Raw genomic sequence first — 130,808 nt, 5'->3', positions numbered from 1 at the left:
ATTAAAATGGCCTGAATAATGCGATTTCTATGGCTGCAATAGCTTAAGGACCGTAATGTTATCAACATTTATCAATGGGTTGGACGGTGATGAATGGTTGAGTTCCACCAAACTCATTTATCAAACTTTGTGTTCGCAATCACATTTATCATCATCCAAGCTTGACTTGGATGGTAGAATCCACGATGTTGTTGTTATTGTGACGACATAGATAATATTAGCTTATATTGTATGGGAAAAAAAAAATCAAGACAATCAAACCACTGCAACACATAATTGAGGTTGCGGAACAAACAAATTTCTCAATGAATTGGTTATTTTAGAAAATCATTTAACTCAAGTATTTCCTCAAGTATTACATGAAAATCTCACAATGCTCTCATTTGGGTTTGGAAGCCTACTCAAGCAATGGTATTATAGTTATTTCGCTTTGGACTTAAGTGTGCAAAATAACCAAAATGTCTGGCTTGTTCTGATTGACATTTCAAGATTAAAAATAACTTATTTTGGGTTTGGCACTCAAACCAAGTTGTCATAGTTCACTCATTTGATTTGTTGTAAAAATATCCTTCCCTATTATGGGTTTGGAATCCCAAAACAATAATTTCTAGTGAAGAGTTTAGAATTTGGAGGAAGCAAGGGGATCCATATCATTATATTATTTAGCTCAAGCAACTTAAATGGACTAACTTATTAAATACCCCATTTTATTCAAGATTGCAATCCCCAAAGAGAAACATCTTGAGAATTTTAATAAAAAGTAAGGTGTCAACATCGTTATGTCAAAGTAATGTGCACATAAAAAAATCCTTTAGAGAGCATTTCAATGTTGAGAAACTGTTAAATTCATCATCTCGACCTTAAGATGCATCAATATGAAGAAAAAACGAAAGTGCCAACCTCATATTGTCCAAGTGATGTACACCTAAAAAAATACTCTAAAAAAGAGTTTCAACATCGGAAAATCCTCAAATTCATCATCTCAACGTTAAGATATATCTAGACGAAAAAAAATAATTTAAAGTTTTAAAAATAAATGTATTGTATAATTTGTTTAACTTTAAAAATTTATTAAGTAGAGATGAAAATTGATTTTCAAGTTATCGTAAGGTTTCATACACGATAGCTACCTATCCAAATATAGTCTTTAAATATTGTTCATGGTTTCCATGTTACATGTGTTTCTTAATGCAAAGCTCTGTCATGGTCCCCTTGCCCTTCCCCCCACTGCTCGCGTGCGAAATGACGAAAATCCGTCCTCTCTCTCGCCTCACCTTGATTCTTAGCCCTAACACCTCAGTATTCTCCACCACAACTCTGAACCCAGTTTCGCTAAACCCTAGAAATTTGCAGTGCCCTGTTTCAAAGCACTCTATCTCCCTTCTCTCTCACCCTAACTTCAATTTTGAAACCAGAAACCAGTCCATCTAATTATCTGTAACCATGTAAGCAGTAGCATCTTTACAATGTACCCTTTAGCTCATATCCTGAAATTTACAAAATTGGGACCTTTTAGGCTGCATGTTTACTTAAGTGGCGAGAAAAGGATCGAGAGTGGATTGAGATTCATTGCTTCGGGAAGTCAGCAGTACTGTAACTATGCTCTTGAGCAGTTTTCTGATGACGAGTATGAGTGCGAGTTCGAAAATCACAAGGTGAGAGGGAGGGACGGACAGAGGGAGGGACGGACAGAGGGAGGGAGAGAGAGATTGTTCGGTGTTCTGTGAATTTTATTATATCCATTGACAATCGTTGCATTATTTGTTCTGTTTTACAGTTCAAATCGGAGTCACATTGAAAATTTGTTTTGTTTTATGGTTCAAATTCAGTGTCATATCGAACATATGGAAAATAGAACTAAATTCCTTGCATTATGATGATAATTTTGTAAGAATACAATGCTAACTGTATAACTAGTATTAATAATATATTTATTATTTGCAGTTAAATTTACAATTCCATTTGGATTTTTTTTTGATGAATTACTATTCTATTTGGATTTTGTGGTAACAGTATGAATGTTTTATATGTTATCAGTTTTGTTTTTTCTAATAATCACATCTGCCCATTTTGGTGACTGGCAAGTTGGATTTGTTATTCTCGTGACTTGCTAATCTCTTAACATAGAGATGATGGTGGGCATTCGCGATTTTTACGCAAAATTTAAACTGCTGTGTAACATAATGTTTACTTTATTGTGATACTGATTGTTGATACACTTCAATTCTACTAAAAAAGCAAGTTTTGGGGTGATAATATTGTCCTCGTAATGGAAGGTTTTGCACTCACTTTGCTACGGTTATGGGAATTGCTTAGATGAGATTTGTTCCCCATAGTATATTGAGAATGTTTTAGCAATTTTTTTCTCTTCATTGCATACAATTCTGTAGTAATTTCCAAGGACTGGGACACTAGTTTTGTTTCCCAGATGTTGAAAATTGTTAAGTACCTTGTTTCCAGTGCACCTTTCGGTTTGTATATTTTTTAATTTTTATGCATGAGTACAAGTTGGTTTATTTTTGGTCTTATAATTTGGAGATGACTAATTGAATCTTAGTCTGATCATGGGAAATTGTAGAACCAATTTTGTTGCACTTGTCTTCTTCAAGTATTATTCTTTTGTCTGTCTATTTGATTAGGAAGCTCCTTTCTTAAGAAAGGCACTCAATTTTACACATGATACTAATTGAATTGCAGGCTTCTTCCTCTGTGGCAAACATTGATGAGTGGAAATGGAAACTCAGTTTACTCTCGCGTAATCAAGAAGAACAGGAGATTATTTCTAGAGATAAAAGAGACAGACGAGACTATGAGCAAATATCTAACCTTGCCAAAAGGATGGGCCTTTACAGGTGGACTCATTTCTTCCCCTTGATTTGATTTTATTTAAATTGGATGCTTGTTTGATGTTGGGCTTTATGTACTCGTTAATATTTGTCATTTCCGTAGTGAACAATATGGGAAAGTGATTGTTGCAAGCAAGGTTCCTTTGCCCAATTATAGGCCGGACCTTGATGACAAGAGACCCCAAAGAGAGGTAAATATATGTATGTGGTTAGTTTGATAGTAACCTTTTTATTGGATGGTTAATTTTATCTGGGTTGATAGTATCTCCATGTTTTTCTCTCAGGTTGTTATTCCCCTTAGTTTGCAGAGGAGGGTAGAGGGTTTACTCCAAGAACATCTTGATAGGATGGAGTTAAATTCTGACAATCTCGGTGACGGTGCAGTCGAGAAAGCACAAGATAATCTGAGTGAAGATGCATCGCCTGAGCAAAGCCATGATCCTTTTCTCGATGGTTCCATCATAGAAAAGGTCCTACAGCGAAAAAGTTTGAGAATGCGCAATTTACAGCGATCTTGGCAGGTGTGGTTTTTATCATCCTAAGCTGATGATTCATTTGTATTTTAAAATGAGAAGTATCTGTTGATTTTTCTATGTACTCAATTCATAACGGTCCAATGAAGTATATTTCAAATTCATTCTTCTTGCATTGGTAAGGTGGTTGTGTTATGTTTCTTTCTGTTTCATTATTTTCTTTCCTCTTTTTATTTTTTGAAAGGTGTTCTGTTTCTTCTATTGAGTTAGTGTAAACATTATATGACAGGAATCACCTGAGGGCCAAAGGATGCTATCTTTCCGGAAATCTCTTCCTGCTTACAAGGAAAAGGAGAGATTGCTTGCAGGGATAGCACGAAATCAGGTTTGTTGTGCTGCCGATACTCTCTACTGATTAGATTTCTCTGGTTGAGTGTGGTGATCAAAATTGTCAAATGATAATAGGGAACTCGCGAATATGTGTTTGTTTTGTTTCTAGATGGCTTGTATCCATAAAGAATTATATGACAATTGGAATTTTTTTTTATTAAAGTTGACAAAGCAATCTGGCACCCTCTGGAATATCAGATATTGGGCTATTGATGAAGGGACTGAGTGATCATCTCATGAGTTAGTTCGTTATTGTTACCTCGTTGGGATATCATCAACGTGAAGCATGACCTGGATGAAATATTTTGATCTTTCAGAATCCATGCAATTGGAATGAATTTTATGAGGCTTCTAGCTGCCTGACTGATCTTTTATAGTGGGACTTCCATGTTACAAAAGAAAAAACTCCCTTTGTAAACTAAGCAACGTTTTCAAAGTTACAGTAGTAAAATGATTCCTAGAGGCTGTTGGCCTTTAGCTGTTTTACAAATTTGTTTGGTGTTCAATCCATTGGCTTTTGTGTGTTGCTAGTAGGTAAAGATTTTAATTACCATCGGCATTATGGGTTGCATATTCTTTACTATTGAAGTACATGTATCTTAGGTCACAGTCATTTCTGGTGAGACTGGATGCGGTAAAACCACTCAGCTTCCTCAATATATTTTAGAGTCTGAGATAGAATCTGGTCGTGGGGCATTCTGTAGCATCATTTGTACACAACCTCGAAGAATATCTGCCATGGCTGTTGCAGAAAGAGTTGCTACGGAGAGAGGAGATCAACTAGGAGAATCTGTAAGCACTATTAGCATTCAATTTTGTCTAACTTCTATATAAGCAACTTGTTTCTGGAGAACTTCTTTCCTCTATCTTTCGTACAATATAAGCTTTTGTTATAGGTTGGTTACAAAGTTCGGTTAGAAGGAATGAAAGGGAAAAACACGCATCTGCTTTTTTGTACCAGTGGTATCTTATTGAGGAGGTTGCTTTCGGACCGCAATTTAAATGGTATAACACATGTTTTTGTGGATGAAATCCATGAACGAGGAATGAACGAAGGTAATGTGATGAATGATTTGATCTAGTATTACTTTCTTTGTGCGTTTTTTGCCTTTCTGAAATTATCCAAGAACTACCATTTATATTCTGACCTCTGTCTATTGATACAGACTTCTTGTTGATTGTTTTAAAGGATATTCTTCCACGCCGCCGAGACCTGAGATTGATATTAATGAGTGCCACTTTGAATGCGGAGTTGTTCTCAAACTTTTTTGGTGGAGCTCCAACTGTCCACATTCCAGTAAATTACTATCTGTGTTTGGCTTTGTCTTGGTATATTGTTCATTTGTTTACAGATAATTTTGCTCTGCATTTATCATCACTAGGTTGTCAATTTTTTTCTTTGTTATGACTGCAGGGATTTACCTATCCTGTAAGAGTACATTTCTTAGAAGATATTTTAGAGATCACTGGGTATAAACTGACATCATTTAATCAAGTGGATGACTATGGCCAAGAGAAGTTGTGGAAGACACAGAGACAACTAATGTCTCGGAAGAGGAAAAATCAACTTACTGCTCTTGTGGAGGTACCATATTTGGCTAGGCTTAACCAGCCTTTATCTTATTAAAACCAAGTGAATCACTGTTAATTTTACTCATCGTGGATTACTTAAAATTCAGTATTCTTGATGTGTTGTATTATTATTACCATGCAGGATGCTCTTTCAAAGGAACGTTTTGAAAATTATAGTTCAAGGGCACGCGATTCTTTGGCTTGTTGGAATTCTGATTGTATAGGATTCAATCTCATTGAGGCTGTTTTGTGCCATATATGTCGAAAAGAAAGACCAGGTGCTGTGTTAGTTTTCATGACTGGTTGGGATGATATTAGTTGTTTGAGAGATCAACTTAAGGCACATCCCCTACTAGGAGATCCAAACAGAGTTTTATTAGTTACGTGCCATGGATCAATGGCTACTTCTGAGCAGGTAATAATTTAATAGGAAGTGTATAAAACTACTCCTACAATATCAGCTATTTAACAAGTTAACCTTTGTTCAAAAAAAATATCAGCTATTTAACATTCACTAATTAATCAAAACACATCCAACTTGTCAGCGAGTCTAACTCATGATTATTTTCCTTTGATGGGATTTTTAAATTAAATCAAAAGAAATTGGGGAAGTGTTAAATAGTTCATATCTTGGGTGCTTTTTGATGAATTTCCCTAAATAAATGTTATGTTTGTCTTTTGGATATCTTTATCATACGGTTCATATGTGGTAATTTTGGTTCATCATCAACAAAAATGTTTAAAATCAGTAATGCTTTTATTAATCTTTCTTTTTGTATGAAGTTATTATTTTTATATGAACACTTTAATATATCTATGATCTTCTATTTTTCCTTTTTCGTTTAATGATATCAGTAGAAGACTCCATCTTTGAAATGTATGCTTCTTTTTGGTTACTCTGAGTAATGCGTTTTAGGAATCAGTGCATTTCAGCAGTTGAAACAATGGGAAATATATTGTTGAGAACCATCAAGATTAAATACTTTCTGTAGTTGGTTGATCAAAATTTTCCTATTCAAGAGTTTCATTCTTGAATGAGTCTGATGGGAAAGATCGTAAGCATACATGGCATGGAAGAGGGTGGTGTGCTGAAGTTTTGAAGGCTGTTTTTACTGTTGTCTGCATGTTTTTGTTTCTTGCTACATGATATAATGTTTCAAAAGATGTGCATTCATTTTTTATGTAAATCAGTTGATTTTCTTATTTCCCTAGGAGTTTTAAGGGTAATTTGTCAAAAGATTAGTGGGGGTAGTTTAGGAAGAGCGTATTAGTCTATTTTTTGGGTTTAATTTTACATATTTCTTATGTGGTGTCTAACTTTTAGCAAGGTTATCAAGTGCTCGAAGTGGACTCCATGCGCAATGAAGCTTGATATAGTCCCTATGTGAGTGCATCACTTACATTGCGATTAATAAAATTGATAAAATTTTAAAAAAATATAAAAATGCAAAGACCAACATGAATATGCGATTTATGTAATAATTAGCACTTTCATTTTGTTTTTATCTGTAATATATCCATTTGTTGAGTCACTAATAGCCTGATAGTGTAACATAGACAATTGCTATCTCTATCTCTAATAGTCTAATGCAGTTAAAATAAATTAATCCATCATATTCATTAGATTAAATAAAACACAAACGAATATGTATCTGCTTCAGATATCTAACATGAAGTCAAAAGAAATTTGATTTCTTGGTTTTAATCTCCTTGCCACTTAAACCCTAGACTACTTGGTAAATGTTCATCCGAAATCCTTCAAAATAATGTGCAACCTAAACTTGAACTTTTGCTCAAAGAATCCCCAAATTTTATTGGAATCTTTCAATTTGATTTATTATTATTATTATTTTTTGACATGTAATTGCTACACTTTGAACCCCTTAGAACCATGAAAAAATGGTTCTAAGGGGGCTTTGGGGGGGCTATATACACCTCCAAACCCTTTCCCCCGAATGTCTACATGCTCTTATTCATGGGTGTTTTTCCGCTCGGGTGCATAATGTTGGATGTTATGCCTGCATAAGTGGGCACACATAAGTGGGTGATGCTCTCTGCATATGCAGGAACGACATGGTGGCCCGCTAGTGTGGGTATTTACAGTGTGGCCAAGGGCACATCTGCTTTGATGTGGCTGTATAAGGCCTTGTTCAGCTGCATGCAATAACTATGATTTTTAGTAGATTCTTTGAGGTGGTTAGTGACTTTTTGTCTTCCATTGTATGGGGAATTGATGGGGGGTTCTTATAAAGCATCTAGATTTAGGTTATAAGAAGTCTTCTATGTTGCCTGAAAACGTAGTGGTGAATTTTGAATTTAATTAACGATATAGCCCATTGGGTTTGTTCTTCTTGTGTTCTCCATGTTCTCTTTTCCTAGTTTGCACTATCTAGTATGAGAGCAGAGCCCGATTGCCAAGAAATCAGTGAGAAATCATGGTGGTAGAAAGGAGAAGAGCTCATGAAGGAATCTCAGGATGGAGGAAAAAATTCAAAAAATCGAGGAAGATTAGAATAGTAGACACAACATGTGATGTGTCAACCAGAGTTAGATCATGAAGATGGATATGACTTGAAAGGGGATTCCCAGGGAACCAATGTGAACAACTTCCATAACTGTGCTCTGCTAGCAGAGATGGCAAAAGAGAGACTCAGATATGGTGGCGATTCAATTCATAGAACATGCTCAAGATCATAGGGATGAGATGGAAAGTGGGATTCATCATCATCCAAGCCTTATCCCAATTATTTGGGATCGCTATTCTTTCCTTTTCTTCAAAAGTGGTGACTGTTTATACAATGATGGAAAGTGGGATTCATCATCATCCAAGCCTTACCCCAATTATTTGGGATTACTATTCTTTTTTTATCTTGAGAAGTGGTGACTGTATATTATATTAAATCAAGGTACAAAATTTTGCATTCACAATCTGTGGATGCTGCTTTTTACATGTCACACAGTGGGATGACTAATTTCATCCTCGACATTCATGGTGAAACCCTTGTCTATGGGAAACTACCCTCTCAGATAAAGAAAATGCAATTGAGGAATCACTTGAGGGGAAAACTATTTTTGATGAACCGTCCCTTTAAAAAACGGATTAGTGGGGTGGATCGTCCATCCTCCTGTCGCTATTTGGATCAGTTGGATCGACTATTTGGTTTTGTCAGATTGGGGATTTAGATCAGCCAGATCAGTGAACTAGTTAAATTTGAAAAAAGAAGGAAAAAAAAAAAAATTATATAATGCATGAAATCTATAAAACGTAACATGGGTGGGTTACATGGCTAGAGCTGCTAGACGTTTTGGCCCTTTGCATAAGGTCCAAGGTTTGAGCCCCTGTATATGCATATGCTTTTTTGAACTATTAAAGCAAACAGAGAAGTGTGCCTTTTTTTCCTTATGTTAAAAAAAGAAAGAAAGAAAAGAAATGGTTTATAGAGGATATTCAAACCTCGAACCTTAAAGCCAAATATAAGCAATGTCAAACAGCCAAAGTCATTCAAATTTTTTTTTTAAAATGCCTATATATTATATTATATTGCCGATTATGACTAGGCATCAGCACAGTCCTCAATGATTCCCATTATGGATTGGCGATTCCCGATCTGGATTGCAGATTTGTCAAACCTTGCTATTGTGGTGAACATACAAATGTATGATACTAGGAGTTTGAAGTCTTACCATATATGAAGTTCCTTGTCGGAATGGAGAAGATCATTTACCGAGAGGACTGTTCATTCAATTAAAAATCTTGTTTTTGGGGGCATATCAGCATATATGATAACACACCAATTATTGAAGTCTAGAGATCTAAGAGGGATTCAACCAGAGTAGTGGAATCACATCACTGACCACGAAAGCAAGTCTGAGGTTCAAATGAAGCAGAATGGAAGCATGGTGAAGTTTTTTTCTAACTCGAGGGCATGTTCTTTTCAGAAGGGGATCATTGATGTAGATCGGATTAGGGATGTTCTAGTTTTCTTTGTTCCATAGGACTTTTAGGAGTTAAATTGTCAAAGAATTAATGGGGTAGTTTGGGAAGAGCATATTAGTCTTGTTTAGGGCATATGTCCAGTTTTGCATGTCTCCGTTGCTGTGTCTATTTCTTATAGATGCTGTGAGGGGTTTTAGTTGGCATTATCTTTTCCGATATCTTTAGAAGTTTTTGGATGTGGAGTCTGTAGGAAGTTTTCTATGTTGCTTGGAAGTGTAGTGATTGTTTTTTTTTGAGAAACAGTTAACTTGAAGTGTAGTGATTCAATTTCGAATTCAATTAAATTTAAGTGAACTATGAACTTAATCAACAAGATATCCCATGGGGTCTTCTTATCTTCTTCTTCTTCTTCTCTATTCATGGTTTTTTTTAATTTTTCTATATCTGGGATTTATTTGTGCAGAAACTCATCTTTGAAAGGGCTTCACCAAATATACGTAAAATTGTTCTTGCTACAAATATGGCAGAGGCAAGCATAACAGTCAATGATATTGTTTTCGTTGTTGATTGTGGAAAAGCAAAGGAGACTACTTATGATGCTTTAAACAATACTCCATGTCTCTTACCCTCTTGGATATCACGGGCATCGGCTAGACAGGTAAGATATCTTGTATCCTCCTTTGGCTTACTTTCTCGTTATCGTGAACTGAAATTTGAATGTATAGTTTTGCATGGTCTCTTAGTTGAAAGAAATAGAAACTGGTATCCTGATATAGTCATTGCATGTTGATGCATAAAAAAGGGGTTTTTACCAGTGCATAAGTGATAACATGGTTATATCAAATTCATCTCTTCTTCATAAAACTTTATAATTGGTCCTTATAATTTTTCTGTTGTTCATTGTCATCTTTAGAACTCATATCGGACTCTAGAAACATTAAAAAATTCCATTTGATTTAATAGAGATATAGTTTGCCAACTCTTAGCAAATGCTATGTTTGAATTTTTCTATATTTTTTTAGACCTTGATAACTTCAACCTCTGCCATTGTTGGTTGCTTTCCATCTCCTCTCCCTTGCAATGGGATAAAACATAAACGTATTTAAGAGATTCTTGACTTTTCCAGATGTATTGGATGAATATACGACTTTTAGCAGTAAACAAACCATTTGCAGTCCTATAATATATGAATTACCTTACTTTCTCAAAAAAAAAATGAATTAACTTTGTTTTACTTCAAACTGCCATTTTCTTGCAGAGAAGGGGTAGAGCTGGGCGTGTTCAGCCAGGAGAGTGCTACCATCTATACCCAAGATGTGTATATGATGCTTTTGCGGAATATCAGCTTCCAGAACTTCTCAGAACTCCTTTGAATTCTCTTTGCTTGCAAATAAAAAGTTTGCTACTTGGGACCATAGGGGAGTTTTTGTCAGCTGCTCTCCAGCCTCCTGAACCTCTTGCTGTAAGTGATCTTTAACTCCGAAATAAGCGAAGCACCTTGTTCTAATCCAAGTCATTGTGTTATAGTGCTGTCCTCTTTCGTATGGTGAATTGAGTTGCAGTAGCATTTTGGCAAGATATTTTGACACTTTCGGAAACCTCTATTCCTATCGTTTGAATTTATGATTACAATTTTCCATATATTGTTTTAATCTCTTGAGAATTTCTCTCCAAAAAATTTAAAACATGAGATTTGTTGCTTTGTTTCCATGTTCAAACATATAGCCAGGAATACTTTCAACAAACTTTCTTGTGTTTACCTCATGGCTCTTTGTTTGGAGCTGTGGTGAAAAATTTGAACTCTGTGGCCTACTTGAGTTCTGCCAAAACCATTGCCCAAGACCGATATTGTCATTTTCTATTGTATATATTTTATATTAGTAGATCCTTTTACTAAAACCCTTAAAGAGTACTTTGATAGTACTGGTGGCACTTTTCCATGAGATTGCATGTTTAATTCCTGGTTGGGGCGTGTTCTGCGTGTTTTATTTTTGGTAATAGGTAGTACCTACCACTTGGTAAATGCCATGTGTAGTAAAACAACATCAAAATAATATACATAGTGAAGAAGCGATTTGTTTATTGAAAAACAACATAAGTGGGTAAGTTGAGTTGACTGAGTTTTTCCGTGTTCATACAAAATTTTCGGTCCCTGGTTTAGTGTTAATTCGATGGTTGCATTCAAGCCTTCGAGATTTTCCTAAACATATGCTACCTTTTGTGTACCTATCAAAAGTAAGAAACTAAGACAAATGAGCATTTCATATACTCAGTCAAGTGATACCACTCTATGAATGCCTTGCAGGTCCAAAATGCTGTTGAATTTCTGAAAGTAATTGGTGCATTAGATGAGAAGGAGAACCTAACAAATCTTGGTGAGTCTATATATTTTCATTCGATATCACTGAAATTCTGATGGCAAACTGTTTTCTGTGTAATTAAACATAAGTATCCAACTGAGCTGTTGAACCGTCCAGGGAGATATTTATCAATGCTTCCAGTTGATCCAAAACTTGGGAAGATGCTCGTCATGGGTGCTGTATTTCGATGCCTCGATCCCATTCTCACGGTGGTTTCTGGTTTGAGTGTTAGGGATCCATTTCTGCTACCTCAGGACAAGAAAGATGTATGGTCTTTTGTCATAATAACTTAATGGAATTAGCGACTTTCAGATCTTGTTTTTGTAATTGCTATTTAACTGGCCTCATCGAATTTGAACTTCCTAGATTTTACTTTATAAATTTGTAACTGCTATTTAGTTGGCTTCAACTCGGTCATATACATTTTGGGTGGGTTCACCTCGTGATTTTCCTTTTCAGAAGCGTATTATTGACTATTGAGGAGTAAAATTTTGAAGAATGGTTTGCTTCAGACATTTGGTTTCTGCTGTTTTAAAAAATTGAAATAACAATAACAAACAAAATTATGTTGCCCACTATAACCTGAAATTTGGCCCAATTTAAACCACAGTTAGTAAATGCTCTTCTTGAAAGTTGAATCACAGTGAGTAGATACTCTTTTAAAATATGAAATTTAGCCCAGAAAATGTTGTCAATAAATTAAAAATGGTGCTGTTAGAAAAGCTTGGAAATTTGCATTTTGCATCACGGAAATTCACCAGCTTTTTGGCCCTGGGTTTCCTGTTACAGCTAGCAGGGACTGCAAAATCGAGATTCTCGGCAAAGGACTACAGTGACCATATGGCCCTTGTCCGTGCATATGAGGGGTGGAAAGACGCAGAGAGAGAAGGCTCGGCTTATGAATATTGCTGGAGGAATTTTCTCTCAGCTCAAACATTCCAGGCTATCCATTCTCTTCGAAAGCAATTCAACCACATTCTCAAAGATGCTGGCTTATTAGAAGGAGACTTGAGCACGTGTAATCAATTGAGCCATGATCAATCATTGGTTCGCTCAATCATTTGTTCTGGCCTATTTCCTGGTATTGTGTCTGTTGTGGTAAGCAACTGTGTGCTAGCTAATGTATCCTCACTCTTCTTAGAGCCAAGCTCACTTTTTTAATGTTTGGAATTCCATCTAATATGCAGCATAGAGAGAAGTCGATGTCCTTCAAAACTATGGATGATGGGCAGGTTCTACTGTATGCGGTAAGTTGGTGGTGGAGTTTCTCTCCATATTCCATATTTTCTCATTCGTACTTTCACAAATTATATTCTCAGGAGACCTTTGAGTCTGATTGCTATTAGGATTTGGGTTTTGGGCTTCATTGTTTATGGTGTTGACCATTGCAACATTATGTCTGAATTTCGACTCTGTGATTGCAGTTCAAATGGAATACTTTGTTGCATTTTTTCTGTCAACAACTCAGAGAGAGAGAGAGAGAGAGAGAGAGAGAGAGAGAGCAATCTTAATTCAGAGGTCTCCTAAGAAAGAACCTCTCTCTCTCTCTCTCTCTCTGTATGTGTGTATCTATTTATACCAGAAATAGTTGTCATCCTTGTGGCATTTTGCCATATCTTGTTTCCAGTGTGAATCTAAACTTCCTCACTGTGCTTCAGAATTCAGTAAATTCCCGCTATCATACGATCCCTTACCCTTGGTTGGTATTTAGCGAGAAAGTCAAAGTGAACACTGTATTTATACGTGATTCTACTGGTGTCGCGGACTCCGTACTGATGCTTTTTGGTGGCAATCTTGTCCGTGGAGCTGCGGTAATCTCTCATTTAAGCATGTTTTTTATGCTTGTTATGCATCATTGAAGTGGGACTCATCCATACATTAGAAGCAGCTGATGCACTCTCTGTTTCAGGCCGGACACTTGAAGATGTTGGATGGTTATATCGATTTATTCCTCGAGCCAAGCCTGGCAGACTGCTATTTAAAACTCAAGGAGGAGCTTGAAAACCTTATCCAGCAGAAGGTGAGTTCAACTCTTTCTCTTGAGATCAACTTCTTGCAGATCCACAGATAGGATTACTTCCTTTATGCTTATCCAGCAGAAGGTGAGTTAAACTACTACTCTTGTGCCGAAGTTCTTGCAGACCTACTGATAGGATTAGGTCCTTATGCCGTTTTTTGCATCTGGAATGTGCTTTCTTGTTCGGTCCTCTTCTGATGTGTACATGCATGGATGCTTTTGAAAGAGAGAGAGAGAGAGAGAGAGAGAGAGAGAGAGAGAGAGGAAGAGTCTCCACTTCCTGAAATCTGTCTTGGCCAATTGCAGCTTGAGGATCCAAGCGTGGACATCCACAAATCAGGCAAATACTTGATGCGTGCAATACAAGAGCTCGTATCATCCGATAATTGTGAGGGCCGGTTTGTTTTCGGCCGTGAGACCACGAAAATTAGGGCCCCCGCTGATGGCCCACGAACCAGAGATGGTGCAAACCCCAAAAGCTTACTCCAAACCCTACTCATGAGAGCAGGTCATAGCCCACCAAGATACAAGACCAAACACCTCAAAACCAATGAGTTTAGAGCTCTTGTAGAATTTAAGGGAATGCAATTTGTGGGCAAGCCAAAGAAGAACAAACAACTTGCTGAGAGAGATGCAGCCATTGAGGCTTTGGGTTGGCTAACTCATACATCTGATAAAACCAAGAATGATGATGATGATGATGACAATGAGGAACCCCTTGATGTCACTGATAACATGCTCAAGTTGTTGGGTAAGCGAAGGCGGGCCCGGAGGGGCAATGGGTGACTGCCACCTGGCATCTATTGATGCACATTGAATGACACATGGCTGTGCACTATTGGGTGGTGGTCGGCGAGTCAGGTGATCATCTGTTTCGTGGACAATGATGGGTATGTGGCAGTTTCTGATTGTTGACATTTGGCAATGGTTACAATTGACACATGGAGATGACTGACACATGGAGGTGTGCAGTTGGTGAATCGGGGTGAGAATGACAGGTGCCAGCATGTTATTGGTTGTTGAGAACTGCACAGGACTGAATGCTTTTAAGCAAGATCAAGAATGGCGCTCGAGAAGATAAATGCAATGAGGTATATATTTATTGATAAAATAGGATATAAGTGAAATGTAGTGCCATTAAAGTTATTTATTTATAGGGCAAAAAATGAAATTATTTTTTACGTTAATGTTATGGATAAATTAATTTTCATTACAGTTGTAGCTTTTAGCTGATCGTGGCCTTGATGATGAATAGTAGTAGGATAAATGTGGGCACATCTATCATTCTGCAGTGATATTACAAGAAATTGTCAATTTCTCTTTCGACAGTCTCGTCGTTCTCCTAAACCCCCAACATCTTTGAAAAGATGATGGACCCTCCCTTCTTAAGTATTTTTTGACTGTAATGTGAAGCCACATGAAGAACTAAGCTTCCTAAACTACCCCCTTTGTTTATTTGTTTATTCATATAGAACCAAGTATGGAGCCTTATTTTCTAGGTAAGAAGTTTGGGGCACTTCTACAACATGTTGACAAGCATGTGACATTTGAACTATGATTTAGACAAGCCCCCGATCTGGAAATCCTGGCTCTTGAGAACTTAGTTTATGGAGACAGTTGAAAAATGCATTGTTTGATAGTTTGTTTTTTGGGGGCTGATATTCAGTAGATGGGGCGGTTATTCGGTATAGCACAGGTCTTCTTCATTTGCCGGAGTTTTGGAATTTTTCTGCAGCTCAAAACAATAGTACCCATGAGTTTCATCCCTTCTTTTGAGATCCCTGCATTCTCAAAATTTCAAAAGTAGTGCCATTCTTGTACCAAGTCATTGTAGCTAATCCTTGTTATTGTTTTTGTATAAATTTTAAAGGATTGTATATAATGACACACAAGGTGGTCACAATTACTTGCAACCATCCGATGTGAAATTTGATTGTTTGGATGTGTTACAAAGTTCAAGAAAAATTCTTTTAAAGTTTGAACTTGGTCAATGGAATAATTATAGCCATCCAATTTTACATTTAATGGTCAAGATTAATGTGACCACCTTATACGTCTCATTCTATACTTTGCCAAATTTTAAACACAGACCAGTCACGGACCATGCTATCCCTATTGTCATGCTTTTTTTTTTTTGATATGTTCACATGGGAATAAAGGGTGGGACATTATGTTGAGGCATCCACCCCGAACCACTATTCCCAGCTGTCTTTTCCTTTTTTTTAAAAAAGGGAAAAACTAGGCCTCATCCCCAGCTCTCTTTTCCTTTAAAAGAGCGAAAAAACTAGAATAAGCACTTGAGTCATGGTTTGTGCTCTTTTATTTTGGACTTGAAAGGTGTGGGATTTGAGCCATTTGGCATCCTATATCCATGAAAGACGATTAGGAATCTAACTTTAATAGTTTTCCAAGCACTTTTCTTGGGCCTTGCATTAGTAATTTAGTAGACTGGCCCCACTTTAGTGTGATGCTGCAATTTCCTTTTTGTAGATAATTGACATTTATGATCAACACGTCGTAGGAAAATCCCTCTTTATCAATGAGAGGGAATGAGAAGGAAATTTAAAGACCTTTGTTTTTATTAACCAAGATTCAAACCTTGATTATAGAAAAAGCACTAGGATTTAGTCAAAAAAAAAAAGAAGCAAAAAGATAGTGCTATGGCCCTCTTAACAGAAGTTCTTAACCATCGAGCACACAGGTAAAGCTACTAATTTCTTTCATTAAAGAAGTCCCATTTCTAGGAACGGGAAATCAGATTTCGAAAAGGATTAAAGAGAGGGTGAGGTGCCCTTTTTGGGTGGGGCCGTATAATTTCTAAGGGAAAAAAAACTCAGACTTCAATTAAATATAGGTTAGAGAGATACATTATCATTGTTAAAATCTTTTTTCAACTAATTGGGATTGGTTACATAAATCCTGCCATTCTGTTCCATGATCTTGATATGTCATTCTACCCTATTAGGGTTATACCCATAGTGAGGCTAGCCATAAGGGGTTATACCCATAGTGAGGTTAGCCATAAGTCCCATATCAACAAGGTTATTTTATATTGAGAAATATATTTTTGATGAGCAAGTTAGGAATGGACCTTGTATCCTAGTTTACTCCAATGAAAATATATTAGAAGTCAAAAGATTTATAACATTTAAATGCTCCAGAGGGAGCATATTACCCATCTACTCCTTCAAACAAAATCCTATCTAGGAGTACTGGGACCTCAAATTTAGCCCAATGTAACCTCCTCATCGTAGGGGCTAACCTCAAAAAAATAAAAATAAAAATAAAAAATGTCATAAAGACATGAAAAAAATAGTATCCTAAGATTACGTAAAGACCATTTAATTTTTCAATGGTCAGATCTAAGTGTTTAGAATGCAAACTTTTTATATTACAAGAACCACATTTCCTTTCCTTTATTACTTCAAAAATTCAATACAAGTGCATAGAACACAATTGAAATCATTTACAAATACAACAATACAACAGAAATAGTAAAAGCACAAATAACCCTTTCCAATCCTTATGTTATTCCACACATAAATCTTGGGCTTGCACACCTTGCTTAGCTTGTTCGTCTCTATACAAATCCATTACTTTTCTGAAAATTTCCACCATTCTCCACATAATATTTACCTTCCAGTACACCACTTAATTACATTTAAAGAATCCCCCTCAACAATATGAGAGATGCCGAAAGATGTTTTAGTGCCAAGAATCCCTATGATGGTCTGAAAATCTATTTTCATATGTAATTATAAAATTTAAAGCTTTAAAACTAGTGTAGATCTAGCAATTTTACAAGCACTAGAAAATATTGAAAATGGACAATTCAGATAATAAATTACATGATGTATTATTTTTAAGACTTGAAATCTTTTTTTCATATATCTCGAGGTCAGAATGATTACCTAGAATGCATTTTGGCATCAAAATGACCTTTTTTCGGTGAATTTTTTAGGTGTGCCTTACTTCTATAGTGCAAGGTGGACACCAGTGTCTAAAACAATGGTGAATCAGAGCACAACCGGCTCTTTCAGATCATAAACCAAAAGGGCCAGTCTAGTTCTGCCTAAATACTTGGAACTGATCCCACTTTCATTTTTTAATACATTCATTTTTTAATATTTTCAATTTTTTTGTTTTAAATTTTTTTAAATTTTTTTGTTTTCTATTTTTTTAAATTTTTTTGTTGGCTGGTTTACTCGGTCGGATGGCCAATCCGGGCTAGCTTTTCGGATGAGCAATCCAGTTTACCAGGCCGTGTCTTTAAACCTTGATTGACACCTTATATAAATTTTGGAAAGTTATACAAGACACCGTGTATTCTTTGCCCTGAGAGTAAACGTACATTTTTACTGTTGCTGGATGTGGCGTGGTCCTCCACAGGTCAAATCTAAACATGTGGTTTCATATGTGCTAAACATAGATAAGTTGGACCACCAAACCTACCTAAAAAATGCCAAAAAAAAAGAAAAAGAAAAAGAAAAAAAAGAAAAAGAAAAAGGTGAACCACCAGAGTGTATACACTGCACCGAAAATCCAAGGAAATTTCAGGTAATCTCCTTGATACATTAACTTCGAAATATTTCAGTGTCGGCCGAAATTTCGGTGCATGTTTCCATGAAATCTTCCACAAATTGATTATAAATCCGATTAAGTTAAAACCCAAAGATTTCATGCTCTCTAGGGAGTATATTATCCATTTACTCCCTCGCACAAAATGGAACCTCAAAGCATCACCAAATTTTGGGGCTGTGAACTCTTCGAGCCTATGTCATATGTGATAACAAAAGGCAAGCTTTTTTATGCTTCCCCTGCAATATAAAACTTATATATTTCCTCTTATCTAACCGTTTATTTTAAATGGAGGTTACAATATCACGTCTCTATATTATTTTATCTTTTATTTTATTTTTATGAATTTTGACATCAAATTTGTGCATCCAATCCTCTATTTAACTCGCACTAGCAAAAAAATATAAAAACAAATTTCTAATAAAATAAAATAACTAAAATACCTTTGAAAGTTTCAAAAGATATTTTGATCATTATATTTTTTCGAAAATTTATTTTAAATTTTTTTTTTATAGGTGTGCCCCAAAAAGAAGATGGCATGTGCCAAATTTCATATTCGTGCAATTTGTATAAAAAAACTAAAAAAAAAATGCTTTGAGATGTTGAATCTAAGATCAAACGGTCAGTGACTCTCTTGATCAAAATTGGATGGATGGATGGTAGGAGAAACATAGATCTCCTAGGTTATAGGAGAACTATAAAAACCTATCCCATAACAAAAAAACTTATGCCCTAAGGTAGAATACTTAGGGGTATTATCAAAATTTTGGGAGCGGCCTAAAAATTATGTAAAAGAAAAAAAATTGAATTTTGAGTGTTTTAACACTTAGGGGTCGTTTGCGGGTAAACAAAACGTGGTTTTGAATAACCATATTATCCTGCAAAAAAACACGTTAGGAAACTCTTTGGAATCATAATCATGTTTTTTGTAACCAAGAGAGAGAAACAAAACATGGGTATACAGAAGAAAAAAATTGAGTTATTCAAAACATTGTTTTGTGTGAGCATCAAAGAGGGAATACAACTTGTTACAATACTATTTTCACACACCAGAACTACCCACTTTGTGAAATACAATTAATTATGCCAAAACATCCACACAAATTAGAGAGAAACCATCTCAAGTTTTAGGTTTTAAAGAGAGAAAGTATCTTAAAATTTTAAAAAGATAAACTATATCAAATTTTAGTTAGAGAAAATATCTTAAAATTTTAGAAAAACTATATCAAATTTTTAGTTAGAGAGAGAAACTATAACAAATTTTAGAGAGAAACTACTAAAAAAATTTTATAAAGAGAAACTATCTCAAAATTTTTAGCAAGTGAAACTATATCAAATTTCAAGTTTTAGAAGAGAAATTATCTTTAAATTTTAGAGAGATAAACCATATCGTATTTTAGAGAGATAAATTATGTAAAAAAATTAGAGAGAGAACCCTTCCCAAAAATTTTAGAGAGAGAAATTGTATCAAATTATAAATTTTAGATGAATAAAATATCTTAAAATTTTAGAGAGATAAAATATATCAAATTCTAAATAGAGAAACTGCCTGAATTTTTTAAAAATAAACTATTTCAAGAATTTTAGAAAGCAAAACTATATCAATTTTGAATTTTTAAAGAGAGAAAGTATATGAAACTTTAGAGAGAGTAACAAAAAAAGTTTTAGGGAGATAAATTACTTGAAATTTTTTAGAGAGAGAAACTATCTCAAATTTTTTAGAGAAAAAAAGTATCTCAAATTTTAAGTTTTAGATAGAGAAAATATCTCAAAATTTAAAAGAAAAACTATATCAAATTTTAAGAGAGAAAACCTACCCAAAATTTTTAGAGAGAGAAAATATATTAAAATTTTGGAGAGGCACTATATTAAATTTCAAGTTTTAGAGAGAGAAAATAAATCTTAAAAATTTAGAGAGAGAAAATAAATCTTAAAATTTTAGAGGCAGAAACTTATATCAAATTTAAATAGAGAAATTACATGAAATTTTTTAGAGAGATAATTTTAAGTTTTTGGGATAAAGTATTGTAAACTTTTTTAGAGTGAAATTACATCAAATTTCAGAGAAAGAAAGTACCTGAATTTTTTTAGAGAGAGAAATATCTGAAAATATTTAGTGAGAGAAACTATCTCAAAATTTCAAGTTTTAAAAAGAGAAAGTATGTTAAAATTTTAGAGATATAAACTATATCAAATTTTAGAGAGAGACTATCTAAAAATTTATAAACAGAGAAACTATCTTAAAATTTATAGAGAGAGAAACTATCTTAAATTGTAAGTTTTAGAGAGAGAAAGTATTTTAAAATTTTAGAGAGATAATATCTAAATTTTTAGAGAGAGAAACAATCTCAGATTTTTTAAAGGGAAATTATCTCAAAATTTAAGCTTTAGAGAGAGACAATATCTAAAAACTTTAGAAAGATAAACTATATCAAATTTTAGAGAGACAAACCAATTAAATTTTTTTTACAAAATAACTATCTCAAAAATTTTAGAGAGAAAAATTATCGCAAATTTTAAGTGTTAGAGAGAGAATCTGCATCAAAATTTAGAAAGAAAAATAACCTGAAATTTTTTAGAGAGAGAACTATCTCAAAAATTTTAAAAAGAGAAATTATATCAAATTTCAAGTTTAAAGAGTGTATCTTAAAACTTTATAGAGTGAAACTATGAGACAGAAATTACTTTAAAAAAATTAGAAAAAGAAACTATCTCAAACTTTTGAAATAAACTGTCTCAAATTTTAAGTTTTAGAGAGGAAAAGTATTTTAAAGTTTGGTGAGAGAAACTATATCAAATTTTAGAAAGAGAAACTACCAGAAAAAATTTTAGATAGAAACTATCTCAAAAATTTTTAAGAGATAAATTTTCAACTATATGAAATTTCAATTTTTTTGAGGGAGAAACTATATCAAATTTAAAGTTTTAGACTTTTTTTCCTTTAAAAATGTTGAGATAGTTTTTTTCTCTCTAAAATTTTTTAGATAGTTTATCTTTATAATACTTTGTTCAAATTTTTTAAAATGTGAAATTTTTTTGTAGGTATTGTTGCATACCAAATATGTGTAACGTAATTTTTCACATGAAAATGTTTTGCGCAAAAATATTTCATACTTACCAAATGTGTCCTAAATAATGTGAACCCAAATAGATGACCCAAATGACCGATTTTCCATAATGTGGGTAATTATCTACAAGCTATCCAAACAATAATGCCTCAATAGCAAGGTTTTCGCATAACCATGTTAAGATCCAAAACATGGTTTTATTTAGCCCCAAACGAGCCCTTAAATCTTATTCTTCAAAAATTAGATAGTTTCTATACAATAAATATTCAAGAATTATTTTTCTCGAGCAAATAGAGAATGCAACTTAGAAAATTTTCATTGCGTGTGGATTTGGGTTGAAGTGTCTTAAACATACTCCTAGTTTAGATTTTCTCAGAGAGAAGATTGGGAACTCATAAAAATAAATAAATTAAGATTACATTCTTTGAGGGCCTCAGGATAATGGTGCTTCAAGACTAAATAGAAACTATTTAAAATTTTTTTTTTTAGCAGGGTGAGATTTAAGTATTAAAAAATGAGTAATGATCTCATGCGACCCTTCCCATATCTATGTGTGTAGGACTCAAGGATCACGATTAAATTTGACACAAATCTCTAAAAAAATTAAGTCTCACACAATATTTTTAGAGATATGTGTCAAATTTAATGGTGATTATTTTGATTATTACTTTTAAAAAAATTCAAACTCCAATTTTTACATATAATCTTCAAGTAAATTGTAGGTACTTTTAAAATTTTAAATAAAAAAATAGGATACAAAGGGTTCTAAACAATCAAAATAAAACACTCATTTGAATAGTATCCCGAAATGTAGTTTCAATACTAAAAATCCTTGTCATAGCTTTAAAAATATATTGTCTATCTCTATTTATAAAATTGAAAGCTTAAAAAATAGTGTAGATCCAATATATCTATAAATTTGAAAACCTCGAAAATTGAGGGTAAAAAAATGGTTTACAAGATGCATTATTTTTAAAATTTAAAATTTATTTATTTTCTCATATCTATACATGTTGAGGTTCAGGTGACTAATTTGAAGATATTTGATCATCAAAACAACATCTTATAACGAAATTTTATGTCTATATATATTAAGGTTAAGATGATCAATTTGAGGATATTTGAGCATGAAAACGAAATCATTCTAATAAAAATTTTGAACTGCGCTACCGACAAGTTAGTCTTATGTCCGAGGGTGTAAACATTAAGTGCTCCCGCGGGAGCATAGAATTCATGCTCTATAATTGCCCACATGTGAAGATGTACGCATTGTCCACGGGTCATTATTTTCAAGACAAGAACAATCCACCTGTCAAATTTGGATTCGGGGAAATTTACCGACTTCCGTACTGAATTTTATCCGTTATTTAAAGCATTCACGTGTTCTAGTAGTGCCCACGTGATGAGGCACGACATTTCTGGCGGGAATATCTTTGCGCGTAACGTGTGGGCCGCGGCGGACCGTCCGCTGGATCGGATACGTGGCGATCAGCATTTGGCTGTCACCGTCAAAAAAAATAAAGCGGAATGCCCGGCGTTATCGCTACGCCCCAAAAAGGTCGCGTTCATATGCCTATGACCTCCTAAATTTCTATTTTGTCTCACTAATCAAAAATGGGAAAATTGTACATAAAAAAAAAGATCTAAAATCATGTTTGGTTTGCTAGAAAAAAAAACTTGGTTCTCCGTCGATAAGAAAGTCTCTTTTTTTTTTTATAGGGTTTTGTAAATTTTTTATTAAAAATTTATTTTAATATACAATAATATCATTTACTTTCGATATAAGATGATCACAATTGATCTTAACTATTGGGTATAAAGTTATATGTCAACATCTGTCTAAATAAAAAAAAATTTGAACTTTATGCCAAACTCGAGCTAAAATTTCACATCGGATGCGAATTTTCTCTATCCTATTTAAAAAAATTTCTTTAATACTTTTACTATAATTAAACATTACACACTAGTAAGTTATAATAAAACTCATGAGTTGATTAAACAAAAATCAAAATGTAAATCAGCACTAAAATCTCGAGGAGTCATTTATGAAGAAAAGGAGGATTCACAATTTTTTATAAAAACATGAATAGATAATATCGAAACTCTCCAACTCGGATATCTAAATCAACGCTCGATACAGCTCCCTACTCCTATAAATAGGGCACAAAGCATAGGATTCAATACATAGAAAAACCAGAAAGAGAGGGGAATCCATCGCCAGTCTTAGTGAGATAAAGAGAACCATCTAGAGGGGGAGAGAGAGAGAAATGGCTTCCATTGTGAACAAGATTGGGGAGAAGCTTGGTATCGGTGGAGACAAGAAGCATGGAGAGGAGCACAAACATGGTGAGGAGCACAAACATGGTGAGGAGCTCAAACACCACAAGGAAGGGGAGCATTCTCATGGGGAGCATGGTGAGCACAAGGAAGGGTTCATGGAGAAAGTGAAGGAGAAGATCCATGGAGATGGGGACAAGATCCATGGAGATGGGGAGAAGGAGAAGAAGAAGAAGAAGAAGAAGAAGAAGAAGCCTGGCCACGAGCATGATGGCGGCAGCAGCAGCAGCAGCTCTGACAGTGATTAGGTAATCCTAGCCCTCCAATTCCTAACAATTTTGCGTAAGATAGTTATACCATGCTAGTGTAGATCGTCATGATGGGTGTTGAATTGTTCTCCACCGTTGATCATGGGGATTGGATGGTGGATGCCTATGGTATACACTGTGAGGTATATAATATATGGGAAATTTATCGAAGTATACTTAATTTTTCAACAATTTAACAATGGAAATAGGTAAATTAGGGTCTAGGCCTGATCTAAAGAAGTAAAAGCCTCACCCAAGGCTCACGCAAATCGCAGTTCCGGCGGTCGATAACCTTCAACTATGTCCACCTTGACCATTATGGTTATGAAAAAAATAAAAAATAAAAAATTAAGCCTTAAAAATAACATATATTCGGGTAAAATAATAAATAGAGTATTTCTTGTATGTATTTTGATAAATTCCCCTATTGATCATACACACCAGCTATTTGCCATGTTTTATGGCATGCCATAGGCATCACCGTTCGTTACTCGTGATGGACGGATGTAGGAGATCAATCAGCTGTTGGCTATGATATGCATTGACTAGATTTCGGTTGCTTCCCACCGTCGATCATCAGTATCCGACGGTAGCTAGAACAGATGGACACAAAGGGTATAATATTCTTTCCTCAAGAAGGTGTGGCACCCAAAAAAACATAGTTAAAATGAAATATGGTATTATTAGATTTTGGGTGTGGCTCTTTTTAGGTGAAAATAGGACAGGTAGGTGCTGCATGAAATTAAAAAAAAAAAAGAAAAAAAACACATGTTATTTAAAACAGGGAAAAGTTTATATAGAGCCGAGGCTCTAAACAATCAAATTTGAACCTGCTTCAAAAAATTTACTAGAAGAGGTTGTTTTGATGTTTGGATGTCCATATATCATCAAATCGATTCTCTCAACATCAAGATGCATGGACATGATAAAAAAATGGATTTCAAAATTTGAAAAAAGTGTATTTTGTAATACATTTTTTTATAGTTAATTTTCAAGATTTTCATCGATATGTCATTTTACATTATTTTTGAAGCTTTAAACTTTATAAATAAAGATGAAAATGTATTTTAAAGCTATCTTTCTGGTATTGAAGCCATATTTCTCCGCATTATTTAAAGGTGGGTTCTAATTTGATTGTTTAGAGCCTAAGCACCCTTTAGAACAATTATGGATTATTATTTAATTGTTTTTGGAAAATATTTTGGTAGGGTTGCGGCTCTATCGAAATAAGTAAAACCTCACGTCACATATTATTATTTATTTTTATTTTTTGGAAAATGTTTTGATGGGGTTGCAGCTCTATCAAAATAAGTAAAGCCTCATGTCATAACTCATTGAAAATTACAATTTGAGAATTGAAAAACCTTTACATCGATCACCTTGACCGTTATGTTCGTGCAAAAACATTTTGGATTTAAAGCTCTAAAAATAGTGTATAGTGTAGCGAATTATATGGATTTTACCCTAAAAACAAGTGTTTATAGATCCGAAAGATTTGTACCATTTTGTGAAGCTTTTATTTTGTTTTCAATGAGCACAGGCCTTATAGAAACTTCTATATATTTTTTATTTTTTTTTTAAATATTCACTAACCATTATGTATTCTTGATTTATAGGAAAAAGGTAAACGAGGAAAGCTCGGAGTGCGTGTTCGAGTGATGCTTGTAGTCATGTGTGAAAGTTTGATGTTTGTAATAATGACGTGTCCTCAGTAGAACATGAGCTTTCTTTGTATATTATGCCTATATTAATGTGATAGTTTTGTGAGTATTGGTCTGGATTTTTTATTTTCTTTTTTATAACTTTGGGTCGAATTATATCATGTTTGTTCTCTCTATTTTTATTTTTTTTAATTTCTTATGTGAAAGAACTCTATGGTGAATCACATCCATTGGATGATCTTACCATTTTCTTCTAATCTAAAGTAACTTACCCAAGAAAAGGCTTATTAGAATCCTTTTTCTTTCTTTCATTTCTTATATATTTTGGGAAGGTATTTGCTCTTTGAAAATTAATAGGCATTGCCCAGTGATAGTAATTATGGGCCAACACATATTATTTTTTTTAACGGGAAATGAGAATGAAACTCAAGAAAGAACAATGTGACACCACCTACCAACGACCACGGCCTAGATCCCGTTTTCCATTGGCCACTCTGGTCATCTAGCCATTTACTAACTAATAAAGAGTCCCATGACTATGTTATTTGTCATCACTCATAACTATTACAATTTATTTTCATTTGTGGATGAGGTTTGGTGCCTGTATCAACTACATACCACTGTTGGATCTTGAGGATTGATAATCTTGACCATGATGATGATGAATTTGGAAAATACATAGTTTTTCAATACCAAAGTGGTAATTTTTGTTTTTTTTTTGCATTGTCAACTTTACTTCATTTTAGTTCATAGTCATCACATTGGGAGTATTCATGGAGCTGGTGTTTGTAAGGGATTCTGAAAATGTTGAGTGCTAAGCGCTTGTTTGGATGAGATTACAATTAAAATATTTGCATAATACTATTTTTTCACTTATTTGGTATACACCTTATGTATTGAGGGGATTGGTTAGAGATTTAGTAGGATATCACATTGTACAATATTAGTTGTATTGAGGGGATTGGTTAGAGATTTAGTAGGATATCACATTGTACAATATTAGTTGTGCTTTCTATAGATTTGGATGTATTGTATTAGTTAGTTTGTTCCACAATCCCTACAATGTTGGGATATTATTGTAAGGGTGCGGTGTCTATAAGGTTTCAACTTTAAACAATTCAATTAAGGTTCAATTTAAAATAGGAGTTTATGGGATAGGGATCTAGATGGCACTTCACGAAATATCGGATAAACTTAAAAAAAAAAAATTACAACAAGGGTTCAGGTGGAACCGGGTTGAGACCCATACTATGTCATAATCGGTTTGGATCCCACCGATTTTCATTTACATGAACCGGATTGAAAGTCATTAAGTTTTAAAACAATGGTTTGGTTTGGTTTGGGCAGAGAGAGTTCTTATAAGCTCTTTACTGTCCCAAAACAAATGGTACCTAACTGGAAAAATCTGGACTGAATAAAGTAAAAGCAGCTTTATGAAAAGTTATGAGTGAAATTACCTATTGAGTATATTCGATAACCTTTCGAGTACGATTAAATTTGTTGAAATTGTGAATTATCACAGAAAATCAATACCTCAAAAAATGTCTTAAAATTCTTTAAATAAGGTGTATATGCTGTCATCCATGTAGTACACTTGCTGTTCAGGCACACGATTAATTTATGACCCGCTTGAGAATCAACTAAATGAGTATACTACTAGAACAGAGGAGTGTAGCTAATTCTTTGGCAGATGGACTAACCAAGAGATGTGTTTCTTTACCTTCGCTTTTAATTTCGAATAATGTAAATCTTTTGTAATCTTTTCTTCCATCAATTAAGTGGTTAACATTTGTAAAAAAGAAAAAAAAGAAGAAGAAAGTAATAACTAAATATTAATATCGATATAGCCATGGAGAAATTGGTAGATATGTGTGCAATCGTGATTTTTTTTCTAGGATATTAAAACATACAAAGAAACGAGGAACAACCACTATTGTCAGATTTCAATTAAAGTGATTGTGAGTTTGTTATTGACTAAACTCAAAAGTTTTAAAAAAAAATCTTAAATTTTGTGATATATTTCAAGCCATCCAATTTGACATATAATGATTATTAGTAATTGTGATTCCCTTATGACAAAGAAAAATGATAATGACTATTAGTAATTGTGATTCCCTTATAACAAAGAAGAATGATATCATATTATATTATACTATCCCTTTGATAATTACATTACTATATATATACATTCTAAGTGCAAAACCATAAAAAAAAAAGCGGGAAAAAAAAAAAAAGGCACATTAAAGCAAATGTATTGGGGACATGGAATTTATCACTACGTATTATTTGGTGGGTTCATACGTTATCTCCTATGATCCATTGTTGACATCTGATGGTTAGAAAGTTGTTGGCAAGCTGTTAAAATCCAAGTACTTGATAATTTGTTAAATTCACAATACATGTGCAACCGAACGTTTGTGATATAGGAAGGCCTAAGGTTAAGGGCTCAAGGTGTTGGGGTATCACAACATAACATCTTGAGTTTTATTTCTAGCATGAGTCGAGGGTCCTTTCCCGTTTTGAACTCTTCAATAAAAAAAAGATGAAAAAAAAATATCAGTCATGGCATATTTTCTTTGAACAAGTGTACAATGAGAGGGATGATATGTTAGTACGGGAGATTGAAAGTGATGGTAATTTTTTTAGTAAAATCTTGCTATAATTTGTTTTTCATGATCGATAGATATAATCCTACCTTAATATTGCTCAAATTTGGAAATGGTCAATACCTCATAAAGTTCAAGTATTTGTTTAGCTGGTTGCGCAGCACAAAATCATGACATTTTATAATTTTTAGAAAATGAGTAAGATTTTGCCAAACATTTGTTTATTTTGTGAACAAGCGGGAAATCAGTAGTTCATCTTTTGATCCATTGCTCTTTTACTTCAAGAATTGGGCATTGGTTGATGGATTTTGCAAGAGTTTTCCTAGTGCTGCCTCTTAGTTTGTTTGATTTTGTTACACAATTCACGTTCTCCTTTTTGGTTAAAGTTGGTGGTATCTTATGAAAAATTACAAAAGGGTTCATTCTATGGGAATTTTAGAAGGAAACAAATAGGAGAGCTTTTGAGGGTTTTGTTTTACCGTATGACAAGTTACTTCATTTAATCAAACTTTTTATGTGGTCAAGTCCCTCGGTGGCCAAGGAAGGGTGGGGGATCGCAAAAGTTGATGGGAGCTTTTTTGGGAACTCGGGTCCAGTTGGGATTGGTGGCGTTTTTCGTGATTGTTTTGAAAATATTGTTTTATCCTATGAGGGACTAATTGGTACAGTTACAACTAATTTTGTGGAATTAAGTACCTTGTTAAGGGTGTGTATATTTTCATTGAAAGGGGGTTTTTGGGGAATATTTGTTTAATTGAAGGAGACTATCTGCATGTTATCGGGTGGTGTAGGAAAGAGCAGAAAATATCGTGGGAATTTCGATTTTTATGATTACATCTATATCTGTATCTTTTTTCCATGTCTACCGTGAAGCTAAGTGCTGCTGATACATTAATTAAGAGTGACTTCTTTTTTGAAACTTGAGGTAGAGGAGAGAGACACCCCCAAAAACTTTGAACAAAAAAGTATTACATCCTCAATTGCTTATTTTGCTAACAGTTAGTGGTCATGGTGACTTTTATTTACCTATTTATTTATTTTCGAACCAAACATAAATAATATACATTCTCTTTTTTGTTACCCTTTTTTTCATCGCCTTATCTACTTCAAGGTTAGGCCTTGAATAAAAGAATAATGACGTTCATTTCTAGAGTGGCAGGTTTAATGGTAATTAATTTGATGAGTTGAATTTCAATCTATACAAATGTCTGTGTTTCTTGGGGAGCATAAAATGTTTTGGCTTTCTAAAAGTGCACCTATATTGTACATGTATGAGAATGCTATATTTTTACTCTATCAAAAGCGGGCCCATTAAGTCGATCTTTCTAAGATGAACTTTCTTTAAGGTCTAAGCGTTATGAAATCAAATAAAGCGTCACCTCAAATCCTCGTTTAGAAAGCACTTTCGGTAACAAAAATTTCCATAATGGTTTTAAAATCAATTTTTAACCTCGATAATAAAATTTGAAACTCAAAAAATGTAAAGATAGTATAATGATAGATTATGATTCGTGTAGTCGATTTCAATTAGTTGAAAAAATGTTTAGATGATGAAAAAATGTACAGATCTTGTAGATTTTTTAATACTTTTTTTTTATGATGAAATGGATGGTCAGGACAATTTGTTAAAATATGCACTATTTTTAGAGCTTGAAATCCTATGTTTTTTTTACAACCGTAATGTTGAATCCGAGATAATTGATGTAAAAGTTTCGCAATGCTTGAATTGCAATTTTTGATGAGTTATGCGGTAAGACTTTTCTTATTTTGATGGGCTACTTTAGAATCAGCAAATGAGTATCCTAAAATAAAAAATTTGGACTTTGAGTTACTAAGGATGTTATAATATTTGGTCATTTTCTAAAAATAAAATTTCAAAAAAATCTCAAACAGGTTAAGTTTATTATTCTTTGTTGTTTCTGTCAAATGGGTATAAGCTTATTGGGATTTATGGTTTATAAGTATATTCCCCGTCAGAACACACAAGTACATAGATATACATCATTCCTTTGAACTCCATTTTCTTGAGTCGTATCTGAATCAGGCATGTTTCTTCACACAAAGATTCTACGTTCTTTTCTTTTCCTTTTTTTTTCTTCTTTTTTTTATTTTTTTTTATTTTTTATTTTTATCTTTTCTTACTTTTTCCCCTCACACAATGATTTTTTGTAGTCCTTTCTTTATTTTATCTATTTTGCTTTTGAATGTAACTTGAGACTTTGGTAGGGATAGAGTCCGAAACTTCTTTTTGGGTCATCTGAGTGATTGTGGATTACGAGTATAATACGGTAAATGGTCTTACACAATCTCTTATTCGATAATACAAAATCGAGTAAGATAATTTACTTTTGAATACGAAATTGGCTATAATCACCCGTAATTATCAAATACGAAATTGGCTGCCTAAAAGTATCAATTATTTACACAGAGTATGAAAGAAATTGTCTCAAACTTTTATATAGAATCATAGGCATTAGTTTCACATCTGACAACTAAAAATAACTGTAAAATTCATGTACCAAATATAAAAATAATTTTATCGACAAGGCGAACCATTCCTTTCTTCTTTACTTGAGCTATCCCTTAGAAAAGAAAAGGGTAATACAAGGTTGCAATCTCATACTATAAAGTAAGTTGTACCTCAAAAATATAATGGAAATGAAAGTTTTGAAGTTGCAAAACCTTTTAATAGATCATTTCAACCTCGTGATCTATAGATATTAAAAAAAAAAAAAAAGAGAAAAAAATATCAAGTCCTAAAAATAATGCATATTGTCACAAGTTATTTAGGCCGCATGTTTGTAAGATTTTCATGTGTATAGATCTATTTGAGCTGTACCCCTTTTGAAATTTTAAATTTCATAATTAAAGTTGAACATGAATTTTCAAGCTATAAACTACATTTTCTAGCAAAATCTAGACACGCGCCTTATTTATATAATATATGGAGGGCACCTTATTCACCCTAGAATAAATCATCCTAGATTTAGCAAAAGGAATTTACCCTTTACTCTCTCTATCTCTCTCTCTCTCTCTGGGCATCATGGTTCTCCCATACTCAGCTTAGCAATGAACACAATGCTTTTGTCTCATACATTGTAAGATTGTGTAGTGGACAAGAGATGAGTTAAACAAGAATAATTATACCCTTTGAACTAGCATCTAAACCCCAGCTAGGACAAGGTTGATTGGGGCAGCCTCTAATGAATCTCATAGGATCCTAATCTACAATTAAAATAATTTGCACATCTTACACCACTGTGCGCTAATTACTTATACAAGCTTCATTAGCAGTTTGGCTTAGAGAAGAACAAGTCTCAATAGCCCACAGATCCTAGTAGGAATGGCCGGTTTGCGTTGGTTGGGTCAAGGCCTAGGGATTCTTGGCTTTTTGTTTACAACGCTTTTCTTCTTTTAATTCTTCTCTATTTGGCTTGGTAATAAATGAATAGACTGAAAGCATAAGAAAGTAATAAAAGAGAAGAAACAACCATGATTAAACAATTAAAGTATGAAATTTTCAAATGTTTGGAGGATAGAAAAACCATGTGGGATAAAATAAGAGAGACGAGCTAGCAAAAGTTCACATATAGAAATAACAATGAAAAAAATGAGAGTAAAATGGTTATGACTAGTGATTTAGAAATCGGATAGGTGACCTAGATTGGGCACCCCAAAAATGGATCGGTGAATCGGCTCGCCGTTTTTACCATGTGAAAAAAAGGAACAGTGAATAGGCAAAAAACTCATAAAAATAACTGTGAAGTGGCCAAAACCCAGTTCAGATTGATGAATTAGCAGTCCAAATTGCCGTTTTATTGTAGAGAATTGTCGTTTTACAGTGCATAACCACCGATTCCTTCATATATACAGAATTGGAATGGGGTTTCCGATTTCGAATCAAACCGGATGATTCCGTACCGACCTAACATTTTTTAAATCACTGGTTATGACCCATAATGGCAGCGAGAGAGATATGTGTATAAGAAATTTTCATTTTCTACAAAGGGCCCGTGGACACATTGTTTTCACAGAACAACTGGCCTAAAATTAGCACGAGTGACAAAGAAAGAATTGACCATATCCAAATTAAAGTTAAAAAATACAACAAGAAACCATTGATTTTTTACAAAGCAAATATTTTCTCAAATCATAAAAAAGTGAAAGTGGGTCATATCACACACTAATTTAACAATTAACACTAAAATATCCAAAATTACATGACGTAACCATAGGTCCATCCCTCATCAAGAGAAGTGTTCAAATTATTTTGTTTATTAGACAATGCTTAATGTATGGGTGTGGTTTGTATGAGGCTGAGGCCGTAAACAATCAAAATAAGGTGTGTCTCTTAATAGTATCGAAATATGATTATCCAGTTGCAAAAATATTCATGATGGCATGAAATTTATTTTCATCCTTAATTATATAAACTTTAAATTTTGAAAAATGACATCAATCAAACAGATCTATGAACAAGTGAGAATATTGAAAGTTGATGCCCCGAATAATGCATTTCATTATTTCTCAACATTTATGTATGTCGAGGTTGAAATGTCGATTTGAGGGCTTTTTTACATCACACCAACTTCTTCTAGTAAATTTTTTAGGTGCGCCTTAATTTGATTGTTTAGGGCCTCAATATTATATGTAAATTTTTTAGGTACGCCTTAATTTGATTGTTTAGGGCCTCAATCTTATATGAGACCAGGTACTTTATATATTTATGTGAGAGGACCTAAGAGGAACAAAAAAATCTTCAAAAAGTATTGTTTTTATAGGGCATATGCTGGGAAGACATTTTCTAGTAGAGGATGCTTCTACATAGACTGTAATAACCTTTACTGCAAACATAGAATTAAAATTATATCCTTAAGAATTTTGTTACAGGTAAACGTTACTTCTACAGTACAGCTGAGTCCCGGCTTGGTCTGGCCAATATTGCATTAGGGGCTGGCTGCACAAAACTTGGGCCAGGTCTTCTTAGGCCCGGTCCGGGCCTAGGCCAGCCATATCGGGACCCGAGCTGGCCTGGTCTATTGTTAGCCCTAGGTGACAAATGCAATATTACCATGGGAGTCACAAAATCCTTGTCCCAAATGGAAAAATGGTGTATTCTCAGACACACATATTCACATGCAATTCCCTTTTAAAAATCTTAGTGATGGATTCAAGATCTGAAATATATGTTAAAGTCTCTCTAGCTGCATTTTCATACCAAGAAATAGTGCAGATCTAATGATATTCAAATAATTAAAATAAACAACCGAAAGACAAAATTCAAAATAGCCAACTTTTAAGGTTGAAAATCCATCCCCTTTTTTATTTCATATTCATGATCGTGGTGACCGAGATTACCAATACGCATCCAAAATCCATCTTGGAATGAGATGCTAACGCATTAAAACCCCATCTCCAAAAAATCTCTACTCCATCCAATACAATTTAAAGGTGAGGGTTGTTATGGCAAATTTTGAAAGGAATCATGGCATTTGCTCTTCATCCAGGTTTAGAAAATTTCCCAAGTATCTTAATTGTTCATACTTGAAAAGGCCAAGAATGCTCTGATCACCAACATTGTTTAGAAAAGGAGTTCCTCGTAGTTTTTGTAAGGACAAGGGAAAGAACAAGTCAGCTTTGTACTTGACACCCAATGGCCCTACAAGTGGCATCGTCTCATTGAGCCGGCTCTACTTATACATCAAATTTGCATTAAATTTAGGCCTTCACTTACTAAGGCATGATAATCAACTCATTGGGGCTCAAATTCTCTTCAAAACCAGGAAAAAGAGAAGCTCAGTTCTCTTCAAAACCAGGGGAAAAAGAGCTCAATTCTCTTCAAAAGCAGGAAGGAAAAAAGGAAGAGGAGAGAGAATCGAGGCACTTTTGAGGTTGATCATTCAAGAGTTGGAAGGGAATCAACCAGTTTGAACGAACTCCCTTCCGTCACTGAGGAAGCAAAGAAAGAGAGGCTTCAACACTAGGAAAGAAAAGAGAGGAAGAAAGTAGACACAAGAGAGCAACATAGGTTGCTAGCACCTTGAGCACTAGGAAAGAAAGGAAGAGGAGAAGATTGAGTAACATGGACAGGCTCATAAGGTTTGAGCCATCGAGCATGGTGGCGATACGCATTGAGCCCGGACACAAGTGTAGCGGCACAGTCACCTTTCGCAACGTGATGCACACCATGCCTGTGGCCTTCAGGCTCCAGCCAGTTGAGAAGGGGCGGTACGTTGCGCGCCCCCAATCGGGCATCATCCCGCCCCTTGGCACCGTCATGCTCGAGCTGTCCTACAATATGGCCCCCAACGAGCAACTTCCTGATAGTCTTATCCCCTATCCGGACCACCGTTTCCTCCTCCACAGTGTTGTGGTCCCAGGCGCTACCCTTGCCAGCCATGCCTTGGATAATGTTCCTCCGGACTGGTTCACCGCCAAGAAGAAGCAGGTATTTGCCGATAGTGCGCTACGAGTCATGTTTATAGGGGCACCGGTGTTGGCGAAGCTTGTCACCGATGGAAACATGGAAGACTTGCGTGCGGTCCTGGAGAGGGATGACACCCCTGGTGCTGCAGATTCGACAGACCAGAAAGGCCACACCTTGCTTCACCTTGCGATTGCTTCTGGCAGAGCAGATTTTGTCCAGTTGTTACTGGAATTCCATGCAAACCTCGAGTCCCCGAGCCGCTCTGGCCGCACCCCTTTGGAGGCAGCAGCCGGTGCCGGTGAGACCCTCATCGTCGAACTTCTGCTGGCACGGGGTGCAAACCCAGACCGCCAATCTGGCACGTGGGGCCCTCTTCATCAGGCCACCGCTGGGGGGCACCTGGAGGTGATGCGACTGCTTTTCTTGAAGGGGGCATCCCCAGATGCGCCAGCCTGGGACGGGCGCACCGCATTGCACCTTGCAGTTGAGGATGGACGCAGGGACTGCGCGCGGCTCTTGCTTGCCAACGGAGCCTCTGTTGATGCACGCTCAGACTCTGGGGACACTCCACTCCATGTTGCCGCAGGCAAAGGCGATGATCCGATGGTTAGGCTCTTGCTTCAAAGGGGTGCAAACAAGGACATACGCAACCGATCGGGAAAAACTGCCTATGATGTGGCCGCTGAGTGCGGGCACATGCGTCTCTTTGACTGCCTCAGGCTTGGAGACAGCCTCTGCAGGGCAGCACGCAGGGGGGACACGCGTGCTGTCCAGCGGCTGCTTGAGTCCGGGGCCTCAGTGCATGGCCGCGACCAACATGGCTGGACCGCGCTACACCGAGCTGCATTCAAGGGATGGATGGAAGTTGTCAGGGTTTTGGTCGAGAAGGGTGCGGATATCAACGCAACAGACGAGGAGGGATACACACCATTGCACTGCGCCTCAGAGTCGGGACAGGCAGAGGTGGTGGAGTTGCTTGTGAAGAAGGGAGCCGACACCGAGTCTAGGACCGGGCAGGGGGCCACGGCCATACAAATAGCTAGCTCCTTGCACTACTCAGGAGTTGTGAGGCTCTTGGGAAAGGGGAGCAATGGCAAGGGCCAGGTAGCACCAGTGCTTAGAACCACCTTTGATAGTCTTGCAACTGATAGCCCAACAAGCAAGACGAAGAACAAGCGAGGAGCTTTTCATGATAGAAAATTGTCCCTTGTGTATTAGGGACTCCAAACGGGCCATTTATAGTTATTGTCATTATTGTTTTTACCATTATTGGTAGGATGCAAGACAGGGACTGATCATTGTTGTTTCTTAGGAGAGTTTTCCATTGTAACATTTTGTTCATTAAATGTGATTATTTGTTAAATAGTTGGGGCTTCTTTCTTAGATGATGGCTCAGATCGATCATTAAATTTGTTGGTTAATCACTTACCCAAGAAAGAAGTTTGTTAAACAATCAAAACAAATTCTACACATATTCACATTTTCCAAGGGACTCTGTGAGTTTGATCACTCATGTATTCAAGATAGTGTGAAAAGCAAGGATTGTGAGGGACTTACCCAGTTCCTCAACAAAAGTAGGAACAAATCCGATTTAGAGGGACTCGCCCGAGTCCATCCGATTTAGAGGGACTCGCCCAAGTCCATCAGATTTAGAGGTACTCACCCAAGAGCCATTCACCAGGCCAATCCCGTTTTTTAAACACTGATCTGATCATAACAAAACTACTAAGCAAACAACAAATCACACAGACCCCACTTGAGGGATCATGCTCCTCGACCGCAGCAAGAAGTGCATCCTAAAGGCATACAAGCTACCTAGGTAACTTTTAGCACTAATTTCATCGAGGAATACATCTAATAGGGCATACAAGCCCCTTAGGTAAATCTTAGCACTAATTTCATCCAGGAATACGTCCACTTTATTTTGGCTAGGCTTTTACTTGGCATTCACTTGTTCACTTTATTTTTGGCTAGGCTTTTCCTTCGCATTCACTTCTCTAAAACAAAAATTGTATATAATGAGCGTAGTTTTCAAATGCAAAGATGACAAGCACCTCAAGCCATCATATATAAAATCAAATACAATTTTCTCAAACTTTGAACACAATTAATGGTACATAAATGTCACAAACATCATGAGCCATCAAATATAAAATCAGATAGCTGGGATGAGTAAGATACCTCTTGGCTTTAAGCAAGGGTCAATATTTTTTTTTTTTTTGGTTTTGGGGGGTGGGGGAGGAACAAATGATTTTCTCCAGCTTTGAGCACAATCAATCGTACATAAATGTCCCTCCGATCCCTCCTACTGCCAGAAGCCTCACCTCCCCTTTTGTTCTTATTCTTGGACAGAGTGTCAAAGTGTCAAGCATGAAATCAGATAGCTGGGATCAGTAAGATACCATTTGGCTTTAAGCAAATGCCAATAGATTTATTTATTTTTGGTTTAAGGGCAGGAGGAGAGAATAACTTTCTCATGCTTTGCGCACAATCAATCGTACATAAATGTCCCTCGGATCCTTATGATACTTTTTTGGTTTTGGACAGTCAGTAGATTGGTTGGATTTTTTTTTGTGGGGGGAAGGGGTGGGGGAAGGGGGGGAACAAATTTAACAAGCTTTGGGCACAGTTAATGGTTCATAAATGTCACAAACAACATTAGCCGTCAAAAATGAAATCAGATGGCTGGGATCAGTAAGATACTCTTGAGCATTGAGCACCTTCAATTGTACAAACCAGCGGCCTGATTGTGCATCCAATGGCCAAAGTCACTGTGACCTGTTTCTCACCAAAGGAATTGGTCCTATCATGTACTTTCCCCCTTTCGTCATTTTTAGAAAGCAAATTTGCTTCTTGCTTTCTGAGATCGACTGTCAAGGAAGACACTGTGGAAGGTTTATAGAGATTGATCGTCGAGAAACATGCAACCAGAAGGAGAAACCGTGCACAGTTTATGTAAAACTCTAACTGGATTCATTGGCCTATCTATAATTTTGTTAGGTGTACCAAACACAAAATACAAGGCATAATGCACTTTAAGATCAAATGTGGTGAATAACATTTAATTTGTTCCAGATTTCAAACTCCATAAGTGATTATTGTATCTGTCCCCTTGATTTACAGCACACACGGCTTTTTCTCCGAAGTGATAAGCCCACCCAATAAGAACCCACCCTCGGAATAAATAACAATTAAGCCCAATCCGATCATCAATTCCTTCGATCTTGGGTTAAAGAGTAGACCAACGCTTCTATACGATAATTTGAAGCATTAGCCCAAGAACACCCTGCTCAGGGAATTGCATTGCTCATTGCTTAGATTGACATGAGCGCATGGTACATTTGCAACAGCATCATCTGATAGCACCGAGTAAATTTGCACCACCAAGCTTTGCACCTTCCAAGAGCTGAAAAGATTTTCCAATCACCCGACATGTAGAAACAGTCAATAAGACGCATCGTAGTAGTTGATGTTAATTTCAATTTAAATGGTCGTAAGAAGTGATTTGTTAAAAAAAAGAAGGGGGGGGGGGGGGGGGGGGGGGTTGGAGAAACGAGTTATCCTCTCTGAAATACAAAACAAACCGATAATTTGAATGGGTGTGTGTGAGTGTGAGAAGAAACAGTTTCGCATGCAAAAAAGAAAGAAATACAATTGAGTCAAGAAAAAAGATGAACAGCAACAAAGTATCCACATGCATGCCTTTTTTTTACAAATTAGAATCCTGTCTATTACCCAAAAATCATGAGCACTTTGTCTGGTTTTGGGACAAACTTCAACTGTCCCTCGATTGCCCTCATCCAAACCAGATATCTTACCACCCATCAAAGCTCAAAGACCTGAATAAAAATGGTAACATAAACCCATGCACCCTCATATTGGCCAGATCACCACTTCTCTCATAATTGTTGGGTGCAAAAGGTTTGGGTCATTCTCCATGGTGCATAATTGTAAATATGCATGAGAAGGGGTAAAAGTGTGCTAGTCTATAAGATGGTGATATAGAAAGTAACAGGACTAAATTTGTGAAGACAAAAAGGCTGATTAAATATATTATATCATATATCTCATATCTAGACACTTACAGTATCTCTTAGATCTACTTGCCGTAAATATGCCCTCTGAAGATTAGCCCCCTGTAAGTTCGCACCACTTAGTTTTGCACCCTGAGTCCAAAAGAAAAGGAGTTTAATACGCAGTTATTAGATCCTGATCAGAATTTACTAGTGCATGAATATTTACAAATTCATGGCATTGGAAATGCTTGCAATGAACTTCATCTTTAAGTAAAATACTTGCAATGAACTTGTACTCTTCGCTTTGGAACTGCCAACAAATTTACCTTCAAGTTAGCACCTTCTAAATTTGCCCCTTCCAAATTGGCCTCCGTAAGATCAGCAGTCTGAGAAAAAGAATGAAACATATTCAAGCCATTAATATGTTTGTAACATAATAAAATGATTTGTAACTTCATTCATAATAGGCTTCCATCTAAGATTAAATTAAACAATTTCATTCATGCAAACTTAATTCATGAGTATAGCATTTCCTGAAGATCATGCACAATAAATATAATATTTCTCAAAATAATAGTAACACCTTTAACATAACTTACTATGAGGGAAATATACCTAAGGCTTAAATTCTACCAGGTAATATAACTTCAAATAAGCTTCATTGGAATTGATTTACCATGCGACATTTGACCAAATAAGCATTCCATCTAACCATAAGTGTTTGTTATCATCATCAAAGCCTTTCCCCAACTAATTGAGGTCTGTACAGCTTGCAACTAATCAAACATGAACGATACATAGTGGAACCTTACATCCATTTCTCCCTATAAATTGATAGGTCAATATATATTAAAAACTATTACAGTAGAGAACATTTCAAAACTGCTGGCATGGGTGCTTCAGTCCATTTTTTTTTTTTTTTTGAGAAATAGGGTGCTTCAGTCTATATTCTAGTAAATAACCATGTGACCCAGTGGTGTCATTACTATTTCTTCAGGAAAACACTGAGGTTATCTTACAAATCACGGAACTATCCATATCCAGACATGTTTATAAAGTAAATATCAAAAAAGTGAAATGGCACAGATTTTTTATTACGAGAAGAAATCAAGAAATCACAACTTTAAACCATTAAAAAGTGGAATTGCCAAATTCCAAGTTCTTTAGAGGTAACCAACACAATAAATAAAGTAAATGTGAAGCTGATGAACCTGTAAGTGTGCTGAGCGGAGGTCTGCACCACTGAAGCTACAGTGTATCAGGCAAGCATCTGCATGAACATAAGAAAGCCAGATTTATGTACAAATATTATCACATTGAATATTGCTTCCTTAATACACATGGATGTTAGATTTAAACTCTTGATACCTATGCTCTTCAAACTTTATACATGCTGCATAGTAACATTAAGATATTCAGGAAACCAAGGATTCAAACCCCAAGGAACATAGTAAAGATAACACCATCTCGATTTCAAATGCTACACCTTGATATAAGATGGTAAAAGTATTTATTTCTCACTTGAATCAATAAAACACCAATGTTTTTCTTCTTTGGACCTTGTCTGGTCCTTAAGGATCTTTCTGAAGTATGGCTTCACTAACAAGAAAGTTGGATGTTATCACAAATATGAGACATTTAAAGCCTACAAACTTTAAGGTGTCGAAACTTAATTCACAAATTAAGTTCTACCTTGGAAAATAAAATAATTATTGACTAAATAAACCTGCGCTATAATAGAAACTCAAATATTTCATAATGCTTTTGACTGACAAAATACTAATATCCAATTATTTCCAGTCCATTCCTAAAATCAAGTCATATCCCCTAAATCAAAATTTCCATGTCTTTGCCCAATCCTTGAACCACCATGATCAATAGTTCAAAACTTCAAACTGATGCGTGCCAAAAACATCTCAGCTACCCTGTAATTACAATTCACATGAATGTCTAGTCCTTGGAAACAACTTAGAAATCATGTCACTGCTCCTCAACCTACACCTTTTATCTAGTAAACAAATTAATGTTTTTCCTAAGTCACCAAGCTGATGACTTAATTACCATAAACCTTGAATAGAAAACGTGGATGGAATATATCTTAGGCTTCTGTGACTTCAGGCTTGTATATAGTCATGGGCAGGGAACACTACCAGTATCCAGTATAGATAAGTGGTGGCAAAGGAAGAATCTTTAGCAAGAACAAAATCAAACAATTTTGTCACCAGAAATAACTTTCATCAATAAAGTCTGCTTAAGAACTACCTTGTAGATTTGCACTTTGAAGATTGGCTCCAGCTAATACAGCTCCACCGAGATTGGCACTTATGAATTCACACCTTCCCTAGGCAAATGACAAAAATTAGGAAGCCCACTCAAAGACAAAGGGAGAAAGAGGAGACAATTAGAAAACATGGTATGTCCATCAGAAACAGCAAAGACTACTTTTGGGATTATGATACTCAATGTACACATTGTAAATGAAATCTCAAATGTAGAGTACCATTTGGTCAAGGATGGGCCTCATAGACTCCAAGATTAAAAAGAAAAAATGACGAAAACCGCAGGCCAGGCAATACACAGCCCTAACGTAGCCTAGCCAAGGCTTGGCCCTCGACCTGTAGTAGCGTACATTTTGGGCCAATTTTTGTAGCCCAGGCCAGAGTTTTTCCAGGTCAGGCTGCCCAGCCCATTGCCAGCCCTACTGTCAGGTTAGGCTTGGGTCCAAAAGTATAGACCCTATAGTCAGACACGATTGGGCCTACGTCTAACCCAGACTTTACAGGGTCATGTCAGGTATATAGATAGAGTTTCCAAAACCCCCAAGTACACTTCTTGAATTTTCTATGGTGTGTATTTGTCATAAGGTGACTCATCCTTTCAATTATGTCCAGGTTCACAGAGAATAATAGTATGACTAATCACAAAAGGAAAGGGGAGTAAAAAATAAAACGGTTTCAAAAAGATAGAGGCTAAGTACAAGAAAGATATGAGCAAGTCATAAGATAAAACCAGATTAGCCATTTTAAAATACCATTAATATTTGTAGTAAAATCATGTCATTCAACTTCCATCAGCTAGCACCAAAGAAAATATGATAACATCACTTTTAAGTCCAGCTTCTTACTCACGCAAATTAGCATTATGAAAGTTGGAACCATCAGCCTCTGCATCCTGCACATAACCAAAAAAAAAAATCATTCAGGTTCTAGGCATTTCTTCCTCCAATAGATACCTATTAAGACAATTGGACACATGCTACATGAGTCTACAAAATTGTTGGAACAAACATCCACAACGTAGATGGTCAACCAGTTCCCTTGCAAGTCTCAAAACAAAAGCCTCTGCACTTCCTTAAACAAAGGGGCAACCAATATTATGGTCAATAAACACTCAAACTCAGAATTGGTGCCCAATAACTGACCCAATTTCAAGCAAAGCAGATGGCAATGCCCATGAAATTTTTCAATATTTGGGAAAATTTTGTTGAAATTTGTGTGATTTCTTTTTTTTGAAACTGGTTAACTTAAAATTTGTGTGATTTCAAGCATTTCAATGAAGGTTTAGGCCAAATCCCACCATTTTCCCTTTAGTTTCTTTTTTCAATTTCAGATAAATTCCAGCCAAAATGCAACTTTCAAATGTTAGTGCAAAGTTGGGGAGAAATTAAAACTGGGTAAATAGATAACACAAGAAAAATGAAAAATGAACTCTAGCTTTGTATTTTAGAGCATCGTTGAATGCATACAAATGATAGCATTCCCACCAAAACCACCAAAGTAAAAAAGACCTGAGCAACCAACATGAGAAAAACACTATTTGTTAAGTATATCTCCACTTTCGGAAATTAGCATCTCGCTTTGGCGCATGTAGAAGTAAGGAAAATAAGTCAAAATCTACACTCATACCACCACAAAATAATAATTGGTCAAATTTGCAAAAGAAATAGCCTCGGGGCATTTGCATGAAGTACCGATAATGCTATTTCCAATTCCATCAAAGGTGTCCAATTTTGAGCTTCTTTAGCCTTATGAATGACAAAACGGCCAACAAGTATGAGTTGAAGGAATAGATGAATCCATCCACCAAGTGGCTAAATTGCAAATTACAGCGCCCATATTCTTAATCTGTTATTTAAACAATCACTCTCAATAATAATAATAATAATAATAATAATCATTCTATAAAAAAACTGTTATTTAAACAAAAAAATTACCCGAAATTTAGCAGACTGGAGATTTGCAAGTGAGAAGAACGCTAAACGAAAAATTTACCCGAAATTTAGCGGACTGGAGATTTGCACGTGAGAAGAACGCATCCCGAAGGCACGCAAAACTAAAGTCAACACCCGACAAATCCTGCATAATTCAAACTAGTCAATGCAGCAGCACTTAGAGTTTCATAATTGTTTTAGTTCCTACCTAGCAATATAATAAAACCAATGTTTTGAGAACATCGATTAAACGATTAAACACATTGAACTCAAATTCTTAAATATCCAATAACAATGAGACGATTTTTTTATTTCGAAAAAATAAAAAGAAGTAAATTTCAAGGCTCATCACAATCTCAATTTAATTCACAGACGGTTCCCTGTCATAACTTCTGCAACAATAGGAGAGATGGCAGAACCCCTAACATTTACAGTACCCAACAAATAATAAGATGAGAGTAACCACCAGAGTATAGCACAAATAAATGCGTTGGTAGGCTCATCTACAATTCTCTACATTCTTACCAATTTGGAAAGATCAAGCCCAGAGAGATTGACTCCCCGCAACCTAACCCGCTCAGATTGTATGCATTTGATAACGTCCATGCGTGTCAGTTCAGCCTTTGACTCTTCATCTTCTTTTCTTTTATGTATAAATGAATTAATGCTTTCGATCAACCCCTGGAACAATGGGCAGAAAATTACGAGAACAACAAATGACTAAATTTGTAGCGAGTTTTCTGCAGCACTTTAAAAATGGGTTTGGACTGATTGACCCAATAAGTTCCATTCTCACATTCTTTTCTCTCACTTGGTATTTGGTAACAACAAAAATGGTATCAGAGCATGGTCCTTCTTTTAGGAAAAAAAAATTGACAATAAATTTATGAACATATTTTAGACAAATGCTAATATGTATCAATGGAAGAACAGAAGAATAAAACAATGCATCCCATATTTTATCAGGGAATCCGAAAGAACTGCAAAGCTAAGTATGCTAACGAAAAGTACTTTTCAAATTATCAACTTCATAGCAAACAGCCCAATACAAAACTAGAGCCACGGGTACCAATTCAAATTATGATTAAGATTAGAGACAATATCAATTTGACCGGTACTTAGTTGGATTTATGAAGCTAGAAAGAGAATCTAACTCAAATATTTATGCAACAAGGGAAGCAGCTTACTAGAAGTTGATAGTATTCAGCTTCACGTAGCAGCTCTGGGTACTCTGAATCTTGGAGAATAGGAACTACTCCATCTCTTAACCAATTGAGAATGTGACGAAAATGTTTCCCATCCCTATCAACAAAGACAAACCCCTGCAGAAGATTCAGTATGATCAAAGAATATGGGTAGATCTTTAATTTATCTCTTATATAAGCTAGGAATAAGGATACAGTACATATGCCACTTCCAGAAATATGTGGAGGCATAAATTAGCATCAAAAGTTATAAACTCGTAATCTGATTCACAGAAGAGAAATATGACAGGGTACAGGGAACTAGAAATTGAAACAAGACATAGGGTTTATGAACTTTATCCAGCTAAATTGTAGACAACAATAAATGCCCTGGCTGGATTGATATTACAGCATGAAAATAAAGTTAAAAGAGCAAAAAGGCATCTCAATGTTACGTTAACAATAAGAAACTACATTTAGGCACATGAAGTAGGTTGTATAGATCAAAATTGGGATATAGAAATTCTTCGCGCCCAAAGTAAAACCCCAAATTTTCTTTTCAGACAGGAATTCAGAAGATCTTGAACTAAAACAAAAAAATGCAAGATATCATGACAAAAAGCTTCCATGAAAGATCAACTGACCATTTAAAAGATACTCAAATTCCATCAACTCATATTTGAGTGTGTTTTCAGCCATTTGTTTCAATATGGACTTACAAATATGGAGAATCACGTACATATAATATGTTTAAGAAAGGCACAAGTATCATTTGCATGAAAAATGCGAGAAAGGAAAAAACAAAATAGCCAAAATTCAACGAACAAAGTCAGTTACCCAGTTTTTAAATACTGAGTATTAAACACAAATGAAGCATGGATACCTTTTGATGATCTTTACACACAGAATGACGACCACTAAACATTGCTGCAAGCATCGAATGTGGCTCGCGTTGCGTCAAAGTATCAATGGTTGTCGAAAATTTCTTTCCTCCTAAATAAAGTCAACAAGCTCAATGGTTAAAACTTAAAACGCTATATCTTAACTCGGTAAAATGTGGAAAAAAAAAAACATGACTATTAAAGGTACCATGTGTATGATAGAATAATGTATATATGATAGATGAAATTCAACCATGCTATCATAGTTAAAAAATAACAGGGGTGTTTCAACCATGACTACCATATATCATTTAAAATGGGCCTTAAGAACTAAAAATCACAATGAGATATGCTTAAATAAATTGGGGACAACATACAACTTAGCCATTTCAAACCAATTAAGTAGGCATTTTGATCCTTAAGGATCTCAATCACTGTACAATTTGCTTCTAGAATAGCATTACTGTTTCTAGTTATGTAATCCTTGATATTTAATAAATCCCTAGTTTTAATAAATAATTGCAACAATTATGTGCGAGTGGAATTAACAAACCTTAGAATGACTACAGGAAAAAACGATTCAATTGTAAACTAAGAGATCGTACAACATCAAAAGCAAAATTAGACAATTTGGCACAAGCAACACCACCTAAATTACATCAAAAGTACAATAATTAAATGCAAATAACAAAAAAAAATCAGAGTCTAACCATTGAATATGGCAAACCAATAGTGTTTCTACAAAAGCTGATGTTGATAAATAACTAAATGCATAAATAGTCCTTGAAAGGGAAAGTACGATCATTTATCCCAGCCATTTGCAAGGATTAACCCTAAGTGAGAAAATAAAACAAATTCCGAACAATGGAAAGTGATTGTACATAAAAACAACCATTGACCTATGCATCGTGTACTGTCAAATGTCAATTAAGCGACCAAATCAATACTTATAAGGTGCAATATATGTGGTGATATAGCTCAATTAGTAGGAACCCTAGAGTGAGAAATAATCAAAAATTGAGTAATGGTTATGAAAGGGCATTGAGCTCACCGATATTTAGATGGATGACAGAGGGGAGATCAGAGCTCATCATTGGCTTCTCTGGGTTGCGATGAGCTTAAATTAACTCCATTTCGAGAGAGAGAAGCGGATGTAGAGAACGCAGGTAGGGGGTTATCTTTTAGAGAGAGAATTTGAGAGAGAGAGATAGGCGGCGGGAGGAAACGCAGGTAGGGATCTTTTGAGAGAGAGATAGAGAGAACTGGGTATTAAGTACTTAGGAAGTAAGATAAAAAGGAGAAGCATAGTTTGATGGCATCGCGGCGATGAGAGCCATCACCGTCTAATCAGTGACTCGAATGGTGATAGAGGTAGACTTGACGACTAATCTAATTAACTATCACTAAGTGTCCAATCCGGTGTTCGCATATCAAACCGGAATAGGGACGTGGCCCGGTTTAACTGGTCTAACCGGCAAACTAGCCAATTCAACTGTTCTAACCAAGTAAGTCTGCATAGTGATAGCGTTGAAAAAATAAAATATATATAAAAAAAAATTCTACTAAAATATGAAAACCATATAAAAAACGAAAAAAGTTATATAAAGTTGCAACATTAAAATGTAGAATTACATATGCATCTCAAAAATCCATCTAAAATAGTTGTTTTAATATTGAAAATATCTAATTGATCATCTCAACATTGAAATGTATGAATATGAAAGATAAAAGCTTTTGAGTCCCTGAAATAGTTTATCTTGCAAAACTTTATCTAGACTGTAAATTTTCAAATTTTTCAAATATTTCTATATGTACTTTATTTTAATTATAGTTTAAAATTTTATAATTAGATATGAAAATAGATTTTGAGATAATCTTAATAATTTTTTACACCGAAATTACTTGTTATGATAAAATTCGGAGGCACTCTTATTTTGATTGTTTAAAGTTGCAACCTTATAGAGACCACACCAATAATTATTAAAACAAAACACCTTAAAATGACATTAAAAATTAATTAAAAAATGAATTTTGATGAATCGATGTTTGAATTAAAGTAGGTACCAAAACAAATTTTAATCTTTATCATAATGGAAATAATATTAAAAAATACATTACAAACCGAATTCGTTATTTTTTAGAATATATATATATATATATATATATATATATATATTAAATATCAGCAAATCACCAAAACCTCCCAAAACCGAAACTGCCCAGTTTCGATTCCCATCTAACCGGACGGTTAGCTGTTAGATTGCTCGGCTTTTCCAACAATGATCCAATCACTTTCAAGCTAAAAGATTTTACACTCATGGGAGTATGCTATCCGGTTGCTCTCATGGATAATAATCAACGGAAAATTGTTTCATGCAAGTTGGACCACATTTCTACAATATGCAGTCCAAAGGTATAAAGCATCAATCGATGGATGCAAATGAGTGGTCCATCTAAAAATAAATGTAATCAACTGTCTGAATGTTTTTTTAATATAATTATTATTTATAGTTTTCAATTTATTATTTTTTCATATTCATGATATGTAAAAATTAGGATCAAATTATATTTTAAAAATATATCTATTGCCAAGCCCGCATTTCTACAATATGCGAGCTGGCTGCATAGAAACCGTGTCTAGACTCAATATAGGAGCAATGTACCCCAAAATTTAGGGATGTAGCCGCTATAACCCATATGCATCTTAGTAATATAATAACACAATCATCAAATGACATGTTTGACCCTAATTTTTAAATATACACTTTTTTCATTCTAATGAATACTCATAAAAAATAAAATTTGAAAGTTAGAAAGTTTTTTCTTAGCTCAATTAACATAGGCCATTCATTTTGATAAGATGCTAAGATCTAGGCCTTATAAGGTTTTTTTTTTCCTTTCCAATTTATTTAGATGGCTTTATTATTATTAGATAAAAAGTGTTATAAAATTAATAGATAAATTTGAGTTTGTAAAGGCCTAGATATTGAAATACCAAACGAGTGGTCTAGAATTGTTGTTGGAGGGGATTCATTTTAACTATATCTAAGGTGCAAATTGAATTTTAATTTTTTGAAGATTTATTCTTAGGATGGAAAGATTGTGTGTGCAAAATTTGGGTCAAATTAAATGGCAAAAACATGTTTTTTCTAGAATTGTAGTTTCATTATATTATAATGGCAATAACATGATTTTTCTAGAAGTGTAGTTTTATTATATTATAATCGCACAATGACATGGTATAATTCTAAAAAATTCTCAAATTGATCATCTCGACCTCAATATGTATGAACATGAGAAAAAAAACGATTTCAAGTCTTAAAAGTAGTACATCCTGTAATATATTTATTGAACCGTCAATTTTCAAGATTTAAATTTTATAATTAGACATGAAAATAAATTTTCGGGCATAAAAAATATTTCTAGTATTGAAACAATATTTTTTGACAATATTTGAAGGGGAAATTGTTTCATGAGTCAATGGGACAAGAACCCGCTCACTAACAAAGGTCCATCCTAAAGGTAGATGTTATATAGTGGATTGTTCATAAATAAGTTATGGACGGTTCATACGAAAATACTAAAAAAGTTTACATTTTTTAAATTTAACAATTTATTTTCTTTTCATATTTATGATCATATTGGCTTATGATGAATTTTAAAAAAACAACAAAATCATTTCAAATGAACTTTTGTTGGGGTCTGTATATATACATATGAGTCGGCCGACTCATAGAAACCTCGTCAATTTGAAGGTGCGTCTTACTTTTAGTTGTTTAGGCCTAGGCCTCGGCCTTATACGAACCACACCCTTATATATAGATATATCTTTTAGGGTTTCTGTAAAGGTTACTGGAACATTACGTTTAGAGCTGCAATGGCGACAAGTGAAATTGCTTGTACGTACGCGGTTCTCTTGCTCCATGACGATGGAATTGCAATTACGGTAACAATCTCTGAAAACCCATCTGAGTTTTTCTTCATAATGTGTTCACCTTGCTCTGATCCATACTTTTAGCGTTCGGAACCAATCTCATGATTAATATACCATGATAAGTGTATCCTGATTTAGAGATTCTAAATGATTATAGGGTTTTACTTTAAATGTATCACTCCTAATCATATCTGAAAGCCGCATCTCTATTTTCTCTTCATTATTTGCGCATTTTCTGATTGTTTTGGTTCTAGGTTTTGGAACTAGTTGTATGGTAAATGTTATTTGGTTTAAGCAAATGATTTTTACGGTTTTGCTATAACCTGAGAACAAAGATGTGCTGGTCTAGGTTTGAAAATGATTCAAGATCTTGCAGTAATATCAGATTCTACTGGTTTAAGGCGTACAAATAATTACTGTATCATGTTTTATTGATTTGGGGCTAACAACTAATCTTCATGGCGTACAAATGGTTTTATAGTGTATATCCTTTCTCGATCATGAGTAATCCTTGTATTGATAGTGTGGAAAATAGTAGCAATCTCACCATAAAAATTGATCTATATGTATTGTTGAAATTTGTGTCTGGATTCGATATTGTTTTATCTCTGTGTTTGCATTGTCCACGCCTCTGGGGTGTGCTGATAATTTTTAGGGATGACAAATAGTTTCAATTTAATTTCCAGTCGTCATTGTCTTTGCTTTGCAGAGTCTTAGGGTTTTCTACAAAGACTAGAATGGATTCGTGATGATTAAATGTTTGCTAATGTCTCCTTGCATATGTACATGCTCTTATTGTGAAATACTTCCGTATGAAGGTTTTCAAAATAACATTGACATTGATTTTTGTGGTTTGCAAATAACATAACCTTTGATGAGTCCTCTATTCACTTGTACTCATTGATGGATGGTGATGATTTTCAGAAACCAGTGAGGATTTGTGTGCCTCAAGTCGATTTCCAAGCTGTTTTTAGCTTATACCATTTCTTTTGCTGTTCATGAAAATGATTTGAAAGAACTTTGGTTAGGATTTAATTAAGATTCGAAGAATGTTGAAGAATCAGTACATTTGTTCGTTTCATTTTGACAATCCATTTGGAGTTTCTTGACTGTCTCCATTTTCTTTTAATTTATATAATCATTTGTCCATTGGTTTATGTTTGTTGCATTGCTTTGCTGATCCCTTGTGCGCCAGCCCGAGAAAATTGCCGCTGTGGTGAAGGCGGCGAATATTCAGGTTGATTCATTTTGGCCCGGTCTCTTCTACAAGTTGGTCCAAAAGAGGAACATTGATGATCTCATTGTCAGTGCTGGATCGGGTTAGTAGAAAAAAACTCGAAACAGATCATTACTAAAGCAACAAAACTCCATAGATTTATATTCAAGCTTTATTGTTTTATCAGAACTGTGGAATCAAATGAGGGGTGGTGGTTAGGTGCATCCCTGGGAGCACCTATTCTAGTGTGCCCGCCCTTCTAATCCATCTTGGAGATGGACTGAGATTCAAAACATCGCAGGTCTTATCATCTCAACTACTCTGAGATTTTTTGAGCCTGAAAAAGGGTCCATCTTGTATGCCTGTTTTCTGCCCTGAATCATTTTAATTCTTTGAAGATGATCATATCCACACCATTGAAGCTGTACATTCATGTATTTGATGTGAAAAATGTATTTGCATTGATTTAGGATTTGTTTCCGATCTTAGTGGCCTGGTTTCATGGAAACCAGGGTGTAAGCATGAGTCAATGATATCATGAACTTTTTGATCAAATAAATCTGAGAAAATGTTTTGAAATATTCAAATTTTCACATATTTCTTGTGGTGCATGTTGAAGGTGGCGGTGGTGCTCCTGTAGCAGTTGCTGCTCCTGCACCTGCAGCAGCAGCTGGTGGAGCCGCTGCTGCTCCTGCAGCTGAAGAAAAGAAGGTAATATTTGTTGTGTTTTTAATCTCAGTTATAAATTTTATTACACTCAAACCCAAAATTAAAAAATGAAAAACATTGCTAATGTGGTTACATTGAAAGTTTTGAGATCTATACAAGATTTATTTGTTCATTGTCTTAACAGGAGGAGCCCAAGGAAGAAAGTGATGATGATATGGGTTTCAGCTTATTCGATTAAATTTCGGATTCACAGGTCACTGGTTTTGCTCTGTAGGGAGAAACTCCAATTTTTCTTTTTTGGATTCATTTTGCGGCATGCCATCTAACGCACATTGATAGACTCTGTTGAGTTTGTGGCAAATAGTAACGGTCATTTTCTTGATTTTGGTTGTTTAGAAATTTGTGTTTCATCCTCAAGATTTAGATTTACTAATTTACTTCGAAACAGAATTGATGTTCACCATGTAGGATTTAATTTTGATATTAATTTCAATATTCAGCAGAACTTGATTTTGATATTAAAGAGGGGAGAGGTTTTAAAAAATAGCCATCCAGATTGGAATCACATGATCTGGGGTGAAAATCGTCGGGGTGACCAATTCTTGCCAATTTCGGGAACCAGTCAGAAGTGGCCTTAATTTACCAATTTGGATCGCTGACTTGCCGAACCGAATTGGAAATCCGGATCAGTTATTGGTTTAACGATCCATGCTTTAAAAAATATCCGTAATTTGGTGTGGAAATAGCTTTGCAAGCAATCTTAAGAGTCCCTATTATCGGATGCGCTTTTTAGTTCACTTAAATTATAGAGCAAATAATATTATAGGCATTTTTGGGATGGTCATTTGTTAAATGGGTAGTCATTTGCCCGAAAGTAATTAAGAGCACCACCGTCATTTTTATGCGATTCAATTTTTTTTTCTTTTCCGAAGCCGCCTTCTTTTTTTGACAATTTTTTGGCAATTCAAATACCAGACAAGATGAGAGTTAGTTTTAAAAGTAAAAGAGCTCCGGACAGTGGGAGAGTTAATTGTAGTTGTTTGTTATCGAATATTTGAAATACCCGACAACGTCATAGTAAAAAATCAGGAGCATGGGTCGTCTCTCACTAACTTGCCATTGCCGAGAGAGAAATCGGTTTCATTCTTTTGGTAATCCAGAAGGATGGGAAGTTTTTCTTGAGATTTGTTCGAGAGATCGGGATGCTTCTTTTGTTGCGGTTTATTATCACGGGAATCACTTGTATATCCTGATTCTCATTTCATCCTCTTTGCGGTTTATAGATCACGGGGATCACTGCTACTTCTTGACTGCTAATAATGAAGTTTAGGCATTACACAGCCATTTCCATTCGCTTTTTAATTTTGCTGTAGTGAGATGCCAAAGTTTCTCCTTGGGTAAAGAGGTAACTAATGCTATATTTTTTGTTCAAATGGTTTGTTTGGTATTTCAAATATCAGATAACGAATAACAAAAATTTACTCTCTTCCAATCGAGTTCTTTTACTTTTAGAATTAGCTCTTTTCTAATTGAGTATTTGAAACGTCAGATAGTTTTTTTACTTTTAAAATTAGCTCTCTTATTTGACATTTAAATTGCCGGCTCTTCGAGAAGGGGGTGGTACTTGTAATTTCAGCCAAATGATTGCCCATTTGATAATTGACCACTCTCAAAAGTATCCGTATGTATTTTGCTTTAAATTATAAACTAATAAATTTGTTACTTGGATTTCTTATGTTTCCTACTCCCTGTCAAAATTCAAAAAATAAAAAGTAAAAAAACTAAAAATAAAAAATCCTGAGGTTAAATAGAGACTCCAATTTTTAGACAATAAGATCTTCTCCAGAACATGTGAAATTTAAGAATAATTGCATAGTGCCATTAACACCAAAAATGATTTTATGTAATTTTCTAGAAAAGGCCCAATGTCTTCAAATAGGAATTTAATGTTTTCACCTTTAATTTATGTTTGCTTATGCAATTTTTCTTTAATTATTGTTGAGTTTGCTTCAGCACTACTAAAGTTTGGACCCACGATTTTGGATCCAGATCTTCGATTTGGATGAGAATCTGTTGGAACAAACCAATTCTGAGATCATATATGCCCCCACTTCAACTTATCTTATATAATTTTTTAATTTTTTAAAGCTTATCAACAATTTTTAAAGTCACATCTAATTCCCTACTCTATAAACCTCTATTTTTTTTATTTGTTTTTTATTTTTTATACTTTTTAGAATACCAATTCATACCGATCTAAACCTGATCTAAATGGCCAATCCCACTATCCGAGATGAAGCTGCTGGTGAAACGCCATCCCACAAACCACGATATTTAACTATATGGAAAATCGTTTCATGCAGGCTTGACCGCATTTACATATGTGGTCCAAAAAAAAACTGTAAAGCATCCATCTTAAAGGTGGATGCAAGTAGATGTTCCATCTAAAAATAATTGAAACTAACGGTCCAAATATTTTTTTATTAAAATTATTATTTTTAATTTTTAAAATTTATTTATTTATTTATATTCTTGATCTACATGTTAGAGATTACATGTTTACTCAATGACGTCTTAAAATCAATCGCAAAAATAAATTTATCAAGAGGTCCGCATTTCTATAGGGTTGGGCTAATAGAAACCGCGTCCTTAACGCACTCCACATATAAATCGGGTGCAGTCGTACCCGCACTAATACAACGGATCCTATAATAATGTCATAGTTAAGCGCGCTTAGGATGGGCGAATGCTCCAAAGATCCACATGTAACGAGTTGGAGCCCCCAGATATACACGTGTACGCAATGCCTATGTGGATTGAAGTGGGAGAACCACGTGGCATTTGCTCCCGTTAAAAGCACACTGTAATGTTAGCCATGGCTGAAACATGCAATTCTCCCTCTCCCCAAAAACTTGAAAACAAAAAAGAAAATGAAGCATCTTTCCACCATCGCCAACTCTGTGCTCGAACAATGTTCAGTGTACTCTCTCTCTCTACTGTCTTACTGAATCATATAATGCCTCTCTCTCTACTGAATCATATAATGCCTCTCTCTACTCTCTCATTGAATCATATAATGGCTCTCTCTCTCTCTCTACTGTCTTTTCATATAATGCCTCTCTCTCTTCTACTCTCTCATTGAATCATATAATGCCTCTCTCTCTCTCTCTACTGTCTCTCTCTCAATCAATCGATCAATTTTCTCAAATTGGAAGTGTGAGTCTTCTAATTGAGGAACCGTGATCGTTTGAAATATTCTTCGACCTTTTTCTTTTTCCTTCCTTTTTTTTGAGAGTTTTTTTGTGTGTGTGTGCACGCGCATAAAAACTCATAAGAAACATATTCTCAGGATCATAGGAGTGCATTTAGAAGATCTCAATGAAGAGTTTGAGAGAGGTTATAAAGCAGGCGGAACAGATGACTGTTACTCGAGAAAATTTTTCGAATTTTGCAGCTCAAGGGCGCTATGTGCCATTTGCAGACGCATGGAATTCAATATATCTGAGAGCTCTTTTAGTCGGCTCACCTTCGATATGATGCTGGCTTGGGAGAACCCAAGCTCTTTGACTGAAGAATCTTATATGGTTCTTGCATATTCTTCTTTATCATACTTATTACAGCTTTTATTTGTTTCTCTTAAATAGTCTTATTTAGCATGTCTTAATTTTGGACAAAAATAAAAGTTTTGGGCCATTTTATTTTATGAAGTTTCTCTAAGAATCCAATTCTAGACTAGCAAAGCGCATCTTAAAAATCCACATGAAAGATTGTTCCAATGCTGGAAACCCTATCAAACTGGATTCCAAGTCCTAAAGATAGTGCATCTCTCAAATATTATCATAACCATTCATATTCAAGATTTTTAAGTGTTTATAGATCTGCTCAATTTGTACCATGTTAGAAGATTAAATTTTATAATTAGGGGCGGGAATGGTTTTTTAAGCTATGGTAGAGGTTGCTGGCGCCGGAACTGCATGTTCTGGTAGGGTTTGGAACGATTTTTAGTGGGAGGACATGTAAATTTGCTCAATTTCATTGTCCCTTGGCTATTGTCTGTGAGTGTAGAAAAACAATGGAATAGAATTAAAGAGGCTTTGCTAGGAATGATTGTGGCTCGAGTCTCTTTTGGGGCACATTTGTATGCAAGAACGAACTCCTTTTGAAAATTCTTTCCCATTGAACTGCAGCTTACCAATGTTTGTTTCATGGGAAAGCGGTGAATAATTTGGCTACGACATTCTTAAGAGACTAGAACATACGTGTATTTAATGTTAGAAGAAAAAAAAAGATTTGGAAAACCCTCTCCCCTCCTCTACCATTGAGGTATAGACTTTGTAGTTGAAACTAGCTTTTGTAGATATTGTGACCAGTGTTTTTAATCCATGGAACAACTTTAGAACATGTAATGTTGGACAATGTCATCTTCCCTCACTATAACTAGTTTATGTTGAAGAGTGAAGAAAGGAGGGCTAAGAGCAATATTTCAAAATTTGTTCGACTGAGTCAGAGCAGATCACCCTGTTGTGCAGTATTTTTTGAATTTTCTTGTTAAATATTTTCAGCTTGGGCTTCTACACCTGTGTCAGAACCCAAACCCAAACATTTCAAACGTTGCCAAAGAGAGCTTTTTTGTGCTTTTTTTTTTTTTAATTTAATTGTGTGAATCATTAATCATGTTTATACAGGAGAATGTAGCAAAGGAAAGGGAAGAAAGGATGAAGCCACCAAATGGAGGAGTGCAAGAGGCCATAGAAGATATCCCTCTCTTCTACTCTGATTTGATGCCCCTACTTGTGAGTTTAATGTACGCATCCCTGTGCATCGATAAACACACAAATTAAACACTTGTTTGCTTACACACAGATGAAATTCTACAAGGAATGACCTTTAGAAATGTCTAATTTATTAATTTAAGGGCATTATTGCCAAATTTGTGATTGGAAGTATACTATTTTCTGCTTCTTTCACAATTGTGAGACAAATCAAGTTTTACTTTTTTTTTCTACATTGGAAAAGCTATAATTAGAGTGACTTCTCGATGTTGAGTCTTGAATGTTAAATAGAGGCAATATAGTTATTAATTTGTGTTATAATATAAGCAGTCATATTTGATAGTTGGGAGGTTCAAGGACTAGAGATCAAAGATTTTCTTTTCATTTATACCAAAAGGGTCTTCCACAACATGTGGGGATTTAAGAGGCCTCTATAAAGTCTAACTAGCTGTTCGGCTTGTTTCGGCGTTTCTTTTAGTTGTAGTTTTATTTGGAAATAAGTAATTTCAGAAAGAAAATTTAATTTTGAGTTCATGAAGACTCCTTATCAAATCGATGGCCATTGTACAACAAAGATAGCACACATAGACTTCAATTTTTTTTGCGTGAATTCGAATTTATTTTATGATAATTCTTTATTTCTATAAGAGATCTAAATGTGCCCAAAAATTGGGATCCTATGGATCTCTACTTTTCAATTGTCTATTTGCATGATGTAATAAGTACCCTCTCTGTAGCCCTACTGTTTTTTATTTGCTAAAGTGTCAATTTTATTGAACACTAATATCAATTCTGTTCTCTTTAGGTTGATGATGAGCGAAATATCGGTGAAGACGCATTTGTCTGGTTTAGCAGTGTGATCCCTTTAGCAGCTGATATCTTGAACGCTCGATTTGCATTTGAAACCTTAACAGCTTCAACGACTGGCCGGCTTCATTATCCAGCTTATGACCGGTTTTTCAAAGAAATTGACAAGTAATGAAAGTTATCCTTTCATAAGGTTTATGCAATATTATGATCACCTAAAAGCATGCATCCATCTATGCTTCTCTCTCCCTAGAGCAATTCCCTTATGCAACAATGAAACACGAGTTGTGTGTGTTTAGAAGTGTCTGATGAGGCATTGCAAGAGAGACATCAACCGTCTGAAATTGTACGTGGACATGAAAACAGGTGTTGCAATATGCATCTCTAATGTTCGTTTCTTAGGATTCACAGATACAACATGTTTGCAGTGTACACACGAGTCCATATATTGGACAAACAAGACACTCATGTCCTCATACGAGTCTGGGCTAAAACCATGAAAGATGACTTGGATAGGTTCTTATATCTGTATCCCTGATACAGTCTATGAAATTTTCAAGGGCATATACAATTGTCCATGCACATTTTGGGGGGGTACATAATTTAAAAAAACGTGTGTTGGTATTATCATCATTATCATTTGAGCTTTATTCCAACTATTTGAAGAGAATGTGTGTATTATTTGTATCTCAAAATTTTCTTATTTTGGGATTGGCAATTACGGTATGGATTGTGTGGGCACTTACAAACATCACTTATTTCCATATACAAGACGTGTGTGGATGAGAAGACACATGCTTTGATTCTTGAAACAGATTCTCGTATTCACGTCGTTGAGAGATAATCTCTATAGAGGTCTTCAAGTGCATGTGCGAAGTGCATTTTTGCACAATTGGGAGGTATAATTTTCGTTCAAAAGTCTGGAAAATTGAGGTTTGGAGCATTAAATACTTGACAGAAAACATCTATGGCATGACCTCATGAATTTTAATGTCTTTTTCTTTTGAAGTTGTATTTCATTGTCATCTTAGCCAGGTTTCATTAAGGAAAAATAGAAATAAGTGTCACCTCTGGCAAAATTCTTATAATAAAAATTGTTGGCCCAGGTGCATCAAGTACTTGCAAAAACCAGAAACACCAACATGTGCGGAGTTGGCTGAAGATGAGTTCATATTACATGTAGAGGGAACCGCAATGACCCAAAGAGTGGTACGCCATATTGGCGGCACCAGTTGGCCAGGTAACCCCCCATCTCTCTCTCTCTCTCTCTCTCTCTCTCTCTCTCTCTCTCTCTCTCTCTCTCTCTCTCTCTCTCTCTCTCTCTCTCTCTCTCTCTCTCTCTCTCTCTCTCTCTCTCTCTCGTTTAGAAACCATCATCTTACATGAGGTCCCAAATATACTTGGGATGAATTTTTTTAGGACGGCTCACTTTGACGAACTCCGCTCTGTACTTCGAGGCATCGGGGGTAATATCATATGAGGATGCTATAAGGATCGATCTTTCTGAACAGGGTGTAGACTATCTTATTATGCCATCTTCAACAGGTCCTTGGGGTGCTCCAATTTTTGACAAAGCCATGATTTATAAGTCCTCAAAGTTGTAAGACACTCTCTCTCTCTCTTTCTCTCTCTCTCTCTCTCACAATGAAGGAATTTTTGCATTTTTTTTCTTGACACGGCCATGATTCATAAGTCCTTGCAATTGTAAGCCTCTCTCTCTCTCTCTCTCTCTCTCTCTCTCTTTCAAATTCGTAGGCAGGAAGGGGTAGTGTTCGAGTTCCCGGAGATGACGAGCTCCACGAGACGAGATCACTGGCTCACACTGATAAAAGAAGTCACCTTACTGCACCAATTCTTAGCAAGGTTCAAGATAGAGTCTCGCCTTCAAAGATGGGAGGCCCATGCAAGAATGATACTCGGGATTGTAAGACTCCATGCAGCAAGAGAAATGCTTAGAATTTTTCCACCCATCCCTACTAATTTCTTGATCTTCACCTTATTTGATGAGTCACCAAAAGGTGATCTTGTGCTTGATGAATTAGCAAATGGGTTAAGGCAAACCAATAGTATACACCCATGTTCCCCGACTTCCATATTGAGGAGCATGAATGTGTGTCCTCCATATGTGTGGAGTATGGGAATTGAAGAGAAGATGGAGACAAGTGTAGGGCCTGAGGTTGCTGAGGATCTTGCATCATTGGAGAGTACTATTAGCCAAGTGAGGGAGGAAGCTAAAGAGATTGAGATTGCAAAGGCCAGTGTTGAAGGGCTCAAAGAGGAGGGGATTACTGATAGTATTATTGTTCTCCAGGTCTCTCTCTCTCTCTCTCTAAGAGTCCGATCCAGATTGCTGGATCAGCAGTTTGGTGTACAACATGACTGTCTTTAAGTTCCATTCTAGGGGACCCTTTCCTATTGATTTACCCTTAAAAAAAAAATCACCTTAATCTTGGAAGGACAAGAAATAGCCAGGGAGAAGTGAGAACTTGTAATGCATGATTGGTTCGCGTGAAAATATATCCTGAACAATGTTTTCACGTGAAAATATTCTCTCATGTGGTTAGGTATAAGAATATTTTTGTTGCCTGATGAACAGATTCAGATCAATCTGTGTTAAAATATTTCTATACTTAGCGAAATGAAGGAATTTTTTAACATGAAAATATTTTTCAGAAAATATTTTCATGTGAATGAAACGTGCCCGTAGTACGCCACTCGTTATCCTAAAAAAATTATTTTCCTATCAAAAAAAAAAATCAAGAACTTGTTCCTATGTATGTTTGATGATTTATTATACGGTTTTGTGAGGCTGCTTCCCACTCTCGTAGAGAGTATTCTTACGGGCCTTAAAAGTGTGTAGGTTGAAACTAATCCTTATATGGACTTCTCGAGTTAAAAATACATAAATATAAGTCTATAAATTAGTTAAATATATAGGGCGAACTTGCTGATTCAGTTGAATCAGTTATCTATTCCCATACGGATTGAGAATCCCTGATTTGATCAGGAATCTTTTAACCATTTTTCGAACCATTTTAACATGGTGTGTGGTTCATGTAGGAGCTGCTGAGTCCATTGAGAGGTGTCTGGCAATGGTTTCAAGCAGTATTGAAGTGGGAAAGACCAACAATTACTCTTTTTGTGCTAGCTACGAGTTTACTGATCATCTACAAGTAAGCATCTCTCTCTCCCCCCTAAGTGAGCCCCTCTCTCTCTTGTAATTGAAAAATTGAGGTTTTCCTTTTAGGGAATGGATTTGGCCTGCACTAGCTGCTATTTTGGTGTGGATGGTGGGGTTGATGTTGTGGGTTCGGCGGAAGCGAGTTAGAGATAAATGCAAGGAAATAGTGATATGCACTTCATCAGACCAAACCCCCATGGAGAGCATAGTCTCTGCTCAACATGCTCTCCACCAGTTCTACAACATCGTTCAGACTACCAATATTGCCATCTTAAAGAGTCGCTCTATTTTCGAATCAAGGGCTCCCAAGGTCTCTCTCTCAACACTCCCCCTCTCTCTCAAAAACAGGGGTGTAAACAGGTCGATTCAGTTCAAGTCCAAGTCGATCCCCACCCCGGACCTCAACCTAGACCCAATTGGGTCGTACTTGGATCCAGGTTAGGTCCAGGTCATAGGAACGTAATCTAGGTCGAGATAAAAGAGAAGAAATTTTATTGGAGGAACAAGATTCTTGTAGTCATGATATTTTTGGTAATATAAAAATAATCTCAGTAATATATGGCTATACATATTAATTATAAGGTATACAATGAGATCATTTACTTTTAGTATAAGGTGGTCACAATTTAATCTTGACCATTGGATGTGAAATTAGAAATTAGATGGCTATATTTATTCCATTGATCAAGCTCAAACTTCAAAAGAAAATAAATTTTCTTGAACTTATACACCCAAGCTAGCAGATTTTTTCAAGTCGGTTGTACATAATTGTAATTATGACCACCTTGTATAAAAGGTTAATGGTCTCTACACAATCTCATTATACATAGAGATATCACTTGGGTAGGGTTGGGCCCAGGTCAAACAACTAGGCTGGACCAATGGAGTTTAATATCTAGGTCTAAACCCGGGTCAGGTCGAGTCAACCTGTTTACAACCCCAACACTCGAGGGTTCTCTCTCTCTCTTCTAGAGCATGATATACAGGTGCACTTTTCTAATGCATTGATTGCGTGTTCGATTTGGTGGCATTTCAGCACACTAATATGGTGATGTGGGCAATGGTTGGGATGGCTATTGTGCTCATAGTTGTGCCCTTGAAATATTTGTTGATGGGGTTACTCCTATATGTAGTGTACATGAACTCCAAGGCTGGTAGATCCATGTCTATGAAGCAAAGCAATAAAAGACTCAAGGCATGGTGGGATTCCATCCCTGTTGTTTCCGTTCGCACCGTCAGCGGCCCCTGTAACTAAGCGCTTATATTCTCTCTCTGTGTCTCTTGCATATGTGACTAATGTGCTGTAGTCTCTCTCTTTCTCCACCCATGTAATATGTTTTGCTTGGTTTTAAATCTTTGTTCCCCCATGTAACTAAAGTTGTTTCGAATTCTTGTATGAATTGAGAATGGGTGAGTGTTGGTGGTAGTATCAATGGTTGATGAAGTATCTAATTTCATTCTCACAAAAAAAAAAGAAAAAAAAAATAAGGGGCCTAATCTCCACTTAGCTTTTGTTTGTTTTTTTATATGATGTGATTATGCTCCTCTCCCTATTTCTGTCTCTCTCTCCCCCAACTCTTTTCTTTTATGGCTCTGTGATGCTTACATGTGATAACTCTTATATAGGGAGGTGTCATCTCTCCCGTGTATGTTTCACTATGTATTCTCTCTCTCCCAATTCTTTTCTTTTATGGCTCTGTGATGCTTACATGTGATAACTCTTATATAGGGAAGTGTCATCTATCCCGTGTATGTTTCACTATGTATTCTCCCGCGTTCAGATGCCTTGCTCAATTTAATTTATTATGTTAAAAGTTGAGTTATTAATGCAACTAAGGTCGGATGGTTTCCCGTATGGTTTCACTATTTAATTCTCATAATTACTGACTCATTCTAGGGATTTTGACGTCTTATATCATGGGGGATATATTTGTTATCATATTGGCTTAATAAAATCAATTACAATAATAAATAATTATTTATTGGAAAAAGTTTATATATCCTTATAATGTAGTATTAGGGATCTCAAAAATCCACCTTATAATGTAGAGCTATGGATGTGGATGTGCATCGATGTATGATCATGAAAAATAAAAATATTTTTTAAGTTTAAAAAATAGTTCGTTTTACGATATATTATCTACACCATCCATTTTCAAAATTTTCATATGTTTATAGATCTTTTTTATTTTAATAAATTTTATAATTAGATATAAAAATAGATTTTGAAATAATCTTAAGATCATTTTACATCAAAATTATATATCATGATAAAATTTGTAGGTGCACCTTGGCTCTACAACTACGGATGCATCATGCCACCTATTTATTTGATGTCTATTTGAGCATCTGATGACTTGTATACTTGTATAGATACTTAATGCCAACTACACCTTTATTTATTTGATGTCTATTTGAACATCTGATGACTTGTATACTTGTATAGATACTTATGACTTAGATAGTTGTAATATAGGAGTTTATTTTTATTTTTTTGAAAAGTTTTCTATGGTAAGCTTTCTATGTTTCTCCTACAACATAAAACTTATATATTTCTTTTTATCAAACCGTCCATTTTGAATGGACGGTTAAGATTGCTCCAATTACAATGTCACGGCACTATTTTATTTTTAATTGTTTTATAAACTATTTTGACGCCAAATTTTGTACGTCCAATCTTCTATTAAACTTGTACTAACAAAAAGTATAAAAAAAAAAATTTTCAATAAAATAAAAGGATCAAAATATCTTTGAAAGTTTCATGGAGTATTTTGATCATTATATTTTATTGAAAAATTATTTTAAATATTTTTTATAAATGCGTCTTAATGAGAAGATGGCACGTACTAAATTTCAAATTAATACAATTTATATAAAAAAATTAAATATAAAATACTTTGAGATGTCGGATATAAGATCAAATAGTGAGTGGTTCTTTTGATCAAAATTGAACGGCTGGATGGTAGGTTGGATGACTGGATGGTAGGAGAAATATAGATCTTTTATACTTTAGGGGAAGTATAGAAACTTTGCCCCCATTTCTTATCATAGTAATATGTTGGAAGCACTTAATTTTAACTGCAAGTAAAAGAAACAACTAAAAATAGTAGTTAAAATAAAAATTTACGAAATTTCAATTCAAAAAAGGATGCCGATCTAACAGATACTGCAAACACACATTGGAAAAAGTTCTTTTTTCTCTATATCCATGCATCTCAAATCTCAAAGTTGAGATGATCAAATAGAAGGTTTTTGAACTGTATAACATTTTTTTCTACTCGATGTTTGAGGTATACTTATATAGTATTAAGTTTGCAACTTTAAATAATATTTTTTAATTAAATAATATTATACATGCTAGTAAATGTCAGAATTAAATAAACTAATATTATGTGAAGTGTATTAATTCTAGATGAGATAATCTGCTATAAAATTACTTGTTAAATAGGCTTTATGATATTATTCTGTCGTACTAATTTGATCCATATCGGTTAGTTTGATCTCTCTTACTACATTTAGTTTGAGGTTTGATCTCTTTTACTGCATACATTTATGGTGTGTTGTTTTTGGAAAAACTGAAACCATTTTTGGGAGAAAGGGAGGAATGCGAATGTAAGAGACTAGCTTGAGCTTGGTTTCTATGGTGGCATATGGAGAGAGAGAGAGAGAGGTTAAACAGAGAGAGAGCAGCAGTTAAGAATCACTTTCGAGTCGCCAAGACTAAGGAAATAAAGAACAATTCACATAACTGTCACACGTATGGATTTTGGGGGTTAGGTTTGTATGGACAGAAACGAGATTCGAGGTCAGTTTCCTTTCTATTTCTTCCTATCTGTTTTTACCTTGTCATCCTCTAGGCCAACACCTCAATCATCCCGTGCATTCTGTAAGTCCGGGAGATCTGTACATATGTGGCAAAGAAACATATAAGCTTAAGAAAAATATAAGCTTTGAAACCCTAAAAAAGTAAAAAATAAATATGAAAAATCCCAATCGTTCTACATATTGTGCTAAGGCTCCGAATGCTACCTCAATAATACAGAGGTCTCATTGATGCCAAATTTAGCATTTGAGGCTCAACACGTATATATCTCAATCAGTGTTATTGCCACCGGAGTGGTTAAGGACCGGTTGCACCAGCATCCGGTGCCTAGGTTTATTTGGCTTAAGAGTAAAACTAAGTTTCCCAAAAATGAGTAAAGAGCAATATTTGACCATCTAGGTTGGCAAAAAATGGGTTAAGAGCAATATTTGACTTTTGGATAGAGTGGGTTGTTGAAAATATGGTCCAACCAGTTTGATAGGTGGTAAAACCACTTTTAACTGTACAAAAATACCTAACCAGTTTGGTGGCCTGTCCATTATTATTAGAACTCAATAGTAAGATGGGTTATTAATGCCAACTTTTGACATTTTACTTCGATATCTCTCCATTCTCTCATATGCTACCTCAGTAGCCGTCAATAGTAGATGAAGGTTACTAATGCAAAATTGGGCATTTGAAGCTCTCTCTCTCTCTCTAAGCTTGTGCGACTGCAGTAAATATCTTATTCGGAGATAGGATTAGAGGTTGTCGACTTACAGAGTAATCCTTCATCTTCACTGCTTTCATCATCTGCTTCATACTTCTGCATCAAAGATGATGTTTGTATGAAGACATTTTCAAAAGCGAAGATATTAGCTGCCTAGAACTTTAAATGACAGACTTTTACAAGAGCAAAGCCCAAGCCAGGAGAAAAGAATGGCATCATGGATTTCGTACCTTGGTATTCTCTTGGTCTCCGCTGAATGCCAGTGTATCAGCTGCAAAGTAAGACCAATAAGCTTTCCTGATAATACTCTCTCTCTCTCTCTCAGAGACCAACAGTAATCATTCCGATAATAAACCCCCTTCTCTCTCTCACACACACACACACATATACGCAAACAAAAGGAGTGAATACTTGTTTATAAATTTCCACCAGACTTTTGTTCACCCATCTCTAAGCTTTGTCTGCCTAAACTAGGCCTACTGCACTTACTTTGGTACTAAAAGTCACATATTCTACCATAAGTTCATAACACTTGCAGACAATTTCATCCCAACAAGTATCATATTCTACCCTATCTCTCTCTCTCTCTCTCTCTCTCTCTCTCTCTTGGAGTTAATGTTTATTAAGTTCCAACCAACCTTTTGTTCACCCTTCTCAAAGCTTTGTCTACCTAATCTAGGTCTACCCATGCATTTAATATGTTTCCAATAAGTATCATATTCGTCCTTGCCTCTTAGATGTGTCATATTCTTTCCTAATACTTACTATTTATTGCCTCTTCCTCATCCTCATCACACCACTTGTTCCAATCAACTTTGATGTATGGAGCTGGCTTTCCATCTGATTTCACAAGCCTTGGCCACCAACCCTCCTCCTTTTTTTGGATGACACAGAGTATATTCCTCAATCCAAAATTTGATTTGTTACTCTGCACATCATGTAGAATTTCCAAGAAAGTGAGAATTATGGCAAGAGCTCTCGTAAAATATGAGAATTATAATAGGAATTCTTAAATTAGATGGATCAAGAATTATAACAGCTCTTTACAATGGGAACATCCATAGGATTTGACAGATGTCCTTGCTTCTTATTCTTGGATGACATGAGGTTACAAGTAAAAAAGCCAATAAAATAATAACTTCGACAAAGAATGCCAATTATTTTAAGCATGAGAAAGTACATACTACATGGTATACAAAGCTATATTCTCCTGGGGTCATCACTATCTAAATAGAATGATGGATGGAAAACCCCATTCTCTTTGGGTCATCACCATCCAATGGAATGACAGTATGAGAAAGACAGCAAGTGAGACCGTGATTGGTGTCATGTCCAGTTTTGGTTGGTCCCACTCTCTCGATCACCATTCCTCATTTCATTGGACAGTAATTATGACACTCTTGGGCAGCATGCTTTCCCTTTCAATTCATCAGGAAAATATTAAAATAACTAGAATTTTATTCCTAGTTACAAATATTAGAAACCGTAGATACTTCAAAATGGGTCCCCCTTATCCATACCAGTTACTCTCTAAGAATGCATGTAAAATCACACAAAATAAAAGAATTTAACAATTCTACAGCTGTATCGATGCACCACAGCCCACGACTCAGCAAGACTAACATTATATTAATTTCCAGGAAATCTTTAGTTCCTAGGCTGTTATATGAGCTTTCAGCAGATTGTTATACAAAGCTAAAATCAATGGAGAAACCCAAAAACAAGAGCCAACATGGCTGGCACTCAATTACAACATGCTTTTGCTTAGAGAAAACCAAAAAAAAAGAGACTCACCTCAGGAACTATTGGTCCATAAAGCTCCAGAGAGAAGTCGAAGGATTCATTGTTTCTCCCCTTTGCAGAAAATATGAATAACCCATGAGGCTCGGATTTAATAGAGATATCTTTTGCATCAGGTAAAGCAACAGTCACGTAAACTTTATCAGAACGCTGAGCCCAAAGAACTTCAGGGTTGCGACTGCAAGTAGCATCGAGACATCACCTTACCTCGTAAGTATTCCACCACATAAAGGTGGGTGCCACTTTATATTATAAACAAACGATCGGCAGATCCAAAACTTAATGATGGATATATATACGATCCAACATATACATACACATACACATACATATACCTGTACATATACAATATGCTCCCAGGGGAGCATAGTATACGTCTACTCCCTCGGTCAGAGACCTATATGGGAAGATTTTTTCAATCGGAAATTTTGGAACCACCCAAGTCTCTAGAACGATTATTTTCAAAAGAAAAAATTCGAATTTTGAGTTTTCTAGTTCTTTGATCTCACTCTCTAAAAATTAAACGGCGGCCTCTATTCAATTTTGAGACATTATTTTTTTCAAGTGCACAGAGAGAGCAATTTTTTTTATTGAGGCTACTCTATAGGTTGAAAAGGTTCCATCTCAAAATTTGGTGTTCTAAAATCAAATTTAGATTGGGATTTACCCGAGGGAGTAAATGAACAACTCCAGCGGGAACATCATATGTACATTATATATATATATAAAGAGAGAGATATGAGCTGTGTAAACACCAAATTTTATCTGAAGGAGCTTGCACAAATCACACAAATATAACAAAACAGTATACAACAGAGTGCTTAATCATAATACATACTCAAAAATACATACCACAAGCAAAGTAGAGTTTGCAATCTAGTTTCTGGCCATTAATGCTTGCCAAAATTTCCCTGATCATTAACAGCATGGTTACTTTTAATAGTTAGTGTAATAACACAATTGTAATTAAAAGGCATGGGTATGGAACAATTCATATTAACTATAATTCTGAACTATGTTAAACGGGTATCCTGGACAAGTCTGGTGCAGTAGTCACAAAATTTCGGTACAACACTGTGTATGAAAGGTCTGTACAGAATTGGCGATTTAGGGAGAGCGGGGTGAAGGTTACTGTATCACTAGGAGAGAGGGAAGGATGACCCCCTTCTCTGGCAAGGCAGTGATTGCTTGGGTGCTTCTCCATATTTTTGTAGTTTGGAGAATGTCATTGTGGGTGTTAAGAAATGTTTACAATAGTCATTTTGTCCACCAACACTTCCATTGCCTTTAAAACAACTTAAAATTTTGGCAAAGGCACAAGTGAAGAAATTAAATGTTGTAATGGGCCAGATGTATCACGAACTAATGGCATGGGCAGTTGTGCAGCTAGGAAAGGCGATAATGAAGTCAATAAAGAGATGGAAAGAGTCTGTGAAATATCCAGATGCTAAGTCACTCGACCAATCATTTCTTAAAAGTTTGGGCCATGTCCTTTTTTGCTTCGAAGAGGAATCGGTTGACAGAGAAGACAATGGGGGGATCAGTGGAAGAGGATTGTTTCCTGAGAGAACAAGGAGATCAACCTGATTCAAATTTACAACATGGATTCTGTACAGCTTCAAAAGAAAAAGGATTCTGGCAAAGCAGAGCAGTTGGACTCTAAAGTCAATCCGAATGGATTAGTCTTTCCAAGGAAGATTCTATCTTTCAATTTCATGTCATGAGGGATGCAACCTATGTCCGGTTCATACGATATCGCAGTATTTGGTGTTCTACGATTAACCTCTGAATAATGTGTAGATAACTTGATCCTTTAGATTCTTCTCTTCCTAGCAAACCAATTGGGGGAATCAGGAGCATCTAAAGACTGAGATCTTGCCCTGTGAGATGTCTAGGATGGCTCACCATGCTTCAATGGGACTTGAGCAGATTCAAGAGGAGCTAATTCCGAATCTTTTGAAATAGCGCTCAGTGCTTGTGTACTTCATTTACTGGCTTCAACCCTTGGATCAGGCTTTTACTCAGACATCAGGCCATTTAGGACTTAGACAAAGCGCTCACGGCTAGGAACTTGACTTCAAGTATCTAAGAGTGTAAAATCGCTCACGGCTAGGAACTTGACTTCAAGTATCTAAGAGAGTACTGTGAACTATTATCATGGGCAGGCATGGGGCCAGCAGTTACTGAGAACAAACTACACAAATAAAAAATGGGCCACCCCTAATGTGGCAGCTTGAGTACATAACAAACCACCATTGGTTCATCTCCTACAAGATAGCAAAGCAACATAGCTTCCACAATGTACAATAATGATGAAAGGGGAATAGGCAAGCTTCAACATTGACAAGGGCCCACCATGGAGATCGTATCACCCAGCTACGCATAAGCCAAAAGATAATTCCAGACTTCAGTAGAATAACAACAATGAATCAATATATGGTCCATGAACTCCTCTGCTTCCCAAGAAATTCAATTTAAATTGAAGCTTAGTCACCAATCAACAGTCCAAAAGGCGGTTGTGATCTTGTGTAGTGTTGAACAATTTTTTATTAAAAGACACTCCTAAAAAAGAGATATATGGACCAAGAAGAAAGCTCCCAACAATGAAAGCTACAACGCTATGGTGTGTGTATATATATATAGGGTTTTGTTACACTACACCACTTGTAGTGTATACCTTTAAAGTCCTCAATATTTTTGGACACTTAGATACCCTTATCCTATAGTATATTAACTTTTTGTCTAGGGGTATTTTAAGTAATTAGTCAAGGGTAAAGTAGAAATTCCTAATAGAAACAAAAGCATTTATGAATAATAGTGGACAATGACATCACCAACTTGGTGTGTAACATCACCCACATGGTGCATTAATTATTTTTTAACAACTATAGAATGCCACTATTTTCTTATAGAAATATCCATTCTACCCCTCTAAATGACCAAAACTGCCCCTGCTTGAAAATTTTTGTATTAAAATGCAAGGGTATCTAAGTATCCAAAAAATGTTGAGGACTTTAAGGGTATACACCACAAGTGGTGTAGCGTAACAAAACCCATATATATATATATATATATATATATATAGGCATAAACTATGTGCATAGAGATGCTTACTTAGTGATACATAGGCTAGTCGATATGATCACATGGGTAAATGTAGGGATGCAGTTGAATTTTCTTTGGAAGGCTGTCTTAAGTTGGTAGATGCTCCATTTTTCAACCTATTTGTTTTTCATAAGACAATGCATACTAAATGAACTTGTCCGAGTTTGGATACAAATAGCTGTAGTACAACATCCTGAGTGAACAAGGACATATCTCTAAAAATAGCAATCTGACTCTCTCTTTTGCATCCACCATACATAAATGATTAACGTAAAATATCATTTGGAACAACTATAAAATATTGAATATCTTGTTTAGCAAAGAAATTTCTTGCAAACTTTATTTTAGGCTTTGGTAATCCAGGTTTTGGGAAGGGAAACAAGGAATGGGTCCTACAGATAGAGATACTGAAATATTGGACCCATGCCAAAATAATTCATAGGCTAGTTTTTCTAGGACTTCTATAGTTATTTTAACAGATACGTGCTTGATTATGTGTATATTGTGTGTTTTGGCTGTAAGTGCCTGGTAAGTTATTTAGGGATATCTTGTCATTGCTTGTATACCCATAAAGGGCACAAATACATTCAGCCTAAATCGAAAGCCCCAAGTTATTCATAACTTCCTCTCTTTTTTCTTGCTAAGAAATTAGAATACTTCGATTTTTTGGGTAGTCCAGTGGCAGGATGCAAAATTGAGACGTAGCATTGGAATCACCCGTGTTCCTTTTCATCTCTCCTAAGTCTTAAGTTTATGTAATATTAGAGCCTCAATGAACTAAGGGAAACCCCAACTTTGGAGACTATTTGTAAGGTTCCTTTGAATTTTACAAACCTGTGCCTATGAACTTCACAATCAATGCATCACATTCACAATCAATGCATCACATTGGTCGTACACTAAAATGCGAAGATGTAATGATCTAGACGCCAATAACTTGGTGTTCCTGTTAATTGCATTTTAATTTTATTTTAAACTTTTTTTAACAGTTTTCTCATTATTTACATGTTACAAATTTCCAAAAGCTCATCCTTTTTTCTTTTTTTTTCAGCTGCCTCAATACAAAGAAATCAACTTTGGGAGGTTTCATAGAAAATGAGAAAATAGTTCTATGCCACTGTTCGGGTCAGGTATAATAAGAGAATCTCCTTGTGAATAGTGAGATGTTCTAGACTTTCTATAGCATCATTTCACAGTATGAACATATGCTTGGCTTCTCCACAGCTTGCTAATGTGATTAAATCAATGCTACGATTGTTACTTCCCATCCAGCTTTTCCTTAGCCGATTCAACAAACTGAAGTACATTGCCATTTTTCTCAAGATAAACTCAGTACAACAAGTGGAGTTTGAGAAAGGAAACATTTCAATGGGGTCTGGCAGTAAGGAGACAACAGTGGAGCATCCTAGTGCCCAATATACTCGTTAGGTCACAATTAACGTGTAATGGTGTTGTTGAACCCCTAACAGGGGGTCGAATAATATAAGACGGGTGTCAAACCCCAGCCACGTATAAATTACATGCGCGTGGGGACCTGTAGAAAGCTCGTCTCAGTGGGGAAGAGATGTTAGATTATGCATTTGTTATACATTTTCTGTTATTTGTCATCCATTTTCTATTTAAATTATACACTCTTATACAAATGCAATTTCAAATAACTCAGTACGCCCTATGTTCTTGTGATTAAAAAAGAAAAAATAAACAACCAAATCCATTTTCTATTGAGTGGATGAATACCACAAATCATACACACGATTAAGCAAATTATCATGGTCAAGTTTCGGCAAATACAAAACAAAATGCAACAGAATTAAGTGACTGTGAGTGTATAAATTTTAACAATGCAATAAAAAGGACAGCCAAAAAGAGAAATGGAACAAGCACATCTTTGAGATACAATATAATTTGAGAGAGAGAGAGCATTCCATTCACTTCAATTTGTCAACAGAGCAAATTTCCAAAACACACGCACAGTGTTAGAATCGTGTTCAACTTTCAAACAATTAACAGTGGGAGAGAAATATTCCCAACCTCATTTCTGTGACAGTAAGCACCCGATCTTTGGACAGCGACGCAGAAATCGTGGACTTAGAGAGAGAGAGAGAGGGGAAGAAATAATACGTGGGTTACAGGAGGGGGAGAAATTCGTGAGACACAGAGAGGAACAATATGGTTAAATAGAGGGGGGGATAAATTCGTGAGTTAGAGAGAGGAGAGCAAACCCTAAAGTGCAGGAAATAGAGTTAGAGAGAGAAACAATCTTTAAGACTGAAATACGAACATAGTTAGAGAGTGTAGAGGATAAAGTAGGGAGTTAGAGAGAGAGAAGAGACCGTATGCATAGACTGGACATGGATTTAGTATGAGAGGCGTGGCTCTGCCATGTCTGTTAAGGAAAACATTCTCTATTTCTCTCACCTCTCTCTCTTCTCCATAACAGTAACTAAAGTGCCTGATGAGAGAAAAAGCGAATAGTATTAAAATTCAAATTTACCAAAATGTCCTTGGAAATAAAATGGGATGAAATAGCCAAAAAAAAAAAAAAAGAGTGGGAATCAATTACAAAATCATGCCAAAAAAGCGGGAATCTAACTAAAGGTTCACATGTTTTCTTACTATAACTATTATTTTTGCTGTTTAAAATATATTTATTTTTTCGTATTCATGATCTGTACGTTAGATATTACATATCCTTAAAAATTAAGTCTTTAAAGTCCATCTCAAAAATAAATTTAATAAGAGACCCGCATTTTTAAGTATGCGGGTTTGGCCACATAGAAACCGGTCCAAATGTTATGCTCGTACCTAATTTAGATAATGTTCACTTTATTTTTGGCTCTTATGTGCCTCAAAAAATTAAAATTTTGGATTCTTAAAACACGAAGGTTTATTTGACAAAAAAATTATGCCTCAAAGATTAGCCATTTCCTATAATTTATTGTATATGTGACCACTCTATTAGCAATCTTTTTTAAAAAATAAAAAACGATATTGTCCTACTTCAAATCTTGAGAATCTAAAGTCTAAGATTTATATATATTAGATAAAACTTTGGAATATGAAAATCCAAAGTATTTTAATTGCACAAATACTTCAAAACTTTAAATCTTGAAGTCTTATTTGTCAAACTTAAAAAAAATCTGAAGAACTTTCGAACTAAAATATAATTAACTTTCAAGCTCTGGAGTATTTTCTTAACTGATATACTTTGAATTTTCAAATTTTAAATTATTAATAAGCCTCCTTACGATATAAATGATGAACTTTGGATTCTCAAAATATGAAGTAGGAGCAAAATTGTTATTTTAAAAATTTACGAACAAATTGGGTATAGACACAATGATATAAAAATTTATATAATTTTTTAATAACGGATTTGAGGAGTATATGTCACGCCTCAAGAATTTACAATACTGATATTTTTGAGATGTGACAGTCAAATTATATATACATCTCATTGATAGGATAAATTTATAGTGGCGAATTCTTACAAAGCAATAAAATAAAGTTTAAGCACAACTACAATATCTTCCGAAGTTGATCTTGACGAGCACTCAAAATAAAACCGCAATTATCCTTAAAAAATATTTACCATAATTTGATGAGTTTGGCTACTCAGTAAGTGATCATCATAATCCTAAAAATGATCATAATTGAAAGATATCACTATTTTCAAAAGCTTTTTCTAGGGTGGGAGTCATCATTTATCCTATTTAAATTCTTAATACACCTTATTATATTATTTTATTAAGTTACACCTCGTACATGAGGTGTAACAGTATACATGTGTAAATTACTTTAAATCATATTCCATCCTCCTAACATAGTGTATATTATATATTAGGATTAACTTGCCTCAAGTAGAAAATAAACCACTCAGTTTCTTATTTCCAAAAAATACTTACCTTGCATAATTGAGGCCATTATGATTTACTCTAGAAAAAATAGTGATCTTTACACGTATTTATGTGCATGATTTACATGTATTTTACGTTTCTAACGATTTAATTTTGTTGGACATATGGAAGTGAGCTGACAATAATGTCATATATTTATAATTTAATAATATAAACAACATTAACATCACGCACTAATTATGACTTGATAAATACATATCAGATTTGCCTCACGTCACCTCAATTTAAAATATGTGATAATGATTAGACAACATTGAATCTCCAAGTGCCGTTAGGAAGTTTAAATTTTGAAATGCTCATTCACATAAAGGGAAATTACAAATAGATTTTATACTTTACGTCCCAAACTAATATTTTTCATATTTAAACAAGTTAGTTTGAAACTTGAAGTCTTCAATCTAAGTTTGTTTACTATAAGCATTTGAAAACTTGAATTTTCAAACCAATCTAGATAAAAATATGCCTCGAATGATAATTAGATGTGTATTTTGAAAATAATAAAAATAAAAAAATAAAAAAGATACAAAAAAAGACACTCAAATATTAATTGTGAGAGACATTCTTTAGTGCATAAAATGAAGATAAATTTACACTCAAAACCCTAAATATTTGTTCTCCATTTTAAAGTTCAAAACCTTATTTGAGCTTTTTTTTCTATACGCAATAACGGATAATTGGGATCATAAATTTCTCTAAATTACTAGAGACATTAGGGTAAATTTCCCAAAAAAATTGGCAAAATTCACAATATTTGGTTGGGCCTTTCGTAATTTACAGATATGTATAGGGTCATTATGATCATATAAGCTCACATAAACCCCTCGGTCGACAAATTATTTTTTGAGAGAGAGAGAGAGATGGCGAAAACCTTCACATGTTTAAAAAGAGCAGCGGGTTTACCGCTGCCAGTGTAATCTGGAAGAAGCTCTGTAATGGCGAATCCCAAGCCCTTAGTCTACAAAAGCTTATTTAATAGTCGTTTTCTCAAATCCTAAGTCATATGAAACATCATCTTTAATTGAAGGAATGAAACCCTAGCTTTCAGTTTTTAGGGGAGAAATGGCCTCTGGTTCCGACCAGTCCATCGAGGAGAGGGCCAAACTCCTCCAAACCCTAGTTTCAGGCCCCATGAATTCGTCCATTAAAAAGCTTTCAGCTTCTGCGAAGCCTTTTCCATGCGATGAAGATTTCCATTTCTACGCTAACTTCAATGAATTCAAGATACCAGTTAGGGAGATATCCCAAAAATCCGAGTCTCTCATGAAAGATATAGGTGCTTCGAAGCATCTGTGGAATAGGACTTTGACGTTGCCTAATGACCCGGATGATTCATACGACTGGCTTGTAGATATCAATGATGAAATATTTGAGAGAATCGATGTTTCAGTTGATGAGTTCAAGAAATTGCAGAAGAAAGATGGGGAAAATGGCCAGAGGTTTGAGGATTTTGAAGATGGATTTCAACTCGTTTATGGAAAGAAGAATAAGAAGGGGAATCAGATAGCGGAAGGGAGAGAAAGTAGGGCTTCTGATGCTTCTCTGGTTTATAATGGTGCGAAGATTGCTTCCTGGGATAGCAAAGCTTCAAAGGGGCGTTCTCAGGTTCCATTTCATATTCCAAGCATTCCAAGGCCTCAAGATACCCTTGGTATTGTTGTTGATAATTCGAACCAGCCTTTTGAGCATGTTTGGTTGCAGAAGAGTGAGGATGGGTCCAGGTTTATCCATCCACTGGTATGTTTATCTTTGTGTTTTACTTTTTTGTTTGTAATTATTTTCATTTCATCTATGTTGCTATGTATAAACTTTAGAGAAGAGGCTTAATAGTCAAACTATCTGCAATTTACGGGAAAAATCAAGAAGGCTATCTATATAATTCACAGAAGAAGAGCAGCTGTCTAGGTTAGACCTGGTGGGCCTTTTTCATGTCCCTGAAGTTCTTGACTATGAAACCCAGCTCATCTAAGAAAAAAGAAGAACGCAGAAATGAGGGGTCCTGAGTTTTATGGATACTTTTGTATGGCTCTATTTTTTTTTGGAACATCTACTTTTGTATGGCTCTATTGATTTCATATGTCGGTAAAATTGTGATATGTTACAATTTTTTCTGTTGGTTGGTGCCTTACTTGTAATTAACAGCCAAATATTGTTGATTTATAGCACGTTCCTTGAAATTCTTCCCCACTCACCAACATGGGAATTTTTATGTGCTTCTTTTTCCTGGAATTGCAAATATTATTTTCGTATGCAATTGATTATCACAGAAAGAACTGTGCATATTTTCTGAGATTTGTGCAATGGGGGGTACTCTGTCATCCATCAGAAATAAGACTTGGGTAGTTCGTCGGGTAGAGCTGCTTCTGTTGATATTTAACACGACCTTGTTTCCATTAAATAGTACCTTCTTTTGTTTGCTGCACTGGTGTTCCTGTAATGTGGAGATCTTCATGATAGATATAGGTTGTGATTTTATATTGGAAGCTGACTGTTTTGTAACTTTTGTTCTTCATAACCACAGGAAAAGTACTCTGAGTTGGAGTTTGTTGATAAGCATCTTGGAGATCCCGAGCCAATACAACCCCTTCCCCTTGAGAATACCCCGTTTACATTTGTGAAGGAAATAGATGATTTAAAGGAATTGGTTATCAAGTTGCGCAATGTGAATGAATTGGCGGTGAGGACTCCCAATTTGAGGATACTAATTTTGTGATAGAAATTTTTCTCTTATTATTTTCTTTGTTTGTATAGTCCATATTGTTGTTTGAATTCATAAGGTATTTTCCTTGGTGGACAATAATTCTGGTTTTGTTAGAATGTGCATGGATCTACTAAATCAATATACTCGAAAGCACATGGTTGAGGTTTTCTGGGAGAGTAAACAAACATTAGTGAACATGCATAAAAACCTCACCTACACTAGGAAACATGGCTTTCTGTGAGTAATCTTGTTGCTATATTTCTTTGGAGAGTTGGAGATTCTGTTTCTCTGGAGTAAGTGAGTTTTTGGGATTCTGTGTAGAGTGGTTATTTCATTAATCAAAACAGTTGTTGATCGTTAAAAGCAATTATATTTATTTTCTAGTGAGTTATTATCACAGGGAGATTTTATACTCTGTGAGGTTGGCCAAGTACATACAGTATAGGTTTGTTGGTAACCATATTCAAGTGAGAATTTGGGGTTCTGTGTCGAATGGCTACTAAATATCACAAAGAAAGTTTATATCATGTGAGGTTGGCCAAGTACATACATTCGAGCTTTGTTGGTAACTGTATTTTAGTTTTTAACAGGTTGACTTGGAGCATAATCATTACCGTAGTTTCCAAGGAATGACTTGCCTGATGCAAATTTCTACGAGAACTGAAGATTATGTGGTTGATACCCTAAAGCTCCGCTCTCATATTGGTCCACAATTGAGGGATGCATTTGCAGATCCCTCTAGGAAAAAGGTGGGATCATATTCCCTCTTGATAACTCCGCAATTTTAGTTCTTGGGGGACCCGCTTATGCCATTTTTGTTGTAAATATCCGCTTAGGTCATGCATGGGGCTGATCGAGATATATTGTGGCTTCAGCGGGACTTTGGCATTTATGTGTGCAATTTGTTTGACACACATCAGGTTTGTACCGTTAAGCTACAATGCCTTTCTTTAACATTTAAAATTGATGAGTTCTTTTTTCCATTGCTATGACTTATGAAGCTTGAATGCTTGCATATGGGCGCAGTTATAGCATTGTTTCTTGTGATTTTAGGAATACCAAAAAAATGGCATGTTTCCCAACTCTGAACTCTAAAAGATTTTCTTGTCCTTTTGACTTTGGGGACCTGTTTCTCACAATGATTTAAGTATATGTTTAAGGGAAATTGTGTATGTTGAAAGTTTGCCCGAGGTTTCCCCGACCCTAGAAAGGGTTTAAAATGAGACTGAAACAAAACTTTCGAATTCCTGGGTGTCTACCTAATTTCTCAAATGTTTGAAACTTGAATGGTGACCCAAGACAATCTTTAGTTCCCAAGTTGGTCTAGTATTTAAAATTACAACGTGTGTAATCATGTTTTTGCATGTATCAATGTTTTTTTTTTGGCTGACAATGTAAATCAGTTTATGACAATCTATCAAAAATCTTGAATATAATAAATCGTTATTATTAAATGGAATTGTTAGTCTGATAGTAATATCTTGTTTCTATTAAAAAATAGGGCTTTTAAAAAAAAAGGCCTTATGAGAAGTTTCTTTTATGAAATTAGACATCCAGAGACTTTATTTTTGACTTGAGCTCTCTACTTTTTATGGAGGGGCAAATGGACCAATTTGCCCTCTTTTAAGAGAAAAATGATAGAACTTTTTCTTTGCCTTATCTCTCACTCTTTTTCCCATGGTTTGTTTTTTCGTAATGATACTTTTTCATATGGTTTCTTCCCTCTTGTCATACTCTTTATTTGAAAACCCCATACATTATTTCCTCCTTTCTCATTGTCTCAAAAGTCCAACCCCTTCTTTTCTTCCCTCATATTCTCTCTCTAAAAACCAGTCTATCTCCCTGCCGATTACATTCTTTCTTTAAAAATATTGTCCGTTTGTGCGTCCTCCTCCTTTTTTTCCCTCGTATTGTCTCTAAAAACCAGCCTATCTCCCTGCCTATTACATTCTTTCTTTAAAAATATTGTCCATTTGTGCATCCTCTCTTTGTCTCTCTCTAAAACTAAAATTATGGAAGAAGAGAGTGAAACCAAAGAAGAAGAAATTATATCATGCCTTTTGAAACCCCAAGAATGTGCTTTCTCTCTTCTTTGATTTCTCTTGTCCTTTAAGTTTTCTCTCTTTTTCTTATTTGAATTTAGTTGTAGAGAGATAATGTGGGAGTAGCAAGGAAGGGGTTGGGTTTAGAGAGAGAATGTGAAAGTGGAGAAAATGGGTTGGGTGTTTAGAAAAATGTAAAAGGAATGAATCATTAGTCGTATTTTTAGAGAGAAGGAGAGAGAAATGCTTAAAAATGGGGTTTTGGATAGAGAGATAAAGGGGAGGAAGAAACCATAGGTAAAAATTGTGTAAGATGAGAGAAAAAGATACCCTGTGATTTCTCCTTCAAGGAGGGGCAAAACAGTTAATTTATGCTTCAACAATAGGTAGGAGAGCCGAAGTCAAAAATATTTTTTTAAGAAGCCCAATATATTATCTTATAATACTTTTTTCTTAAAAATCCCTAAAAAATATATTTATTGAAATATATGAGTTTAGTCATGTACCATTTGTTTCATGTTCTACAATGAACCATTTTTATGCTTGTCAATTATTGTACTTTATGAAAGCTGCTACGACCTTTTGTTAACATGTCTCAGTCAATGTGTCCCCATATCTTTTTTTCTTAGACAGTTAGTGACACTTGATTCATTCATTTCCTTGAGAGTTATGGGACTTTGTTGTTTCCATATTAAATGGTCTGATCTACCATTGTGCATCACTTAGTTTTACTCCTCAATTGGCTATTCCTCTTGGAAGAATTTTTCTTCAAATTCACTTAAGGCATATTGACTTAGTTTCTTTTTTGGGACAATCCTCGTCACATTATTTTCTTTCAGCTCTAGTGTTGCAGTAATTGATTTGCTATATGAACTTCTGTGATGTGGAGTAGTGACTAGTTTGTTGATTTCCACTTCGTATATTGTGTTAAAAAAAAGAAGCTTTATTTCATTGCAAATCCATTTCTTTTCTATGTTTAAAATAGAGTGGATGATCACATCAAGTTAAATGAGGGTGAACTTAAATAAAAGTGTAAAACCTAACATTGATGGGTTGCTTTCTGTTGTGTTTTGCTTAATAGGCTTCAAGGGTGTTGCAAATGGAGCGAAATAGTTTGGAATATCTTCTGCGTCATTTTTGTGGGGTAACTGCCAACAAAGAGTAACTCCTCTATTCTTGTTTTCCGCTTTCCTTCCAATACTAGTTTCTTGAAGGGTTTTCTCAAAATACAAATGTGTAACTTAAGGGAGAGTCGTTCCTCTCTATGATGACATATAAGTGACTGAACGTGGTACTTAGTTTTTTTTTGGTACTTGTATTCATACTACCATTTGCGGATCATTTTTCCCTTTCTTGACTCACAAAGTTATGTTTCTTACCATTTCCTTAAAGTTGTACTGACAAATAAGTTTATGAATGCCAACATGTGTACATTTGAAACTTGGAAAAGTGGATAGATGCGAAGCTCCTTAATGACTTTTATAGTTAATTTAGTGAACCTTTGATCTCATAGAACTGGAAACATATATTCTCCATTTCTGGGGATCAATATGGGATTAAGTCTGCTTTAATATGAAATATGAGAACATAAAACCATCATATTCCAAATATGTAATAATAGCTGTTATACATCAACAGCATGTCGATATTGAGATCAATGGTTTCATCTTTGTTCATTGTGAGCTTCAATTTGGCTAAGGAAGATAAATGCTTTATTTTCCTAACCTTGTCGTGGAAGTCTTTAAGATTCACTCCAGGGCTTACTTCAGTTTCCATGGATAACATAAGTGCTTCAGGTTTCAGCCATTTCAGACAATATATTGTGGTCCATCTTTAGGGGAATAACTTTCCGACCTACTAGTATTGACACGTATCCCATATAACCACCCAAATTCCCTGCAAATACCTGACTAAGAGATAGAGTGAGTGAGTTTTAGGATGGGTTCCACCACTAAAAGATTGGGTGTAAGAAGTAGAGCCCTTTTTTATCATAAAAAAAGTGAAAAGTACAAAAAGTGGGAAAATGCACGACTGTTTTTCCCGTTTTCAATGAGGAAGGGTGTCGTTTTACCCTAGGTTCAACATTTAACTTGTTGCTTGCAATTTGGAACTTAATGTGTTTCTTATAGTAGTTAAAGGGCATGTATGAGTTAATTTGAGATGAATTGGTAGGTAACGTTACATCTTTCTCTTCTGTAGTACTTTTCATGGGGAATATGATTTTGCTCTGGTCTTTTATTTTTCAATATAATTTACGTTTCCTCATTGCTTGTACAAATGACAAAAGTCTTTAAAATGCTTCTTGTGGTCTGGCATTAGTTTCTTTTTTTATCTTCCTCAACTGACATTCATCAGGAGACTGCAATTTATTATTCACTCGCTGATGATGACGATGATGTTCTTTTCCACATGGTATCTTGGATTTTAATTTCCATGTATATACTTGTAGGTATCAGAATGCTGATTGGCGGCTAAGGCCTCTTCCTGATGAGATGATCAGGTGAATAGCGACTTGAATTTTCTGTTTCACTTGTTGACTATTTTATTTAGGCATGGGATGTAAAATATGTGATGTTTATGGGTGACCTGTAATTATGTTTATCATAACTTGTTCTTTCTGATTCATGCCAACAGATATGCTCGAGAAGATACACATTATCTATTACACTTATATGATTTGATGAGATCCAGGTTGCTTTCATCATCGACAGACAGTGGGAATGGTGATGCTCTTCTAGTAGAGGTGGGTTCTGTTTCATCTACGGAATGCTTGTTTATTGTTTGTGTGATGAAATTACGACTTGTTTATATATGAGGATATTGGAATGAGATTAAGCATACTTATTAGTCTTTTTTTCAGTGTGCTCATCTTGGTTGACTAAATGTTGTAACATTGCATACTTATCTTGTTGATTAAGTTCAGGTAAAACAGGTTATGTTGGATTTTAGTATTTGTTAAGAAATTGTTCCCATCAGATAAATGGGTTCCCTGTGGAACTGCACCTACCCAAAATTGTGGAGAAACTGGCTGTATCTTGCATTTGATAGTGGGTTCATATTTTGTTTTCTTGGTATTTTATAATATTTGTTGGATTCTATGGTTTTGATGATCTCAACAAAGTGATGTTATGCATTACTGGGGCAAGTACCTGCATCATATGAAGCACACTTTATGAGTAGTATTCTACTCTTAAGCATTTGGTTCAGGATCGCGTTAACAATCTATTGGGGGTATGTTTGGATTTCATCTCATTTGGTTCGCATTAATCAATCTAAATGCTTATTAGATTATTCTAGCTAGTAGCTTGAAGGTTTTACTCTTCCAACCCTGGTTTTAGGTTTCAATCGCCATTTAAACAAAGAAATATGAGGTATTTTTAGCAGTTAAAGTAGTTTATATTTAATATTATTTTGTGGTTGTTGTTGTTGTTGATGTTATCTGGATTTTAAGTATTTACATTTTACTCTCAGTTACTAGTGTTCTTTTCTAAACTTGGTTAGCGTCATGATAGTTTCTTGGTTACACAGCTCCATGCATGATCTGATTAGACGCTAGGAACGTTTTCATATTCATTTGAAATACTGCATTCACAGGTGGAAAGTCAATTGCAGTATTTCCATATTGTTTGCACAAGTATGTACTGTTTAGAAGAAATTATCTGTTACGTGTTTTTACTAGTATGATAATTCTAATTGGTCAATAAAAATACGTTTCAATGCAATTCTTTTTTTGCTTTCCCCTATATCAGCCAACCCCTCATGAAAGGGAAAAAAGGGCACAGTAAATATGTTTTGATCGTCATCTAAATTGATGTCCCACTCCTCTGCATGTAGAAAAGGAATAAAGAAATCGATCAAATTACGGGAAGCTTCGTAAAGTGCCTCGTTAGGAGTTAAACTTCCATTTGTCCATATCTCTAGAAAAAGTCTCGATTGTTTTTCATTCTTATTTCCATAACATTGAATACTAGAATTCGCATTTCGAACAGGCATGGATGCAGCATCTATAGGATAACTTGCATCTTGATTGGGGGTTCTCATAAATCTGCGATTCCTCTCGATTTCTAATCCAATACAAAAATTAATTGGTTCTGTGATACTAGCCATATGCTGTGTTGTAGAGATGGAAGAAAGTGGGAAAGATGAGTATCTTGCCAAAGATTCGAGTATGTATCCTCAGGCCCTTCAATTAGGCAATCCTATAAGGATCTCAAAGATGCTCCACTACAAAATTTGATTATGTAATTTTAACTGAATAGCAAGACCTGATAATGCTACATAGTATGTTGATTACCCCCCTAGGCATGCAATTGGTATATGTAGCATGATAATGAAAATAAAATGACCGATATGATTGGTATCAGTGAATTCACTTATTAAAGTTGGTTCTGTGACGGATTAGAATAGAGATCCTAGGTTGTGGCATTGATTGCTCTTGCTGCATAAACTCAAAAGCCATGTATGCAGTTCTGGAGATTGTTTTTTTTTTTTTTTTTTTGTGATGAAGTTAACCTTAAATTGATAAAAGGAGTGATGGGCAATCCACAGAGCGGATGCTCCAAAGTACAGAGAGAAAAAGAAAAAAAAAAAAAAAAAGGCATTCTTAAGAAAGGTTACAACAAAGGCAACCCAAAATAAGACGATGCTTCCAAATATTTCTATGAGCCAGTCATACTGGCCGCTGCTTTAGCCAGGGTATCTGCCTCCTGATTGCCTTCCCTCCAAATGTGCTGCCATGAGATGCGTGTATCCCTGCCCAGGTGATCAATCTCCTCAAAAACTGTGAGCCAAATGCCACGGGGGAGAGGTAGGGTGAAATCCGATAAGATTACGTTCCTGGAGATTGTTGGCAGCTGAATTTGAAACAAAATGGTCGAGGAGCTCCTACTTGTAGGAGACCCTAGACGGTGATCTGACTTCTACAACTGACCTGCTGAAGTTTCCTTGGCAGAGGGTTATAGAAGTCACAAATCTAGCAATGTTGTTTGGTTATTAAAGGGAAGGGCTTCTGAATCCTTGCTATATGTAAATCATAACTGGAAGTTTTTCACATGTTTGGATAATGCTTACTGGGCTTCTGGATCCTTGCTATATGTAAATCACGAGCTGAAGTCTTGCACATGTTTGAATAATGCTTACGTTTATATTTATTGCTGTTTCTCGATCCTTGCTATATGTAAATTATGACTTGAAGTTTTTCATGGGTTTGGATAATGCTTACTGTTTACATTTATTGCTTTTAAAATTCCTTTATTTGCATCAATATGAAACTTGTTTTGAAAATAATTGCATACATTGATGCTTAAAAAAAATGCATGTGCTGATGATGTTATTCTTATGTTTTGCCCTGCAGGTTTACAAGCGTAGTTACGACACTTGCAAGAAGTTATATGAGAAAGAACTCCTAACAGATAATTCATTTCTCTATATCTATGGGTTAGTTTTTTTTGCTTGGCTGCCTCATACTACCATTATGTTCATGTATTTTGAATTTTGTCCAAATTGATTTGTGGTGCCGAAGTACTTCGGTTTCTAAGTTATTTTTGGTAATTGTGTGATATCAGGTTACACGAAGCAGATTTTGACTCAAAACAGCTTGCCGTTGTTGCTGTATGTCGACTTTTATTTTTTCTTTTAATAGTCTTCTGTTATGTTCAATTTGGCTAGAAAATGATGATATTGAATGAGTTAAATTTGTGATTGATGTATGTATATATATATATATATATAAGTTGCATCTATCAAAAACCTTATTGGGTCTTTTGCTGTACTCTCTGCAAACATATTTAAACCATGTAGTCTGTACATTACATGGACTGCTTTATGAGGGGTTATGATTGCATCATTTCAAACTACCTTATGGGCTTAATGAAATATTGTCTGTCATCAGAGTCTCCTATCACACACTTATTGCTTGTGGAGAACCAGCTCAGTTCCTATTATTTCTCTGGAAGTTCTTTTCCTTCGAAAACTGGTGTTTAATGCTATATCTGCCTCTTATCTTGAATCACTCAATGTTAATTATTTTATTCCTGAACTTCCTTGTGTGTTTTTAGTGGTACCATTTAATTGGTAAATATGCACAAATGTATGAGGACTGAATTGTAGGGGACATTAAGAAAGAAAAAGTTATCCTAGGTTGTCTCAATGAAAATTGCTTGTATTTATTATCTTGAATATATGGTTCACGTTGTTATATGCTAACTGTAAACTGTTATTAACTCCAGGGGCTTTGTGAATGGAGAGATCAGGTAGCTCGTTCAGAGGATGAAAGTACTGGCTACGTACTACCAAACAAATTGCTTCTTGAGATTGGTATTGGGAATATACTAGATTTAGTTCTCTAGGTTCATTTTCTAGCATTGTCCATTGGTCTTGAAATGGGTTTTCCACTCTGTTTTTTTCTTTACGATTTTCTGATAATTTCTCCTCTTTTTTTTTTGTTTCTTAATCATAAACAGCCAGGATGATGCCAACTAGTATGGGTAAGTTACGTCCCTTGGTCAAGGTTAGGCACCCATATGTTATGAAAAATATTGGAGCTGTCATTAGTGTTATCGAAAGGTCAATTGAAAATGCTCCTGCATTTGAAAGCATCTGCGAACAAATGAGACAAGCACGCTTGGAAAAGGTAAAGACTCAACAAACCCGGAAAAGGTTTTGGAGATCTTAAGTAGTTCTTAATACATTTAGCAGTTGGCATCTGTGGTAGAAGCTAAATTTGGAGAAATTTGGTTTTTGGTCTTGCTGAATCATGTCTCAAGTAGGTTCTTTCTAAAAATAATTATAAAAAGAATTTAGGATTTCCATAGGAAAACAAAATCACTATTTAGGCTGAACCCGTGAAACCTCTCCCTGAAACGTATCATCATGTTTTTGGATCAAATTTCAAGTGGCCCATCAAATAATGCATCAAAATGAGTTTTGAAATTTAGGTATTTTTTGATAAATTTCCCAAAAAATTAGGATTTCCATCAGAAAACAAAATCAGTATTTATGCTTAAACCCATTAAACCTCTCTCTCTCTCTCTCTCTCTCTCTCCATAGTTGATGGGCTGCATTTAACCTGGTTTTTATGTGTAGGAACGTGAGGAGAATATGCAAAAGGAAATTCTCGACTCAGAGAAAGTGCTCAACCCTGACATTAACCAGGAGTCTTATTCTGAAGTTACCAATATGACGTCAAATGGGAAAATGGGTGATTTCGGAGGAGCTCACTTGACTGTTAGAGTGGATCCCCGCATTGGTTTATCTCATTTTTCATCATCGACGATAGATTCTTCAGCACTTGCTGGCACAAATGCTGAACGTCTGAGTGATAGATTTGTTTCCAAGTCCTTAGCAGGTGGATTCATCTCTAGCGGATCTCAGCAAGAAGGTACACTTGACTTCTGTGCGTCATTCAGTACTTTCGATTTGTGACAATTTCTTTTAAAGAAATATTGGCAGTGAAGATTTTCTTCTAGTGAAAAAATGGGATTGCTATGCTGCTATCTAATGTCTGTGGGAGTTTCTAAAATTTTTAGAAAAATTATCTGGAAGTTTTATTAACTAGAAATTCCATAGAACAAGACTTATCATTTATCACTATGACAACACACTGCTGATAGCTTGTAAACATTTCCTCTTCAGACTCCTCTTTTGGGCAAGAGGGAAGAGCTGAGGAAACGAAGAAAGAAGATCACTCAAGTGTAGGCATGCATGTTGATCTCAAGTCCCCAGCTCTTGCAAAACCAGTATGTTCAAAGTCTTTGTTGCCAGAATTCTATTATTTGTGAACTTTCTTTGAAAGAGAAAGTGTGAACTAACTTGAAGAAATCTTTGTATCAGGTCAATGTAGCGACTGTCCAGATGCTAAAGAAGCCTAGTCGAGCTTTTGGAGCATTGCTTGGAAACTCAGCCTCTAAGAGAAAGATTAACATTGATTCTAAATTGAGTACTTGGGAGCAGGTAATTACTTCGTTACTTTTCTGTAGGTCCAAAATTTTGAATAACAATGCAGAGAGAGAGAGAGCGGACCGGGGGGGGGGGGGGGGGGCGGGTTGGGTCTCGAAATGTGCTGTGTGAATAAGAGAGAGAGAGAGAGAGAGAGAGGGAGAGGGGGAGAAGGAGAGAGAGGAGGGGGAGGGAGGAAGTCTGAAAATGGGTTGTGTGTGTGTGTGTGCGAGGGGGAGAGAGAGAACCCCAATCCAGAACTGAGTAATTTTGCGAGCTTATTAAATGTCTAAAATGGAGGAGTTGCTCTTTCATTCCCTTTTTCCTGACAAATGTTCTTAAATTGAATTACATGACTACTGTGGAAGATCAGCCGATATTTTCATACTTTTTAGAAGGATCTACAATTTCCTTACTTTTTTAAACAGGAAAAGGCTGAAAGTAAGGTCGAGAAGATCAAATCCTCGGTAACTCTTCCATTCCACTCATTCTCTGGCGAAATCACAAACTTGAAACCCCGACCTAAAGAAGGCCCAGATCAAAGGGAGTCCCTGCCTCCCAAAGATAATCTTACCCCAATTGAGAGCAACAAACCAGAGGGAATCATATTGTTAGAGAAAGAAACCGGACTTTCTCCCACAAACAAGGATCAATCGGACAGCCAAACTTGGCTCCCTCAACTTGAGGAAAATAACATAACTGAACCCATGTCTCTCTCTGATTTATCATCAAGCTTTCAAAAATGCTTTCAGAGTTTGAATCAGATGAAGAACCCAAAGCAAGGGGCACCTTCTAAAGGGCTGAGTTTCGGAGAAAATGGAGGAAGCTTAGAGGGGTTCGAGCCTTTTGACTATGAGGCAGCAAGAAAACAGATGAAACTGCGAGGGAAATGCGTTGAAGGGGAGAGTGGTAGAGAAATGTTACCCAACAAGGGAGAAAGTGGTCGTGCTCAGGCAAAGGATAGGAAGGTGGGGAGTCAGGAAGATGATGATATTCAAGGGGGAAGGCGCAGGCAGGTCTTTCCGGCTTCGGGGAACCGTAGTGCCACATTTCGGTCTTGAAATCTCTCTCTCATCAACATACAGATGATACCCTCTTAACTCTCTTTATGCCAACACACAGGACAATTGCCACATCTCGCTCTCATGCTCAAGGACAACCACCCCCGCCCCAAAAAAAAAACACAACCAACCTCAAAAAAAACCAAAAAAAAAAAAATCCTGCAATGGTAGTGTATGATTCATGCGCAACATTGAGTTTTAGTTATTTGGTTTAAAGGGGAAGTTATTGTGTGTTCCCTTTCTTCTCTTCTAATAACTTTTTTCTTTTTTTTTTTCTTTCAGTATAAGTAGTTTTATTTTGGAGGTTTGAATATCTGTCAGGCCCTTCTCTTTTTTGCTCAACTACAAGGGCAAGACCCACTTCTATCCTATGCTCAAGAAAACACCAACCTGCCTCGCGCCTCCCCCCCCCCCCCCCCCCCCCCTTTCTCTCTCACTCACACAGTGGGGAAGCTGGATGTGTGCAACATTATCCTTCTTTGATTAAAGTAGAATTTCTTGTGCCTTTCCACTCTTTTCTGGCAGCAACTACTTTTCTAAAATGATCGAGGCTCTCTCTCTCTCTAGTATATTTATATATCAGGACAATTCTCTCCTTCACTATACCCGTCCCTTTCCTGTTCGTTTCAAGTTTTTGTCTGCTTTTGGTCCATGGAAAACCGACTGTCAGGAGAGGCTCACCCCCAATCCTAGGTTGGATGGTGAATGGTGATGGAGGAGGTGGAGGCCACTCCAAATGCTGGGTCCCCCTCTCTCCAACGTGGAAGATGCTGGTGTTGTGGTCGTGTACTTTATGAGGAATACTATTTTTATGGTTTACTTTCCATATCTAGGTCATAGATTTTTATTTGGTTTTTTAATTTAAATTTAAAAAGGGGTTATATACTATAAGACCATTTATTTTTTTGGTCACAATTTTTTTTATTGGATGTGGAGTTTGTTAGATTAAAATGTATCATATACATTGTAGTGTTGAGGGCCTTACTTTAAAAATGAGCTGATAAATTTAAATGGCTCATCATGGATTTAATCATGTCCATTGGAGTTCTATTTCTCTTTCTAGCTACATCATTTGTTGTGGTGTATATTGCATAGTTGTTTGGTGAATTATATCATGCTCGTTACAAAATTCGGTAAATAAGACGAAGCAATATTCATCTCTTCTATCTGTTCAAAGAATTTTAATATGTCTGTCTAATTGATTTTCTACCTCACTTTTATTTTCTTTAATGTTTCTAATGCATCTGATTTTTTACTAATTAGGTGTGCATATCCATAATGTGAATAATCATTTATAAACGTTATGAAATATTCCATACCTTTGTGGTTTTACATTTAATGGGCCACATATATCAGAGTGAACGATACTAAGTAGTTTATTAGACTTTTTCCCTTTAGGGAAAGGTTTTTTAGTTAATTTTTCAGAAATACATAGCTCACATGTATTAAACACAATTCTTCTAAATTGGGGAGTAAACTTTTTTTTAACCATTTGATTCATTTTATCGATATGCCTTAATCTTAAGTGTTATAAATATGAATCATCCATACAAGCAAAACCATCAAAAGACGCATCAGAATAACCAGAAAAAGGTGAACTTTCATTAACATTCAATCGGTACAAATTGTCAACTTTAGTACCATATACCAATGCTTTAGAATACTTTTAATGGTGACCCGACTAGACTTGAATCTTATTGGGCCTCATATTGGGTGCATATTGGGCCTCATTGGGTGCATACAATGTCTCAGTCATTAAGAGATTTGTTCTTCCTGGTGAACACAACCTGAAAGTACCAACACCTAGTACATTGTAATAAGTGTCATTTCCCATGTAAATCTGCTGGTTATCGACTGTAATCTCTTTCAATTCTATGAATCCGTCATTCATCCTCGAGACATGTCGAGTGGAACCTGAGTCAAGCCACCAATTTCTTAGGTTATGGTCGGCAACTATTGATTCTAGGATTATGCAGATCAAGTCATTATTTTATTTTGATTATTTCGAACAGAGTTGTTATACTGGTTCCTATTTTTATTTTTCAGTTTAGGACAATTAAACTTGATGTGCCCAATTTTCATATAATAAAAACAAGTGTTCTCAACTTTATTTTTTTGATTTTGAAATTTCTCTCATTTCCCTTATACCTATTATTTTTATTATTATTAAAAGGTTTCTTGGGGATCTGAGAAGATGAACTTTGGGCAAAGTGAAGCCCATTTGACTTCTTCTTCATTTTTCTCTCAGCTTCAATACTGAGATGCATGGGAAGATTTAATTTGGTTATCCCTTATGCAGAATGGTTCAATGCGATTACAACAGACTCCCAAGATGCAGGGAGACTGTTAAGGACAATGGACACTTGCATGCAGTCGATGATTGGATTCTCGGCTGCAGCAAGGTCCTTTATGAGCACTATCATTTTATTGACATACTCAGTCACTAAGTCCGATTCTTTCATTCTACAAGAATTGTATTTTTCTAAAAACAATTGTACATGGGTCTCAGAAGTGGTCTCATACTTTTCAGATAGAGCACCCATCATACTTTGAGCTGTGATGTGATCCTCAAATACTCTAGTCAAATCATCTTCTATAAAACTCAACATAGTAGTCCTAGCTACTTTGTCATCTTCTAACCATTTTTTAAGTCGCCTTCTGGCATGACCATTAGCATTAGGCTCTAAAACTAGTGGTTCAGTATATAAGACATTCTCTACCCTATTTTAGAAAAGAATAAATCCAATTTTTCTTTTCCACATAGAAAAATTGGTCCCATTGAGTTTTTCAAGTTTGGATAGTTCTAGCCTAAATGTCATTTTAAATTTTTAGATAATTCTTAAAAGTTCAAAAAATTTAATTGTGTTTTAAAAAAGGGTTATCTGCTAGTTAAATCAATAAGTTTGCCGACTCTCAGTGAGCTGAACCTCAAAGAAAAAATTTCTCGAACAGGTTATGTTCGCACTGCTGTGATGCAACAAAAAATTAATAAAGTAAAACACCAACTACTTTTATGTCAAATCTTGCATAAGAAATAATTTTCATAAATATGTGAATATGTCTTAGCACAGCAAGGAGAGTCTACCATGATATTTGATATTTTTCAATGAAAATACGGCATTGCATAATCACACAAAAAAAAATATTCACAAAATCAAGATTATGAAATTTTTTAACTTAAAGAAACCAAAGCTTAGGATAATTATGTAATGCAATGACAATTATTATGCAAATAAAATATGTCGAAAATCTCTAAATTATAGGTCACAAAAAAAATAAAAAATACAATTGATATGCACTAATTTTCAATAATAAAAAAAAATATATACACTAATTTTCAACTACACAGAGAAGAGATGGAAGAAAGAAGATGCAAGCAGACTGATTTTCAGCAGTCCATGGTCAGTAAAAAGTATATAACAGTAAGGAAATCTACCATTGAGAATTAAGGTTACAGTCGTGGATTGCAGGGCGCGCAAGAAAAACAACGATAATCAAATTTATGCTAGATAATCAATTAGCTTGAAACTTATGTGGTTGAAACTTGCATGGAAATTGGCTAGATAAACAATTAACTTATAGCTATAGTGGGATTTTTTTATAAAAAAAGGTTATTTACAATGATAATCAATTAGAAATTTCTAGCAGAAGTTATTTACAGTAGGGGGTTATCGCTACATTGAGACTTACGTGCATATCAATTAGCTTGAAACAATCAAGTCGAGAAAGGGTGAAGTAAAATTTTCACAATAAATATTATCTTTACAGCAATAGCTCTATCTCTCTCTCAACAATTGTTAACAACGACTTTTGTTTCTCAACAAAAGTTCTCTCTCAATTTGTTGCTGTTGATTTCTCTCTCTCTCTCTCTATTTGGTTGCGTATATTTCTCAACAAAAGTTTTCTCTCTATCTTTTCTTTCTCAATAACCCTATGTTTCAACAACGACTTTTGTCTCTCAACAATTATCTTTGCTCTATCCCAAAGCTAAAATACTCGCAGCCAATTTTATTTTGAGCCGTCCACAGCGACTTCTATAGAAAGAGTTCGCCTCAAAAAAAAAAAAAATGGCTACACCTTAGCATGCAAAAAAAAAAAAGGCATTAAAAAAAAAAAGATTTTACCTCGATGATGAGCAATAAATAAAGGCGAAGGGAGAATAAAAAAAATATATGATTTGTTTGTCTCTGTCTTTGCGTAATTATGTTGCAAATTTAGATAAAATAAAATATGATAATCGATGAACATGAATTAAATATGGAAATAATGCAAAGAGAGCAAGAATCAAATAAAAAATAAAAAAATAAATAATAGAATCTGGGAACTATAGGTTATGAGCCAATTACACTTCCACAACCCGCTTTGATACCAATGTTGGATTATGAGGGAAGAGATGAATTCCTAAATTCCCAAGATTAGGGGCAGTATCGTGAGACAGAAGATTGTAAAGTGGAGCATTTTCTTGAACAATAAGAACTCAAAGCTTCACTGTGTATGCCTCTCCATGGCCATGAAAGGCCTAGTTATAAATAATAGAGGAGATCGTTCTCCAACATTCGGTTTTCTCTTTAAAACTCTGAAAAACGTGGGCCTGTAATATTGGAATAGGAGTGGTTATTTTCTACCCACTTTCACTCTCTAAAAAGGGCCTTTATTTAGTGATAACATAACATTTAAAGATTAAAGAAAGAAAAAATCGCATATATGAGGGCTCGATGCCACCCATACGTACCAACACAAACCACGTTATTCTATCGAATAAATGGCCTTAAAAGTGAGTAAAGTATATATAAGATGAAATTCGCTTAGGAATGGACTTTAGACAAGGGTGGTCAAGGTGGCAGGTACTATGACATGACTTTTGAGTTCCATTCCTACCACAAAAAATAAAAGAAACTACCTATGTTATGGGCATGTGTCCATGTGTCACTAAATCTTTTTTTTTTTTTGTTTGAAAACTGTTTGTTCGTTCTTCATAGAAAAAGACTAGCATTTTCCTGTCCTAGCATGTTTTATATAACTTTATATGATGTAGTCTCATTTTTTTCACATGAAATTTTATTTGGGGTAATAATGAATATTTTCTTTAACAAAGGCAGGAGGAACTTGAGAAAAATATCAGTATGATTGAAAATTGAACAATTTTAGAGACTCTTTAACAAAAGCAGGAGGAACTAAAGAAAAGAAAAAACTGATTAGAGAAAAATATCAGTATGATCGGAAATTGAACAATTTTAGAGACTCTTGAGAGAGGAAAAAAAATTGAACAACTTTTACATGGCTGTGGGTTTAGGTGTCTCTTTCGAATTTCATAGCAGACTCTTATGGGAGCGTGTTGTACATTGACTCCCGCTTACAAAAACCCTACTTAATAGGATTTTATATATTGGGATCAACTTTAGAATGATAAGATGAATATTTTTCCAAAAAAGATAGATTTCGAGTTTGTAAACCCTCATATCTAATTGTCCAAACTATAGTCTATGTTTAATCAAATTCATTTTCTCAAGTGTATATATATCGGAAAAGACCATGTCAACCCTCAGGCTGACACCTACAATGCTAGCCACTGGCCCAGATTCAATCTGGGCCCAAATTAATGGTCACGACATTATTTCGTATTTCAATTTTTATTTTTTTTACAAAAATCCAAATCACTTGAAATTTTGAGCGTCTATTTTTCAAAAATAAGAGAACCTAATTAAAATATAAAAAAAATTAATTCAATAAATATAAATTGACCAAAATGCCCAAAATATTTCAGGGGTATTTTGATTAATTTATATTTTACGAATTATTTTTTATATTTTTATTAGCTGTGCCTTGATGAGAAGAATGATCACCTAAAATTTTAAGTGATTTGATTTTGTAGAAAAAGAAATGAAAATTCAAATACAAAATAAAGTCGTGACCATCAGATCCGCCCATTGTTGGCTAACACAGTAGCTTTAGTTAAGCCCAATAGCCCAAATTGAATATGGACCAATTTGATAATTCACAACCTTCATTTGTAATATAATTTTATATTTTTCTACAAATCCAAATCACATGAAATTTTACGAGTTTATTCTTCTCATCAAGGCAAACCTAATAAAACTATCAAACAAATAATTTGTAAAAATTAAATTAACCAAAATACCCCTGAAAAGTTTTAAGCGTTTTTTGATAAAAAAAATTGCAAATTATTTTTTCGTATTTTTATTAGATTCTCCTATTTTTAAGTAATTAATGCTTCAAATTTAAATTGATTTTTATTTGTATAAAATAAAACAAAATTCAAATATGAAATACAATTGTGACAATTGGATCGGCTCAGATTCAATCTGGGCCATTGGACTTACACTATAGCTGTCAACTAGTGGGTGAAACTTAGATTCTCCCGATATATATATATATATATATATAAAAAAAACTCTTCCCAACACCCATAGGCGAAATTGAACAGTGATTCACATACCTTCATCACCATCCAAACTTCATCGCACGATCACAGTTGTCTGGTAGGATTTCAATTTTCATTGTTTTTATACAAATCCAAATTACTTAAAATTTGGAGTGTGTGTACATCATAGTGATGCGCACCTAATAAAAATATGAAAAAAATAATTCGTAAAATATAAATTAATCAAAATACCACCAAAAATTTATGGAGGTATTTTGGTCAATTTATATTTTAAAAATTATTTTTTTCATATTTTTATTAAGTGAGCCTTACTAAGATGTGCACACGCTCCAAATTTCAGATCATTCCTATTAGTAAAAAAAATGAAAATAGTAACACTACGGGACAATTGTGACCGTACGATGAAGTTTTGACAGTGATAAGGGTAGCCGAAATCACTGTTCATTTTCGCCTATAAGCGTTTTGTAGTATTTTCTATATATATATATATATATATATAATCCAATGCAACGGCTGTATTATAGTATAATGCAACGACACTTCTAGGAAACCATGTTTGTGATATTTGTATGACTCCAAATTTTATACACACACTCTCCTCATCTCAATAAGCAATCCCCCAATAAAAAAAAGTTCAATTTGAATCCTAAATATGGTCAAAATGAGTCCCCTCTAAAAACGAATCTAGACCATTCATTTTGTAAATTTCAAGATCTTAGCCTTTATAAACTCAATCATTTTTTTATTTTTTAAAATTGTTCATCTAATGATAATAAAGCCATCCAAAAAAATTGAAAATGAAAAAATCCTTCTAATGCCTAGATCTAAGCATCTCACCAAAATGAACGGCCTATGTTAATTGGGCTAAAAAAATACTTTCTAGATTGTGTTTTCAATTTTTTCCTTTTTTGTGATGGTTCATTAGAATGAAAAGATTGTATATTTTAAATTTTGGATCAAACAAATAGCCATAAGATGGTTTTTTAAGGTAGTTGCATCATATTACTATACAACGGTTGTATGGAGTTATTGCCCTATATATATATATATATATGTGTGTGTGTGTGTGTGTGTGTGTGTGAGAGAGAGAGAGAGAGAGAGACAGAGAGAGAAAATAGATTTTAAGTTTTGGAAATAGTGCATCTTGTCACGTATTTTTTGACTATCAATTTCAAGTTTTCATAGATCTCCTCAATCTACACTATTTTTTAAGCTTTATAATTAGAGATGAAAATATATTTTAAGGCTATCACATAGATTTCCAATATTAAAAACACATTTATCGATACTATTTGAATGTGCGCTCTACTTTGATTGTTTAGAGCCTCGACTCTATACAAACCGTACCATATATATATATATATATATATATATATATATATATATTATTTTTTAATTTTTATTTTCCTTGATGTTGGGTGCCACTAAGTTACACCCCCAAATTTTGCGGTTTTGAGAATACTCTTAGATGGTGTTTTACTAAGGGAAGTAAATTTGCTTAGTTTACTAGTCTGGAAAAGAAAAAGAACTCTATATAATGTGACTATTTACTTTTGATAGAAGGAAGTCACAATTACTTATAACCATATCATATGAAAGCTAATAGTTTGGATGCGTCACAAAGTTTGAAAAAATTTCTTTTGAAGTTTGAGTTTTTTAAATGGAATAAATGTAGCCATCTAATTCTACATCAAATAATCAACATTAGTTGCGATCACCTCCTACCAAAGATAAATGGTCTCACTAAAAAAAATGCGATGCAAGAAGACAAAAAAAAAAAAATGATGTCTCTAAAGACCCCAAAGAAGCGTGTGTTTCCTCTCAACTTCAAATTATGACTCTGGCCCTCTCTCAACTCACCCTAGGGTACTTCTGCCTTTCTGATTTAGAGCATGTGATGTCGTACGGTGAAACATTCAATGAAATGAAATTTGAAAATTGGGAAATGATTTCATGCAAGGGTTGTATAGTAGTATAATGTAGTCATCTTCAAAAATCAGGTTAGAGACATTTGTTTGCCACAAATTTTTAAATGCACCCTCTTTTCATTCTAAAGAATAATCACAAAAAATAAAATTTTGAAACAATGCTCTATAAAGTTTTCATTCTAGCCCAATTTTATTGAGATGGTTAGATATAGGCTTCAGAAGGATTTTTTTTATTTCCAAAAATTTTATATAGGGTTATCCTCATTAGATTAATAATTCTAAAAAATAAAAAAGTAATTTCGAATATGTTAAGGCCTAGATCTTGAAATTTGCCAAATGGATGGTCGAGATTCATTGTTAGATGAGAACTAATTTTGAACATATCTAGAGTGCAAATTGAAATTGTTTTTTCGTATGATTGATTATAAGGATAAAGAGAATGTGTGTACATGCAAATACCAAAAATATGATTTTCTAGAGATGTGGTTGCATTATACTACTGTACAACCTCTACATGAAATCATTATCCTTGAAAATTATTTAAAAAGGGTTAAGTTTTTGTAAAGCTTAGGCTTTATGAAAACAAAATAAAGCCTCACGTCAAATTTTTGTTCGGAAAACAAGGTCGGCAACAAAATCTCCATGATGGGTCTAAAATCTATTTCCAACACCGATAATAAATTTTGAAACTAAAAGAATGGCATGGATCTTTGGACACTTATTTTTAGGCAAAACGAACGGTCTAGATAATTTGTTACACTGTACCCTATTTTCAGAGTTTGAAATCCTAATTTTTTTCATAACCATAATGTTCAAGATGAGATGATCGAAATAAAGGTTTCCCAATGCTTGAATTTTAAGAGTATGAGGTGAGTCAGCTTTATTTATTTTGATAGAGCTACAACCCTATTAAACCATTTTCCATTTAGAAATTACTAAAAAGTAGTTTAAAAAGTAGAAGAGTATAATTGTTTATAAATAAACTATTTACCTTTTGTATAAAGAGTTCACAATCAAAATGGGTCATTGTAAGAGTGTTATGGATTAGACATAAATATCCAAAAATAAATAAAAAATCTCATGACTTACTTCAAGCCATCCAATTTGATATCTAATGAGTGGGAATAGTTGTGACTTTTTTGCATTTTTGTTGAATCAAGTGTGTTTTACATCCACAAAATTTGAGGTCCAACAATGCCCAGTAACTAAGGTTTTGCCCATCGGAGCAAGTGTATAATTTGCTTCTATAGGAGCATATTGCAATAATGATAGTTGTTATCAAGAATATCAAGAATGGACCAACCAGTTCAACTCGTCGAACAGCCAAGTGATGTCTTCAGTCTTGGCTGGTTCGGTCTAAAACAAAAATCAAATTTGATTGAAGCAATACAAAAGTGGTGTTTAATGATTTTGGCTAATCAGATAAGTATGTTTTAATATGGCAGACTAATTTAGCAAAGTCAGGTATTTTTTTTTTATTGGATTTATTGTTTTTAGACTATTATTTTTTTCTTTCTTTTTTAAATCCCGTCCAATCGATTTGGGGGATCAAACCAACTTTAACTAAACTAGATCAATCAGTTGTACATTGGACAGTACGATATTAATAACAACTTTCTTTAACTATGCAGGCCCTATTTCCAATCTTTCCAATAATTACTAAAGTGTGTGGTTAGCTTAAGGTGTCAACCTTGAATAACTAAAGCTACATATCCAAACCCTACCAAAAGATGCAATTTGAGTCTCATATGATATTTAAATATAAAAAAACAAAAACATAGATCGAGGAGATCCATAAACATTTAAAATCATAAAAGTGGATGGTCTAGGTATTGTGTTACAACTTATAAGATATACTTATTTTTAAAGCTTCAATTTTTTTTCTTTTCTTCATGCATCTCAATTTCGAGACAATCAATTTGAGTAATTTTCAGCATCATATTTCTAAATGCTCTTGTAAATTTTAAAATTAGTTATTTCTAAATCCTCTTGTAAATTTTAAAATTAGTCTTACTTTTATAGTAACTGCAAATATTATCCCCTCATAGACCGCGAGAACCCAAAACACACAAGAAAGGAATCAGAGCTTATTGGAAGTGATATTTCTCTCTAGTGTTTTAAAAGTTAGATTGGTGGGGTGGATCATTCATCCCGATCTTAGGATTGGCAATCCAGATGGAGTCTAACTCAATCGGAATCAATAAATAAAATAAAATAAAAAATAAAAAAAAATTATGTGGTGAGATTTAGAGGGATCTAAAAAACCATTACATAAGCTTAAAGAGAGAAAAAAAAAAGAATTGTATACAATGAGACCATTTACCTCTGATATAAAGAGGTCACAATTACTTACAACCATCAAATGAAAAATTAGATAACTTAAGTGTGTCATAAAATTAGAGAAAATTTCTTTTAGAGTTTGAGCTTGGTCAATGGAATGAATGTAACGATCCAATTTCACATCCAATAATCCAGATTAACTGTAACCGTCTTGTTGTACCAAGGTAAATGATTTCTATATTTTCTCAAAAAAAAAAAATATAAACAAGATTTTCCTTCGATCCAGACCGATTTCCATCCAAATCATGGATCCTAAATGGAAATCGCAAGGTTTTGAGACACCGTTCTGGTCCTCTATTTCTCTCTCTCTCCGTGAATGGAATACGTACAAATTAGATGTTTATAGTGATTATAGCACTAAATAAATAAATAAATACACAGGACGCATCTCTGTACTATCACCCAAACCCAGGGGCATTTCATAGTCACGCGCACGTGTTTCCATAACCCGAGGTAAATTTAAACTAAAAAAATTAGCTCAAATTAAATACGCAAATTATTTGCGCAATTATTTATTTACCATACCAAAAGGTCCAATATTTTCCTAGCCTCCTTTTTCCAAATATATAAATATCTCGCCTTACCCCAAATAAATAAATGTTCACAAAAGCACTGTATACGCAGATCTGAGGCCCTCGTACTAATAATGGAGATTTTCTAGGGTTTCATCACCGATATCATCTAGGGTTTGCATCTTAGCCCTACTGGTTTTTGCAGCTCTGAGGTATTTTCATGGCAATCTTTTTGGTTTCATCTGAATTTTAGTTAGGTTTTGATGAGAACTTCGATTGCCAGGTATTCATGGGAGGCCTGTATTTTCTCTTTCGTCTTGTTTTCATGGGAGCCCTCTTTTAGCTTTTCCCATGAGATCAGCTTGGTTTTCTTGAGAAATATCTTTCATGGTTTCCTTCATTTTCATGCGAGCGGCTTTTTGTGGCTTTTTTTTCTTTTTTTGGGAATTGATTGGTTTATCATGGGATGTGTCTTATAGGATAGTTCTAATTTGGTTATGGGCGTTTCAGGTTCTATGGATTTGCAGATTGGAGGTGCTTTCATGACGATTTTGTAGTGTTTCCTCTGGAATTTTGGGGGTTAGGGTTTCTCTGGAAGCCCTAATTTTTGGTGGGTTTTCTTCACTTTCTGAGGCCTAGATCTTTAGGCCTGAGAGCACGAAAGGAGGAATATTCGTGCAGGATGTCGACACCTGCTAGAAAGAGGTTGATGAGAGATTTCAAGAGGTTGCAGCAAGACCCACCAGCTGGGATCAGTGGTGCTCCTCAAGACAACAACATTATGCTCTGGAATGCTGTGATTTTTGGGTGAGTGCAGTGATAAATATTGTTTTCTTCCATTTCGGTTTTGATTTTATCGTTGCACTTTGATTGTAGGTAAAGATTGCTGTGTTCAATGGGTTTTTTAGGGTATGATGAGTTGGTCTCATTGGGTTCTTTCTGAATTTTCTTTTGCAGTCCTGATGATACCCCCTGGGACGGAGGTGAGTTTATGTATTGTTTTGCATTTCTCTGTGAATTATTTCGAGGGGTTATATATGCGTGAGATGAAGCTGTTTCTGATGGGTTTGGGTCTTTAAGTTTTGGTTTTCTAATGTTTGTCTTCTTAGAAATTTTGGGTCTTTGTCTGGTTCTTATGTCTTTCAAAAGATTTTCTCCTTGTTTTTTTTTGCTTTACAGTATGCCTGTCGAGTTGATATAGCTTATGTGTCTGATTATTCCATGATTCAATTACACAACTGAAGAATTAACTGGATTTGTGCATTATGGGCTGACGAGTTATGTCAATATAAACCTGAGGAAGCTATTATAGCCTAATTTGGAATGTGAAATAGTTACTCAGTTGTGCCTAACAATTTGTTTTTTATTTATTTACTTTTATTTTTATGTTGAAATTCTTCAGGTACGTTTAAGCTGACTCTCCAGTTTTCAGAGGATTATCCAAATAAGCCCCCTTTTGTGAGATTTGTGTCACGAATGTTTCATCCAAATAGTAAGTTCGGGTTTGCATTTTGTTTCTCCTATTTGCATTTCTGCCTTGCGTCATGCCCCATGAGATGCCTTGTATTGATACTCTGTGTGACATTAATCTTTTGCTGGTTTGAAAGTTTAACTATCTTGCACTTTGTGTATGGTTTGGACAGTCTATGCAGATGGTAGCATTTGCTTGGATATTTTGCAGAATCAGTGGAGTCCCATATATGATGTTGCTGCTATTCTGACCTCTATCCAAGTAAGTCCCTCTTGTTACCTTATGTGTCTCAAGTGTTTACACAATCTTCCATTTACTGAGCTTAAATTGTTAACTGAAATATGTGTGTCTATATCATACAATGTTCAAGAACCTGTCTTTGACGAGATGGGTTATTGTAGAGCAAGCTTCAGTTCAATTTGATGAGATTTTTTTGGACGCAATGTTTGAATTGACGTGTTCTGAGAGAATCATGCATGACGTAGTGGGCCTGAGATTGTTGGGTTATTGAAGATAGAATGTGCCACCCTAGAATTCTCACAAAATTTTCGATGCCATCATTTAATGCAGAATCTGTTCTAATATTTATTTATGTATTCTATTTGGCCTGGTTTGACGCGAGTTCTTTTTTAGCAATTATGCTATCTTTTCTTACACCAATTTAAGATTAGGGAAAGTATTCAAAGACATTTACTTTTAGTACAAGGAAGTAACAATCACTCATGTCCTTTAGATTTCAAATTGGGTAGTTGTGAGCATGTCATTGACTAGACTTAAAGTTCAAAAACAAATTCTCCCGAACTTTGTGACACACCCCAAGTCATCCAATTGGACATCTAATGACTAGAAGTAATTGTGACCTCATTGTAAAAAAGGTAAATTGTCTCATAGTATGCAACCCCTTAAGATTAATAGACATCCCAGTTGTGTGCGCTGCTATTCTTTGCTGAGACCTATTTTTTGTAACCCCACTTGTTCTCAAATGCCATTGGAACTCTTTTTTTTCCCTTTAAGATGTAAGGTTTATGATTTTATTTTAATACTATATGGTCAACTTCTCTACAAAGGCGGGAAAAAATAAAAAAGGCTTGTTTTCCCCTTACTGCCAAAGAAAGTTGATTTCTTTAATATTCTACGGCCGCATAAGACTACAGTTTCTCAATAGTGCCCATAAAGGTAGGTAATCTTATTTCATTGCTGTGACTATTAAGTTATCCACACTGGGTTTTGTTCTCTTTGTTGAGGACTTATTAGCTTGATTTCAAACTTTAGAGTTTCTTCTTTAATTCAAGAATTTTCTTGTTCACTAATAATAAATTCTTCATTTTTTTGTGAACCTTGCTTGTCTTTCAAACCTTCATAGTGCTTGAAAATATTTTGGTCAAACATTCTATCCCGTCAAAAAATTGAAAGTGTGATCATAAGTTCTACAATCAGGCTTATACTTCCTCAAGAAAAACAAAGAGTTATTCAATCAGTATCCTTCTGTTGTAAGAAATATCACTGTAACTTATATATCTTGCATTTCATATTTCATTCTTTCCCTGAAATTCTGTATAAGAGACATTTCTTACATTCATGCATGGCAGTTATTTTTGTTTAGTAACTTACATGTCAGATGTATGTTGGTGCTAGTCTTAAGGATATCTTATTTTATAACGAGTTTTTATCATTTGGGGGTATTCTTGTATGGACATCCATTGGTCTTACACAGGAAGCTAGTGCACCATTTTTCAGTTTTGCGACCAAACTAAAACCAGATATAGAATCTTCTTGTTAATAGATATAAAATTAATGAATTATCCATGGAATCTAATTGGCATAGAATTACTGAATTGTTCTTTTTTGTATGTAAAATTTAGTAACAAAATTTTGGTTTACAATTTTATGGTTTTGCACGAAAAGCTGGTTACACTATCAATTCATTCTTTTGTAGATGACATCTTTAATAGGTGTGGCAACTAAGGAAACAAATCTCTATTTTACTCACCCACCTTTGTTCTTAAAAAGCATATCCTTACGAAAGACAGTTATAACCTCTTGTTTTAGAATCTCAGAAAATTCTCTTTAAATTTGAAATTTGATGAGTAGGCTGGGCTTAGCCACTTCATGCAGCTGAGTTAGTTTGGAAACCGTTAAATTTATGTTAGTAGTTTGATTTACTTTAATGACCAGAGAATTTAAATATTTTAATCTTTAGGATTTAATAACAGGTTCTAATTTGGGAAGTGTTGATAAATAAGTGATGTGCTTGGTTATCTGTGAAGAGTAAGTCTCACAATTAAACACATTCGAGCAATTTTAAATTTCAAACATAATTATTTAATAGATTAGTTATCAAGATAGTTACAACAAGACTATCAAGAAGTGCGACGTTCTTAAAAAACAATCTGACATTGTCTTAGAAGTTTTGGGGACTTTGTTGAAAGCAGCATCTTAGACCCCATTTGGGATCACAGAGTTTTAGTAATGGCCCTGTTTTTTTTCTCGTTATACACTTTGAAAAATGATGGTCATGCCAGCATGGCATGCCACTATTCACAGGAAGGCAAGTTTTTGTGACCCCTTCTGTCTCCAAAACACTGCAAATGCCCCAAAGACTGCCAGAAAATTTTTCCTACATTTTCGGGAAGGGGGTACTCTTTGATAACTATATGATCTCTTAAGATTGCAATATTTGTCAGGATTCTTGGAAAGCTAAATAGGCCATTTATTCAATACAACTATTAACACATTCAAAATGGGACTAAGTTCTTTTCCTTTTTTAGACTTTTATTTGTTTATATTATTTTTTGAAATAGGGAATAATATTATTATTTTAAGTATCTTTATGTTAAGTGTTTACGTATCTTCCGCAAGATTGTGACATTATGATCATATTATTCATCATCATTATCTAAACCTTATCCCTACAATTTGGTATTGGCTTCGCGAATCTTGGTCACCATTCAGCTCTATTTAGGGCCATATATCTACTCACTATTTCTATTCGTGTCCTTTTGGGGCTTCCCTTACCTTTTTAGAGCCTTCCACTTGAACTAAATCATTGCTCCAACTCGTGATATTTTAGGTCGACGCTGCACATGGTCAGACCACATAAGTCTACTTTCTCTCATCATATCGCTTATTAGAGCCACCCCTAAGTTCTCTTAGATGTAATCATATTATTTATTATTTTATATTTTTTGTTCGAATGATTTAATATTTTATATCTATTTGTTGCATCACCATGTTGAAAATTTTCCATCCAGCACTAGATGAACAGAAAAAGAATGTTTCATATTTTTGGTCGTCGTGATTGTATATGTCTAATTAACTGTATTATGTGTAACTAGCTCTTTCCTTGATTATATGTTTACAAAACAAAAGATGCTACCTCAATTTAGCATTTGCAGCAATTTTCGACGATGCATATTTGTTTCTTTTTGTGAATATGAATAGCATGAACTTGTCTACTTTTCTGAGACTTAAAACTGTGAAATGCCCATGTGCATTTTCAGTCATTGCTCTGCGACCCAAATCCAAACTCCCCTGCCAACTCTGAGGCAGCACGGATGTTTAGTGAGAACAAGCGTGAATACAACAGAAGAGTGCGTGAAATTGTGGAGCAGAGCTGGACAGCTGATTAGGGTAAAACTTCTTCTTTAAAGAAGAAAAAACAAGAAATCTGTGTTTCATCTTTTAATCTGGTGATGTAATGTATAAGAACGTGCTTATACTTGGCTTTGTAGGATTCATTCTGGTACTACTGTTTCCTTATTTTCTGGTAAGTTGATATGTTTCTTGGTCTTGTAATATTTATCATGATACATACATTGTTAGCTTGTATGTATATATTAGTTTCCATTTGAAAAGCTTTGCTTTCCTTAATTGGATGTATGGAACTATTTGCCATTCTTGAAGCTTTACTTTCCTTAATTGGATGTATGGAACTATTTGCCATTCTTGTTTTTTTTGTAAAGTCTAGTTAGCAATTGGTTTTTCTGTGTTTTTGTACTCAGGTGTAAGTATAGACTCTTCAAAAGATGGGTATCCTTTTCCTCTTTTTTTTTTATCTTTTTTTGGGTGCCTGAAATATGCCATTTCTGTCAATAATAAGGGGAATGATCTGACATTCCCCTCGCCTACTTTGATGAGCTGGTCTCACCTTCCCATCTCAACGAAGCCCTGCCTAACCGGATAATCGGGAAAGCAATAGTAGTCTTTGATGATAATTTTTTTTTTTTAGAAGTGCCATTTATAATCCAAAACAAAAAGCTTTTTGTTTTGGATTATGATGAGACCATATTTACCTTTGGTATTAGAGGTCACAATTCATCTAATGGGAAATCTGACTGTTGGGGTGTGTCGTCAAGTTCGAGAAATTTTTTTTTGAATTTTGAGTTTGTTGAATAGAATAAATGCAGCCAAACCATTTTACAGCTAATGGTTAAGATTAATTGTGATGCCTTGTATTAAAGATAGATAGTTTCATTGTATATTTTTTTAAAATTTGAAAATGTATACAATGAGATCATTTACTTTTTTGATACAGGGAGGTCATATCATTTTTTTTACCTTTAGATTTTTTGACCTTTAGATTTGAAATTGCGTGGCTACAAATATGTCATTGTTTCGGCATAACTTTCAAGATAAATTTCTCGAATCTTATAACACTTCATCTATTGCATTAATTTAAAAAATGCTAGGTTCGCACGGTCTCACCCAATCCTCTATGGGAATTGGTCACCTCGTTCTGGTTCCGTGTATATATAAAAAAATGGCTTGAGCCTCAAAAGGAACTGAGAGTTTTGTACTATACAACGATGATTCTCTACAACAAAACGGTGATGTCGATAGTCGATTCATCGATCCGTTTTGATTTTTGGCTGATTCAATGTTTTTTAGTTGGTTCATTTTATTTTATTTTTGCACAATAAAATGACAATTTGGATTGCTGATTTATCTATTAGGATTAGGATCAATTTTTGGGGTGCCTGATCCAAGTCATTGATCTATTCTTTTAAATTACTGATCTATTGGATGTCATATCCCTAACGGTGAATCTAACCTCCTTAGACTAAAAATCATCCTATAGTATACAGTCTTTTTTGTTTTCTCATTTCCTGTCTTTCTTGATATTTTTAGTTAAAGACTTTCAATTAGAGAGAGAAAACTAAAATTGAGGGCAATCTTGATTTTGTATCCTCCATTAACTGAAAATAGCAGAACCATTTTTATTTTTTCTAATTTGTGTGAATTAATATTTTTAATTTAATGAGAATTTCCGCCTTACCTTAAGAGGTGACTCGTATTATTGTGGCATATATTATCGTATAGGGCCATTGACTTTTTAAAATTTTCATCTTTCATCGAAAGAGAGCCTAAACTGTTATTTCGGATACTTCCTTCCATTGGGAGGGTGATAACTTTAGTCGTATGATTTATATTTTATATAAAGAAAAGTATGAATTATATAAAGAAAATGCCTATTGGGAAAGAGAACAAATAATTTATGATTTAAACTGGTTGTATTTTAGTGAAGGCCGTGATGAAAAATATCTATTACTAATTTGTGTAATAGCCGGTTTAAACAGAATTTTAAATTTTGAAACCTAAGGGTGCACCAATACTCCAGACATGTTAAAAATAAACACTAACTAAACCAGTTTCTAGCTAGGTTATCAAACAGGGGAAAATGACTACACCAAGTACCAGGGATTCTCAGAAAAATAACAAAAAAGATATCAAACAGGCCCTTGGGTGTTTCAAAAACCAATAATGGCAAAAGTATTTTGTGGCAGTAATGGCAAAAATTAGCTTTATTTAGAGATTCCAAAAATCCAATCTTGCTCTCAATAATGGCAAAAGCTTCATTTAACCAACTAAAAAACTCAGTCTCAAAAATGGCAGAAATAAGTACGTATGGCAAAGTCTGAAAAACGAATCATTTAACACGAAAGAATTCAGCCCACTCACTCGCTATCGGTAGGCAAAACCAACTTCATGTCCCATCTAAGCTTTAGATTAAGCACTGCTAATTCAGCCACGGGTACATCTCAACAGAGGACAAGACTGCCAATTTCACTCTGAAGTGCTTTGAGATTTCTTATCTATTTGATCATGAGGCAAGTTTCTGTTTTCATTTCTGGAGAAATTTAAACCGTACTTTTTCTCATCATTGAGCCATAGAAGTCTCAGAGGCTCCTTGAGTCTTTGCATCGATATCCACTTCTGGAAAAAATAATGCATGGAATTCCACTAATGAGAAGTCTGAAACCTGGAATGAAAGAGGAATCACGTAAAACACTAATGTGGTTATATATGCGTCCCATAATAATCAACCTCTTTCTCTCTCTCTCTCTCTCTCTCAAACAAAAATACTATTACAGTTCTAAATCACTGCTATAACAATGTTCTTTCTCTCTCTCTCTCTCAAACAAAAATACTATTACAGTTCTAAATCACTGCTATAACAATCTTCTTTCTCTCTCTCTCTCTCAAACAAAAATACTATTACAGTTCTAAATCACTGCTATAAGAATCTTCTTTCTCTCTCTCTCACATAAATCTTTCCTATAACAATTTCTCTCCCTCTCTCTCTTCTCTCTCTCTCATAAATTATTGTTATAACAATCTCTCTCCCTCTCTCATAAATCATTGCTATAACAATCTCTCTCATAAATTATTGTTATAACAATCTCTCTCCCTCACTCATAAATCATTGCTATAACAATCTCTCTCTCTCTCTCTCTCTCTCTCTCACACACACACACACACACAATTAAAGGCTCACATTAAAAATTCAAGCTCCATGTGTGCCCATTAGCATATCTGACGTGCATATAGACAGTTCCGAAAGGATATCAATTAAACAAAACATATTTCAGAATCTTGGCAATGAAGAATGAAAAATAATTCAGAATCTTCTGTGCATGTTTAAGAGAGAGAAGGTTCATCAAATATATCAAAGTTCGAAATCTAAGAAAAGAAAACAGAATCTTGTATGCATGTTTGAGTTGTTGTGTGTGTGTGTGAGAGAGCGAGAGAGGTTATAATAAGTGAGCAAAAATTCAATATCCGGTGTACTTAATGCAGTGAGAATTTAAAGTTCTCCATACAAGTAATCATCAGAGAAGATCACCTTCAACTTCAAAATAAAAATTGCAACTTCAAAAAAAATCAGAGAATATCACCTTCCAAGTGGATTTCTTATCAATCAGAAGTGTTATTTGGAGATCCATCACTGCCTTGCGATGATGCATCCTGCACTTGTGCAGCAAACTGCAAATTCCACAATACATCTTCGATGGAAGGTCGATCTTCATGCTCTTTACATAGGCATCTAACAGCGATTGCCATTGCTGTTCTCAACGACTCGTCCACACACTCGTCAGTAATCCATGGATCAGCCACACTTCTGCGACACTCTTGATTCTCAATCACGCATTGTTGTAGCTACAAAAAGAATAACAATGCAAATAAGAAAAGGTGCTCATATGTGCTCTTAGTTTCATCAGCATCACAAAGCCAAAATATCCACAAAAAACAATACTTTTTTTCTGAAGCTTCCTTTCATGCACAAAACAATATTTCTTGGGTTTCAAAGACACTGTGGATTTACATCTTTACTCAAGTCAATTTTGTTGCATTTTATATTTCATTGACACCTAGATTCCTGTAGAATTTTAACATCCTCAAGGCATAGTTTTTAATCCATTACATTACTAGTTTCACTTAGAAAAGTGAAGATACAATTTGATGAACATGAAAATTTTATCAAACGAGTATTTATTGTTTACACGTTTTGGCCAATCCTGACAATCTGGGTGGGTTGGCCATTGAATTAAGAGTCGAGGCTTTATGCAATTTATTCACATGCATCCCTTTCTTCCAAAATCCAGAGGCCTGTTTCCATAATTTAAGTAGAAAATAGTTGTCATAATTTGTTTATATTGTTGTACTGTCATTGGACATACACAGGATGCCCACCTTCTTAACATGAGCCCCACCATAAAAACCAAAAGTGTAAGGATAGAAACCAGTTCTACCTGATCTCTCAAAGTGTCCACTTCACTCTGTGCTTCGATAGCTCTTCCCATGATCACCTCCAACAAGATGATCCCGAAGTTATAAACATCAGCCGCATCTCTCCGTTTTTCCCTGCAAAGCAACAACATTTGAAGAACCAAAGTGTGAATCCATTCTCAATTATGAATCATCGTAAGAAAACTATACATGGAATAATCATTCAGGAAAGTACCCATTTAACTTCAGAGGAGCCATGAACTCTAAAACCATCTGGAATTTTACAATTTCTTTAGAATTTATTTCTTTGTAATTTATTATATATGTGCTAGTTAATACACGTACAGTGGTATGATGTACGCACTACTGCAAAAGAAGGAATCAGTACCATACTCCCAAGTGCACCATTTCAATAAAAACTCTTATATGTGCTACAATTTCGAGCAGATTGTGTACTTTTTTGACAAACATCCCAAATATTTTCAAGTACACATGGATATTTTATAGTTTATTTACATAGCTAGTCAGGCAAGGCTCTAAAAAACCTCTAAAGGTTATGGATCAAAAAACTTTCTTCTCAATCATAAATTTTAGAAATTAAAAATGAAAAAAGATTTCCTCAATCAGACAAAGTTTTAAGTTGCCAAGTACCTTTTACTGATATCAAATTCTTTTCGTCCACTGCCTGGTCCTTGAGCTCCCAACTGTGATAGTCCCAGAAAAAGATGAGATATGCATATGCATATGCACGCGCACCCACACACACAGAGGAGGTGGGAAGGGGGGGGTGTCTCAAGCAAAATTTCCTTAGTCAAAGCAATGCACGTAGGAAACACATTTGAGACAATTAAATCTCAATCTCACCTCGCTTTTCATATTATTTGCTAGAACAGGCAGATTGTAGCTGCTAATTTTTGCAACATGGTTTTGATCCAGCAATATATTTGTTATTTTCAGATCATTGTCAAATAAACCTGGAACAACACCTGTGTGTAGAAACTCAATGCCCCTTGCTACGCCAATAGCAGCTGCTAGCCTTTGTGTCCAGGAAAGTGGTTCCCCACCCATCCTCTCTGCCAATCAAGGCGAAAGAAAGAAACCTTAGCAGACATTGAGAAATTATATGCATTGACATTTGACAAGTAAAAAGGATTACTGATGTGATCATTCCAAATGCTCTTCTTACCACAAACATTGGCTCTAAGAGTCCCATAAGGCACATATTCAAAGATGAGTAAGAGTCGGCTCACAGTTGAATCATCCAAATAACACTCAATACAGTGCCCAAGAACACTGACTAAATGGCGATGCCGAATTTTTGAAATCAGTTCAATATGGGGTAAAAAAGTCTGAGGGCTGTACTTCTGTTTCAACTTCAAGCATCGAATTGCAACCACGGAACCATCACTTAGGATGCCCTTGTACATCTGACATTACACAGTATGGGTCAGTAAAGAGCAAGAGAGAGTCCAAGTAATGCACACATACATAAAAATATATTAACAGGTCTGTCTGTGACGTATACCTGTGCTTATTTGATGTTTTTCTTAAGGCCATAACTTTATGCATGAACTAAGTATCTCAATATTTAGAAGAACCTCAAAGTTCATTGTTTGCTTACAGTAATGCCTTGGAAAGGTGGCCTATTCAGCTAGTTTGACACAGTTTGGCCAGGCACATACCCACTGTCAATCAGGTTAGCTGCCCAAGCCAGCAAAAGTGACCAAGGACTCACCTAGACCAGCCACTTTAATATAGCAATGAGCCAGCTTTAGGCTTAGTCATCCTGCCCAGAATGGGGGCCCAATTCTGGGCAGGTTTGTTTCATATTGAACCTTTTTCTTTTAAATTAGAAAATTCTGGGAATCTTGAAAGTTACCAACTAAGCAAGCTGAGTTATCATAACCTTCTACTCTGGCCACATTCATTTTGTGATGAAATTTATGAAAAGCAGCACATCACAACTGATACACCCATGTGTACCCAAGCCAAATATTAAAAATATGAACACTTTTTTGCAAATAAAGCACATTGCGCATAATATATACCCTCGATGTTCTTCATTAGGCCCCTTACAATGACATTATCAGACAATTATTCCAGATAACACCTAAGGGTATTGTCATTTCAAATGTACATGAATTGTTCAGATGGCTTAAATGGGTTAAGATCAATATCTGAAGAAAAACCTAATTAGAGTATGCCATACTTGGTCATGTGATCCTTCACCCATGAACGTTGATGTGTGAAAATTGTCTGTGGCCTCTTCAAGCTCCTCTAGAGAAAAGTTGCGATATGGTGGAAGGCCAAGGGCACTCAAACTCATAGTCTGAGATATATACCCTAGTGCAACAAATGACCACAAAAGCAACATTAGCAAAAGATACTTATGATAATTTACATGGCAGTGGTTAAATTACATTAGCAACAAAAAACCATTGTTTTGAACAACTGATAGTGGGGTGGATTGTCCACCCACCAACCCTTGTCCGGACCGCTGAATCAGCGATCCGGATTGACCAGATTGGCAATCCACTCCCCCCCCCCCAAAACAGAAAAAAAAAAGAAAAAGGAGAAACAAGAAAGAAATGTTATATAATATATAGTATATATGGTTTTTATCATTCAACAAGGAGGGGTTTCGGAGATTATAGCGTGTCGCTGCTTTCTTAAGCAGTGAAGTTTCTATTCTCTTTACATTGAAGTTTCTTTTGGCTTTAATAACGTTAATAAATAATAATAATAAATAACAGTTCCGAAGCCTCAAAAAAGGAGGCACACAAAATTTAAAAAGTGGAGTTCTTGTTGGGGGTACCGAAGCCTCAACCAAAGGTTAATTGTCCGTTAGCACTAGCCGGCTAAGCCTACTATATGTTCTGTATTTAAGAACCACCAGATTCAGACAAGCAACTAGTGCAGAGCTCACCAATTCCCGATCTGCATCGGGCAATTCCCGATCAGGATCACGATTTTTAAACATGGAGCACAATACAACAATTTTTCAAGAGACTAAAAGAATAAGTAAAGTGCAGTCAGTTAACTTAGAGAAACAAACTCAAGCACAAAAGAAAAGAAAAATTACTTACTGGCATCTGCGAGCACCTTTGAGGGCAATCGAGCCAAAGCATTCCCTATAACCAATCTCCGAGACGATCTTTTTATTGGTTTTCTAGACCTTGATCTTCTAATAAATACCCAAATAAAGAGACCCAATACCACCATTCCGCCAGTCACTCCTAAAATACCGATAAGAAAAATCACTTTCTCAGATTCTTTCTTTTTACCATTTCGAGGTAGGACTCCCACTGCTAAGGCTTCATTCTTGCAGAACAAGTATGGATGCTGATATTGGGTGTCATTCACCAAGCAATTCCCTGCATAGCGGACAACCTTTCCCCTAGAATTCGGTTCAAGACAATGAGGCAAAGTCCCAGTTAAAAGATTTGAAGAAATGTCAACAAACTGTAGCCCATTATTACACGATATATTCTCAGAAAGCATCCCAGTCAATTTATTTCCACCCAAATCCAAGTACTCAATGGCAGGAAGAGAGAACAAAGATAGCGAGAGTGGCCCGAGAAACCTATTGAAAGACAAGTCCAACTTTTTCAGCTGGAAACAAGACGCAATTTCAGAAGGAATGTTGGAGCTGAACCTGTTCTTCCTCAACACAAGTTTGACAATCTTATTCCCTAAGATGGGAAACTGGGGTCCTAGGTTATTGTTCTCCAAATCCAATATCTGAAGGTTTGTCAAACTACTAATATCAGGAACTTCCCCATATAATTGATTAGTAGAGAGGACCAACACTCTCAGAGATTCCATTGTCTTTAATGAAGATGGGAGAGACCCGCTAAATGAATTATTTCGCAAACTCAACACAGTCAAAACTGGAAGTGCACTGAACCAGTCAGGAACAGAACCAGTAAACAAATTATCATCCAATATAAGTGTTTGAAGGTTCCTCAAAAGTGAAATCTCTTGGGGAATTCGTCCATAAAAGAAATTTGAGCTCACATTGAGTATTTCCAATGAATATAAACGCGCAATTTTAGGTGGTAATTGACCCCATAAACCAAGAGAAACCAAAGAAAGGACCTTTAGATTTGGAAGACCAGTGAGAGTGGTTAAGAAGGAATCAATGGAAAAAGTGGGCAATAACTCATAATCTGAGGCAGTAAAGTTTTGGGTTCTCTTAAGTTTAACAGGAGGAGATCCTTTGCTTCCAACTATATGCAATTGGGTTATGCTCTCTTCATAACATACAACCGATAAAGATGAGGCAGGAGGGGTGTTGCAGAAATCTGTCCAGTTATTCCAGCTACTTAGAACAGCAGGAAATCCTAAAAGTCTTTGAACTCTTAGAAGGGCTTGGGCCTGAGAGGACTGTAACTGTAGGGTACAAGGAAGAAAAATCAAGATAATTACTGGGATTAATGCAACCCATAGAAGAAGAAAAGGAAGATTTTCACCTTTCACCATGTTTAGAAACTGGTTTAAGGGATCTAAAAGCTCAGAAGAGGGTTTAATAAGCTTCAGCTCCCAAAAGCAAAGACCAGGAAGATAGATTCACTTGTAGACAAGCTATTTTTTGCACTTCAGAAAAGTTTATTGCACATTAAAGATACCTTCCTTTCAGCTGGCCAAGATCCAGAACCTTGAATCCATGAAAATGAAGAAGTAGGTATACTACAAACCTTATAAAAGCCAGAAATCCCCCTTATCAACTAACAACCACAACTCTTGATAAATGAGATGGAACACCAGCTCCAATCTTCCCTAAATTTAGCAGTTCTTCAAGCTGAATAAATACAAAAGAAATCCTATGGCTTGATTAATATCAAAAGATGTTAGCTCACTGGTACTTTTATCTTTTTCCTAGTCTGAAAACTAATTGAAGGTCCTCATTTCTTCGGCTTTTTACACTTCATGGAAATCAAAATTTATCAGAGACAGCTAACTTATCCAATTTTTGCTATCTTCAGTAGTGAAAATCAATGAAGACTCCACTAAAACCTTATTGAAGGCCAGTACATTCCAGTGAATCCTCTAACAAGTCCCTTGAAACACACTCAAATCAGGTGGTTTCATCTAGAAATCTTCCTTTTTTCTGAGGAACTTTCTTTAAATATTTCACCACCTCCAAAACTAGCCTCAACAGACATCAATACCTTTTACCATTTCATACTACTTCTCAATGAAACTCTGGTAAATTTTTTACCACCTCCATTACATAATCTAAAATCACTAAACCTCCACTAAATCCTTTAACATTCCAAAATACAAAGGAAATAGCTATCAGATCCAAAATTCACTGTAGCAAACTTTAATCTCTTCAAAACCCTAAAAATTTTATCCTGTGGGAATCTTTTATGCTTTCAGTCAAGGATCAGGCTAAATACCTCATAGTCCATGGTTGGTATATTAATTTGCAGAGATTGTATTCCCTATCACACAAAGTGACGCCATGACACCAACTGTTTCTCGCTCTACGAGCCTCTTCCTGTAACTCACATTCTGAAATTTACAGGTACAGCTGAGCAAGGGACGAATTAGAATGACGGATGTGGCTTGTCACTTATGGTCACGGATTTAGGTCATGGTAATGGTCCAGTGGGTAAAAGAAACGTGGCAGAATGCTCTGTAACTTCCATGGCGCTAAGCGACAATAGATGGAGACTTTTACCCGGACATGGCTTCAAAAAAAAGTAAAACCCGTGGTTTTTTCTGTCTTCTGTGGAAAAATATCATTGAAGCTTGACTATAGGAGATACACTCTGGTTTAAGGTCCACAAAAGTAAGGGCTTCAGTGGAGTTTGCGTTTGAAGATACCTATGGGGTCCATAAAAAATAGGGTTTTCTCCCTGTTGTTGATGATGGAACTGATCGCTCTGCAGTGGGCTAATATTAACGATCTTTTCTCTGGTCTCAATGGAAACATCATTAGATCTTGGTTTTCAAGTAAAACTAATGATTCAGGAACCAGAAAAAAAAGTGGAATATCTGGTTTACTGAGGATTGTGCAATTAAGAAACGGCCTTCTTCTATGGTTTCAACAGAGGTATCATTAGGTCTGGATTTAAGAAGAGCATCAAGCGCTTTAAGTCCAGTAAATTAGGGCTTTTTTTCTCTTTCTCGTAAAGCTTGTACGAGCTCCTGCTTTGAACTGAGAGAAAGCAGATTCCAGTAAGGGAATCGAGCCTTTATTCTCTTCTGAAACATCTCCGCTACAAAAATGGTGCGGCTGTAAAAGGGCAAGGGTTTCGAAGATGGGCATTCTTTCGCCTTTCGCTTTCTGATAAGGATGGCCACCATTGTTCGTTTACCTAGGACAAGAAAGCATTTGTCTCCATTTCTCCCTGTACGCTGTAATCGCTTGATTTTTTAGCTCCTCTCTCTCTAAAATTTCGAGCTCGCTCTCTCTCTAAAATGTTTGTTTGATGTCTGCTGACTTGCGCAGCTCTCCTTCTCTCTCTAAAAAGTTGGCCTCACTGTCATTCTAGAAAACGAGTTGTATTTCGCGCCACGGACTTGGGTAAAAACTTACTGCGTCGAGTTTTAAATTTCGACGTATTTCGGCCGAAATTTCGGACGTTTTGAATTTTTAATTAATTGGACCGAAATCCGTGCAATATTACGACTCAGACGGTCCCCTTCCCTCCATTTTTTTACCATTTCTTTTCGAAAAATAGACCGTTTGTACTCTCTCTCTCTCTATGGACTTGTCTGTCTGGACTCTTTTTATCTCTCTCAGCCTGTACACTCTTTTTTATCTCTCATTCTCCCTCTCAATGGGGTTAGCCGACTTTAATTTCATCCCTTTTTACCCAAAAGTTTATGAGAATTATGTATGTGTTTGCCCTTTTTTTATAAATTGAATCTATAATTTTTGCTCCAAATAGCCATAATTGGTATGTTTCCGTTTAAAATACAAATTTTTTCCAAAAAATTCTAATTTTTTGAAATATGTAAAGAACTCCGAGTTTTTCAAAATAACCTTTAAAAAATCACATATTTTAATAAAACCAATATAAATCTGCATTTCATCTTTTTCTGTAACAAATTTTCAAGAAAACTTCTTCCCTATAATTTTTTCTTTTTATTGATTTATTATATTTGAATTTTGGTTTAGAGATAGGTACATTAAAAATGGAAATAAATTAAAAATCTTAATTTAGAAAAAAAATCATTAAAAATCACCAATATATTCCCTTAAAAAAAGTGAAATATACTTTGCAAAAAATAATGCATCAAAGTAATCATGTATCCCAAAATAATTGTTAGAGTTGGAGGAAGAGTACCACAATAAAAAATATTTGTTTCTCTATATACATAGCGCCGTTATAGAGAGCAAAAGAGAGCGAATTAATGACAACGAAATATTTAGGCAGCTAGGAATTCATGAGCTTTGAATATTTAACATTGTTTAGGCATTTTTATTTATTTATTTATGCCTTATAGAAGTTAATTTTACCTTTTCAACTTTTTTTATTTTATTGATGTATATAGAATAGCAATTTAGATAGACCACTATTTTATACTTATGGAATTTTGTGTTTTTAGTTAAACTATAATCCTATTCTGAGTGTCATTTTAGTTTTTTTCTCTAAACAATAATCCTATAACTTGGGTTGCCATTATTGTTATTTGCTAATGTAGTTCGTGTGTTTAGTATTGTTGTTGTTTTATTGTATGCTCCCAATAAATCTACGTGTTATGTGTCGTGATAAGCATTGTTGTTGTGTTTATTAAGAGTTTATACATGACTAACGATACCAGGCAATGATACATAAATTACAATTCAATGGTTTAAATGCATCCATACAGCATCTGCGACTTGTAATCTTATATCGTGTTGTCTTTACATATCTGGTTTTTTCACTCTACTTATTTAACCAAATCCAAAATATTCATAATTATCTAGCTTACCTAATTTTTGGCACCCGAAATATGGCCACCGATGTGTTTCGAGCAAATCTGATTTATTACTCGCATTTTGGTTACTGATAGATTGCTATATGAGCATAGCTTCTATCCACTCCCTTGATAAAGCCTGAGTATTTCAAGTACCAGGATTTGACTGTTGGGTTTGGCGATGGTCAAATCACCATACTCATATTTTCTTATACATATTAAGGGTATTATGATAAATATAAAATAGATTTTCTTAATAAGCAATAGAGTGAATCTATATAAGATAGTACATGGAGACATAATACCCATCCTTTCAAGTATTGGGTTATGGGAAGGGATCTCTAATATAGAGATGAGTCTCCAAAAAATATATGGCTTTCCAGAGAGACGTAATATTCTCATGAGTTTTGGGTTAGTAAGACTTTCACTTCTAGAGAGAGAGTATTTCGGTTGCTCTCGATGATATCTTTCCGATAGCGGTTTTGCTGTAGAAAATAAGATACATATCAACGGTGTTGCTTGGTTGGGAGAACGGGACTAGAAAAGAAGATCGGTGATGGTCTTTTACCAATGTTTATAAATAGATATTGTATCTTATAACCCAAAACTGTAAACCTCATTATGATAGTGGATTTCGACTTGCCAAGGCCGTAAATGTAATCCTACGGGGTGAATAACGTAAATTGTATGTTTTGGTAATGTGTTTTTCATGTTTACTTTATTTTTTACACTCGATTTATAATTGTATTCATCTACTTCGTATTTAGTCAATTATGTACAAGATCTTGAGCGGGATTCTGGTAGTTGGGATTCCCGGTTCTACAAATGAGGGGTTCCCGAAAACCCTACATTTAACATCCTCAACATGTGATTAACCTGAAAAAGAATGCAATGCGTTTTGTATACATCTGAAAATTAACATCCTCAAATTAAAAAAACAAATTTATCAAAATATCTATTAGAGATGCATTATTTAGTATTTTATAGTCTTGACACCACTTCAACTCATGATCATGTGTCGTATTGTTCATTTCATCTCACATGGGTATTTTGATAATTTTATATTAAACAAAGTATGTTCTCTTTAAAACATAATTGTATAGTGGATTCCGGATTTTATTTTTATTGAAATAATCAATGTAAATAAATTTTATACCAAAAAAAACAAATGTATAGGTGTCAAGAGCATCGTGTAGGTGCTCTTATTACTTTCCACTTTTTTCAATAAATTCACCCTACATGAGTTCCTCATCTCTTTCCTTATTTTATTTTGTATTTATGTATTAACAATGGGAATGAAAAATGAGACGTTATATTGAGGCATTAGTTATTCATTCCATTTAATATCTCTCCAGTCCCTTTTTTGTTTTCCCTAAATGTCATCTCCTTAGTCAAATTATCTCGTTATTTATTTATTGACAATATAATTTACGTTGGATTCATGTGGTATTTAAAAGCCTTATGAGAGCTTATATATGTACATAGTGAAACATAAACTCACTAGGAGTGTCGTCTTCTTGTAGATCATGCTAGGCAAATACAATTTGCTGATACTCGAATTTGGCTTAACGTGCTAGGCCAGCCGAATTGGAAAACCCAAGGTACTTGGGTATAAATATGAAACCAATAAGGGTTTAGTGGGTTAGCTTTTGATGAGGTCAGAGTATACTCGAATGAGAGCTGCGGGACTGTGTGACCCTTGTGTGTGATGAATAATCTATAGAGACAGGACTAAAACCTCGTCATTATATCATCACATGGCATGTACATAAATAGTCGTATTGAGATAGTAATTCACCATTGAGGGTAAAGCGTGATGTATGAGAGATTACCCTTATGCACCATATAGTCGATATTGCATCATGGTCTGACGGATTATGGTTTGTCTCTAAGGGAGAACCCGAAAATCACATACTTGAATTACGTCCCGTAGCCAATTGATTTACTTTTGTAGTCTAATCATAAGCTGTCACACCCCAAGAATTTACAATACTGATATTCCTGAGATGTGGCAGTCAAAACATATATATACATATCCTTTTAGGACAAATTTACAATGGCGAATTTTTAAAAAGTAACAAAAGAAAGTTTAAGCACAACTTCAATATCTTTCTAAAGTTGATCCCGACGAGCACTCAAATGAAACCGCAGTTATCCTGAAAAATGTTTATCATAGTTTGATGAGTTTGGCTACTCAGTAAGTGATCATCATAATCCTAAAAATAATCATGATTGAAAGATATCAATATTTTCCAAAATGAAATCTATTAACAGAAATGCATCAACAGTTTCACTTTAAAATATGCATAATTAAGTATAATCCAAGTAATTGAAATGCTTATAACACTTTTAACGGCAGTGCATAATTCAAATGATTTCACAAAATACCCTACTGCCGTCCCAAGTAGGTCACCTATATACCCCATCAGCGTCCTGATGGGTCCCCTTAATCCCTATCGACGTCCCAGATAGGTCCACTTAATCCCTGCAGGTCCACTTATACCTCACCGGCGTACCGGATGAGTCCACTTAATCCCTACCGGCGTCCCAGATAGGTCCACTTATACCTCACCGGCGAACCGGATGAGTCCACTTGCATACTTAAATTATTTAAAAATCACATTAAACATTCGAAAGCAGCAATATCATGTACTCAACATATCACTGAAATCATTAATATGAATTTCACTTAAACCATTAATAACAGTCACTCTCTATAACATTTCAAAAATAACCAATCAAATATTTTGGGCCCAAATTTAGAAAGGTAGCAGTTTGTAAAGGCATTCTAGCATAATTGCCAATTTAATATGTATAGAAAAACTCTTATAGAAATTCAAGAATACGGAATTATCAATATTTATGGGATATCAATCCACAAATAGACATTTCACAACAATACTATAATCAATTGCAAAAATGTCAATTTTTAAATAATAAGGCAGTCATTTGCACATGAATTTTACAATGACTAAATATCCAAAAAAGTAGAAAGAAATATCACAATTTTATTAAAAGCAGTAATATCACATTTATTTCTAATAATTTGATAGTATCTAAAATTTTCTAATGATAGCCAAGAAAAATAAATAAATTTATTTTTCTAATAATTTACAGCATTTAAAATTTCTAACATAGATAAAATATCACAACTTTTATTAAAAAGATTATTTTTCAAGATAATGAGGTCGGGTGCGCATAAAATTTATCGCACCTAAAATTCATGATAATAAGCAGAAATAAATATTTCATTTTATTTTTAAAAATAATGGATTATTTTTCGAGACAATGAAGTCACTTACACATAAAACTGATAAAACAAAGATCCTAGACGGAAATATCACTATTCATTCAAAATAGACTATTTTTCAGGAAGACGATGTCTCTTACACACAAAACTTATAAAGTAAACATCCTGGACGGAAATATCACTATTTATTAAAAACAGACTATTTTTTAGGAAAACGATGTCACTTACACACAAAACTTATAAAATAAATATCCTGGACAGAAATATCACTATTTATTAAAAACAGACTATTTTTCAGGAAGATGATGTCACTTACACACAAAACTTATAAAATAAAGATCCTGAACGGAAATATCACTATTTATTAAAAACAGACTATTTTTCAGGAAGATGATGTCACTTACACACAAAACTTATAAAATAAAGATCCTGGATGGAAATATCACTATTTATTAAAAATAGACTATTTTTCAGGAAGATGATGTCACTTACTCACAAATATTTGAGAGGGAGCATCCGATAAAAATTCGGCTCGAGAGAAGAGTTCACTATGTTTCGACCAGAGAAAAAATCTCAAATTTCTAAGGTAGGAGTCTTCACCTCTCTGAATTTAAATTCTACTAACATATTATTTTATTCTTTTATTACGTTACAGGTGTGAGCGTTAGTTTACGCTTTAAACACCTCAAGCTTTTATTACGTTACAGGTGTGAGCGTTAGTTTACGCTTTAAACACCTAAAGCCCACGTCCTTTAGTGGACGTGGCAAGAGTAAGGAAACACAAAGTTTAAACGAAAAGCTTTGAAAAGTAGCGATGGTCCCTAAACGGCATCATGTTCAAACGAATCATCATGTATTAAAAGTTTATTTTCTTTTCCTTTTTTTTTTTTCTTTTTTTTTTTTTTTTTTCTTTTTTAAAGTTTAGGATTGTTACATTCGTCCCCCCTTAAAGAAATTTAGTCCTCTAAATTTATGTACCTGATTTTTGAAAAAGACTTTTAAATTTCCTAAGAATCTTAAACCTATTGCTCTGATACCATAATTGTCACACCCCAAGAATTTACAATACTGATATTCCTGAGATGTGGCAGTCAAAACATATATATACATCTCTTTTTAGGACAAATTTATAATAGCGAATATTTAAGAAGTAACAAAAGAAAGTTTACGCACAACTTCAATATCTTCCCAAAGTTGATCCTGACGGGTACTCAAATGAAACCGTAGTTATCCTGAAAAATGTTTATCATAGTTTGATGAGTTTGGCTACTCAGTAAGTGATCATCATAATCCTAAAAATAATCATGATTGAAAGATATCAATATTTTCCAAAATGAGATCTATTAACAGAAATGCATCGACAGTTTCACTTTAAAAAATGCATAATTAAGTATAATCCAAGTAATTGAAATGCTTATAACACTTTTAACGGCAGTGCATAATTCAAATGATTTCACAAAATACCCTATTGGCGTCCCAAGTAGGTAACCTATATACCCCATCAACGTCCTGATGGGTCCACTTAATCCTTATCAGCGTCCCAGATAGGTCTACTTAATCCCTGCAGGTCCACTTATACCTCACCGGCGTACCGGATGAGTCCACTTAATCCTTACCGGCGTCCCAAATAGGTCCACTTATACCTCACCGGCGAACCGGATGAGTCCACTTGCATACTTAAATTATTTATAAATCTCTTTAAACATTCGAAAGCAGCAATATCATGTACTCAACATATCACTGAAATCATTAATATGAATTTCACTTAAATCATTAATAACAGTCACTCTCTATAACATTTCAAAAATAACCAATCAAATATTTTGGGCTCAAATTTAGAAAGGTAGCAGTTTGTAAAGGCATTCTAGCATAATTGCCAATTTAATATGTATAGAAAAACTCTTATAGAAATTCAAGAATACGAAATTATCACAATTTATGGGATATCAATCCACAAATAAACATTTCACAACAATACTATAATCAATTGCAAAAATGCCAATTTTTAAATAATAAGGCAGTCATTTGTACATGAATTTTACAATGTCTAAATATTCAAAACAGTAGAAAGAAATATCACAATTTTACTAAAAGCAGAAATATCACATTTATTTCTAATAATTTGATAGTATTTAAAATTTTCTAACAATAGCCAAGAAAAATAAATAAATTTATTTTTCTAAGAATTTACAGCATTTAAAATTTCTAACATAGATAAAATATCACAATTTTTATTAAAAATATTATTTTTCAAGATAATGATGTCGTGTGCGCATAAAATTTATCGCACCTAAAATTCATGATAATAAGCAGAAATAATTATTTCATTTTATTTTTAAAAAGAATGGATTATTTTTCGAGACAATGAGGTCACTTACACATAAAACTGATAAAATAAAGATCTTAGATGGAAATATCACTATTTATTAAAAATAGACTATTTTTCAGGAAGACGATGTCACTTACACACAAAACTTATAAAATAAAGATTCTGGACGGAAATATCACTATTTATTAAAAACAGACTATTTTTCAGGAAGACGATGTCACTTACACACAAAACTTATAAAATAAAGATCCTGGACGGAAATATCACTATTTATTAAAAACAGACTATTTTTCAGGAAGATGATGTCACTTACACACAAAACTTATAAAATAAAGATCTTGGACGGAAATATCACTATTTATTAAAAACATATTATTTTTCAGGAAGATGATGTCACTTACACACAAAACTTATAAAATAAAGATCCTGGACGGAAATATCACTATTTATTAAAAACAGACTATTTTTCAGGAAGATGATGTCACTTACTCACAAATATTTGAGAGGGAGCTTCCGATAAAAATTCGGCTCGAGAGAAGAGTTCACTATGTTTCGACCAGAGAAAAAATCTCAAAAGTTTTATAAGGTAGGAGTCTTCACCTCTCTGAATTTAAATTCTACTAAAATATTATTTTATTCTTTTATTACGTTACAGGTGTGAGCGTTATTTTACGCTTTAAACACCTCAAGCTTTTATTACGTTACAGGTGTGAGCGTTAGTTTACGCTTTAAACACCTAAAGCCCACGTCCTTTAGTGGACGTGGCAAAAGCAAGGAAACACAAAGCTTTTAAACGAAAAGCTTTGAAAAGTAGCGATGGTCCCTAAACACCATCATGTTCAAACGAATCATCATGTATTAAAAGTATATTTTCTTTTTTTTCTTTTTTTTTTTTTCTTTTTTTTTTTTTGAAAGTTTAGGATTGTTACATTCGTCCCCCCTTAAAGAAATTTAGTCCTCTAAATTTGTGTACCTGATTTTTGAAAAAGACTTTTAAATTTCCTAAGACTTAAACCTATTGCTCTGATACCATAATTGTCACACCCCAAGAATTTACAATACTGATATTGCTGAGATGTGGCTGTCAAATCATATATATGCATCTCTTTTTAGGACAAATTTATAATGGCGAATTTTTAAGAAGTAACAAAAGAAAGTTTAAGCACAACTTCAATATCTTCCCAAAGTTGATCCTGACGAGCACTCAAATGAAACCGCAGTTATCCTGAAAAATGTTTATCATAGTTTTATGAGTTTGGCTACTCAGTAAGTGATCATCATAATCCTAAAAATAATCATGATTGAAAGATAACAATATTTTCCAAAATGAGATCTATTAACAGAAATGCATCGACAGTTTCACTTTAAAAATTGCATAATTAAGTATAATCCAAGTAATTGAAATGCTTATAACACTTTTAACGGTAGTGCATAATTCAAAGGATTTCACAAAATACCCTACTGGCGTCCCAAGTAGCTCACCTATATACCCCATCAGCGTCCTGATGGGTCCACTTAATCCCTATCGGCGTCCCAGGTAGGTCTACTTAATCCCTGTAGGTCCACTTATACCTCACCGGCGTACCGGATGAGTCCACTTAATCCCTACTGGCGTCCCAGATAGGTTCACTTATACCTCACCGGCGAACCGGATGAGTCCACTTGCATACTTAAATTATTTATAAATCTCTTTAAACATTCGAAAGCAGCAATATCATGTACTCAACATATCACTGAAATCATTAATATGAATTTCACTTAAACCATTAATAACAGTCACTCTCTATAACATTTCAAAAATAACCAATCAAATATTTTGGGCTCAAATTTAGAAAGGTAGCAGTTTGTAAAGGCATTCTAGCATAATTGCCAATTTAATATGTATAGAAAAACTCTTATAGAAATTCAAGAATACGGAATTATCACAATTTATGAGACATCAATCCACAAATAAACATTTCACAACAATACTATAATCAATTGCAAAATGTCAATTTTTAAATAATAAGGCAGCCATTTGCACATGAATTTTACAATGTCTAAATATTCAAAACAGTAGAAAGAAATATCACAATTTTACTAAAAGCAGAAATATCGCATTTATTTCTAATAATTTGATTGTATCTAAAATTTTCTAACAATAACCAAGAAAAATAAATAAATTTATTTTTTTAAGTATTTACAGCATTTAAAATTTCTAACATAGATAAAATATCACAATTTTTATTAAAAATATTATTTTTCAAGATAATGAGGTCGTGTGCGCATAAAATTTATCGCACCTAAAATTCATGATAATAAGCAGAAATAATTATTTCATTTTGTTTTTAAAAAGAATGGATTATTTTTCGAGACAATGAGGTCACTTACACATAAAACTGATAAAATAAAGATCCTAGACGGAAGTATCACTATTTATTAAAAATAGAATATTTTTCAGGAAGACGATGTCACTTACATACAAAACTTATAAAATAAAGATCCTAGATGGAAATATCACTATTTATTAAAAACAGACTATTTTTTCAGGAAAACGATGTCACTTACACACAAAACTTATAAAATAAATATCCTGGACGGAAATATCACTATTTATTAAAAACAGACTATTTTTCAGGAAGATGATGTCACTTACACACAAAACTTATAAAATAAAGATCCTCGGCGGAAATATCACTATTTATTAAAAACAGACTATTTTTCAGGAAGATGATGTCACTTACACACAAAACTTATAAAATAAAGATCCTGGACGGAAATATCACTATTTATTAAAAACAGACTATTTTTCAGAAAGATGATGTCACTTACTCACAAATATTTGAGAGGGAGCTTCCGATAAAAATTCGGCTCGAGAGAAGAGTTCACTATGTTTCGACCAGAGAAAAAATCTCAAAAGTTTTCTAAGGTAGGAGTCTTCACCTCTTTGAATTTAAATTCTACTAATATATTATTTTATTCTTTTATTACGTTACAGGTGTGAGCGTTAGTTTACGCTTGAAACACCTCAAGCTTTTATTACGTTACAGGTGTGAGCGTTAGTTTTCGCTTTAAACACCTAAAGCCCACGTCCTTTAGTGGACGTGGCAAGAGCAAGGAAACACAAAGCTTTTAAACAAAAGCTTTGAAAAGTAGCGATGGTCCCTAAACACCATCATGTTCAAACGAATCATCATGTATTAAAAGTTTATTTTCTTTTTTTTTTTTTGAAAGTTTAGGATTGTTACATTCGTCCCCCCTTAAAGAAATTTAGTCATCTAAATTTGTGTACCTGATTTTTGAAAAAGACTTTTAAATTTCCTAAGAATCTTAAACCTATTGTTCTGATACCATAATTGTCACACCCCAAGAATTTACAATACTGATATTCCTGAGATGTGGCAGTCAAAACATATATATACATATTTTTTAGGACAAATTTACAATGGCGAATTTTTAAGAAGTAACAAAAGAAAGTTTAAGCACAACATCAATATCTTCCCAAAGTTGATCCTGACGAGCACTCAAATGTAACCGCAGTTATCCTGAAAAATGTTTATCATAGTTTTATGAGTTTGGCTACTCAGTAAGTGATCATCATAATCCTAAAAATAATCATGATTGAAAGATATCAATATTTTCCAAAATGAGATCTATTAACAGAAATGCATCGACAGTTTCACTTTAAAAAATGCATAATTAAGTATAATCCAAGTAATTGAAATGCTTATAACACTTTTAACGGCAGTGCATAATTCAAAGGATTTCACAAAATACCCTACTGGCGTCCCAAGTAGCTCACCTATATACCCCATCAGCGTCCTGATGGGTCCACTTAATCCCTATCGGCGTCCCAGATAGGTCTACTTAATCCCTGTAGGTCCACTTATACCTCACCGGCGTACCGGATGAGTCCACTTAATCCCTACTGGCGTCCCAGATAGGTTCACTTATACCTCACCGGCGAACCGGATGAGTCCACTTGCATACTTAAATTATTTATAAATCTCTTTAAACATTCGAAAGCAGCAATATCATGTACTCAACATATCACTGAAATCATTAATATGAATTTCACTTAAACCATTAATAACAGTCACTCTCTATAACATTTCAAAAATAACCAATCAAATATTTTGGGCTCAAATTTAGAAAGGTAGCAGTTTGTAAAGGCATTCTAGCATAATTGCCAATTTAATATGTATAAAAAAACTCTTAAAGAAATTCAAGAATACAGAATTATCACAATTTATGGGATACCAATCCACAAATAAACATTTCACAACAATACTATAATCAACTGCAAAAATGTCAATTTTTAAATAATAAGGCAGTCATTTGCACATGAATTTTACAATGTCTAAATATTCAAAACAGTAGAAAGAAATATCACAATTTTACTAAAAGCAGAAATATCCCATTTATTTCTAATAATTTGATAGTATCTAAAATTTTCTAACAATAGCCAAGAAAAATAAATAAATTTTTTTTTCTAAGAATTTACAGCATTTAAAATTTATAACATGGATAAAATATCACAATTTTTATTAAAAGGATTATTTTTCAAGATAATAAGGTCGTGTGCGCATAAAATTTATCGCACCTAAAATTCATGATAATAAGCAGAAATAATTATTTCATTTTATTTTTAAAAATAATGGATTATTTTTCGAGACAATGAGGTCACTTACACATAAAACTGATAAAATAAAGATCCTAGACGGAAGTATCACTATTTATTAAAAATAGACTATTTTTCAGGAAGACGATGTCACTTACACACAAAACTTATAAAATAAAGATCCTGGACGGAAATATCACTATTTATTAAAAACAGACTATTTTTTAGGAAAACGATGTCACTTACACACAAAACTTATAAAATAAATATCCTGGACGAAAATATCACTATTTATTAAAAACAGACTATTTTTCAGGAAGATGATGTCACTTACACATAAAACTTATAAAATAAAAATCCTCGACGTAAATATCACTAATTATTAAAAACAGACTATTTTTCAGGAAGATGATGTCACTTACACACAAAACTTATAAAATAAAGATCCTGGACGGAAATATCACTATTTATTAAAAACAGACTATTTTTCAGGAAGATGATGTCACTTACTCACAAGCATTTGAGAGGGAGCTTCCGATAAAAATTCGGCTCGAGAGAAGAGTTCACTATGTTTCGACCAGAGAAAAAATCTCAAAAGTTTTCTAAGGTAGGAGTCTTCACCTCTCTGAATTTAAATTCTACTAACACATTATTTTATTCTTTTATTACGTTACAGGTGTGAGCATTAGTTTACGCTTTAAACACCTCAAGCTTTTATTACGTTACAGGTGTGAGCGTTAGTTTACGCTTTAAACGCCTAAAGCCCACGTCCTTTAGTGGAGGTGGCAAGAGCAAGGAAACACAAAGCTTTTAAACGAAAAGCTTTGAAAAGTAGCGATGGTCCCTAAACACCATCATGTTCAAACGAATCATCATGTATTAAAAGTTTATTTTATTTTATTTTAATTTTTTTTTTTTGAAAGTTTAGGATTGTTACATAAGCCCTTACATGGGTCATGGGAATCGCTGGGTCAGTTTGATAAAGCTAGTGTGGATCGTGGTTCACAGTTTAAAGTGGAGTGCTCATGTGCGTTGACTAAATATTAGACCTATTCGAATTCAATTCCCATCAAAATTAATTTAATTTAATCAATTTTATGTTATTTGATTTTTATAATTTGTATTTGAATTTTTATGAATCTTATAATATTTTAATTTTGTCATTTTAATGAATAAATAAAGATAATTTCATTTCTAAATATTTAAATAAACCAAGAGGTTTAAAAAAATATAAACATCAAATTTTTTATTGTTTATAAAATATGTGGGACCCTCCATAATTATTAAAAGGCCCATTTAAATCACATGGGGGAATTGGGTGGGGCTCATGAGTGCTACCAAATAGTGGCATGCCCCACACATAGGGGATTGCCTTTTCTGCTAAATATAGTGAGATGCATCTCATACTAGTTAGCTTTCATTATGTGGAGATAAGCCTAATTGCAATAAAGGATTGAAATATGTGGTTTTAGAAAATATTGAGAATCAATAATGTTTGATTGAGAATTTACTATTAGATAAAGTAGAAAAATATTATTTTTATTAAACTTATTTGATGGGAATATGTTTAGGAACGAGAGGACAATAATGTTATAGTACATTCCTTAACATCTTGATGATGGATATAGGGAATAGATGATTCACATCTCACCCTGCAAATCTCCTTACACGAATGGTCAAGATTTCTCCTACGATTTTATGGCAAACCCTAATGTATGAAAAATCTATAAAATTGATCATTATCCTCCCTTGTATCTACACCTCGTACTTATTCGATATTCTCCCTTTAAAATATAATATCTCTCTCTAGCCTCTCTAAGGGGCATGCCCCGCATAGGTTACTCTCTCTCTCTTCAAGAAACCTAAGGGGCCATGCCCCACCTTAGCTTACCCCCCTCTCTCTTTCACACTCACAAACTATCATAAAGGGCACGCCCAAACTAGGTTAGGTTAAGCTTGAATATTTCTCATGGGTTATAAATCAAGCTAGGTTTTGGTTATGTAATTTTGTGGGCAGCAAATAGATCATCCCTAGCTAGTAGTTTTCTCCCTCATTTCTCGATTTATATCTCTCATAAAGCTAAAGCCAAGTGATTTGAATTACGGCTAAGCATTGAGACTTTGCGTGGGTGGTTTTAGATTGAGATCCATATGCATTTGTTTGGGTTTTGCCATAAGAAGGATAAATTAAAAGACCAATCAAAGAACATGATCTCAATCGGAAGAAGGAGACTCAGAGTAGCCTGTACTAGGCCCGGTTGAGGTAATATCCAATGTCCTCTTTTATTTATTTCATATTTATTTATTGTGTATTTTATTCCCAAGCTTAGGTTGTGTATTTTATTTGTTATTGAAATTAAAGTTTTGAATGGCTTCAAGTTCTTGAGATCATATTATATTGTTTTTTTTTATATTTAAATTTATTATATTGTAAAAAGACTACATGTAAGTGATCTAAACCGTGAAAAAAGAAAAAATAATTGAAAAAATAAAATAAAAATATTAAACACTCTGTCTAGATCACACGAGGTCTTCTTACAATTTATATCATTATTTATTGGCTTGGTGGTTGGGGCACAATACAATGGTAACAACACCGGTCTAATAACTTACTAATCCAAAGTTATTTTGATGGTGCGTTTGGACTGTGTTTGTAGGCCCCAATTTGGAAAAAGTTTATATAAGGGCGAGACCCTAAACAATCAAATTAAAGTCCACCTCAAATATTTAACAACAAGAGGTTGTTTTAATATTATAAAATATTTAAATTGTTCATCTTGACCTTAACATGCGAGGACATGAGGAAAAATGGATTTTAAGTCATAAAAATAGTGCATCTTGTGATGTATTTTTCAGACCATCAATTTTAAAGTGTTCCTAAATATACTTGATCCATACTATTTTTCAAGGTTTAAATTTTATAATTAGAGATGAAAATAAAAATTAAGACCATCACAGATTCACAGTATTGAAATAACATTCAATACTATTTGAAGGTGTGCCTTATTTTGATTGTTTAAGGTATCATCTTTATACAAACGACTCCCTTTGTACTTTGGACAATTTTTTTGAACTACACTTAATTTTTAACTATTTAAATTTTTACCATGGTTTTTTTTTTTTTTTTTTCAATTTAAAGTGGTCCATCATTTTTTGCAGCAAAGCCCATCGAAGGACGCATAGACAAGGGTTTGAATTTATCAAATTACACACAAGACAAATTATTAAAAGGTGTGGTTCGTATAAGGTGCCCACTTTAAACCATTAAAGTACCATGCACTTCCAAAACCCATTGGAAATTACACTTCTAATGTCAAAAACTTTTTATAATGGCTTTTGTAAAGCTTTTTTCTAACTAATTGGGGTCGGCTGCCTCTGTTTCAACCCGTAATTATATTTTTTTAAAAACTGAAAAAAATACAAATTGAGCAAATCTATAAACATCTAAATATATTTTAAGACCGGGAAGTGATTTCATGCAACAGTTATATCATAGAATGATACAACCACGCTAATAGAAAATTATGTCTATGGTATTTGTATGACCCAAAACTTTACATACACACTCTCTTCATCTCAATAATCAATATATATATATATATATATATATATATATATATATATATATATAACTAATTTGCACCTTATATATGGTCAAAATGAGTCCCTTCAAACAATGAATCTAGACTATCCATTTGATGAATTTTAAGATCTAGGCCTTTATAAATTTAAAATCATATTTTTAAAATATTGTTAATCTAATGATGATAAAATTATCTAAAAATTTTGGAAAGATAAAAGATCATTCTAAGGCGTAGATCTAGGCATTTCACAAAAATGGACGATCTATGTTAATTGAGCTAAAAAATTACTTTATAAATTGTGTTTTCAAGTTTTTTTGTTTTGTAATTATTCATTAGAATGAAAGATTATATCTTTTAAAATTTGGATCAAACAAATGGCCTTAACATAGTTTTTGAAAGTTGTTGCATCATATTACGATACAACCGTTACATGAAATCAATGCCTTTTAAGATCGTTAGTCCAAATAATATATTAAATAAAGCATTCCTTTTAGACTTGAAATCTATTTATTTATTTATTGTTAGTCATATGTTTTGAGGAGGAGATGATAGGAGGGTTTTTTTGCATCAAAACAACATTTTTTTTAGGTGTTTTAAGTGCACTTTGCTTTTGTAGTATAAAGCTGATATATTGTAGGAAGCTCTAACTTTTAGGTATATTTTGGTAAATTTATTCTATAAATTTCTTTTTGGTACTCTAGGACCCATAATTTTATTTAGTTCGAAATAAATGAGTTCTTATCTCAAGAGAGCGCAACAACCCGAGTGGAAAAATTTGAGTGGTGACAGGGGTCCAAATCCGAATGCGTGCAATGTTAGATAGGTCAATGTCGGCCAGGATCGCATCTCTTAGAAGATGGTGAATATAGCCTGTTTAGGTGGTCCAAAGTGTGGGTAGAAGATGAAAAGTGGTTTTCTTGACATTGGTTGGTGTCTTCATTGCAAGCCGCATCTTAAACCCTTTTAAGCACTATCTTTAAACTCCATAATTTTCAATCTAAATCGTCGATCTGGATAGGAATTTAGTTGAGACCAAACCACTTATGCGATGGCGTCGTTCACGCCCTGCTTCCTCCAAGCCCCACCTTTTCTTTTTTTTTCTTAAAAGATCATCTAATGTTTTACTCTAAATCCCCACCCACAAATCTTTATTTTAACTTTATTTATCTTATTTATTTTTCATATTTTTTGGATCATTGATTTAGATCGATCGAGATCACCGATATAGTGTTCTGACATGGATTTACGAGGTGAACGACTGACCCTATCGATTTGGGTTTTGAAACATTGCTTTTATGTAGTGTTTTAAAACCCAAAAATTATTAATATGGATCATCAATGTGAATGGGAATCGACTTGGACCAAACAAGTTATGAGATGTATGTTTTCTTTTTTTAAAGGTTATATGATTTTTTTTTAAATCCCCTCTAAATTTTTATCTCGTATTTTAATTATTTTATTTATTTATTTATTTTTCGACTCAAACCAATTCAAACTCAGTCAGAATCATCAGTCCAACAATCCAACATAGATTTATGGTTGAACAATCCATTCCACCGATCCTAGGTTACACTTTCAAACACTTATCTATATATCTAAATATCAAGAGTTCATTTTGTGAAAATTTCAGCACCAAAACATATTTTCCAGTATATTTTTGAGGGATGCCTTGCTTAACGAGCAAATAGTTGACACCCTATATAAATTATTTCTACACAGTCAAATTAAGGAGCACCTAAAAAATTAATTGAAAGAAGTTGTTTCGATGCTAAAAATTTATCAAATTTAACATCTCGACCTTAAGATATATGGACATGAGAAAAAATAAATTTCAAGTATTGAAAATAGTGCATCTTATTTGTAATGCATTTGACCGTTAATTTTCAAAAATTTAAGTACTCATAGATTTACTAGATATACACTATTATTAAAATTTTAAATTTCATAATTAGATATAAAAATAAAATTTTAAGCCATCACAAGGATTTTT

At 34.5% G+C, this 130,808-nt stretch overlaps 10 protein-coding genes and 1 long non-coding RNA gene across 32 annotated transcripts; 8 read left to right on the top strand and 3 right to left on the bottom strand.

The window, feature by feature from the left end:
- Positions 1–1,410: 1,410 nt before the first annotated feature.
- Positions 1,411–14,826, top strand: ABO6 (DEA(D/H)-box RNA helicase family protein). 7 transcript variants are annotated; one of them, XM_088861954.1, is made up of 19 exons: positions 1,411–1,655; positions 2,698–2,852; positions 2,950–3,037; positions 3,131–3,367; positions 3,609–3,704; positions 4,313–4,501; positions 4,606–4,765; positions 4,899–5,006; positions 5,124–5,294; positions 5,424–5,696; positions 9,682–9,876; positions 10,477–10,680; positions 11,524–11,593; positions 11,696–11,844; positions 12,368–12,676; positions 12,766–12,825; positions 13,237–13,389; positions 13,488–13,598; positions 13,902–14,826. In XM_088861954.1, the coding sequence occupies exons 8-19, from the start codon at positions 4,938–4,940 to the stop codon at positions 14,379–14,381; spliced, it is 2,244 nt and encodes a 747-aa protein (XP_088718080.1). In that variant the 5' UTR covers positions 1,411–1,655; positions 2,698–2,852; positions 2,950–3,037; positions 3,131–3,367; positions 3,609–3,704; positions 4,313–4,501; positions 4,606–4,765; positions 4,899–4,937; the 3' UTR covers positions 14,382–14,826. The 7 variants fall into 7 exon arrangements, with proteins under 7 accessions (XP_088718080.1, XP_020527771.1, XP_088718076.1 ...); XM_020672112.2 differs by having other exon boundaries at positions 4,899–5,038; XM_088861950.1 differs by having other exon boundaries at positions 4,899–5,038; positions 13,488–13,680.
- An 8,612-nt stretch (positions 14,827–23,438) lies between these two features.
- LOC18421535 (dehydrin HIRD11) lies at positions 23,439–25,606 on the top strand. The gene is made up of 2 exons (XM_006826281.4): positions 23,439–23,826; positions 25,443–25,606. Exon 1 carries the CDS (start codon positions 23,509–23,511, stop codon positions 23,824–23,826), a length of 318 nt encoding a protein of 105 aa, XP_006826344.1. The 5' UTR covers positions 23,439–23,508; the 3' UTR covers positions 25,443–25,606.
- A 2,108-nt stretch (positions 25,607–27,714) lies between these two features.
- LOC18421534 (protein VAPYRIN) lies at positions 27,715–35,883 on the top strand. The gene has a single exon (XM_006826280.3). The coding sequence runs from the start codon at positions 34,176–34,178 to the stop codon at positions 35,736–35,738; it is 1,563 nt and encodes a 520-aa protein (XP_006826343.1). The 5' UTR covers positions 27,715–34,175; the 3' UTR covers positions 35,739–35,883.
- A 1,671-nt stretch (positions 35,884–37,554) lies between these two features.
- Positions 37,555–46,153, bottom strand: FIP2 (potassium channel tetramerization domain-containing protein / pentapeptide repeat-containing protein). 10 transcript variants are annotated; one of them, XR_016052052.1, is made up of 11 exons: positions 45,863–46,149; positions 44,814–44,923; positions 43,934–44,068; positions 43,272–43,427; positions 42,750–42,891; positions 41,661–41,707; positions 40,799–40,877; positions 39,748–39,806; positions 38,863–38,922; positions 38,606–38,686; positions 37,555–37,926 (listed from the first exon to the last, which is right to left on the bottom strand). XR_016052052.1 is itself a non-coding variant. In XM_006826279.4 (11 exons), the coding sequence occupies exons 1-11, from the start codon at positions 45,903–45,905 to the stop codon at positions 37,873–37,875; spliced, it is 903 nt and encodes a 300-aa protein (XP_006826342.1). In that variant the 5' UTR covers positions 45,906–46,153; the 3' UTR covers positions 37,555–37,872. The 10 variants fall into 10 exon arrangements, 1 of the variants encoding a protein (XP_006826342.1); XR_016052051.1 differs by having other exon boundaries at positions 40,799–40,872; XR_016052048.1 differs by having other exon boundaries at positions 42,808–42,891.
- A 2,491-nt stretch (positions 46,154–48,644) lies between these two features.
- LOC18421532 (60S acidic ribosomal protein family) lies at positions 48,645–51,132 on the top strand. The gene is made up of 4 exons (XM_006826278.4): positions 48,645–48,757; positions 49,941–50,064; positions 50,581–50,672; positions 50,815–51,132. Exons 1-4 carry the CDS (start codon positions 48,689–48,691, stop codon positions 50,866–50,868), a joined length of 339 nt encoding a protein of 112 aa, XP_006826341.1. The 5' UTR covers positions 48,645–48,688; the 3' UTR covers positions 50,869–51,132.
- Positions 51,133–53,511: 2,379 nt separating this feature from the next.
- On the top strand, positions 53,512–60,816 carry LOC18421531 (ArgH (DUF639)). Of its 4 annotated transcripts, none has more exons than XM_088861943.1 (10): positions 53,512–53,610; positions 53,980–54,214; positions 55,316–55,423; positions 56,208–56,377; positions 57,316–57,449; positions 57,629–57,809; positions 57,965–58,520; positions 59,270–59,382; positions 59,457–59,700; positions 60,427–60,816. In XM_088861943.1, the coding sequence occupies exons 1-10, from the start codon at positions 53,561–53,563 to the stop codon at positions 60,643–60,645; spliced, it is 2,010 nt and encodes a 669-aa protein (XP_088718069.1). In that variant the 5' UTR covers positions 53,512–53,560; the 3' UTR covers positions 60,646–60,816. The 4 variants fall into 4 exon arrangements, with proteins under 4 accessions (XP_088718069.1, XP_088718073.1, XP_088718071.1 ...); XM_088861947.1 differs by having other exon boundaries at positions 55,316–55,434; XM_088861945.1 differs by lacking the exons at positions 53,512–53,610; positions 53,980–54,214; positions 55,316–55,423; positions 56,208–56,377 and adding an exon at positions 56,442–56,555.
- A 2,267-nt stretch (positions 60,817–63,083) lies between these two features.
- On the bottom strand, positions 63,084–71,262 carry LOC18421530 (HSP20-like chaperones superfamily protein). 2 transcript variants are annotated; one of them, XM_011626613.3, is made up of 6 exons: positions 70,859–71,262; positions 65,717–65,900; positions 64,688–64,850; positions 64,153–64,193; positions 63,973–64,018; positions 63,084–63,291 (listed from the first exon to the last, which is right to left on the bottom strand). In XM_011626613.3, the coding sequence occupies exons 1-6, from the start codon at positions 70,861–70,863 to the stop codon at positions 63,257–63,259; spliced, it is 474 nt and encodes a 157-aa protein (XP_011624915.1). In that variant the 5' UTR covers positions 70,864–71,262; the 3' UTR covers positions 63,084–63,256. The 2 variants fall into 2 exon arrangements, with proteins under 2 accessions (XP_011624915.1, XP_088718074.1); XM_088861948.1 differs by lacking the exon at positions 63,973–64,018.
- Positions 65,839–70,470, top strand: LOC148783007 (uncharacterized). The gene is made up of 3 exons (XR_016052043.1): positions 65,839–65,932; positions 69,879–69,957; positions 70,052–70,470. It is a non-coding gene; the product is annotated as an uncharacterized LOC148783007 (long non-coding RNA).
- A 2,346-nt stretch (positions 71,263–73,608) lies between the features above and the next one.
- On the top strand, positions 73,609–86,717 carry LOC18421529 (Polynucleotidyl transferase, ribonuclease H fold protein with HRDC domain-containing protein). 2 transcript variants are annotated; one of them, XM_006826275.4, is made up of 15 exons: positions 73,609–74,478; positions 75,263–75,418; positions 76,033–76,191; positions 76,279–76,362; positions 78,566–78,645; positions 79,934–79,984; positions 80,119–80,227; positions 82,838–82,920; positions 83,049–83,094; positions 83,712–83,799; positions 83,946–84,115; positions 84,568–84,862; positions 85,117–85,220; positions 85,315–85,434; positions 85,848–86,717. In XM_006826275.4, the coding sequence occupies exons 1-15, from the start codon at positions 73,804–73,806 to the stop codon at positions 86,478–86,480; spliced, it is 2,853 nt and encodes a 950-aa protein (XP_006826338.1). In that variant the 5' UTR covers positions 73,609–73,803; the 3' UTR covers positions 86,481–86,717. The 2 variants fall into 2 exon arrangements, with proteins under 2 accessions (XP_006826338.1, XP_088718068.1); XM_088861942.1 differs by having other exon boundaries at positions 73,753–74,478; positions 78,566–78,628.
- Positions 86,718–97,769: 11,052 nt separating this feature from the next.
- Positions 97,770–102,988, top strand: LOC18421528 (ubiquitin-conjugating enzyme E2 2). The gene is made up of 7 exons (XM_006826274.4): positions 97,770–97,875; positions 98,174–98,470; positions 98,621–98,646; positions 99,066–99,155; positions 99,307–99,395; positions 102,635–102,764; positions 102,866–102,988. The coding sequence occupies exons 2-6, from the start codon at positions 98,346–98,348 to the stop codon at positions 102,761–102,763; spliced, it is 459 nt and encodes a 152-aa protein (XP_006826337.1). The 5' UTR covers positions 97,770–97,875; positions 98,174–98,345; the 3' UTR covers position 102,764; positions 102,866–102,988.
- A 1,974-nt stretch (positions 102,989–104,962) lies between these two features.
- On the bottom strand, positions 104,963–112,248 carry LOC18421527 (Leucine-rich repeat protein kinase family protein). Of its 2 annotated transcripts, none has more exons than XM_006826273.4 (8): positions 110,228–112,248; positions 109,351–109,484; positions 108,328–108,568; positions 108,006–108,214; positions 107,793–107,845; positions 107,165–107,276; positions 106,310–106,571; positions 104,963–105,393 (listed from the first exon to the last, which is right to left on the bottom strand). In XM_006826273.4, exons 1-7 carry the CDS (start codon positions 111,621–111,623, stop codon positions 106,329–106,331), a joined length of 2,388 nt encoding a protein of 795 aa, XP_006826336.1. In that variant the 5' UTR covers positions 111,624–112,248; the 3' UTR covers positions 104,963–105,393; positions 106,310–106,328. The 2 variants fall into 2 exon arrangements, with proteins under 2 accessions (XP_006826336.1, XP_020517433.1); XM_020661774.2 differs by having other exon boundaries at positions 104,963–105,347.
- Positions 112,249–130,808: the final 18,560 nt, after the last annotated feature.

Source organism: Amborella trichopoda, chromosome 3 (genome assembly GCF_054954075.1).
Source record: "Amborella trichopoda isolate Santa Cruz 75 chromosome 3, AtrichopodaSantaCruz75HAP2 v2.0, whole genome shotgun sequence".
In the NCBI taxonomy this organism is placed as follows: Eukaryota; Viridiplantae; Streptophyta; class Magnoliopsida; order Amborellales; family Amborellaceae; genus Amborella; species Amborella trichopoda.
Note: the sequence above shows the minus strand (reverse complement) of the source record. Positions and strands in the feature narration are given on the sequence as shown.

Bases quoted from the DNA above. Each gene is read 5' to 3' on its own strand.
- LOC18421531 (XM_088861943.1), top strand. From the start codon at position 53,561: ATGAAGCATCTTTCCACCATCGCCAACTCTGTGCTCGAACAATGTTCA. The intron at 53,611-53,979 runs GTACTCTCTCTC...ACATATTCTCAG, and splicing joins GTGCTCGAACAATGTTCAGT to GATCATAGGAGTGCATTTAG. The intron at 56,378-57,315 runs GTAATGAAAGTT...TTGTTGGCCCAG, and splicing joins TTTTTCAAAGAAATTGACAA to GTGCATCAAGTACTTGCAAA.
- LOC18421532 (XM_006826278.4), top strand. From the start codon at position 48,689: ATGGCGACAAGTGAAATTGCTTGTACGTACGCGGTTCTCTTGCTCCAT. The intron at 48,758-49,940 runs GTAACAATCTCT...CTTGTGCGCCAG, and splicing joins ACGATGGAATTGCAATTACG to CCCGAGAAAATTGCCGCTGT. The intron at 50,673-50,814 runs GTAATATTTGTT...TTGTCTTAACAG, and splicing joins CTGCAGCTGAAGAAAAGAAG to GAGGAGCCCAAGGAAGAAAG.
- LOC18421534 (XM_006826280.3), top strand. From the start codon at position 34,176: ATGGACAGGCTCATAAGGTTTGAGCCATCGAGCATGGTGGCGATACGC.
- LOC18421527 (XM_006826273.4), bottom strand. From the start codon at position 111,623: ATGGTGAAAGGTGAAAATCTTCCTTTTCTTCTTCTATGGGTTGCATTA. The intron at 108,569-109,350 runs GTATGGCATACT...GTGTAATGTCAG, and splicing joins GTGAAGGATCACATGACCAA to ATGTACAAGGGCATCCTAAG. The intron at 108,215-108,327 runs GTAAGAAGAGCA...CTTGATTGGCAG, and splicing joins TCTTAGAGCCAATGTTTGTG to AGAGGATGGGTGGGGAACCA.
- ABO6 (XM_020672112.2), top strand. From the start codon at position 1,467: ATGTACCCTTTAGCTCATATCCTGAAATTTACAAAATTGGGACCTTTT. The intron at 3,705-4,312 runs GTTTGTTGTGCT...CATGTATCTTAG, and splicing joins CAGGGATAGCACGAAATCAG to GTCACAGTCATTTCTGGTGA. The intron at 13,599-13,901 runs GTGAGTTCAACT...GGCCAATTGCAG, and splicing joins AAAACCTTATCCAGCAGAAG to CTTGAGGATCCAAGCGTGGA.
- LOC18421528 (XM_006826274.4), top strand. From the start codon at position 98,346: ATGTCGACACCTGCTAGAAAGAGGTTGATGAGAGATTTCAAGAGGTTG. The intron at 98,647-99,065 runs GTGAGTTTATGT...GAAATTCTTCAG, and splicing joins TGATACCCCCTGGGACGGAG to GTACGTTTAAGCTGACTCTC. The intron at 99,156-99,306 runs GTAAGTTCGGGT...TGGTTTGGACAG, and splicing joins ACGAATGTTTCATCCAAATA to TCTATGCAGATGGTAGCATT.
- FIP2 (XM_006826279.4), bottom strand. From the start codon at position 45,905: ATGATGAGCTCTGATCTCCCCTCTGTCATCCATCTAAATATCG. The intron at 41,708-42,807 runs GTAAATTTTTCG...GGTTATGTGCAG, and splicing joins TCCAGTCCGCTAAATTTCGG to GATGCAGAGGCTGATGGTTC. The intron at 40,873-41,660 runs GTAAGAAGCTGG...TGCCTAGGGAAG, and splicing joins CATAATGCTAATTTGCGTGA to GTGTGAATTCATAAGTGCCA.
- LOC18421530 (XM_011626613.3), bottom strand. The intron at 64,851-65,716 runs GTGAGTCTCTTT...CATGATGTGCAG, and splicing joins ATGGACCAATAGTTCCTGAG to AGTAACAAATCAAATTTTGG. The intron at 64,019-64,152 runs GTACGAAATCCA...TCTTTGATGCAG, and splicing joins GAGACCAAGAGAATACCAAG to AAGTATGAAGCAGATGATGA.
- LOC18421535 (XM_006826281.4), top strand. From the start codon at position 23,509: ATGGCTTCCATTGTGAACAAGATTGGGGAGAAGCTTGGTATCGGTGGA.
- LOC18421529 (XM_006826275.4), top strand. From the start codon at position 73,804: ATGGCCTCTGGTTCCGACCAGTCCATCGAGGAGAGGGCCAAACTCCTC. The intron at 78,646-79,933 runs GTAACTCCTCTA...ATATACTTGTAG, and splicing joins GGGGTAACTGCCAACAAAGA to GTATCAGAATGCTGATTGGC. The intron at 83,095-83,711 runs GTATGTCGACTT...TATTAACTCCAG, and splicing joins AACAGCTTGCCGTTGTTGCT to GGGCTTTGTGAATGGAGAGA.